Source organism: Mchenga conophoros, linkage group LG22 (assembly GCF_057382185.1).
Source record: "Mchenga conophoros isolate Kocher_MC1m ecotype Shallow Benthic linkage group LG22, M_conophoros_male_GT1.1, whole genome shotgun sequence".
NCBI classification, from domain to species: Eukaryota; Metazoa; Chordata; class Actinopteri; order Cichliformes; family Cichlidae; genus Mchenga; species Mchenga conophoros.
This window is the reverse complement of record NC_140546.1, coordinates 10,221,447-10,326,305: the sequence shown is the minus strand read 5'-3', so window position 1 is coordinate 10,326,305 and position 104,859 is coordinate 10,221,447. Positions and strand designations below refer to the sequence as shown.

Sequence of the window (104,859 nt, the reverse complement as noted above, 5' to 3'; positions counted from 1 at the left end):
ATCACCAACGTAGCCTGGACAACATTTGCTAGTTAGATGAAGTCAGCTATCTCATCTTAGCATATTTATATGCATATTTATAATCATACGGTTCTTGGAGTGAGTGCATACGATCATGAAGTTTAGTAACTTCAGGTCACTGCAACAAGCCCAGGTACAGTTTACCGACGGATGGGTGCAGGACCTTGAAATGCACCGTGTAGAACGAAAGACCATCGTACGTATCATAAGTTTACCAGTCTCACAAATTGTCGTCATAAATATACATTCCTTAACCGTTTATTAATAGGACCTTTGAGCTCAACGGTAATTAATTAGTAGTGGAAATAATTTCTGGTAGCATCACAGAAATGTAGCAGTGACAATAATACTGTATGCTGTAATCGTACTGGGCAATTAGTGATACAAAAAACCTGTTTTATCCTGTGAATAAAAGTATATGTTTTTGTCAATGTACCATAATAACAGAAGCGAAACGCAATATTGTGTCAGGACAATTCACTATTTATGCACAATAAATAAAGGAGCATAGCACGACAATTTCTGTTCAGCACCAGACTTGCTTGTAACCTATATCACCAATTATGTTATGAAAGTGACGCATTAACTACTAAAAAACACTGACCTTCGTGTAAATGCTTGGAGCAGACTAACCTGTGAGCTGGAGGGTTCTGGGACGTTATATTTGATCTTTGAATGGCTGCAATCCAGGCCATCCGTCCCGTCTTTGTTACTTCGGAAACATGGCTCGAACAATTTCTCTTCAACGAAGTAATCCGATAACAACCGATCTCTTTACCCGTCGGCTTCCAGTGGCTGTCATGCGACCGGCTATTGCAGTTAATAATACAACAGCTTCTTGACATTTTTGTGTTTCTTTTTATCACTGTATAACTGATTTTAATTGAAAGCCTGCGTGCGCTAGTACCGCTTGCCACGAGTTCCCAGAATCCTTTGCGGTTCTACCCGTGAATGACGTCACATTTTCAATCTCTATATAATATGCATGTTAAATTTTATATTTGGGGTAAAATATCAAGTCTTTTCAAGTAAACCGGTTCAAGTCCAATTCAAGTCCCAAGTCATTGGTGTAAAAGTCCAAGTCAAGTCACAAGTCTTAGAACATTTTTTCAAGTCAAGTCTAAAGTCATAAAATTAATGACTCGAGTCTGACTCGAGTCCAAGTCATGTGACTCGAGTCCACACCTCTGATATGTTGGTCATGAAAGTGCACAAGGTGGTCACTATATGTTCTTGCATGTACCAGCACACCTGCTCTGCTGCTTCTGCAGCCCCATCTGAAATTCCACAAGCAGGCAGTCTTTAACTTAACATCCTACGCTAACCAGATGATGAATGGCTCTTTCAGGGTGAAAATGGCAGCAGTTTAATGTAAAATGCTCGTGAGGATTAGACTGCACATAAATCTTGATTTCCATGTGCAGTGTCTTACAGCAGCGCGCTGATCACTCCTTTGCAAGTGACGCCAAGAGGAACAGATTCAGCAGATAAAGTGGGTGGAAACTGCAGATTAACGCTGTTTATGCTCATTTAGTCAGTAATAGATGACGAGGGCACAGTTTGAGTTGCACGTTTTCTTTTAAGATCTGTTACCTTAACATTTCATAGCGTGTTGTGCTGTGCTGTGTCATTCCAACTCAAGTTATTCCACTGTTTATATTCAACAGGATGCTCGCCCTGGCTCACATTGTGCAGGATTAGCTTTTGCATTGGATGTTTCATTCCAATCACTCGGAGCTCGGCAGTTTGGCGTGGCTTGTTTTACTCTCTCGGATCTTTTGAGGTTCTCTGCCAGCTTCTCTAATTGGCCTCTTTTGCCTCTGGAAACCCCCAGTGAGAGAGAGGATCTCCGCTGGACCCGTGCGGTGGTCGGACGCGCAGATGCGTCAGAACGAAGGAAGGGCGGCGCGTCGGTGCTGAGGTGATCCCCAGCTTTAAAAGCGCACAAGTTCTCTGTGCGCCGAAGCAGTGCGTCACGGAGACCCAACAGAGGCAGGATCCCCCAACAAAGAGTCAGATATCTCAGCACAGCGACGAAGATAGCCTTTCTTAGCGCAAACGTCTGCATCCTAGTCATGACCTTATTCCACGTGTTTTAACATTTCGTCGCTTATTTTTCTTCCCCCCACTTTGAATGCATTTCCCCCCCTCCTGTATCTGAAAGAATAGAGAACCATCGTTTTTCCCTTCCACCGAAATAATTTGTGATTTCTGATCGTGGTGAAACAGCGAGAGAGGATCCTGAGCAACAGCTGGGGGAATTTATCCGCTCCACTATATGGATAAGGAATCGTATCCGCCTGCAGCTGTACTCAGAGTTTGATCTCAGAAGTTGCTCTGCTCAAAGGGGAAAATGAAATCTGCTGAAGAGGGTGAGTTTGACTTTTTGTCTAGGCTTCCCCATCAGAGTGTTTAGTTTATATTTTATTTATTTATTTTTAATCACAGCGAGGTGCGGCTATTAACGTGGCATTTTTTTTTAGCTTCTTGTCAGTGCCTGACACTTTACACCCGCATGCAACACATTAAACTGGGATGTGTCGTTGAACCGTGGGTCTTATCTACACTATCTCAGTATATTGTAGTTAATTACAGTATTAAAGCAGCGGTGTAGCTATTTAGTGAGTGCCCCTCCCTGCTGATTTGGACGAGGTGGGCGTGGTTCTGTTGCTGTGAATCTCTCATGACTAAAAAGTGCGCCCAATAATGTTAGTCGCTGAGGACTGACAGGGCATTGTGGGTAACAGTGTGCTAGTGCTTCAGAGGACAGTATTGAGCAGAGTCGTTTGATGGTGCAGCTAGCCCCCCTCCCCTCAAGGCAAACTGTCAGGATGTCAGCTAATTTTAGAAAACACACACTTCAGTGCTACTGTATCACTCACCACAAGCAGGATTTTAAATGTAGGCATAATTTTCTTTTATTACAAGGAGTCATATGGTGCTGCATTGATGTCATAGTCTTTATGGCTGGGCCCCTAATTCTCTCTAATTTACAGCAGACAGGAGCTGCGGTGACTGCATATGTCTGTCTGCAGCCGCCGTCTCCATGCGTATCAATGTGCCCTGCATGCTGTGGTCACACTCAGCCGGCTTCATGCACCATATAACCACAACTGCCTTTCCCATGTCAACCCCCCCACCCTCTGCACCTAATTGTGACCTCAGCCATCACCACAGATGGGCAGAGTTTCATGTGTCCCAGCGGGAGCACTGGCACAACACCACAAGCTTCTCCTGGCTTGGTACAGCGTGCACCTTTACGGCATGCAAATAAACGAGTCATGTCCCTCCTGTGTTTATTTTCGATGGCTGCTACAACATGAAACGGGCCAACAAAAGCATCAGTGTGTTTTCATAATGTTACAGTTTATGGGCACCGTGTGCATTAAGTGGTATAAATCTGGCAAATGTGGAGTGGAAAAAAATTACCTGGTTTTGCCTTTGGTTATTTTTAGACTGGAGTTATTTTTGGCTCCTTTATTCGGATTTCCCACCCAATTTGCTTTGTACAATTTGGGCCATTCAGAAAGAGTTTGTATCACTGGCCTGACTGGCGTGTTTTGAGATCCTTTTCAGATGAGGCGATACCTTTTCAACTTGCAAACCTTCTGCCTCAGGAAATGGTCAAGGCCAGATCCAGTAGGCAAGCTGTTCTTTTGCCATTACAGCCAACGCCTCTGCAACAGCTCTCATAAGACTTAACTTTGGCATCGGTCTCCCTCACAGTGAGTGCAGCCAGTGAATGTGTGTTTGATTATCATGGTAACAAACTCAATCTGTTTGCTTTCCAGATGCATATGGCTACACGCCAAACGTCAGTCTCTCTCTCCCATTGGGCAACCCTTGTCTTCCCTCCCAGTACCACAGCCTGCAGTCCAGCCCTGCCATATCTGTCTCTGTCAGCGAGCCTCACAGTTATGACTCCCAGGATGACATGAGAGCGGCCGGATACTTTTCATCCACAAGCATCCGCCCAAACGGAGCCCCGACCTTGGAGAGCCCTCGTATCGAGATCACAGCTTACGGTCAGTTTCCTGAGGATGAGGTGGAGGAAAGCAGCCTTCCTGTTGCTAAGAGAGTCAACTCCATAGTGACACTGACCATCCCTAGTGCAGATGGCTACCGTGACCCCAGCTGCCTGAGTCCAGCCAGCAGCGTCTCATCACGTAGCAACCTGTCCGATGCATCCTCCTATGAGTCAAGCTTCTCCTACAATTACGACAACTCACCCCAGAACTCCCCCTGGCAGTCTCCCTCTGTGTCCCCCAAGGGCTCCACCCTCACCCTCCCCAGCGACGGCTGCGCCTCCGGTGGCTCTCCTCGTCACTCCCCCTCCACGTCCCCTCGCACGAGTATAACGGACGACAGCTGGATGGGACAGCGTGGCTCCAGGTCCAATTCCCCCTGTGGTGCAAAGAGGAAGTACAGCTTAAATGGCAGCGGAGCGCCACAAAAGCACTTCCCTTATTCACCCAACCACTCCCCAGGTCTGTCCCCACAGACATCTCCTCGCCTCAGTGTCACAGAGGAGACCTGGCTGCCAAACACCAACCAGTACACCAACTCAGCCATCCTGGCAGCCATCAATGCCTTGACCACAGATGGAATGACTGACCTTGGAGAGGGAATCCCCATGAAGGCCCGAAAAACCAGCCTGGAGCCCAGCACCACCATCAACCTGAAGGTGGAGCCTAGAGGTGAGGAGCTGAGCCCTAGGGAGCTGTGTCAGGATGAGCACCCAGCAAATCGCATGTCCCTGAAGAAGGAGGGCTACTGCGGTGGGTTTCTGGATGTACCACAACACCCATATTCCTGGTCAAAGCCAAAGCAGTATGTCAGGTAAGGATGGTGGTTTACTCAAGCATGAAAAAATGCATTTAAATGTAAAATTCTTTTAGTATTTCTGGCATTTGATCAGATGTGTTGTTCAAAGACCGTTATTCTTTCACTATGTCTGGAACCGGAGTGAATTTTGAGTAAGGATTAGTGTGTTTAAGTATCTTTAAGCTACTGGCTTTATCACATGCTCTGGCGTATCGCAGTGTCCACATTCTGCACATTCTACCTTGATAAGCCCATCTAAAATAAGCCCTCCTCTTGTTAAGGTGACATGTTGAACATGTATTTTTTTTTTGCCACTACAGCCCATCTTTGCCAGCTCTCGACTGGCAGCTGCCATCCAGCTCCGGGCCGTACAGCCTGCAGATCGAAGTGCAGCCCAAGTCCCACCACCGAGCCCATTACGAGACAGAGGGCAGCAGGGGAGCAGTGAAGGCTCTGGCGGGAGGACACCCAGTCATTCAGGTCTGCTAGAACCAGTGCTTCTTATTTGTATTTTGACTTACAGTGACTTTATGTGAAGAATAATGTTTTTCCTTTGTATCATATGAGCATTTTAATATGCAACGCAATCTAGAATTTCAAAAGAAAGTGACTTGAAAAACAAAGAGATTCACATTTATCATCCACTGACTGGGAACAAAGCTTCGGTTTCCTGCGGTAATCGGAGCAACACATGGTTCGACCATTAGGCTCATTTTTACTCCGGCTCCTTACCTCGTCACTTCTCACCTCAACACCTCCCTCCTCTTGTCTTTTACCTCATGTGTTAAAAAAGATTAGAGCGACATGTGTTTCATGACCTGCCTCTTATGTTATTTAAAGATGTAACATTTCTGAATGGAATACCATAGGTATGCTATTAGACAGACCAGTCCACTCAGGCAGTCAGTTCCTGTCCAGACGAGGGTGACTCAGATTTTTCCATTGCGTTTTCAAGTGCAATGCAGACAGTTACGAACTAATGTAGCATGGCCAGTAAGAGCTTAGTCATGAGCTTTAACCACAGTAGCTGTGGTGGTTGAGTCCAAGAAGAAAAAATGTGGACATCTGCAGATGTTTTGGTTATAAACCCATCTGGTCCCCCCAACCATTACGCCACACCGCTGACCTCAGTGTTTGAATAAATAAAGGGTCTGCAGAGAGGCGTTAGACAAAGCGAGTGTAGGGAGTTCTGTTGGTTTTATTAACACCTTCTGGCTTTTTCTTAACACGTTACAAAAAGTCAACGAATTTACTAGACACTCTTGTGTTTTTCCTTCGCTTTTGATAAAATATTTTTTTAGACTAAGCAGTTTTGCATGTTTCTTCGGGCATCAGGGAATTCTTACATTGCTAAAGAGTGATTTTAATGTAGCCAGTTTGTGAACTGCTGTTTTGAAGCCCTGACGTTGGTATATGGGGCATTGCTTTCTTGTTTTTTGTTTGTTTTGTTGTGATGAAGACATGCCCATGTTTAGATTAGTTGTCAGGGAGTGCTAACTACTACCTTGGTTAGCAAGGTGTATCTGCATTTCACTGGGATAGAATTAGATGCAAACTGTGGCATGAAGGTTTCCTTCCCTCACAAACTGACTCTGACTCCTTTGTCTGTTTTAATCCAACCAAATACTGAACAATATGATACGGCGCCGATTACTCAAAGCAGCCTTTACTAACACGCAACATGAATACAATTTAAACTGGTTATAAAAAATCCCGTCTCCAAACTTGCCCATTTAATCCAGTGGCTATTAACTCATCAGCCTCAAGTGGCCATTAGAAGAACTGCAGTTTTTCTGCTGCTGAGGTTGCTGTTTGATTTCATATCCATGCAACATGTTCACTCTCAACACATTTGGACTTAAGTGCATTAAAATAAGTGATAATAAAATAAGCTGGACTGGATATTGATAACTATGTGATATAAAGTTTTATTTTGTATCATGAAAGGGAAAGAACCAGCAGCATTCTAGTCAAAGAGCCCTTAAATCTATTTAACAAAGAGCTTATACAACTGTGTATTTATCTGAGAGAGAATTTGGCATTTTTGTTGAGTGCGCAAACTGCGCAATAGTGACAAAAAGTCTGTCAACACAAGTTAAAACTCTCGACCTTTGAGTGCGTCACGGATGAGGAGGAGCTAGCTGTGGCTAGTGATGGTGAGGATGGAGGAGCACCAGGAAACAATATACAAATACTCAATTTTAGGATGTTTTGTTTTTTTTCCTGTTGCTAATTTTGTAGTTGAAAAAGTTTGCCTGCGATTGATTTCGTGTAACTAATTGCAAACAGCATTCGTCACAGTTGGTATTAAAAATAGGATGTAGTGACGTCTTTTTTCCTGGAGTGATCTTACTAAAAGGTTAAAAGTAATAGTGTTTGAATGGAAGTCCTCTGTTTGTTGGACAGAAATATTACATTTGTATGCAGCGTTGGAATAGAAAAATCTGGAAAGCAAAACACGTTGTATTAGCCATAGTGTCGCAACTACAGCCGCACATCTGTGCGAGGCTCACCATGAGAAGGTGCTAATGATTTAATGACAGGGGTCTGGGTTCACCTCAACTGAAATAGAGAGTGTGTGTTCTCTTTAAACCTCCCCCCCAACTTTTTCTGCCAGCTACCACCCCAACCACACAGACTTCCCTTTGTTTAGGAAAGTTCCTCTCTGTACGGCTGACATCATCGCGCCCTGCGTCCTGCGGAGGCGGCAGCAAGCTAAACCACACACGTTTCTGGCAGGCTGTGATGGAGATATTGGAGGGAGCCTCAGACAAGGCAGCTCCATCTCTGCGACTTCCTGATTACACGGTGCGCGCAGCCTCTGCCGCGGACGCTGGCTGACGAATCCTCTGCGGCTCGTCCCGTCGCTTTTCTGACTCAAAACCTGCCCAGACTTTACAGAGTTTATTCTGGAAGGTCCTGTTCAGTGTGGTACACGTTTTCTCCACCCCTAGCATCAGCACAGTTAAGCTGGCTGTTTTCTGTTCTTTTTCAATGCCATCACTGCTGCCTGCCTCAACCACACCCGCCCTTGCACCAGCAGCAGACTGAAGAATGCCCCTCTGAAGTGCTGCGTCCAGTCCTCACCGCAGCTTATGCTCAGGGTTTCAAGCTGTACTTTGGTGGAGAGGAAATGCTCTGTATTCATGTCTGTGAGGTCCTCTTTTTCACCCTGACTGAAGTAAGCTTTTATGATCTGACCAAAAAGTACCCAACATGCTCTTTTGAAGTATGTTTTTGTAGATTTAGATGCTGTTATTTTGGCGTCATGTGCTTTTTCTTGGCCTGTGTAATTAGCAAATGTCATCTGAGACATACTGGGTTATCTCTCTTTGAAAATAAAGATGGAGGATTCCCATTTATAACCATTTTAGAGTTGCTGGGGCATCACAGGAATGGAAAGGAAGCGCTGGTCACCCTCACCCGGCCGGAGTCTCGGCATTCCTCTTGTGGGTGATAATGTGAACTGGGGAGGCTTGGCTGCTTCGCCAGCGTCAAACTGCCAGAGTGAAAGAGCAGTGGATTTACATGAAGCTGTATCTCAATGATTTTAATTGCATCAACAAATCATAACTGTTGTCTGCTTGAATTGCTTTGTAAAAACATATGATTCAGATCACGGAGCAGAAAAACTAAAAGGGAAAGGTTTCTTAATTTCATGATTGCTGCTTGTGTCTTAAAATGATGGATGATGATGCTGACATAAATTACGAGCATTTCTAAATGGATGCTTTGTAAAGGTTTGGAAGCAAAGAAACCAAAAACAGCTGAAAGCAGTCAGATGATATTATCAAGTTTGATTATTTCTATTTGTCTAGACTTTGTTGCTGATAATAATTCAAAGCAGATAATCAGTAATCTGTAAGTAATTACAGTTTGAGAGTAACTAACCTCGCGAGCAGACTACCTCACTTCATCACACTCCTTCCTGCTGCCTGAATAAACAGCATTGCTAGGCAGCAACCCATTTCCTTACACAAATATACGGGGCTTTCGCAGGCTCTTAACCCTGACAGGGATCCTCCTCCAAATCACATGTTATGCCTCCCCAGTCTGAGGCTTTCACTCTCATTGTGGGCGCTGCTCGCCTCGAGTGCTCCCCTTATGTAAGTGAAAAGTGCGGTCTTCATTTCAACATTTCCACACTGATTGTTTCAGCCGACACTCTTTTCCAAAGTGCCTTATAATTAGTCGGGGTTGAGTGTCGGCCTCTATTACGCTTTGACGGGTTTGTGGATGACGATGTGCGTATAGTGCTCGTTTTATAACACTTTGCTTGCAGACTCAGACCAGTTTGACTCTTAGAAGCTCTTAATCAGTCAAGATAAAGTGCTGTTCTGCGTGATAGCATGCAATAAAGTCTACTTAGTTAAACTGTATTTTTGAATACATTTGAATACTAATAGCCCATAGAGAGAGGAAAAAAACGTCCCAATACTTGACCCTGAATGGCCGACACTAATTCAAACCTGATTACTGGAGGCATTTCAAGTGAAGCAGAATTGCTTAATGTAATTTAAAAGATGGAAAAACTTTAAGACTGTTTAGCCAAACAGGAGCAAGTCCAGCTGGGATGTTTTGGTTAAAGATGGAGGAAATTTAAGAGCCTAAAAAATTACAGATTGGAAAAAAAGAGCACTTAAAAAAAAAAAAGAAAGTTCATTTTTATATTAATCCACATGTTGATGTTAATCATGGTTTAAAAATAAAAAAATTTAGCTTTTCTCTCTTTAGTTTCCTCAGTTTAAATTGACAGTGGTGTAAAATGTCGAGCCTCACTCATATTTACTTAGATGTAAACATAAAACTAATGTTAAATATTCTGCTGTAATTCTTCTGCTGCATTGTATGGATAACATACATAACTCTCTGACAGAGTGTCAATAGTAGCCGCTGTTCTCAAATTTCAGCACTGCACTCCCAGACTGCACTCTGCAGTCTGGGAGGTTGAGGTCATCCTGGCAGGAGGCCTCTTGTCAGGCAACACCTATGAAGGTCTGGGATTACTTTAGATGCTCTGGGACGAGCCCACCAACTGTAGCAAGCAGTTAACTTGACCCTGATTGTCCCTGTTTGGGTCTAAACGGCTCGACCTTGACTTTTCCAAAACACTGCCTCAGTCATGTCACAAGGCAAGCATGGTGCTCACAAATCACAAAGCTGCAGACTGTAGGTGTATTTTACCGCTCTTTGGCCCCATGAGATTGAGCCACTGTTGGATCAACATCTTGGCAGACCTGACATGAACTCGTAGAGGAAGTGGGCACAGGCTGTTGGTAGTAAATTAAAGATGAAAAGGGTGATGATTACACGGTCCTAAAAGGCTACTTTGTTGGAAAGCCTGACCTCTGAAAGACCTGCGTTACGTTCTGACAGTTTGTAAGCTTGACCGCACATGTCCGTTGTTTCTTTGTCTCTTAGCTTCACGGGTACATGGAGAGCGAACCCCTGACTTTGCAGCTGTTCATCGGCACAGCTGATGACAGGCTGCTGAGGCCACACGCCTTCTACCAGGTCCACCGGATCACAGGCAAGACGGTGTCCACCCCGAGCCACGAGGCCATGCATAACAACACCAAGGTTCTGGAGATCCCACTGCTACCAGAGAACAACATGCGGGCCATGTGAGTATCGCCAGACTAAAAAAACAGCTCAAGACTTGACTTGGACATCCAGTCTCAAATTGTTTAAGAACTGGCGTGCACTGGAATGAAGCACTGGTTTTAAACTGGGATGAATCTGATTGCCAGTGAAACCTTTTAAAGAGTAATTTGAGACAATGGCAATGCCAGTCTCAAGTCATTAACCAAGAAAGCACATTTTGTACAAGCCCATGTCACGTTCGGTCACTGACAGGAAATCCAAGTGAAATCTGCTGTCCCTTGAGAAATTTCCTTCAAGTCCATCAAGAAAAGTCATGCCATGCATTGAGTCAGCTGAAACAAGTCCAAGTCAAATCTTTTAATTGTCCACGAGCAAGCTGCAAGTTAAGAGTGGACAATTTCGTCAATGTTCCCTCAAAGCTCTCGCAATCAAGTCCTTTGACTTGTTTGATTTTGCTTTCAAGTCAACATTCGACTTGAATATTTTAACATTTAAATCTTAAATGAATGACTTAGATTTCACAGCAAGTACACAACGAGTCCAAAAGACTTGAAATAATAATTCTTGCTATGATGGAGTTTAGTGCAGCCAGTAAACACCAGCTGCTGTGGTAGCTGTAAAAATGCATCTTCACTGTTATCATATTAAAGGGATACTAAAATCACGGGAATTTATTTCAACAGAGGCATCAGTCTGGTCTGGTGAGAGGGGAATTTCACTCCTCTCGAGCTTCTAAAGCCTCATCAAAGCATGTTAGATTGCTGCTTTTGATTTATCTGTGCATGTCTTTGAGCTTGCATGTCTCCTTTAGGGCTTTAGTTTTGCTCTTGAAGTGTTACTCTCCGCACACAGATGGGTGGCTTTTCCCATTTTATGAGCTTCAGAGATCAGATTACTGGGAAGTCTTCGGGCTGCTAACAGGGGACCCGGGGTCTCTGTCTGTGCTGCAGGTAGTAACATCCTGCTACCATCAGCACTTCCCCTGCTTTTTAATGGATGTAACACATAAGCTCCACTTATACAACGACTTCACCTCGGGGTTTCTTCACAGTACTGACAGAGTACACGAAGGGTTTTGTGGTGGATTTGACATGTGCTCCAGTCCAGTGTGACGTATATATGTTTCATAATGCGGTATAGGATACAGGCGTTATTATATCCCTGGAATAGTTAATCATGATGATTTAGGAGGAAAAGTTTTAAATTAAATTGTTAAGCAACACCAACGCAGATTTGTTTTTTGCGGCTAATGAAGCCACAAGAGTCGAGTTGGTATGAATTCAATTAACTCTTCATAAATTAGTGCCTTAAAAGAAATAAAAGTGTCTTTTTTTTGTCCTCGTCTTCTAAAAAAAATGAAAAAACCCCAAAACTCACTGACGAGATCCCTCAGTATGTGATTTTTTGCAGTCAGTCTGTTTGTGTAGGCAGAGAGCAGAACAGCTGGGGTCCTTAGCATCAACACCTGATTACTTCACCAGTAAAGCAGACCCTGGTGTCTGCCCAGAAGAATGTAAGGGAGTGTCCGAGTGTGTGTAAAAGTTGACATTAAGTAGGCTTTGAGGAATGCAGCATCAAGTAGCAGAGCGATGGAAAAGCCAGAAACCGTTTGGAAAGGCCTGAGGTACTGAAGTATGAAAAAGTTAGAGGAGTTCAGTGAAGAAGGGGCTTATTAAGTGTCCGATGAAGACTTTGACTCCTCAAAATACATCTTATAGCCAATTCCTGGTGGTGAGATTTGTGCAGGGGCAACAATATTTAAGGAGCCGGCTCATGTGAATCAAACAGATTCATGAAAAATTGAATGCTTCCAGGCGTTTTTTTCTTTAGAGCTTCAGTTTTACCCCAGAGCAGGTCCACTGAGGCGTAAAAGCTCTGCTGGGAGTGGGGATGTTAATCTTCTGTTGACAGCCTTCTTCGGGGCTACAGTGATGAAGTCCAGAGTGAAAGTCTTTGCTACATAAATCCTGATTAAGTGTGAGATTATATATGTCATAAACGGACCCAGCAGACTCTTTGTCTTGTGTCTTTGCAAACACAGAATCGACTGCGCAGGAATCTTGAAGCTGCGTAACTCGGACATAGAGCTGAGGAAGGGGGAGACCGACATCGGACGCAAGAACACGCGTGTGCGGATGGTGTTCAGGGTTCACATCAACCAAGCCACGGGGAGAACGGTGTCTTTGCAGGTGGCATCAAACCCCATCGAGTGCTGTAAGTACATCCACTCATATTTGTCCTGCTTTGAAAATGCCAAACTTGAACTCATCAGCCTTCTACAGTCGTTTAAAGGGCTCCATTAGCGTGCACACGGGTAGAAGCGTAAGATGGTGTCACTGATCCCAGCAGGGAAACTCATTCTGTGCATTTAACAGACTCTAAGTATTACAAGCAATGAGCATCCACCATGATGCATCATTTCCAGTTGTAATTTTCTAAAAAGTCATTTTGTTAATACCGGTTCATTTGAAGACTTTATTCCAACTGAGCACCGAATTCTAACAAAATAAAGTAAATAAAGAAAATAGACTACAGTCTCCAGAGATTTCCTTCTAACTGTGACTGGCTGCTGGCTCACAGGTATGGTGTAAGAATCTCCTCACATACCTGCAGTGCAACAAGACATCTAAACAAGCTTGTCCTTCAAAATAAAAGCACTACAAGTAGAATTATGATTTAAAAGATGCAAAATCAGTGATTTTTTTTTAATTTCTTGAAAAATTATCTGGATTATGTGATAAATATAGCGTTAACAATTAGACCAGTTATTTGTTTAAGTTCCTTTGATAGGCAAATTCACCTAACAAGTTTGTGATGGCAGGAGAAATCATAGGGAACTCATACAGCCTAGCACCCTTTTACCACAAGGCGCAGTGCTGACCACTGAGCCTTGTGCTGCCTAAATGGCTGTCACACCCCTCTAAAGGGTCAGAAGTATCCACTATATTTAACTTAATCAGTGTGAGACAACTCTTCCGTGTGAATGGGTGCTTTGTACCAGACGAATATCTCAACATTTATTGGATAGACAGACACTCACACAGCTGCTGATGGGGATGCAGACAGGCTTGTTTTTGTGAAATACTGTATCGTGTTCCAGTTTTAGACTTTTAATAATTCCTCAAATCAAATGGAGTGAGATTAGAAAGACAACAAAAGTCCATGTGACTGGTGGTTGTAAGTGGATGCCGCTCGATTCAAAAAGATCACAAGACCGAAGGACTGGGCAGTAGATTAATCAGAAACGATGAGAACTGATTAATCCTTAATTGATTAACCAAATTGACGTAAGCTTCTCAAATCTGAAAATGTCCGTTTTTTCTTTGCAAATCAAATTTCGTTATCCGTTTCTCGACCAGATCAGAGAATATTAATGAGCAACGTTGGACTGAGTCAAAATTATGAAAGAAGAGAAAAGCTGTAGATTCCCTGATAAAGATAAAAGGAAAAGATGCAGCCATGTAACGAGAGCCACTGAATGCGGTTCATGTGATAGTGAACTACACTTTAATGTAATACTATTAACCCTGTAAAAGCGTTTTAAGCCTGGCTCGATAAACCCCATTGACTACACTGCACTGGAGTTGACCTTTCAATGGACCGGGCTAAATTCAGGCAGATCAGCCACTTCATGTGGTTCTGGCACCAAGGGCTGCCACACAGATTAAGTCTTATGAGGTAAATGAAAGACAGTAGTTAAACCATGAGCTCAACCCCTTGAAATAGACCATTGTTAGTTTTTGAATGACTGCCACAAAGCAATTGTTTTTGACCAAAATTCGCCTGGTGTGTGAGCGAGGCTGAAAATGACACACAGGCGAAGAGCAGCAGAGAGATGTGGGAGAGATTGATCGTTTCCAAAGACAGGGAATTAGAGTTTTATCAAAATCAGAAAACAGCAGCATCAAATTACAAAAAGATGATTCTCATGTGAGGCGAATATTCAGCCTCTGTTTATGTATCCAGGTCAATCAGAATGAAATTACATGGGCTAAACTTGGCTAAGACATCAGCTTTACATCTAGCTGAAGACAGAACAAGGTTTGCGAGTATTTTGTGGCGTGTGATAGAACGTTTTGGAGGGGGGAGAAAAAAATGAAGGCAAACAAGGAATGAGAAAGACAGGCCAAAAGTTAAGAGTGAGGCGTAAGGAGGATCAGGAGAGGAAATATTTGAGAGGAAACATCCTCTATAATTTAAGGGAAACACAAATAAACACAACATGAAGCCTCTCTATGCTTACTGCCAAACAGGGATCTTAATTTTAACATGGAGAAGTTGAGGTTTACAGCTCTGTGAAAGCTGTCTAGGTAGTGATTCAGCCTCGGTCTGGATGCTCAGGTCTGCATGGGGAGTGGGTGTGTATTAGCTGAGCGATGAAGCCCGGTTTGTTTTTTCCCTCCCACAGCTCAGAGATCAGCCCAAGAGCTGCCGCTGGTGGATAAGCAGAGCCTGGAGACGTGTCCCGCCCCCGGAGGGGAGAGGATGCTCCTCGATGGACACAACTTCCAGCACGACTCCAAGGTGGTGTTCGTGGAAAAGGCTCAAGGTAAAGCCGGAGGAGATTTGGGAGTTTGCGCTCTTTCATCTCAGTGCAGCAGTGTGTGTATGTGTGCCCGTGTGTGTGTGAGTGTGTGTCTCCCTTTCTCTGCTGTTGGAGAAACCCCAGGACTGCTCCTCCCCTCCCAGCTCCTCTCCTCCCCCCGCCGTCAAAATATCCTCCATTCTGCCAGAGTGCCACATGTGGTGCACATTAATGCGCTGTATTTTTAACCCAGCAGATTTACTTTTGCAGAAGTTTCCATTGCCTGTTCAGCAGAGGAATGGATCACAAATGCAGCATGTGTTGCGTATGTGTGTGCGTGCGCATGTAGGTGGGTGGCTGTGCACGTGGTGTGGACACTTTTGTGTGTGTGTGTGTGTGTGTGTGTGCCTTGCATCAGTATTTGTTTCTCTTTTTCTTACGTTAAGCCGTTTTGGTTAGGAGGGAGCGGGGACTGCTCCCAGATGTTGATACGACAACGTTTACAAACAGCAATTTCCTTGATTAGCTTTAGCAAAGCAACGTGAGGTACAGTTTGGGCCAAGGCTGAGCAATGTAAACACGTGTGATCCTATCACGACGGTGACTCATTCAAAAAAAAGAAAAAGAAAGGAAGCCTTTTCATTGTTCCACCTGTGGAAGAAGGAATTCAAGGCTGCACGGGCACACAGGCAGCCCGCCTCCAGCACTGTACGATGGAGTAGTGAGATTGTTTATTAACACTCGGAAGAAGAATCTTTTTCCTCTCTGCGCAAACTCTTTGTTTAACTCTGATCTCATGAGGTGAAAAGGGCAGATCAGAGGCAGAACTAATGTCATGTGATGAATTAGAGCTGACACCAGAACCACTTTTTGGAGCACGACATGAAACTCTGGGTTGAACAGAAATGAAAAATATGCAATATCCACTTTGTAATAAACTGATGTTAGCCTTGGAGTCTCATAGGAATTGTCCTGACACCTATACTTTTCATGTTATACACGCTTCCTCCATATAGTGTAGTTAAAAACAACAGTGGATGCATTTTCATTGTTATGCAGATGATACCGATCTATATTTATTAATGAGACCTGATAACAAAAATTAGTTTGTGCATGTCTTGAAGACATAAAGGTTTGTAATAACCCCAAACAACCTCATAAAAATTGTGTCCTACTGTTGTAAAGAACCTAGGACTCATTTTTCACCAGGATATACGTTTCTATGCAGACATTAAACTAATATTTAGGACAGCTTTACTAAAACAGAAACATCCTCTGCCATCCTGTCATGCTGAAAAAAAAATGGTGCATTTTTCTATCCCTAGACTGAACTATTGTAATTCATTATTATCAGGCTAACATAAAATTTCCCCGAAAAGCCTTCAGTTGATTAAAACCCTGCAGTTAGGGTACTAAGAGGATAAAGTTCATGTTGCTCCCATATTAGCTTCTCTTCACTGGCTCATTGTTAAAACCAGAACTGAATTTACGTGCAGTTGTCACACAGTGTGTTGCTAGCTAAAGGTCCAGCTCCTGTATTTCACAGGGAGAGAAGGGAAAGAGAGCAAACTTCACTCAGAGATGGAGAAAGATAAGAAAGACAGGAAGAAGAGTGCTTGATAAACTTGAAATTTAAAGTTTACATTAAGTCCTCCTGTTTTTAAATCTGATATTGACTCTGTACATTACGTATTTTTCATTTGTGAAACATGCTGCAAAACAAACCGGGGACTGTAAATTTGACTTGAATTTAATAGAAAGGTCCATTCTGTTTTTTAAATTTAGCATTAAAGTGATGCATAAAGTGAGTATAGCATTACTTACTCACTTAAGGCAGGTTACAAAACAAGGCTTTGCCTGCAGTCCTGGAGTATGAGCTGATAACAGCTGATCTCAGTGCTAGCCCACAGCAGAGCTATCAGTTGACAGTCTTTGAACATTTTGTAGGCACATTTTCTTTAAGCTGATTTACCCTGCTTCTAGTTGATTCTGCCTCTGCAAGCTGCTTCACAACCCACCTCTTCGTTTCAGTGCTGTGCCTGACTGAATGAGCGTCATCCTTGTTATCGCTGATGTCTGTTCTGTTGTGTACCGAGCTTTCACCCCTGCCTTATGCTTTCCATATATTCACATGGAAAAGATGGATGTCCCCAAATACAATAATACCACAATAATGTAGATGGAAATCTTCCTTTGTGTAAAGTGATACTGGCTGAATTTTAATCTAACAAACTTTCTTCCTTTATCTCACATTTCAAATGTATAGCCATAGTGTATTAAATTATTTAAAAAATATATAGCTTGTTGAATATTTAGATAAACCACATTGCAGGTAGATATGAAATGTGGTTGAAAGCTTCAGACACAAGTGTGAAAGTGCTGTCAAACTACTGTCTACTACCTAACCTTTTCATCAATACCAATTATCTCTATAAATGTAACCTTTTTAGCTCTGCCTCCTGGCGTTTCATCCAATCAGTGTGTCCTGCTTGGCAAACCACATATTTTTGATCCTAAATTGAGCAAAGCATTAGTTCGAACAAGCCGTGAAATCTGCCTCAGCTGTAAACTCGCCAGATGAGCTGCTCTCAGAGCCGCTCCACCGTAGCTGATCGTCCAGTTGATATTGAACTGATATTTAAGATAAGCTTCAGAGTGGACTATTTTATCTGCTTTAACCTGCCGTCAGTTGCTGGACATCTATAAGCAACTTGGCAACCCATCCCCAGCCCAGCTCTTCCTTTCCATGCTGTCTCTGACTCATTAAATGCATGTGTCATCTCTGATGCTTGCTCTGCTTTGAATGGCTGGTTTGCTGCTGTTTCTGCTGCCTCCTGTTTTCCATGTATGAAAGAGCAGGAAGATGCAGTGACCACGCCTTATGCTTTCCACGTATCCTCTCGAAAGGGTGGAGAGGTTCCAGAACAGAACCATGTTGCTGAATATAAATTAATAACAATTTGGCTGAAGCAGATCTGACTGAATTGTGTGTTTCTGTTTGACCCAAACTCTGAGCTCATTGTAAATACATTCATCTGGTTCATTTACAAAGGAAACAAAACAGAAACGTCCAACATGTTTGGGTCTTTAGCTGCTCTGGTTCTCCTTGAGCTTTGAATCTAGCCGTCTTTAGGGCCTCGTGGACTGATGCTTATGGGTGTGCTCCCTTGTTTTTGATGAGGGTTTCCCTGTGTCTGGCACCAGCATCAGATTCCTGGGCAATCCTACCATGGAAACACCCTTGAGCCAGGCTTCCACAACACTGCCCCCCCTCCACTTCCCTCCATCCGTCCACCTCTTTATCCAAGCTGCTTCTTTGCCACCAGCTCTCAGTTCATTAACTCTATGAGCTGCGATCTCCCTGTGGATCAAACTGGTTCTTCTTTACAGCTGCTCCCTGTATAAACACACAGATAAATAGAAACAGTAGACTAGTAGAGACGTCATTACTCTCTGGGGTGAAACGGCATCACTGATATAATAAGATACTAACTAATAAGGCCAAGGACTAAAGGCTCAAATCTGCATATTTAAAAAAAATATACAACTCATCTCTGTTTTCAAATCTTCATGTAGAACATGTACGCTCTGGAAAAGTTATAGACTTTTATTGTTTTTTTACTCGTGCCAAAGCGGAGCTCTGAGAAACCATTTAACAATCAAACTCATAAATCCGGAGTGGTGGATTTTGTTGCCATAAAGGGCTTAAGCATTTATTTTTACCGATGGACAATTTTCCTGCAAATCTTCCAATAAAGCGCTCTCACAAAGCTGCGGTAACAGAACATGCGGACGCTGACAGATGCAAATATTCCTGAGAGTTGTGTTTTTGCATCCGTCCTGTACTTGCAAGTGAATACGTCTGTGTGTGTGTGTGTTTTAGTCAGAGTTTCCCCTGCAATTATAGCCGGGATGAGTGACCCTGCCTTGAGATGCCAACTTGCTAAAAAAAAATCAATTTGTTTTGGTTTTTGTTTTAATGTCCGATGGATTTTTTTCCCCTCTTGCGGTAAATAATGAAAACCTTCTGGAGTGCGAACGTGACAAGAGAGGGTGACCTTGAGACCTCGTGTTTTTTGTGCATGTGCAGTTTCATGTTTTTGAGTTTGTTTTTGTTGCTGCCCGTGACTCACGCTCATGAAGGAAATCCTTGTTTTCCCATAGAGACCTGCACACTCTGTCACCTGCTCTTTAACACACAGTCTGAAAACACAAACTGGCTTTGCTTTATCTTGCCTGCATGTCCCGCCTTTAGCAGAAATGGCCAAGATAACATCGGTTCAGCTGCCACTCGTGACTACAGCCAATCAGTCATAAGAGATTACTGTATGGCTTTGGTGCTGCAGACATCAGCCTGTAATCTAAACCTAACTCGATCTCACCTTGCTTTCATTTGCAAAATTACTGCCCAGGAGATGCTTTCTGTGATAAGTCGCAGCCACTCCATGTGGGAAATTAGGCCCTGCTGTCCTCTAGTCACCTCTTTGTGTTGATTAGTACTGGAAGACTTCATTTGTTGTCAGCAGGAGTATAAACTGTACCTTGGTTATTTAAAAAATAGATATGCACCGATAAAAGTAGACACATTATGTTCCGTTTATGCTGTTGTAGTGTGGATGCTTATGTTAAACGTGGGCAAACGTAGACATATTGGAGTCAGCGTATGTACTAATAATCCCTGTGAAACAAGGCTTTGGGTTTCAGGCCGCTCTAAAAGCTTAGGCTCAGACAGATTTTTCTACTCTTGGCTCTGGATGATGTCAAAGAGAGCGGATATCTCTAATGTGGTTTTGTCAGAAGCTCCACCCGCCTGTGCTCAAAACTTCTGTTTATGAAGGGCTGCTAATCAGAAGACTGGATACCCTTAAAAAGAAAGCTATCTTTAAGGGCGATGATCTGAGGCTCTGCGCCGAAGCCCAGCTAAAGATAAACAAGGATTATTCCGAGCTGCGACTCAAAGAAAATGGAGCTAGAAGTGAGCATCGCAGGTCCAATATAAGGTTACAAAATGTGACAAGTTTGTTGTTAAGTTATAAGATGTTTCATAACCTTACCTCATAACCTCATAACCAGCCAGGATCTTTCTCTCTCTCTCTCTTAAACCTTCATGTTTAATCCTAACCAGTCATTGGAGATACGCCCTCGATGAGCTTGATTCTGCTGAACATTTCTTCCTCTTAACCCTTTATTGGCCAAGGGACCATATGTGCTACCCTATTGCATCTGAACAATGAAAAAGAAAATAGAAAAAAGTTATTAAAGTTAAACATAAGTTCTCCAATAGCATGCTAGGGTTGAGTATTTGAATTTGAATGAGAACTGCTGTTGCTTGGGATCCAGCGATGTGGAGAGTTACGCCCCTTTATGACCAAGTTCTAAGTTTTGTTGTAGTCTTGTTTTTGTTGTTGCTGTTTTTGTTTTGGTTTAAGAAGCTGGTTTGATTTCATTCTCCCAACTGTTTTTTTTAATCTGTTTTAATCATGCTTGGACTATATGACTAACATGATAAACAAACCTCTCAGACCCACTTACTAGTTTCCAGCTGCATCACATGGTCTTCATTTAGTAAATGGTGTTGACTAATGAAGCTAAAAAAGGATCTTCTTGGGGTTTTTTCTGTCTACAGTATTAGATTTTAGCGAGGCCTGCTGCGTCACCTGGATGCTGACATTTCCCCCCCAAATTTGATGACAACTGTATAGTTCAGAAAGCGTCCATTTTAGTATTTAAGTATTTATTTATTTATTGTCATTGTCAAGAACAATGAAATTGCGTTTGGGGCTTCCATACAACCCAAAAAAAAGAAGAAAATAATAAATACCCCTTAAAACCCAAGTGTACATATTTAACCCAGTGTGACTCCAATGCAATAAGACAATCCTTAGCAATAATGTTCGTAGAAATTCAGACAAAGACCTGAGAAACATGACAAAATACAACAATGCAACCCATTCAATATTATTGTACTGTGAGATATGATATCAGATATGATAGTTATCTATTTAAGAAAGAGGGGGGGGGGGGCAGGAGGGGGAAGAGAATAAAGATATGATGCACCAATGCAGACCAGTTCATTGCTATTAAGAAGTTGGATATGGTTATTGTCCGTGAGAGGGGGGCAGAGAGTTCAGGAGCCTCACAGCCTGTGGATACAGGCTGTTGGCCAGTCTGGATGTTCTGGCCTGTATAGACCTGTACCTTCTCCCTGAGGGCAGCAGATGGAAAAGGTGGCGCGCAGGGTGATGTTGGTCCCGCAGGATACTGTGCACCCTCCTCAGACAGCGAGTGGGGAAGATATTACTGATCTCTGGCAGACTTGTTCCAATAATTCTGCCAGCTTCTTTCACCACCCGCTGGAGTGCTTGCTGATCGGCCTTGGTGCAGCTGGGGAACCACACTAGAAATCCATACGTCAGAACGCTGCTGATGGCACAGTTGTAGAAGTTCAACATCAGAGATCTGGGAATGTGTGCGCTCCGCAGTCTCCTCAGGTAGTAGAGGCGCTGTTGGGCCTTCCGTATAACTGAGGTGATATGGTTGCCCCAGGACAGGTCCTCGGTCACAGTTACCCCCAAGAATTTAAAACTGCTCACCCTCTCCACCGCCTCACTGCCAATGAAGAGAGGCAGATGGTTGTTATGGCCCCTCTTCCGGAAATCTACAATGATCTCCTTGGTCTTTTTGGTGTTTAAGACCAAGTTATTGTCGTGGCACCATGACTCTAGTTGTTGCACCTCTGTCCTATAGTTTGTCTCATCATTGTTGGATATAAGTCCGAGCACTGTAGTGTCATCTGCAAACTTAACAATGAGATTGGACGCGCAGGAGGAAATACAGTCATGGGTGAAGAGAGTGTATAGCAGAGGGCTCAGAACACACCCCTGAGGGGCACCGGTGTTGACCACAAGGGTGGAAGAGGTGTTCTTACCCACTCTGACACTCTGTCTACGGTTAGTGAGGAAGTCCACAATCCAGTTGCACAGAGAGGAGTTAAGTCCCAGTTGGTGGAGTTTGGGACGGAGTTTATATGGCCGGATGGTATTAAAAGCCGAGCTGTAGTCTACAAAGAGGAGCCGTGCATAGGTGTTCCTGTGTTCCAAGTGCTTCAGTAATGTGTGCAGCACTGTGGCGATCGCATCCTCGGTTGACCGGTTCTCCCTGTATGCAAACTGGTGCGAGTCCAGGGATGGTGGAAAAGCAGCTCTGATGTGTTTAATGACCAGTCTCTCCAGGCATTTGGCGGGAATGGGGGTGAGTGCCACAGGTCTGAAATCGTTCAGACATGTGACATTTGACTGTTTTGGGATGGGAACGATGGTTGCTGCTTTTGAAACGATAACAACTGGACTGTTTCACAACTGCAGTTATCTGAAAATAATGCACACCGTTGATTACTTTCACCGGGTCCCTCCTTTTATTTGCTGGAGTATTTTTAATCAAGTGTGGTTCTGCACAGTGTTTCCCTTCAATGATTGATAATAGCGAGAGATCCTGGAGGAAATCCTTTCAGAGGAAAAACCCCAAATGAAAAGAGCACTTTCACATCTGGCCTGGTATTCTGGAGAGCTGCCTGGTCGGCTGCAATCAGCATCGCTGCGAATAACAATTTCCCTGATCCATCAAACCTACAGCTATGTTTTCCTTGAACCATCTTCCTCACCCGTCGCTCTTTCTGTGAGCCGACGAGTTGGAGCTCCGAGCAGGTAGAAAAGCCGAGCTTTCCTCGTCTGACGGGAACACCCAAACAATTTTGTCTAATCGTTCTTGGTCAGAGCAGCAAGTAAGACGAGCTGAAAATTGAACTTGACCGCGCTGCGTTGCTGTGAGATGGTTTCTAAAATTACCGGTAGAAAACTGCAGACAGCCCTCCTTCTTTAAACTAATGAGAGCTGTGAGCGAGATGACAGTAGCGTAATGACAGTAATGTACCTTGGGGTGAATGAGTTTGTTTTAACTTGCACGCTCTGTTAGCTGTGCTATCTTTTGAGCGGTGGTTTGGTTTGGAGGGAGGGTTCCTTTGCTTTGGTGGTGCGCATGGTCGGCGCACTTCACTTTCATTAGATTAACAGAACAATGGCTGTTCAGCGGTTTGGCTGCTTCGGACACTTTTGAGAACAATGGCTATTTTTCATAAACAAATCAATTACAGTCACATAAACAGATGAGATGATGTTTTCATAAATTATAGGGTATGATTTCTTAAAAAAGAAAGAAAAAGACAGCTTTTTTGAGAAACTCCAGAGATTGATTTCTCTATGAAACGGGTGACGTTGTGTAGTGGCAGGCGCCGCTGTAGCTTTAAGTGGTGTTCTTGAGGGCTGGATGTCAGTATCTGCTGCCATTTATCAGATTTGAGCTGGCCTCAGTTTGCAAGCAGCTTCCAAAATCCAAATGTTTTCAGGGTGGTAAGGAAGAGGTCTCAGTCGTCAGTCAGAGGACAAGGGAACTCTTTCAGTGTGCCACATGGACTTGGGTAGAGCATATGTTTATATTTACTGTACGTTATGAGGGCTTGGGCACATGCCACCCCGCTGTTTCACTCTGGGCACCAGAGTTTTACTCCACCCAGCCTCAATTAAGACACACAAGGAGCTGTTTGAATCTCTTTCTAAACACAACATGACAAATAACTGTATTGTATATTGTTTGATCCCCCTCGGCTGCCATGACTCTTTGCAGCACACCACCGCTGTGTCATTGACTGCTCTGTGTTATGTCTGCTCTGAGAAAGTAATGATTTGTGTAGACCGTTGCTAACAAAATGTGAATTGTACGACTTCTGAGAGGCTGGGACGGTGCCAAGGCCGGTGGAGCTTGGGCGTTGTGAGAGCTGGGGAGGGGTGCTGGGTTTATATGGTCGAGGTGGTTTTAGGCTGAGTTGTTTAACTTAGATAATATTGGATATCATCCAGCACAGTGGGCCAGAGAGTTAGAAACCAAATTGTGCTCGCTGAAATTTGGTGGGAGGGGAGCTGGAGAGAAACTGCTGGCGAAGTTTTTCATTGGATCGGTGCAGGCTTTGCGCAGATGTTGCCCTATAACTCTGGAACATTCTGTGGTTATCAATTACATTCTGTGGTTATCAATTATCCGGTACAGTCTTTTCAAACAAAGGCATCCCACGCATTCAACTTTTCAAAGCTCTTTCTCTCTTTTTTTTTTTTTTTTTTTTAGCTCTTGAGAAGTTTCCTGGCAGTAGGTAGCTGGGCACCGAGAACAAATTGCTCAATTCAAATTTTCTATCTCTGTGATGATGTGAAAAATGATGTGCGTGAGTCAGAGAGAGCGAAGGCAAAAGCAGACGGGGAGAAACAGACAGAGACGTTGAGGGAGATCTAAAAAACATGTTCATCTCCTGTGGATTGACAATGACTGGAAAGGCTTCCCTTCTGGAGAGCTTCCCGAAGTGAGGAGACAGAGTGGGGTTGAGAAAACAGACAAACGCGCAGATTTTAGTGTTAGTCACGTTAACTATTTTTAAAGTTTGTCAGCGCTGCTTACGTAAAGATATTCTTTTCACTGAGAACTTCCTGTATGACGAGCTGTTTTTCTTCTCTTTTCTGTTTATAGGGAGGTTTCTTTGCCATATTGTTTATAAATCTTATGTTTGAATCATAATACCACACACCAGTCTGTGTGTGTGTGTGTGTGTGTGTGTGTGTGTGTGTGTGTGTGTGTGTGTGTGCACTTCCCATAACTCTACACCTTGCATCTGTACCAGATTATCTTGAAGCTTTCAGAATGCTGTTTACATTTATTAACTCTCAGATTTCATTTTGTTTTTAGAATGAAAGTAGACCATTTATGCTTCCCTTCATTTCTCTCATACCTGTATCTTTACAGTGACGAATGCTCCTACTGAACATATCCAAAGTTGAATAATTAATTAACTATATGTAGAAGCAATCCCCTCGAGGCAAAAGCTAAGGCTTCGTTTCAGACAGTCTTTCTTACTTTTGGATCTTTATGATGTCAGTAGCACACAGCTCGGGCTGTGAGCACAGTGGCCCCACCCACAACTCTTTTGAGGGGCAACCAATCAGAAGAAAGTTATTTTAAAGGTAACAAGTGTTGTTTCAGACAGAGGATGAGCTGAGGGGAGGCCCAGTTGGAGATGATTGATGATTATTTTGAACTGTGAATCATGCAAAGCATCTCTAGTAGAGTCCAAGAAGAGAAATGTGGAGCCAGACATGAACATAATGAGCGTCCACAGAGAGAGTGAAAAATTTAGGTAACGAAAAATTTATTGTCATAAGCTGTCACTTTTTTCTCAGAAGTTTCATACTGTTCCTGTCAGTAAGTTATAAATATTTCACGTAGGAGGTTGTCGTATATTCCCCTTCTGTCTTCCTCTCATACCTTCATGTTTCATCTAGAACGGTCACGAGGATGAAGATTTGAATGATGAAGTAGTTTTTTTTTTTTTCATTTTGTTTTTTGTATAAGTGCTTACTTATACTAATTATTGTATTGTGGGCTTTCTTTCTATGATAATGTAATATTTACACTGGGTTTTTAAAGTACTAAAGAGACCGTGTAGGGAAAATTTACTTGAAATGGAATTAAAATATTTTACCAGTGAAAAAAGACAAACATACAACAAGTAATAACAAGGTTTTATGATATATGTTGAGTTGCACGCAACAAGGTTGCACGAAGAGACGTATTAAGTGTCATCTGGAAGACAAGTCGAACCTGTTGATGTATCTGCAGCATTCACAGGCTGCGTTGCATTGTTTCCTTTTTTCTTTTCTGGTTTGCAGCTCGTCAGAAATGTTCTTTCCATCCCTTTGAAGTCATTTCAACCACTTACATTTACATGTGTATATTGACTGTAGCATAAACATTATGCATTATTAAGCACTGTGTGGCTAATGGCAGCAGAAACCATGTCAGATGTTTGATATTTAGCAGAAATAATAAGTGATCTTTTAAATGTCTAACAGAGCAGGTTTAAAAAGAAAACTTTGCTCTAATAGCTCAGAATAGCTCAGCCCCAGTTCCACATTCTTACTTACAGCAGGTGCACTGAAAAATTGACTAAATTAGTACAAGCAGAGCCTGTATTGTAAAAACAGTATTTGAGACAGGCTTCTGATTGTTGAAGAGTTTGAAAATATGTCTCCAGAAGTGACAGCTCAGCTCTCAGTTGAGCCCCTCTCAGGTTTCCCTCGAGTTATTACTAAAGTGACAGCACACTCTATCTCAGCCTTTTTTGTTGGTTTTTCTTGGATGATAGTCCGTCTGTTTCATATGAAGGAGTTCTGTGGAAACATTTGGTAAAAAAAAAAAAGACTTTTATTTTGTGTTTAGAGTTAAAGTTGAAATAATGAGCGTAAACTTGACTAGCCCTATTACTCATTCGAAACGAATGTTATCGCTTCTTCCTGGAGAGCAGCAACCCTGAAACTCTAATGCTAAGTGTCAGGCATGTGCAGCAGCTATAAGAAAAATGAAAGTGAGATCAAACAGAGCAGAGAGAGGTCTCCGGCTCTCCAGTCAGTGCCAAGCTGCACCTCCTCCATCTGTGCCACCTCACAACTCCCGTCTACTCAAACACCGAGCGTCCCGTCCGTCTCCACTGAGCTGTCTGCTCCATTCAAACGCTCCACTTGTCAAACTGCAGGCATCATGTTGAGCGACACTGAGTCAATTTTCTTCAAAAAAAATTTGGCCATGGCTGACTTTTTCTTTCTTTTAAAGTAAAGTTTTCAATTTCACAGCCCTTTAATGTCAATTTAGAGCCTTGTTAATGAGTCAGGGGTCTAAAGAAATCACAGCGGTTTCCCTCTGTCTAATAAATTGGTTGAAAATTATAGTTTTACTCACACCTCATTGGGCAAAATGACAAATCAAACCCGAGCTTTTTTTAGCAGGCCTGTGTTTCCAGCAGTTCACATGATGCCTCGTTTTATTGCCTGATGAGAAAACCTTTTTTATTGTGTCAGCTAAACAGAAGAAAACGCACATTACCAGAAAAGAAGAGAAAAAAGTACCAGTACCGTTTAACAATCATTATATGGGAATAGCGGAAAGATTCCTATGAGAACAGAAGAAATGAGAGGTTTGAAAGTCGAGGCGAGTTGTCAGTTTCCAGTCGCCGCGCATTAACGAGCCAACCAGCTGCTCGAGCATGTTGGGATTCCACACAGCGATGAAGTCAAGCTTTCTCTCATCCACCAAAGATGTCGCTCATCTCTTTGGTATGACTGCTTTTCTTTTTTTTTTTCAGGATTGCATCAGATTTCTCTCTGTGCGATTTTGCTGTCTCGAAGTCTGTTAGACCGAGGATATGAGCTCATGAGCCGTGGGTCAGACAGTGTGACGTTCGTGATATCCTCCGCTCTCCGGAGCTGTTTTATACATCACTGATGTAACCGATAATAATAACAACACTCATTGCATTTCTTCATTTCTGCTGGGAGCCAAGTAGGTGGGTTATTTTCTGAACCGTCGTTGCTAAGTCTTTCTCTCTTTCCTGTCCTTTCTTTTAGACGGTCACCACATCTGGGAGACTGAGGCCAAGGTTGAGAGAGACGCCTCGAAGCCTGTAAGTGATACATGTGACACAGTGATCGTGACAAAGCTGATCTCATTTCAGGATTAAAGCGCTGTGTAAAGAGCAGCTGTTCCCAATCATTTATCTGAACTCGATGCCAAAATGTTTAGTCTTCGCATCTGAAAAACAATCTAACGTCTAAATTAAGAGAGCCGAGAGCGACTGGAGCCCCACTCAGTGTGATGAAGAACAACCTGCCTTAGCAACAACAACGCATTTGTTTTTTTTTATTGAATCACAAATCTGCTGTAAACTTATACATAATTAGATGGGAAGTTCAAGAAGTCTTTAAAATTTGTAAACTATTCTAGTCATTCATCTACTAGCTTAGCATAAACCTGTAAGGAAAGGCAAAATAACCCAACCCCTTAGCTAATACTACAAAAAGAATGTGTGTTCATTATTCAACTGTTATACTTTTTATATCTGATCTCTTATTTATTTACAAGAAATATTTTACAGGGCTGGAAGAAACTAAGAGGGCACTTACCAAACACTTCCTGTCTCTGTACTGGACACACTTTTGCCTTCACAACTGCCTTAATTCCTCAGTTTTTCATAGCATAGATTCAACAAGGGGCTGAAAACATTCCTCATATATTTTTGGTCCATAATGACACGACAGCATCGCACAGTTCCTGCACATTCACGACATGAATCTGTTGTTCCACCACGTCTCAATGGTGCTCTATTGGATTGAGATCTGGTGACTGTGGAGGCAATTTGAGTGCAGTAAACTCAATGTCATGTTCAAGACACCAGTTTGAGATTATTTGAGTTTTGTGACATGGTTTGTTATCCTGCTCAAAGCAGGCATCAGAAGTTGGATACACTGTGGTCGTAAAAAGATTGACAAGGCCACTAACAATGTTCAGGTGTTTATGTGACACTCCTGAAGTGTGTCGAGAAAACATCCCCCACATCATTACACCAGCCTGATGATTGTTACCAGACAGGATGGATCCATGCTTTCATGTTGTGATGAGTCCGTGTGAAGTGCAGCCTTGGCTTCCTATTCTTAGCTGACAGGAGTGGCAGCCGGTGTGGTCTTCTTCTGCTGTAGCCCATCTGCTGCAAGGTTTCACATTCAGAGATGATCTTCTGCTTACTTTGGTTGTAACAAGTGGTTATTTGAGTTACTTTTGCCTTCCTGAGATCTCAAAGCAGTCTGGCAGTTCTCCTCTGACTTCTGGCATTAACCAGAAGGCATTTTTTCACCCAGAGAACTGCTGCTCATCAGATATTGTCTGGTTTTCAAGCCATTCTCTGCACTAGATGCAGTAGATCAGCAGTTTCTCAAATGGCAGCAACAATGATGCGATTGAGAGTCACTTAAATCATCTCAGCAGATCACCTTGACCATGTCTACATGTCTATTTGTGCTGATGGTATGTGATTGGTTGATTACACATTTACATTAACAAGCAACCAAACAGGTGTACCTAATGAAATGCCTAATGAAGTATCAATACCAGCGTTGCCTTTTGTTCTGAATCAGTAAACTGTGACTGTAACAACAGCGCTGATTTCCTCAACCCAGGACAGAAGCTTCAGTGTTGTGTTTGAAATGTGTGGAAAAGGTGTTCAAAAGTTCAGCCCTCCACCTGTGGGGGTTTGAGCCTGGCAGTGTATCCTGTCTTGCGCTCAGACAGCTGAGGGAAAGACAGAGCCAGAGACGTGGTGGGAGTCTGGGAGATAGACGAGGGGATTAGAGCATGTATAAATGTGAAGCTCTGCACCTGCTCCCAGTGTCTTCCCTCTGCAAAACACAGACACACACTCACTTAGAGTGGCTGCTGGGGCACATCTGTCTGCTTGAATAGACAAAGGGCCTCCCTCTCTCCGTCCCTCCCCACTCAGTCCAGTCTGCTGGATTGGTCCCATTTCAAACACTGATGCTGCTTTGGCCAAGTTTAATCTCAGGCCAAACAACGAATCCAGAATACGTCACCTGAACAGACTGATCTGCCCCAATGAGCGCAGATCTGGGAAGACGAGGGATGATTACGTTTTCTTTTTAAGAATTACTTATAATTAGATACAGATTTCTCATATAAACCTAGATAGATGGTCTTGACGCACTCACTTAGGGAGTCCAAAAATGCTCCTCTATGCTCAATTTGTCACATTTTTTTCCTTCCCACTGTTTGCATGATAGGAACCAGTTTTATTATATTAAACCTCCCAGACCTTGTTTTGAGATTTTCTTTTGCTTTTTGTGTTTGTTTTAACTCAATTTGCAATTTTATGATGTAACACACAAAATGCAGGCATAAAACTTTCAGAAATATTTGAATGACTTCAATTACATGTGACACCAGTGGAATCCTGGCAATAAACCCATTCTGATTCTGATTCTGATTACAGCTGCCTAACCGGGACACAGTTTACACAGTCCAAATGAGGAACCCTTTCCTGAAATTTAATTGCTATTTCTCTGAAGGGCCGATGGATTTCAGGGAGTAAGAAAAGTAGAAAAGCCTCATCTGGCTCCACTTAGCTTTACAGTGGTAGTGATTTAATATAACGTGTGTCAGCTCTCACCTGTACATGTCAGGCCCGGCCGTCCTCCGAAGCTCAGTTTTGCAGACGGATGACTTCCTCCCTGACTACTGAGCAGCGCCTCCAACACACTCGGTCATATATATTCCCACACACATGCACAGAAACACACACATGGGGCTCATGTGTCCACAGGCTGAACCCAGGAGTGTGGTCACTTCTGGCCTTCACTCTCAGCAGGAAGCTCTGCTGGGGAAATAAACTATCTGGACACTCCCAGGTTCAATTTATTCACTTTGACTGAGTTATTCATTGTGCAAACAACCAGAGTTCCCTCTAACCTTACTTCATGGCCTCTTTGTGGCTTTCGGATGACAACCAGATTTTTACATTGTATCTGCCGCCCCTTAAATTTAAGCTACAATATAGTGGAAGGGACTGCAGCCTGGATTTTGTGTTCCCCTTTCCCCCTTCTAATGGCCAACAGGGGGTGACACACATGTTGCCAAAATAATCAGATTGTGTAGCTGTCAGGGTTTACCTGTGATTGTCAAATTGGCACAGACGGGCATGTAGTGTTCTCAGTTTCTTTGTCACAACTACCTCTTCAATATGACAAACAAGAGAAGTAAAGCCACAGTGACGACTTCCCCCTTTTATATGTACTAATTAAGAAGTTTAAGTGCAAATGCAAAGCTATAAGCTAATTAAATGGATATTTAAATAGATGGTGTGTTTTTAATGACAGAACTTGTTCTGTGTTGCAGAATTCGCTTCTTGTTGAAATCCCTCCCTACCGAAACCAAAGACTGTCCACTCCCGTCCACGTGAACTTCTACATCTGCAATGGCAAGAGGAAAAGAAGCCAGTACCAGCGCTTCACCTACGTCCCTGCCACCGGTAAACTTGTCTTTATAGTCTGCAATTTATAGGTTTGGTCATCGCTGTCCTTCATAAAATGTTAAACTCCTTTCATATGTTTGCTGTTACAGTGAGTCCATAGTGTGGTGGCTTACACATTTTTTTAGCCATACAAAAAGTTCTCTGGTTCAATTTCAGGGGGAGCTCCAAATCCCTGTAGGCTCGTAAGAGCCAAATCAAGCTACCTACATATACTCTTACAGTGAGGGATGCTCACTGCTCATAAAACGATGCTCATAAAAATGGCTAAAGTTCAAAATAGTCTGTCAGTCTATGTTCACTCTTAGCCAGAAGCTTTGTTTCAAGTTGCCTTTTTCTACTCCTGAATCTGGTTGTGAGCACACAAGCCCCACCCACCTGCTGTCAATGTTTAGAGGAGCAGCCAATCAGAAGAAAATCACTTAAAACATTTATCTCAAAGCTTTTCCGGACCCTTTTTACTAACAATAAAAAGTGTGAGCACCACAGCATTAGAAAAAATGTCAATTTTTTTTTTTGATTCATTAAACATCTTTTTTGTAGTGGCTCTATACCTCACAAATGAGGTCCAAATCATGAGAACTACCATCTTAAAAGGAGGGGGAAGGGATCTAAAGCAACTTGTTTTAGCCTGAACATGAACTCTGGATGAATTTATTTTGAATCAGCAAAATATTCTCTGTGAATGGACATTAGCATAGTGGATCCACTTTATGTTGTAACTTCTTTTTCAGCAAATTTTGATGTGATGAAGCTGCAAAAAAAGGGAAAATATAGTGTGAAGTGTGAATAAGGTAAAAACTGTCTTCAGATATATGTTAAGCTGGGGGTCAATAGTATCACTCACCATTTAGTCTTGTTCATGTTTTAATAATTAAAAAAAAAACAGCTGCTTTCATTATCATTTAGTGTAGAGTTGCGTTTTTGATAATTTAACAAAACAGTCCCGTCAGCTTGAAACCCAAATAGTCAAACCATTTTGGTCACAAAGTAAAATAAAATATACATATATAACCCTCCATTAATCTCCAGACTTTTGATTAATTTTTTGTTTTTGACTTTTTTGTCACCATGCCAGCCCCTCACTACTCTCAGTCTGCTCTTTTCCTTCCACATCACAGACTAATTAGAAACATTTTCGCTGGGATTTTACTTCTGAAGACGAGAACAAACAGTTTGTATTCCCCCCTTGTCTGGTGGTTTTCTAGGGAGGAACAAAGCAACGCTATTATTCCTCCATTGTAAAAAGAAATCCATAAAATCTGTTCTTTTCCATACCTGTTGCTGCATGAATGCTGAGGCAACTGGACACACGAGGGTGGGGAAAGGGGCATGGGAAAAACATGTTATTTGAATAGAGAGCCTTTTGCCAAGCTAAATATAAACATTGACCCACCAACTGAAATGTAAAAACCACTGCTAATTGCACTCCAGGCTTGGAGTGAAAATCCAGTGGGTGGTTCAAAGCTGCGATTCAGCTGAACTGGCCCGGCCCTGTACGTGGGCGACGGATTGCCCCGCCGTGAAAGTGGAGCATTGTCCTCGGGCTGCAGAGTGTAAGGGAGTGGACAGACTGTGGGACAGCAAGTGTGGTCAGTGTCTCCTAGAAGGTGAAAGCTTTTAAGGCAGCAAGCCAGCAGGCTGAACAATATAATCTGCCAGTCTTCTAGAAAGGGAGAAAATCATTGAGAAAGTTTAAACAAATGGACAGACTGAGTAAAAACACAGCTGGAAAAAATGATCAAGGCCTCAGTTCCTCAATGAGATGTCTGGACAGAATGCAGTCATTTCCCAATCTTTTCAGCCTGATGGTTAATTGAAAATAATACAAAGACAACCTTTCAGATGTTGAGGCTCAATTGTTTTATTGTTTGCTAAAAAAAATACTCGTTTTGAATTTGATTACAGCAATTTGTTTAAGAAAAGGAGGACTGAGGGAGGTCTTTGCTGCACTTTTGAAAGTAAAAGTTCCCCATTTTTCCTAAATATGGGATTTTCGCCTCAGGTGTTTTCTTTGTCATTGTTTTTTGTTTCATAAAGCGCCAAATGCCAAACTAGGACTGGATGAGCACCAGTTTGGTACCCGCACCCTTTTGCTATGGAGTTGTGCCATTGTAACGTGAGCAGGCTGACAGTTAAATGATGTAGCATTAATGAAGCCTTCACAGACGTGCGAGTAAGATGGACCCCCGATGTCATCACTGATCCTTGAAGGGTATTGTGTCAGTGTTTTCCAAAAACAACCTAAGATTTTGAAGTTTTCCCCTTCACCCAAGTTAATCTAAAAAGAGAAGGCAGCAGCATTTATGGGTTTTTTTTTTTTATATCTGTTCTTCACATCTGACCTGACGATCACAACCATTCACTATTTGGCGTTGTTTTCAGCATCGTCTTTGACTGAAATCTGGAGTTTTCTACAGATTCTTTGGATCATTTGATGTTAGTATGAACGCAGGTGATGAAAGGTTTAGATTGAAAAGCTTATTCTCATGTAGTCTTTCAAAGTATCTATATTTTGAAAAGCAGTTTTTACACATCGCTAACATGTTGTGGGCTGTGTAGAGCTTTTTTTAGCATTACAACCCTTTTCCAGTCTTTTGTCGTCCTCCAACATTTTTAAATGCATTGCTGACGTCAAATTCAAAATGCGCGTGATTTTTTTTTTCAATCACATTTCTAAATTTGATGCGTTTAAGCGAAATAATCAATTAAAGAAATCTGTAAATCGTTTTGTTCCGCTCTGATTTACGCCTCAGGTTCTTTGCTTCTGTTTTGAAGAAATCACATCTGTACCTTTTTCTCTTTTTTTCATCAACAGCAGGTGTTTCAACAGCTCACACAAAAACAACAGATTTATTTTGGGACACGTAGTACACATGGTTGATCTTCTCACTCCGGAAACCCAAGGGCAGGCTCTCTTTTCTGGCAAAACAAACTATTTGCACTTCTTCTGCACCCTTCTTTGCACATGCATGCATCTACCCTCCACAAGCAGGCAGACACACTTCCTCCAAACAGACCCAAAATAGGGGTGCGTTTGCTATTTTAGTCGTGCGGTTTGTGTAACTATCTCATTGCAGTTCCTCTTTTACAGTTGTTGACAGGCGAGGCTTCACCATGCATGACACGTCCTAGTTTCACTCCTTTTAATCTAATTAGCCTTTTTATTTAGCTCGGGAACTCCCTCTAAGATTAAAAATATCTTTTTAAAGAGACATCCCCGAGAAAGATGCAGAATTACATAAAATCAGTAGACAGTCGGCAAATCAAACAAGCGTGACAAGAACAAGAAGAATAAAGCATGGGTTATTAAGTATTTCAGCTTCTATTTCAAGCACATGCTTCATATTATGATCTAAAATATGCTCGGCAGAAAAAAAGTAGAAGAAATAGATCCAGTTTGATGATGCAGTGATGCAGTTCAGGGTCAAAGCTGTGCTGTCGTGTGCTTGTAACCGCACTGAAACGCTTGTTATATAAGATTGATGTGGTGTCATTGGCTGCAGCTGATTGATGGCCCGCATTTTGAAACTTTGTGTCCAATATGTTTCGCTGTGAAATCTGGACGGATGGCCAAGATGACAGCGACTGAAAACAAGACGTGGCTCATTTGAACTCAGCGTTGGTCCTCCGCAATCCTCCGACACCCCAAAGACCCAATTTCATGTGTTTGCGTTCAGTTAAACTCTTGCTTTGTCTCGGTGAGGAGGCAGTAATTTTCTTTGAAATTACTGAACCCTGCTGAGCACGAAGCTGCTGCTGCTGCTGCAACATATATCATATCGCACATGTACTGTAGTGGATATTAGCACCAGAACAGGATCCAAAGAAAACAGGGCTTTTATTATAGAAGCAGCCAGATTTTTCTCGTGTTGATGACTCATCCCTTTTTTTACTTCTTTTTTCTACTTTTGTGAATGTTTTCTGTTGGGTGGGGGAGCTCAGGCCCTAACACAGAGACTCATTGATGAGAGTGTTTGTTTGGCAGTGTGTATCCTAGCCACAAACCCACTCACTAACTCACTCGCTCACTCACACTTGCAGGATGGTTGGAATATGTGTTTACTCATTTAGCTTTTCCTTCTGTTTTCCTTCAGTTCCAACAATAAAGACGGAGCCTCGCGATGACTATGATGCTCCTCTGATGTGCACCCAACATGGCCCTGGCTTGTCCTTACTCCCAAAGCCATATTACCCCTCACAAGTCATGGCCCCAATGATGACCTCTGACCTCAGGCCATGTGTTGTTGGCGGGCCTTATTCAGCCAGCCAGCAGAAACTTGCAGCCAAGCCCTCCTCCTCCTCACCTCCGAGCACCAGCCCTAAACAGCACGATCTCCCACCCTCACCCTTCTCAAAATGCCTCCCTGCGAGCCCGGCCGTCCAACAGCCGGGCTCGCAGTCCCCGATCCCGCACGTCTCTATCATTCAGGAGACTCCCGGGCGCTACCAGCCACCCAACCTCTACTCGCCCAGCAGCTGCTCCTCCTCCCCAACCTCGCAGGCCTCCAGCCCGACTGACGCCCCCTTTTCTCCAACCCACTGCATGACACCAGCGCAGCCGGTGAGCGGCAGCACAAGCCCAGCCGCTCAGCAGCACCCCAAAGTGCCAGAGAGGGCTCGCTCTTCCCTGCAGGAGGATGGCAGTCCCTCGCCACTGGCTGTCAGCATCAAACAAGAACCACAAGAGCTGGACCAGATGTACCTTGATGATGGTGAGACTTTTTTTACTTTTACAAGACAGAATTTAAATACTTCTAATCCACTGCATGGAAAAAATTATAGAGCGAAATCCCCATCGAGCCCCCTAATTGATGAAACAATATGGTTTTTATTACCCTCCAGCACAAAACGACCGTACTATCTCCAGGCACTGATAGCATTTTTGATTATCATATGACTCACTTATCACTTTTGCCAGGAAATTTTTGGCCATCAAATCACAACTTAGAAGTTTTTTCCTCTTTTTTTTGTGTGGAAATCCTCTGACTCATAGTCATTTAAAAGAACAGTTAAACATTTGTGGAAAATGTTTGTTTGCTTTGTTGCTGAGACTTAAGAGATAAGATTGATCTCATTTGTCTTTGGTAAATACAAAGTCATAGCAAGTGGAGGATTTGGGAAGTGTGGGAAACTACTAGCATGGAAACCTGGAAGCACAAAATCCTCCAAGCACATCTAAAGTGCACTGACTACACCTTCTTTGTCTTATAGGTTGTTGAAATAAAACATTTGAGCTTCAGTAATAAAACTTATAGTGTAGCGCTACACCCAAGATCCAGAATGTGTTTCAAAAAATGACTGGTAGTCTCTGTGTGTTAATTAGAGCTTTTCAGACTCAGATCTACATGCCTAAGATGCATGCAGTCAAAAATATGTGGCACAACCAGCAACATGTGTGTGTGTGTGTACTCGTTTAGCTTTGCTTTTATTCTATTACCGGTAGCTTAAGCTACAGTCGCACTAGCAAAAACAGTGGTTGAAACCACAACGCGATCAAAATTATAGTGACCATGTGCAATCAACTTGTAATGGCCCTGCTTGAAGTGGTCAGGGATGGGGAACTGGTCTGTGATGACTCCCAGTCAGTTTCACTCTTCAAAGCAGCATTGGTGTATCAGAACAGCGATAAAATGGGGATAAATTGGCAATAAGGCGGTGACAGTCTGCTTCAATCATTTTTTTAATTAACAGGGTCAAGTTGGCACTTACATGCAATCTGTTTACAATTAACTGTGGTAAATCTCAAATCTGTTGCAACACTGCCGAGGTGGACTCAACAACAGTGGGCTGAGCAGAATCTGATGATGTGAAGACTCCACCGACACACTCCACCGTATTAGGGAATAGCTTAATAAAGCTGTTCCCTAATACTTTAAGTGTCGTGGAGTCTTCATGTCATCAGATCTTTGTCTTCTCCATGCATCTTGGAAGTAGGTGAAGTTTTGCCAGAAACATTTGTTGCAGACTGAGCAGAATCCACACATCAGGCATGACTCTCAGTAACAACTTGGGCCTGATCCAAATGAGGCACATTTATAAACTTGTAAACAAACAGATGCTGTAAGTAAATTTCATTAATGACCAGCACTCTACCAGAAGCTCAGGGAGTGAATGTTGTACTCGCTGTAAGCGCAGGTTTTACTCATGTTTCTCTCTCTGACAAGAGTGAGGCTGAAGAATGAATGTTTATGATATAAGAGTGAAATCTTCTGTTAGAAATTGTTGGCGGCCATGTGAGGTCCTGAGAACTGAGACTCAGGTGGAGCGTGGGATTTATCCAGAGATAAGGTGCTTTATTACAAAGCTTTAATATGTTACGCATACATTTGCTGGTTATGCATCTGCTACTGTCGCTCCTGTCACTGGCCGATGGAGAGGAGCAGCCACACCCTTGAATGAAAAGCTCAACCCTAACCTCACCGCCGCATCACTCACATTTAGAGCAACTTAAAACACGTCACATGTTACGAGTGATTTTCACATATTTGTTAGGTCTAAAAGTCAGAAAGTCTGCTGCTGATTTCAGTAAATAGAACAAGATGCCTCCTTTCCTGTACAGGGTAAACAGAAACAAATCCCTCATCAAAGCAAACTGGTTTCTGAGGAATTTTCTCAGTGTAATATTTCGTAAACTGGCAGCATTTTGTGCTGTTGCATTTTGACATTATTTCAAATTAAATGTTTAGGTTAAGGGGCAGTAGATAGGAGGTTTCATTCAGCTTTTAACTTTGAGTTTTTGAAGAGGAAACTGTGAGATTGGGAATATTAATATTAATTTAACGAACTTAGCACACTGTAACATTCTGACAATATTCTAACAGATCAATTAATAACTGAGTTCTTTCTGACATTTGTAATACCGCCTATCAAGTAAAGTAAGATAAAGAAACACGAACGCTGCTGTGTGTGCGGGTCTCAGTGTGGAAACCTCCTCTGTTCAGTATAAAAAGGAAAACCAGATGTATCCTTGTTCCTGCCTCCTTCCAATGCTCCGTTAAGTTCAGCTCAGTTCTGCTCTATTTCAGTAAAATCCCAGCATTACTGCAGAGCAGGAATACGTGTGCCTCGGCTCTAAACACTCCGAGTCAGCACTGAGTAAGGAGTTTTGGAGCTGCGCCCACAACTTTGAACCATCCAGCCGTGCCAATTACGTACTTGTTCTGATAACATCTCTGTCTTTTATTCCAAATAAATAACCACCGGTAACTCTCACACACATATCGGGGGCAAAATAAAGCCTTCTTTTCAGTGTTTAGCACAATTTACAGTAAATTTTCCACCACAAACCTCAGTAACTTAGGCTTGTGTGATTCCTTACTCTGTGTCCTCACTTGGAGAAATAAATGACTGAGCAGAGCAGCTTCTCACAGCCGCAGATTGACTCCGACTGAGTCAGTGAGTTGGCATTTTGTCTGCCATTTATAGAGTTGATGGCGATTAATTGCAGACCTTTGCCTGCATTTGATTGCAGTCGGAATGAGTCAGAGAGCTGTGCAAACGAGCTGGCCCCAGTGTTTTCTGACATTTTCAACTCCTCACTGCAGGCATGTCATGTGCCTGCCTGCTTCAAGTCCTCTACCATAATCCCTGTCCCCAAGAAACCTAGGATCACTGGACTAAATGACTACAGACCCGTGGCTCTGACATCTGTGGTCATGAAGTCTTTTGAGCGCCTAGTTCTCTCCCATCTCAGGACCCTCACGGCCCCCCTCCTGGACCCCCTGCAGTTTGCATATAGAGCCAACAGGTCTGTAGACGACGCCATCAACATGGCCCTACACTTCATCCTGCAGCATCTGGACTCCCCAGGAACCTACGCCAGGATCCTGTTTGTGGACTTCAGCTCTGCCTTCAACACCATCCTTCCAGACCATCTCCGAGACAAGCTTTCCCAGATGAATGTGCCTGATCCCATCTGCCAGTGGATCACTGACTTCCTGACGGACAGGAAGCAGCATGTGAGGCTGGGAAAGAATGTCTCGGACTCCCGGACCATCAGCACCGGCTCCCCTCAGGGCTGTGTTCTTTCTCCTCTGCTCTTCTCCCTGTACACCAACTGCTGCACCTCCACCCACCAGTCTGTCAAGCTAATCAAGTTTGCAGATGACACCACCGTTATTGGACTCATCTCGGACGGGGACGAGTCTGCCTACAGGAGGGAGGTTGAACGTCTGGTGTCCTGGTGCAGCCACAACAACCTGGTGCTGAATGCCCAGAAGACAGTGGAGATTATTGTGGACTTCAGGAAGCACACAGCCCCACTCCCCCCCATCATCCTGACTGACACCCCCATCACCTCTGTGGACTCACTCCGCTTCCTGGGTACCACCATCACCCAGGACCTGAAGTGGGAGCCCACCATCACCTCCGTCATCAAGAAAGCCCAGCAGAGGATGTACTTCCTGAGGCAGCTGAAGAAATTCAACCTGCCAACACGGACGATGATGCAGTTCTACACCGCAATCATCGAGTCCATCCTCACCTCCTCCATCACCGTGTGGTACGCTGGAGCCACTATCAGGGACAAACAGAGACTGCAGCGTGTTGTGCGCTCTGCTGAGAAGGTGATTGGCTGCAGACTCCCATCTCTGCAGGACCTGTACACCTCCAGGACATTGCGGCGTGCAGCTCGGATCTCAGCTGACCCTTCTCACCCTGGACACAGTCTGTTTGACCTGCTCCCCTCAGGCAGGAGGCTCCGGTCCATTCGCACCAGAGCCTCTCGCCATAAGAACAGTTTCTTCCCCTCTGCTGTTGGACACATGAACAATAACCATATGACTGTACCCGCCACTAACACATGACCCTACGCTGTGTCACTGCATCATTCTATGTTTGGCACTGATCACCACCTGCACTCATGTATATATCTTTCAACGTAGCACTCTTAATTCTTATTCTCATGTATATATCTCATGTATATCTCATGCACATATCTTTCCACGTAGCACTTTTAATTCTTATCCCTACTTTTATTTTTTTCCATGTCTATTTAAGTGCTATTTATGACAGCATGTTTGCACTGAAGCACCGCAGCAATTTCCTAATGTTGTAAACCTGCTCAACATTTGGCAATAAACCCCATTCTGATTCTGATTCTGAGAGAGACGGGTTGCCTCCTTCCACACAACCTTGCATGCAATCGCCTTGTGACAAAACAATTGGTCAACCAGAGGACAAGGATGCTGCACGCATCTGATCAGTTTGTCAGTGCAGCTATTTCCAATCAGTCCCACATGATTGGAAGCATTTTATTTTATTGATGTTTATTTGTTTATTTGTATTATTTTTCATTTTGCTGACCTGTTTTTCCTCTAGCGTGACTGGGGCCTTAGCTTAGCTGCAGAGAAGGTAGAAGTCATACGAGACAAAGAACATTTTTGTAGCGAAGTGAAACAGTGTTAAAAATAATGACAATGATCAACAGCAGCCATTGTTAGTGCTTTTTTTAATCTGTGATGGATTTTTTTTATGCTTCTTCCTCTTCACAATTAACTATATTGATCTCTGTTTAAGCCAAATCTGCATTTGATGGTCTACACACAGCTGACTTACAAGAACGTCTCTGTTAGCCTCTGAGTTGCTTGAATTCCTTTAATCCCTTATTTCTCAGCCAAAGAGCTTTGCAACAGACAACATCAGGACAAAAATCTTCTATTATTAGTTCACATCACAGTAAAAATGCACTTAAGCCTTTTCGGCACGTGGCCTTTATAACCACGTTTCTGTTACACGAGCTTAATTTTGCAATGTGCTCTGAACTGCACTGAACTGGAAGTCCCCACTTATCTGGGAGTATATTCAGAGTGACATTCTTACATTCATTTACTTAACCGATTAGCCAACTTATGGTGGCAGGGGTGTTTGAGTCAATCACAGCTGTCATAGGGTACACCCCAGACAGGGTGTTAGTCCATCACAGGACACGTCTACCCCAGAGGAAATCCATACAGCCACACAGACAGCATGTATAGTCAACACAGAAAGGCAGTAGAGCTGTCCACTGCAGCAGCGTGCTACTGCATGCAATCACTGACATGCACTGGCTTCTTCTCAAGGTCCCCTCACGTGGTGTAAAACTGCACTTTGTCAATCCTCAGTACAGCCCAAAAAACATCCACCAATGGCCCCACAGATACATTTAGCCAAACCCAGCTATTTTTCTTTGGGTAATCAGTACAAAACTGAAGTGTAATAAGTTTTTATGTCCACTACAAAACATCCTGCTTATATGTCTACAAAAAATAAAAGAAATCCAAATTTCAGATCCACGTATCAGCGTCGAAATTATGAAAGAAATATTTAAATTCTCACTTTGGGCAGTACTTCCGCACTGTTACAGCTTGTGTCAGTTACAGCCTGCTGAGGCAGTAGATGGTAGTGGGAGTGACGAGACGGTGTGCCAAGATGTTTATCACTGCTGTTGCAATGCTTTAAAGTATTTCTTTCTTCGCTGCCTAAGCTCTGGTGGTCTAGAATTTGATATAATTGACTTTAAACACAGAATAAGACGATTCGGCTCAAACCTCACTGAAAAAATAAATGCCCTTTTTGCATCGCCCTTTATTTATGTCACAGAAGGCAGGATTTTAGTAGCACTAACTCTGTGATCTCACTGCTCTGGCCCTCTGCGCTCACCACTGAGGTTTTGGGGGCTTTGTGCGCTGCATTGTGGTGATTGGAAATAAATTGGATAAGTGATCTTCCTCGGGGCAGAAAAAAACCCCAGTTTGTGGCTGTGTGTAAGGTCCACAGCGGAAAGAGTTCAGTAGATGAAGAAACACTAACCAGCAGCTATCAGCAGACGGCGCAGCGCAGCTTTGATCCATCACCAGAGCCCCCGCTGAATCGTCTGGCCGAGCTTTGTGATGATGGAGAGTGAGATGCTGTTGTTGGGCCTCAGATTGCGGCACTCAGACTGTTCTCATGCCACTTCCTCCGAACAGTCTGGATAAATACATTATCACTTCTTTACCCCGTCTGCGGTAATATTTGGCAGGCTGGAGCTCCAGATTTGATTTGTTAATGTGCTTTTTTTCAGGTTCTAACGTTCCAGCCAGGTGTAGTTAATGAAATCAAAGTATTTAACTACGCCATCACAGTCATAATGGATATTCCTGAAGGGTATCCTTGTTAGACGTGTTTTCGCTGGCAAATTGAGGGAAATTTTGCTAAACATTCCTTCGTTATTGTGGCTTCTCACTTCATTAAATCTTTGGCATGGTTTGATACAGCTTTACGGCCTCGCTCAGGTGTGATGTCGAGCGTGCTTGTTAAACCACAGACATCCGTATCTGAGGCTTTTTTGCTCATACAGAGTCCTTTCTGAAATATAATCGCGGGTAGATTTTATTTTTTTTAGTATGTAATGAGTAGTCTTTGCTCAATTTGATTTAATTTCACAGAAATTTAAACACTTATCCTGTTAAACAGCCACACTATGCTTCATTTTTAACTGAAAGTGGCACAGGTGGTTTTCGTCTCCCTCTTCCACTGGTACTGTTTTCGTCTTGTTATCCGTGTTTGCACAGCCTCTAATATTCATCAGGACCCCCCTCTGCTGCGCATTTTTTCACACCGTCCCCCGAGAGGCCACAAACATATCTGTTCGTGGAAAGTCTGACTCGCGTAGTCTGGAGCCAAAGGTACAGTATAGGCTGCAGGGTGCTGCTGAGGGAGATGGAGGTCTGCCACACTGCTATAAAACTTGCTGACTGGAGAGGTTTGCATGCTTCCCTTTAGCTCAGAATGAGTCTGGATGAGGTGGCGAAAGCCATACGTTATACTGCACAGTAGTGTGTCCAACACTTTTGTCAGTGGTGAGGTAACACGAGCAAAGCATTTGAGCCCGATGTGAGCCAGCGCATTATGAAATGCTTTTTATGGCGTGTTGTGGCTTGTTAGATGTCAGAAATGTACAATTGATGACCAGAGATTTAGGCTATCAGAGGAAAAATATTTTGGAATAAATCTGTGAGTCATACCTGACTCTGTTAAATCACTCAATTTTATACAGTAAAAGGCAGTTTTACAAATTTTATTATGTTTAGAAGGAATTGTTAGCTTTCTTTTTATTTGTTTGTGCTCTATTCACCAATATTCACATCTGCCATGTGTTACTCATTGCTCATTTACTGGTGCATCATTAAACTCAATAAAAAGCACACACAAAATATGCTGTAATGCAGTGGAAAAGTCCCAGGGTAAAGATTTATCTTAATTATGTAAAGTTTGGTGCAGCGGTTAATACTGTCGCCTGCAAAACTGCACCTTTCCTCGTCGTGTGGAGTGAGTGCCCTGGTGTCCTTCTGCAGTCCAGAAACAGTTTATTAGATTACCAGGTGATTCTATGCACTGAATACCTGCCTGAGGTGATGGAGACGAGTGAAAATAGATGTAGAGACTACTTTACGAATTTGGTAGGGCAGTTATAATTGAAGAGGCGGTCTTTACGGTCTAAAAAGTTGCTGGGAATCAGTGTGTGTGACAGAAGAAGCATTGAAGCTACAGTGTAAAAGACACTGGATTTACATATGTGTCCTTTTGATGAGCTTTTAGGTTAAAGCACTGTATGAATGCAGTCTATTTGCTGCTGTAATTGCTTTTTCTCTCCTTTGCCTAAGTTATACTGAAAGATGAATCCAACCTTTTTTCTGTCTCGTGTGCAGAGACAAACTAACATTTATTGATCGGCACTAAATGCAAAGTGCAGCTGAGGTTTAGAGGAATGTTATTGGTTTTACAGATACTTGGATTTAGATACCAGAAAAACGAATCTTTGTGACTTTGCTGGATAAGATAAGATAAGATAAGATAACCTTTATTAGTCCCACACGTGGGAAATTTGTTTTGTCACAGCAGGAAGTGGACAGTGCAAAAGTTATGAGGCAAAAATTAGAATACAATAAGAATAAATACAGTACACAACTGTACAGAATAGAATAAAATAAAATACTATATACAGTTTGGGTCAGACCTCTGTACTCCTTGTCGTCCCCATCAGTGATGAGGCCGACTATTGCAGAGTCATCAGAGAACATGGTGAGAGATCACCATGTTATTAAAATTCACCCCGATAGCATCAATCTCCTCCTTCCTGAGACATTTTCACTAAAAAACAAAAATATCAACCTCACGGTGACAGTAGATAAAAAGTCAGGCCATCGCCGGAGTCTGTTAGACTCTTCCTACGAGGGCCATAACTGCCTGCAAGAAATCTACAGGCGATCTGTCCAAGAGCTCTTGAGATATTTCAGTCTGGACAGACCGACAGAGCGGCTCTGGCGTCCTCCGAGGCTGCTGCTGGCATGGCTAAAGACGATTCCACATTTGAACTAACAACATTTGGCGAAAATGTCGACAACCAAAATTTGACAAAGGATATAAATACAAGATCACGGTTTCCTCTCCCTTTCTGTAATTCTATTTTATTTAGACATAAAAAGTTTCCAGTAATCTATTGTTCAGACATTTTTAAATAATACCTGAGTTTAAAAGAAAAACTTGGCTGAATCTGTGGTGAACTAAAGAACCGCTCTGTGGGACTGACTTGCAGTAACCCAGTAGGAGCCTCATAATGTGGGCCAAGAACATCTTGTGGCTTGTGGCCTGGATTTGACGTGGCAGTAAACTGGGGGAGGGTTCGTGGTGTTTTCTGCCCCCCAACTTTTTTTTTCTCATTGTATCAGCGCAACTCTCCAAGCTGACGTATTCCCTTCGTTCAGCGAGGCTGCTGGATATCTCGCTGCCGGATCGCCTCGTCTGTAGCCTTGTATTATTACAGGCTGGTTCGTGTTGGCAGCTTCCAGCCTTTAATGAGGCAAACAGCGCTGTCCTGCTAATTGTTTGGGAGTTCCTTGGGGTTTCCTGGTTGGAGAGCCGGGCTATATCAGTCCGATCCAGCTGCTGTCAGCCACCATGGGAGAGGAAACCAGTTCCTGGATTACTTCATATCAAACCCCAACATCCACGCTCTACAGCAGATGTAACGCTTGATAAAAATTGCCTCAGTATCTTCCGTTAAATCATATTCATATTGATGATTATCTTTGAGTTTGGGTTAGAGTTAGATGCATGAACATGCCGGTAAAAGTATTTATTATTTAAAATAAACTCCTGATCTTAATCAAAAGATTAAGTTGTTGTCATGTGAAAATTTGAAAAATGAAAACTTGAGTAATTCAGTGACGACTGAACCAAAGCAGCATCTGCTGATAATGAACATGTGATAAGACTGAAAGCCTCAAGGCAGCTACTGAACAGAGCTCGTGTTTATTTTAGAGCCTGCCCAATACTCCAAGTTGTGGCTGATGCTAGTGCCTATATTGATTTTTGGAACCCAAAAATGATCCATCAATATGTCAGCTGATATTCTTTTTAGACACTCGAGCCGGGCCTGCTGTTGTCAGTTAGTCAGAGCATGTTTTGGCATTTGTTAGGACCCAGACGCTCCTCCCCATAGCTCCTCCTTCAGCTGCTACAGGGAAAATCGAGGCCTTTCAAAGTCAGTTGGCAGACATAATCCGTCCATCGTGTCCTGGATTTGTCTTGGGCTTGTCTCCTAATTGGAGAATCTCAAAACATCTCACCTAGAAGGCATCCAAGATTCATTCTAATCAGATTCTTGAACCACCTCAACATACTCTGTTAGAGAACAACCCCTCGTGAATGAATGAATGAATTAGTCACTCATTTCAGCTGCTCCTTAATCACTCCTGGTTTCTAGTCGTACACTATTCACAGTTTAAGTCCATAGGTGAGGGACGAACAATAGTAAAGGTGACCAAACCATCAGTTTGTGTCCCCCACCTTACAAAGAAATCCCTAACTTGAAATCCTCCTTTCAATGCAGAGCAGAAAATTGGCCTTTTCCACCCGAGAAAACTTATTTCACAAGCTGCCGTGAGTTTCACTCGGTAACCCTGTCTGCCCTGTTGTTAACTTACTCTGCTGCAAATAACCCACAGTCAATGCACTGATGAGTATATGCCCATACTGCTACAGGCTATCTTTAATAGACCAACATATCAAATATATTAACCACTATAATGCTTCAATTCAATTTCTTTGATTTCTTCCACGAAAATCATGTTTAGCAACCTCCCTTTCCAGATTATGGCGTAAAAACAAATTTAGTTCCCTCAAAGTTTTGATCAAAACCACATATTTATTTCCTTTTGTGAAATAAAATAAGGGCAGATGTTACCATGCGTCTCTGTGTGTTTGTGGACTTGTTTGAAGCGTCTCTGTCGCTCAGCTCTCTTAAGCAAATCAATGTGACCCACATGACACAGATGTCACACTAGTGCTGGGCCTATTTTTAGAGCTTTGTTGTAAACACACTTAGAGATCGATAGATTGACTTTATTTTTTCTTTCAATTAGACCCTCCACATCAAATGTGACACCACAACGAAAAGTAGGCCATGGTAACAGGCACATAAACAGTACATGCCGTGGCCTCACTGAGGCAAAAGATAAATTTTTACTGCCTGCCTGCCCTTTGTTTCATATCAGAATAAACTGAATTATGTCTTTTTTACTGTTTCAGTCTCATGTGAAAGCCATTGAGCCAGATGTGGCGCATGATGATGCGTAAGAAAAACATCTGCACGGCATAATTCATCCATGATTTGGATAGTTACCGGACAGGTGATGACATGATGTGGAGGCCTGACGATGTCTTGATGTCCTAAATTTACAGCCGGCGGCCTGGCTCGACGCGCGCGTTGAGAAGTCGGTGTAATAACGTGCCCCTGAGCCCTGAACTCGGCTGTTATAACCTTCCACCTCCAGATGCACAGAAGGTCAAAGCCAGATCAAATAGAGGAGAGGAGGTCAGTCGGTTCAGTCGGGCCAGGAGAGCACACATGGCGGTGGAGCGACAGACTGTAGGAGGGTGGAGATGAGGTTTGGGAGTTTATTTCTTCAGGTTCAAGTATGTCTTCTGGTAACACCGGTCTCACATTCGCATGAGTGGTGGCAGTACGCTGTCCTGGTGACGCACGCCAAAAGCATCTCGCCTTACCATATGCACACAAGAACAGACCGTTCTGATTCTACTGTTACAACAACAGAACCTGAAGCTAAATTCTGGAGAGTTTAGATTGCGTGCAGCCAAGTCAAGCCTCCTTCAAGACGATTTCATGACCTCAGCTGCAAGATGGAGTCCACTGCACAAGAAGTCACTGCCGGTTTGCACTGATGAATCATTAGAGGCTTTGCAACGAATTTCAAATGAAGCACGAATAAAAGTAGCCGATGATTAGCTGTAGGTTTATTTTCCAGTCTTTTTCCTACATTTGCTGAGGTGATCAACTTGTCAACGTTGTTTAAGCACCAAAACTGTGCTGCTGTTATTGCGCAATGTTCGGCTATGTCGTTGATTTAAATTGTTGCCGCCGCAGTCATAATTTTCACGATGCCAAGCAGGTCTGACAAATGGTTCAATTTTCAAGGATAAGTAGAAAATCCTTAAATTTGAAAAGTTGTAGTCAGCAATATTCTGAGTGAAGAAAAATGCCTTGATTTATTATTTGAACTTCAGCACGTCATCCTGACCACATGCCTAAATGCACTGAGTTGAGTTTCTGTTTGACTGGCTGATTAGTTATTTGTGTTAATGAGCAGCAGAACAGATGTTCTTAATAAAGTGTGTGTATTTTCATTTTTATGGATCCGCTAATTCATTAACTGGCAAATCATTTCAGCCCCGTTCATCAGCATGCAGCTAAAACCTAAAAGGTTCCTTTGCAGCCTTCTGTTTAATGTCTGCAAGATGATTTTGGTACAAAAGTGAAAGATTAGATCAAATACCTTTGACCTAGAAGAAGAGGAAATGCGAAGATTTTACCTCTAATTTTACATTTTAATAATGCCGGGGAAGCTTGTCGACAGGAAGTGATTTAAAGCGCCTGCTGCCTTGCCTCCTTGCCTTTCACCGACTTTGTTTCTTATGAGGACACATTGCTGTGAATCTCAGCCTCATATTTGCATAATAGCTTCAGTGTGTCCATGTGTTTCTGTGCTACAAGCAGGAGTTACCGCTGCTGTACTGTAGATATCAAACATGCCAAACAGATCTCATTGTTCCTTTATTAATCGCAGTCCGTCAGCGAGCCAAGCACATTTACTTCATGTCTAGACGAGCGTAACGTATCTCTCTGTAATTGTAAACAGCTTCGGTGAGAATCTAGATGATTTTGGCGTTTTGGTACGAAGGTTTTGCATCCACACATTTAGGTGATTATGACACACTTTTATTATTTTGTTTTTCACCATGACAGCCTCCTACGCACACTGATTCCTTTTTGGTGGGTATGTGTGTATGCTGACATTGAGCAACACATGCAACCCATTATATTTTTGCGATAGGAAGTGTGGGGTATTTCTGGTAGGAAGTGTCCGTGCCAGTGCTGGGTCACTGAGGAAAGAGCTGCTCTGTTGCCTGCAATGAAAATAGATGGTTTTAAGAAGGAAAAAAAAACATCTTCCATTGTGTGTGTGCGTTGGGGGGGGGAGGCTGCTGCTCTGACCAGCCAGACAGAGGGAATTCCTCTCTCAGCCCTCTGGCTTGGTTTCTTCAGGCCAGATCCAGGGGTCTCCCCCTTCCCCTCTCACATTTCTCATCATTATGAAAGGGGAGCGGACGTGGGCTTAACCTAGATACTGGGTTAAACCGTAAACAGCAGACTAATGAGGGAGAAACTGACTTCCAAGTAATAAATGTGTTTACATTCACAGTTTAAAGAACAGTAAAAATCAAGACAGACGAAAAACAACACAATCAATTATAGTAACCAAAAATGACTGATGTCGGTGCATTCATATGTACGTATAGGTTTTTCTTGTGTAGCAGCTACAGTCAGTCAGACTGTGTAGCTGCTCTTTGAACACGGCACACCATCTGTACACAGCTGATAAAAAGAGATAAACAAGTGCACCTGGAGGCAGCAGGATGTTGCATCATCTCTCCTGATAAAAAATGCCTGGGGACCTCCAGTGTAAAGTGATTCTATCAGACTGACTCAGAGGAAATAACAGGTTCTGTATGGCTCAGAGGAGTTTTGCTCACACTGGCAGAAATAGCACCTTATAGATGTACTAACAAGTGTATAATAGCCTTGTGCAATGAGAAAAGCAAAGTTTTACTAAGCACATTTACTTTTTCTGGGCTCTCTAGTTATCCTTATAAGGGCATCATTTTAAAAAATGCATGTATTTGATGAACCCAACAGCGAACAGGCAAAGTTAGACCAAGCCTTTAAAAAACAAAAACTTTATTAAAACCTTCATTTTTTTTCATAAAGCTTACAGATAGAGCTGGAAGCTTTGCTCCTATAGGCTCAGACAGCTGGGGAGCTTCATGTTATACTATGTGATGTACTGAGCATTTCTTCTTCTCTCGCCTCCTCCTCCTTTCCCTCCCCAGGTGTTTATATGTCACTGCTGCATGTGTTTTTCCTGTCTCCCTATGCTCTTTATTTTCTTCCTAACAGAAAGAAACCTCCTGCAGACCCAGGCTCGGGGAGGTGCCCCTTTGAGCCTGGGAGGCGTCTCCTAGTGCTACTTAAAGGAGATTGTCTGATTGTAGGGGGTTTTCTCCGTTACTGCGTAGCTTCTTACGTTGCAGCACCTTTAGGAAGCTGTTGGTGTGATTTGGCACTATATAAATAAATTTGAATTGAGATGAATGAAAACTCTGTGTGTGTTAGATGTTATAAAATGTCAGTGTTTGTTTTTGTGTGATTGCTGAAACTATTTCAGGCTCATCTTATGCAAACTTGCTGCAAGAATTAAATGAACATTAGAAATTCAAAAGTAATAATAAAAATGAGCCAAGAATTAATCCGTGTGTTTTAAAGACTTTATCAGGTTTTATCATGAATGTTTATCAGTTGACATTTTTGTGCTGAACTTTACTGCACCAACTGTTTTTCTTGGTTTTTATTTGGTTATATCAATGCACTATAGCCTCTTTGTTAGGTTCAGGTTCAGAATAATTCCCTTCAGGAGCAGTAACCCTGCCAAATTAACACTGTGTGCATAAAGGTGACACACTGCCCACTTTGATGAAAACACTCCGAGACAAAACTGCGAAAAGAACTGAAAAGTGACCAAAAAAAAAACATTGCATCAATGTTTCAAGCTTGGACTGAATAAGAAGTGAAAAAGAGACTTAGAACGGGCCTTTTTAGGTATTTTGGAGGAAACCTGAAATCCTGATCATCCTTTTCTCTCTTTTCCTTTTGCAGTAAACGAGATCATCAGGAACGACTTGTCGAGCATCTCCGTCCACAGCCACGCGTAGTTTCCCGTCACCACAAGTGACAGGAATTTTTTTTTAAAAAGGGAAGCACCAAATGAATTTGACATTATGCTCCACATGTTTGGACTAAGGCATGCAGGAAGCAGCAAAAGGAAACGCAAGGAGAACAATTCTAAATGTATTGTCCAGATGATCAGGGTCCAACGTGTGCCTTGTTTTTCATATATAATAACGTTACATAGAACCTATCCAAGGTATAGATTACATGACTGACATGTAAGTTAAGTATGTAGCAACCAAACCTGCCATTTCCAGCCTTTACAAGAAAGTGTGCTTTTAGAGGACCAAGATTTGCTTTGTTGTTGTTGTTGTTTTCTTTGGGGTTTTTTGTTGTTTTGGGGGTTTTGTTTGTATGGCTGCGGTTTGTAAATGAGTCGGTGCCCATGAGTTGTGTCATTTGTATATAAATTTGGATGTGTAGTGCTCCAGTTTGCATATCTGGCTTTACAGAGAAACCATTTAAAAGACAAGTGCCTTTTTGACTGGAAGCAAAAAGACATGGCCTTGGCTTCACATATTCAACCTCAAAATTTCAAATTAAATATATTTTAGGGGCAACTTAACTTACATTTTCCTGAACAGTGGATACTGTGGGCAAAAGTGACAATTAAGGGATTATGGCGAATGCAAGAAGATAGAGTACATGCAGCGTAACTTGCATGTAGTCAGCAAACTATGTTGTCTGTTATACTGTGATGTCTGTCTGGAGTTCAGCCTTTCATTTTGGAAATGGAAAGTTGGATTTTTCCCCATCATCATACTGTTCAGACATAATTTTCTTGCAGAGAACCAACAACAAGCACTTATCCACTAAACTAGTGGCATTTCCTGTCAATGTTTCATTAATGCAGGGGTGGAGCCAAGGACAGCCAAAGGTGAAGCCAACCAGGACTTCGAAAAACTATAAACAAAAAAAATGGCACTAGCGATAGTCCTGGATGAACTGAAGCCGTATCCCAAAAGTGAAAGTTTGCAGGGTAAAGGTTTTTCCTGACAGACTATAGATGTAGTTCAATTTGTATGTTGTAGTTAAATACCTTTCTGTGTGTCAGCACAATTTGACACATTATGGCAACTGCTGTATTGATTTCAGCCATGAAGTGGGCAGCAGCGGCGTCCTGACTTACATCCTTAACAGACAACTAGCAAATGGCTAGTGTTTTGGGCAAAATTGGTTTCCTTTCAGAAAAACCAAAAAGCGAGTGTGTCATTTTATTTCAATTTGGGCATACAGCTTATGAACAAAAGCACTGGACCACCTACACATTACACTTACAGGAGCTGCTCAGCCATTAAAACCCACACCACGAAACTCCTGGTACACAGTTTTTGTGCTGTTAATGTGAGAGGAGGTTTGGAGCTCTGCAGTTATGCATTGGCGACTTGTACCCAGAATGCACAGCAAACCTGCTCTGTAGCTTGACGTGGTCTGACACACCTCCGCTTTGCAGTAATACAACTTATAGTTGATTGTGGAGGGAAGAAAGCAACTGACTTATTTGTAAGAGTGGCATCCCCTTACAGTACCACACTCAAATTCAGTGAGCTCTTTAGAACAACACATTCATTCACAAATGTTTGCAAAGGCAGAATGCATGGCTAGGTGCTTAATTTCATACACCTGTGGCAATGAGACTGAAAACACCTGAACGATTGAGAGCTGTGTCCCAATACTTTCATCCATTATCGGTACTGTATCAGCAAAAAGCAAAGTAGAAATGGGGGTTTTGTCTAGCATGCTTGTATAAATAATTATCTTAGCCATCCACTGAATCCTAATCATTGATGACTATCTGTTGCAAGCCCGGCTGCAAACCAGTTTTTGTGCAATAGCATTAATAGGAAGTGGAATACTTCTCTTTGAATGGCTCTCAGCTTGTTTAAGAGGGATGCAAATAATCACAGAACTGGAGTTACATTTAGTAACCTCTATTTTTCTAGCAGAACTTTTTTTGTAAACACCATGACCATTTTAACAGCTCATCCATCAGTTGAAATTGTAATTATCTTATGAACTTTAGCTTCAATTTAGCAGCATAAGACTTTCTAATTGTAACTGAGTGTTAAATGAGCCCTCATAATGTGCTACTACATGCCTGCATAAGCAAATGATAAGTGACACAAAAAAAATGCTAAGCTGGAAAAATAAATAGTCATCTGTTTCTGCCTGGCCACCCCATAAACTTGTCTGGCTCAGCCACTGCATTAAGTTGACAAGTCATTTCCTCCAACCCAGCCGTTAACTGCTTTTTACACCTTTTTTTAGTCATTTTTAATAAAAAAGAATACATACAGACTTGAAAAGTAACAAATAAAATGTTAGCTGCAGTAATACTGGTTCGACTTTTTAAAAAAAATCATCTCAGTTTTGATGAAGCTTGACTTTTATTACTCCCTGGAAGCTATGCAACATGCAGGTAGCATTAATCTCTGAGAGAATGTAAACATTCACCGTCATATCTCTAATCCAAAGATTACTTTGCAGCGGTGAACAGCAATACGAATATACACACATTTTTGTTTTTGTATTTTCATATTTATTCTCTTAGCATGAGCTCAACGTTTATTCACGTTTATCATACAGCTTGTTTTAGACGGTTACATACTGCATACTGTGGTTTACCTGCTAATTTGTCAGCGCTCGCACACTTGTTCCCAGTTTTATATGTATTTATGAGTCTTAATCTGTGTAACTGAAGAGCATGAGAGAAGCCATACTGAAATGTTTCAGAGGAGAAGGTTACTCTTTGTCAGTAACTCATAACTCTCCTTTGTCATATTTTGTGTACTTGTCAATAAATAAGCCTTCATCTCTTTGATCTGCGTTGTCTCAGTTTTACTGTAGGAATGAAATCAGCAGTTTTATATGTACATTATGTGTGTTGTCACAACAAAGGCGGCAATTTGTCTCATCGCCTTAGGTTAGAAAAAAGACTAAAAGAAATCATTAGTTTACATACTGGTAATATGGTAAAGGTAATGGACCAAAGGTTCCCTCGTAATAAGTTTGTTATACTGAACTTTGAACTACAGATCTGTTCAGAATTTATAATATCTGGCATAAATACATTTATTATTAATCCTCAATGTTTCAAAGAGCACAGAGAGTGTGTTATTTTAGCTTTCACAGCACACAATATCCTCTCCTCTTTTACCAAAGATATGAAAACATAACAGCCAGCTGTTGGGATTCATTAGATAACTGTGTATAATCATTACAACCATTAAATGCTGCCCTCGCTGCTATATCTTTAAAAAAAAAAAAAACTTTTCATAACTGTCATTTATAATTGTCAATTCTAACTCGACTTCAGTTGTCAATCTGTGGATTCATAGCAGTGGTAGGAAACCTTGAAGTACTGCATGTGTTTCCCACATTTGTTCCTCATTTTGTTTTATTTTTGCAGAGCAGAAGTTGCATCTCCACCTTTCCTGTCCTCTTATGTTGGCTTCTTTTGTGACTTCTTGATTAAGGCCAGACCCACGCTGTGATCCTTTTACCGGTGCCGCTGAAGCTGCTGTAAAAAGGTGGTGTCGCTTTTTGCATGCAAGGAGTCACAAAAGCCTTCAGGATAAATGTCTCGCTTGCTGGCTCAGAGTTATCTACATGGGAGGGGCTGTAATCTGAGTTTCCTTGCTCTGAAACATCCTCTAAATTGTGAGACGATCATGTTAGGCTCCACTTCACCTCAGTTTGTGCATAAAGATCAACCTCAGCTGATATTTGCTTTAAGCACTGGGTCAAATGTTGTTGTTGAAGGTAACTAGGTCATGTCAGTCATGTTCCATGTTACACATCATATACAAATCAGGTTCCAAGAGTGTATTCATTTAAATATGTTATGAATGAATTGAAATGAATGGAGGGCAAAGGGTGCCTTTTATTACGGTAAAAGTAAAATATGAACACTAAAGAAAAATTCTCAGTAAAAATATCTGTTAAAAAAAAACTTCTCAAACCTTGATACATTGCATGTGTGTTTTTTCCTAAGTCAGAATTAAATTTAAGCAGTGAAACGGTGAGTGACAGTGTTTATAAGTTCTTTATACTGAGTCTTACTATAGTTGTCAGTGTGTTTATTTTACGCGTTCGTGATAAACACACACTTATATATAAATTGGGGTGTTCGTGATTCAAACGAGTACTTTTGCCAACTCGCAGTATTTTTTATTGTATTTATTTTAGTTCTAACAACCAAATGCAGTGTTTATTTTACATACTGAATCCAAAATTCGGCGGTTGTGTTTGCAGTGTGGGGTGGAAGCCTGGATGATTCTAGCCCTCAGTGAGTTAACATTTAGACGTTGACTTCTTAAGTTTTGAGAGTGCCAGTTTAGGAAGCCAACGTATGACTGAGGACCTTTTTTGTTATTTTACAAGGAAAATGTTCCAGATTAATGTCTGCATCATCGATGTACTGGTTCATAGCTGTTTAGCCATTATTGCGGTGGCATTTCTTGCCAACAGATGTATTCATCAGTGTTAGGAAGGTTATAAGGACTATAAAGGTCAAGGTGAAAATAAAGAGAAAAGCTCCTTTCTCCTTCGGCTTAAGTTTGAGAAATCTGACCATTGACTGTATAAAAAGGTGGATGCTGGCACTGTGAAGTCATCACTTTGTCCATTTTGAAGTCTGAACTTTAAGTTTATAGCTGATGTATCTTCATTTATCTTCATTTTCTTGATCCAAAAGTGACCATGACATGTTCACTAGCATGCTATGTACATTATATACGGGAAATTACCCCCTAACTTTAGTAAGCTCGGTTAGCGATGCACATTAACAGATACCTGCAAAGTAATGGGGACATAAAATACTAGAACAACCATCCAAGCATGATTTCGTCTGACTCTGAAAATCTGATATGGAAACAGCGATGTTAAAATCACAGTGGCTACATCTCTCATATAGGCTACATTTATCACACTAACAGAGAAACATCATTAATATAAAGTGACATGATATAACCAGAAAAAATATTGATACTTTTTACAACAACTAAGTGTTCTTGGGATTATCAGAGCTCTTGCGTGAAAGCAGAAATCAATCCTGCAACCATTAACTCCTGACTCGTCCAGTGTTAACCAGTATCTGCTCTTCATTGTTTGATTGGAGCTAAAAATAAATAAATAACATAACATAACCATTCATTTCCAAAAGCAGAAACATTTGTGATGCAGCAACATAAAATGTATATTCAGAAAGAAAACTAAAAGTACTGTTCTGAGTCTTGTGTGATAACCTGTGTGCTCCTGATAGTGCTTTCAGTGCAGCGTGCAGGATTTCTTTCTCAGTTATGGTCCACACTGACACCTTGTGGTCTGTGGGATTTCTGCTTTGCCTAACACAATAAATCTCAGCGCTCAGCTGCTGGTTTCTTTACATTTGTTTTTCCTTTATGTTTGAGAATGTCACAGCCAGTACCGTCACGAACATCCTTCACACTTTGCCAGTAGGAAAATCAGGACGTGTTTTGCTTGCCTGCCTTTAACCCAGTTGTCGCCTTTTAGGGAAATCAGGTGTCATTTGTACTGTGTGCGCTGTAAAGTCTGTCATTTTTGTTGGCCTTCAAGCAGCAGCTTTACACACCTGGTAAGCACAGACTTTGAGTTTCAGTGTTTTTTGTTGTCTGATTATATTCATAAATGTCATTTCATGTCATGTCTGTTGTCGTCTTCTTATTTAAGCCTTATTTTTAAAGAAAAAGTTAATAATACACAGATTTTTAAGGTCACAATGTTACAACTGATTCTCAAAAATGCTTGTGTTTTGAAAACTCCGTTAGTACAGTAAAGATTCTCTTCTCTTTTTTAAAAAAATCTTTTTGAAGATCAAAATCAATAAATAAAGTTGCATATGTTTTTTTTATTTCCTGGTAGGACAACTAAGTTGAAACTGTATCAAAAAATATAAAAATGTAAATGATTAAAACACATTTTATTATACAGTAGGCATTTCTGTATTTATATAATACCCTAGCATTTATATTACAACATATAGACTTATTGGTCTCTTTATTAGGTACACCTGTTTAACTGTTCGTTGACGCTGATATCTAGTCAGCCAATCACATGCCAGCATCTCAATACATTTAGGCTTGTAGAATGATCAAGACCATCTGCTGAAGTTGAGAAGAAAGGTGATTTAAATGACTCTGAATGATGCATAGTTGCTGGTGCCAGACACGCTGGTCTGCTGGTCTTTCCCCATGAACATTTCTGGAATTTACAGAGAATAGTTTGAAAATGAAAAGATATCCAATGAGCGGCAGTCCTCTGGGCAAAAATGCCTTATTGTAATAATTGTTATAATAATTAAGGCAGTGCTAAAGGGAAGGAGAAGAGGGAGGAGGTTTCAAATACATAGTGTACCTAATAGTGTTTGGTGAGTGGATATGTAAAACATTTGAATCTTTAAACCTCTATTGGCAGCTTTTCACTGATTTTCTTTTCTCTCTGTTTTCAACTACAGTCTGGTAAGATGGAGAATTTATCCAGCAATGCCACATTCAACTCCAGCAAAGCTGAGCAATGTCTTTTTGCACCAACTCACATAGTGATGCTCTCAGTGATTGACATCTTTACTTTTATCATCGGGGAAGCAGTGGTAGGGAAACTGCTGTGGATCATCTTCACATCCAAGAAGGCTATAGATATCCTCAACTGTAATTTAGCTATCTTCCACACTGTGCATTATTTTACATCCTTTGTTCATTTAATTTACCTGTTTTTGCTACCACAGTACCAGATAATACTGCTCAAGGTTTTGCTTACCTACGCACAAACAGGAGGCGCATCAAGTTTGGTTTTTATATGCATGGAGAGATATATTGCTGTGGTTTACCCCACATCTTACCATCTGCTGAATAAATACAAATTCAGGGAGATGTGTGCTCTGACAGTGTGGCTCCTTACTGCAGTTACTGTTTTGACAAGTAATCTAATTAATATCCCCTCTCAGACAGCTAAGGTATTAGGAGCTATCCCACGTTTTCTGGTGTTATTCAGTTGCACAATGATGATCTACTACAACAGAAACATCTTGATAACACTGATGAAATCAGCACCAGAAAAAGATGAGCTGCATCCTGCCAAGAAAAGAGCCTTCCTAACCATCCGGGCTACCACATTCATCAACTTGTCATGTTATATTCCAGTAATCATATTGCAAATGTTCATGTATCTGCACCAACCTGCATATAGTTGTTCAGTAATACCTCTGTGTATAACATTAGTGTCTATTGCTAGTCTTGGACATCCATTGTTTTACCTGTCAACCCAAAGGAAGCTGCGCCTCTGCTTAAAGAGAGAAATGAAAGCCAGATGACTGTCTATCAGTCCATTCTTGTCATTTAAACTCAAGTTAAGGGCATTTAGATAGAGTGATAGACAGGTATATGTATGGGAGGGTGATGGGTATAACAGCAAAGATGCAAGGAGCAGAAATAGTGAAAGTTTTGATTAATTGAATCTTTATTTTGAACATGTTGAAAAAGTATAAAAAAAAATAGAATTAAAAGAGACAAATGAACAAAGCAAACAAAAGGAAAACGAGCAACCACAACTCCAAATAACGTAAAGTAGATACATTTAAATACCTGAGGTCAACCATCCGAAGCAATGGGGACCAGATGGATGAGGATGGGAGTGCAGGCAGCGTGGAGTGGGTGGAAATGAGTCTTAGAGATGAAAGAGGAAACTTTCAAGAGTGAAAGAGGTTTAAAAGATGGTCGTGAGACCTGCTATGGTTTGGTTTAAGCAGAATGGAAAAGATTAATAATTATTTCAGAGGGACGACTCAGTTTGACTTTGGAGACATTGTTAGAGAGGCTGTTTCCCAGAGAAACCTACCTGAGGGATTAATTAAGATCTATCTATCTATCTATCTATCTATCTATCTATCTATCTATCTATCTATCTATCTATCTATCTATCTATCTATCTATCTATCTATCTATCTATCTATCTATCTATCTATCTATCTATCTATCTATCTATCTATCTATCTATCTATCTATCTATCTATCTATCTATCTATCTATCTATCTATCTATCTATCTATCTATCAATCAATCAATCAGGAGAGAGTGGATATACTGGCCAAAGGATGTTGAATATGGAGCCTCCAGGCAGGAAAAAAATAGGAAGACCTCAGAAGATTCAGTGCAGTGAAAAGGGACATGGAGAAGGCTGTTACAGAGGAGGATGCTAAGGATAGAGTAAGATGAACACAGAGGTTAGCTAAAGCAAGGAGCTGTAAGAAATAGTCTCAGCTCCTTATTTAGAAATGTCTTTCTGTTAGCAAATGCAGAGATTTGTTTTCAATAGGAGGCCTTCTTTAAACTATTTAATGAACTGTGTGCTGTTTAACTGTTTTTTATATATTATAATACACATTACACCATGTGGGGTAAAATATTTTGTCTGTTAGTAACACAGGATGAATTTCAGAGTTGCTGTTTACCGTAAATGTTCTTTTTTTTTTAAATTATTATTATGTCACAGCCTGATCTGTACTAATACTGTGTGCTGCTGACTTTGACAAGTAGAGAGGGAAAGCTGAATGATCAGATTTTAGTACTGTCTATATTCATAAATGACTTTGTGCAGTGGTATAATATTTAATAGAACAGAAGTAATATTGTGCTGTTCCTGTACATTCACATGAAAATGGCCACAAGAAACTATGTGTTGAGATTCCTTCTGCTTTGCTTGTTGTTTTGAGAATATCACGTAAATTTAGAGGAGCCGATGTTTAAGTGTAGGTTGTAAGAATCATGTTGTATTTATAAGTTGTTTACTTAAAATAAATAAAAATCAGGTCATGTGCAGGTTGCTGAGAAAAGAGGTGAAAGCAAAGTTTAAAAAAAATTGTTGCTTTAATGTAATAATTATGTTATTTATGTAATACTGTACACGGCATGATTAAAACATCTTATTAAAAACCAATAAAATGTTACATTGCTTAATCATTACAGTAGTCACTACACTAAAACCACAAACTGAAACAGTAAATGTAGTTCCATTTCTTTGGGATTAACTTTACTCCTTTAATTACACAGGAGCAGTTCTATTGGTGCTCTGCTCCTGCAAAAAAAAAAACTCCTTCATTGTTAAAAGGTGTTTATAACTGGCACAACTGAATGGTTTAAACAGGAGGATCCCAAACACCTGCAATAGATGCATTTTGTTTCAGAGACAGCTAAGTTGGCTTTTACAGCCAGCCAGTGGATTTGCAATGTTGTTGGTTTTAACCTACAAAAAATCAGTGTACAATAAGAAATTCTCTGTGTTTCTTCTTTCAGCACTTCCCACACATTTTATTTGACTTCTTTCTCGTATCACACCGCTCACATGCAAAATTGAAATGTCTCTCGAAATGCTGCTGATAATAGAGCTGTCAGTGTGATAGATTGTCTGTGGGTTACGGTATCTAATAGTGACTTTAATAAGTACCTGATCATACGTCATCTGCCATCGGCCAGGACCACACAGGCCCAGCAGTTTGTAGCAGAAGAGTTCACCCAGATGGTTCGCAGATAAGTTGCTCACACATCAGGTCTGCTGGCTTTTGGTTGCTAATTTGCGCTGCAGTCAGCAAAATAATGGTTATTATTTAAATTAGTGCATGGATCACCTGCAGAACGCCCGTACGCACTTCTGGGTGATTGTGCCTAAGTTGCCCCATTTAATATGGCTCAAAGTTTGTTATTGTCCCCACTTTTAAACATAATTTATAGCGCACTGCTCATGCTCCAGAACATGTGAAAATCCCAAAGCTGTTATCAGACAGAAGATCAGCCAAACTAACTGAAATAAGATTCTGGGATTCAGACTAACTCAGACTAACTAGCACTGTTGACCTGTCCCATGTTGAACATCATACTTATCTGGCTCAATACATACATACATGTACTCGTTGGATCATAGCAAAAGCAGGAATATATAAACAGATTTTTCTCATTTCACTCACAAACATGCGAGTCATTACTGAGTCTGTTTCCAGTGTCTTCTTTGTGACTTCAGGAGCATTTTGTGTTGCACGGGTCTCCGGATGAAAAGTAGTCGTACACACTGACCAGAGGAAACATGGTCACAGCTCCCAGCAGAGAGCCCAGCTGCACTACAGCTCCACACCACACGAGGGCGCTGTGGCCTTCATCACGGAGGATCACCCCAATAATCACCTTCACATAGGACAGGGTGAGAATAAAGAGGACCCAGGCCAACACCTGTGGAACAGAAGTAGGTGAGTGCTGCTGTGTTTCTGCTTATCACAAGGTAAAGAAGTGCAACTTGTCTCCCAACAGGAAACACTGTGAATTGTTTGAGTAACAGACGTCTACCAGTGCACTCACAATGATAACACCACCTGAGGTATCATTAACCAGCACTGGGCATGGACTCAGCACTGCCATGATCATAATATAAACTCCAACTCCAGTGCCAATCACTGTGAGGGCTCCCATGAACAGCAGGGATCTGTGAAATGAAACAAATGACATCCCGACTGCAGTTACAGATGCTCTAAGGTTGATATAATGTGGCACAAACATGTGAAGCTGTGGGGGAGGGGCCAGATGAACTATAAAGGAATTTGACATTAGTTGTGCTTAAACAGAGAAAAAGCTAAATAGCATTAGAAAAATATAAAAGTGTCTCCTGTAAGAGGGTTTAAGCAAGTTTTATTCAAACATTTCCATTATTTTTGCATTAAAAACTATGGAGAATATGAAAGAGTCCTGAAGATTTATTATTGTTTTAGCATTTACCTTGTTAAAATTGCCAATGGCACACTTACCTGATTGGTAAGAACATGGCGATGAAGCATGCCAGAGGGTTGGACAACGCAGCTAAACTGGCCGACAGGTGGTAGGCGTTGTTCCCGTACGGCATGCACGAGTAGGACTGCACCGAGGGAAGAACCGTGTTGCTCAGAGCGTTCACCCAGGCCAGAATCCCAAAGATATAAAACACCTCCATCCAGCTGTAAGAGCCGGTGCCAAAGCTGCTTCTGGGCTTCTGGTTTTCTGGTCTGTAAGGATCCATCATTGGCTTCTGCTCGACCAACTCCCTGTTTTTTGTTTTTTGTTTCACTCTGTTGGTGTATCTGCTGTTTGGCTGCTCCCTGGCCACAGATGGATGGTAGTTCAGGAGCAGGAAAGCCCCCAGGCACACCAGCATCATGGCACTGAGGAAGAAGAAAAACACCTCAGTCGAGAAGTTTGCAGGCTGATACTGGGCCTGGAGGTTAGAGGTCACAGAACCGTTGGGAATGTTGAGGGTGTAGTTCACAGACTGTGTGCTGTTTATGCAGTGGACGACCCCTGCACCTTGGATCAAAGCCACAAGAGACGGCAGCAGGCCACTCACACCCTCCCCGATGTAGTAGGTGGTCAGATACTGAGACTTGAGACGCATCATGAAGGGCAGGAAGGTGACGGAGGAAGTGCAGTCAACAGCAGCGAGGAAGAAAGTTAAAACAAGGAGAGGCACGCTGCGAGCCACACCTGCTACAACCACAGTCTCCTTCCAGAAGAATCCCAGCAGGAAAGTTGCTACAGTGCCCAGGCCGATGATCACATATATGACAGCTCTCTCGTTCAGGGTGCCTGGTCGGAAACGATGCATCAGAGTGACGAAGAGAGGCCCGATGTTGGCCATCTGGATGATGACTGAGAGGTAGGAGGGCAGGTACCAAGCCTCTGGGATCTGGGGGACAATCAGAGGCAGCTCCACCCACAGACCGTTGATGGAGACCCAGGAGCCCATACCGAACAAACATGCCAACAGGTGAGTGAGAAGGGACATGTTGCTAGGTGGGTTTCTAGAATGAGACAAACAAGATGTTTAAAGTAGACCTTACTTATTTTATTTATAATGAAATCTCATATTTAACAATAAAATTTGATGACTCAGAACATTAGCTGTTGTGTTTCATTCTAGCTTTTTTAACAAATAGACCTCAAATTGCTCTTAAATGTTTTCTGGGTTCAGCATCTAAAATTCTGAAATGTTGTAAGAATATCTGTGATCACTCATATTATAAATGATATAGATACCATATAATGTATATATTGATGATTTACTCTACACAAAGAACATTATTAATGAAAGAAACCCAATAAAATGAGGAGGGAACCTCTCAAAAACTGCAGTTACCGTAGTAAACACCTCAGCCTAGCTCAAAATTGTCCCCATATCCTCTAATGTTAAACTATAGCTCTTATACAGTGTCATGCAGTATTGTGCAAAGGTTTTGCTTGAAAGGATGCACTGATCATCTAATTGCTCTTTGGTACCATAATGCTATTTTGTCTCTGTTGTGTTGTTGATATTTCATAGATTCAAGTAAAGAAATGAGAACAAATGATGTGTTTGCAACAGGCTGCTAGTAACAAAGTGCCTAAAGATACAAGCTAAAATGGTTCTTTGCTAACTTGGCTGTTTTGCAAAGCCAAGTCACTGGTTCATCCTTTGATGTGTGTTTTTTCTTTAATGCATGAATGCATCAAAGGTCTAGGACTGTACTGAAAAACCAGCCAATGTCCAGAGAAACAAACTTTGAAAGACACAGTGATTTTGGCCTCTGTGCCTAATTTTCCTCATCACAACAACTATAACAGTGGCGATTTTTGAATAACCTATTTATTTGGATATTGATGAAGTCTGAAACTGGGACCTTTGCTTTCTTGAACTGGTGTATTGCACTTATTGAGCTGGACCTGTTGAATGTGTTTGTGTCTTTTAGAACATTTTTCATTAAGTTAATATAATATGGAGACAGGTCAGGCCAGGTAGCGAGGAAAAAAAACATTGAAATGTGCAACACAAAAGGATAATACAGGAATGCACAGGTATCAACACACCATAACACAATAAACACAGACAAGCAACATGGGAAAGAGTTCCAGTGTGTACATCTGATCTGGGACCGCTACAATCTTTCGACTGCGCCTCCAGCTGACCCGATGTCCACATCATGGGGGAGGTAAGCGTTGGAGGTGGCGTTGGATCCGGGGTAGAGAGGGTGATGCGTCAGTGAGTGCTTATCAGTATCAGTATATGTATGTGTGTGCGTGTCCATAGTTCAGCTGAGACAGTGTCCTTCGCCCTGCCAGGCTAAGTAAACGGTCTTCCAGCCAACCCAGGTGGCCTTGTAGGGAATGGGAAGGAACAGACTCAACACAGTCGTTATCAGGGAGTTGTTGTTCGGCTCCAGCCTTGAGCTGGCGCCGAAGGGGTAGCCGGGTTATGATGGTAATTGAGAATTTCAAGCTGTTTTTTAACACTCCGACACTGGTCTCTCAGTCTCCCGTTAATAGCTGCGAGCTTCTCCGTGATGTTATTAGCCGTCGATTCTGTGGTCTTGTCACTCTTTTTGCTCACATAGCAGATTCTGAGACCTCACGACCGCAGCCAACTGATCCGAGGTGTAATCCAGCTCCGCCCAGAGATGTTGTTCTGAGTTGATTCTTTCCTGATGTAATCCAACATACATACGCTCAAAGGTGTTATTCTGAGCATTCACTGCTGTCATAAGCGCCTCCAAGCTCTTAACCATGCTGCCTTCAGTGAGCCCTTTCTGAGAAGTCATACCTGTCGTTCCAATCCCAGCGGGCAGCCTTGGGGGGGTTTGAACAGCCAGTTCCGCTTTCTTAATTCTCCGATAAGCCAGGGCCAAGCCAGCTCCGATCAGCAAGAACCCTGTTATCATGGTTCCGAATAGGTAGATATCTTCAGCGTCCTGGCCGATCCTCTGCCACCCGTCCATCGTGTATCCGGCAGGGAAAGTCCCTCCAGGGCACTCGGGCTCTCCCGAGCCCAGAGTTCTCGTTAAAGGGTGTCAATAGCATTCAGAGACCAGTTGATCAAATCCATAATTCTCTTTTAGGTTTTAGACACAGACTGTGAGAGAGTGTTCCAGGGAAAGTAATACAAAAAAGACACGAGACTAGACAAGGACATAAGAACTAGCAGGAAAGATAAGGGAGAGGAGAAAAGTGCGTCCGCCTCCTCCGAGAGCCAAAGGCTGAAAAATGGTGTATGGTGGGGACAAAAAGTTTAACCATAAAGTATTAAGACTTTATGGTTTGAGGTTCTGATTAGGATCAAACTTGGCAAGCAGTGCTTCCAGTTAAAGTAATGCGTGACCTTTTATGTTTATTTGACTGTTCCGATAGCTCTCATGGAGAAAATACTTTATTGGCTTAGCTGTGTCATTCCATCTGCAAAGAACTGGAAATAATTAAACTGAATAAAACCTTAAGATCCCAGATCTGATAATGTGTCACCATCATGAAGCATCCCAGTAAAGGTCCAGCACTTAACTACTGGGCTAATGTTTACTCCTATTTTAAGGAGCTTATCTTTTCATTGTTTTATTCAGACAGTCACTTCTGTGAGATGGAACAAGTTACATGCAAAGTGCAGCGTATAAGAAGATGTTTAAATAGTCTGGCTTCAATCTGCGTCAGATATGAAACATACAGCAAACAAAACACGACCACCTACCGCACTGTGATCTATTACATAACCTGAGAAAACATCTGATCAGTGCATTGTTTATTTAAATAGAAACTTCATGCAGTGGAGACACTGATCAAAGAAACTGTAAAATAATAGTTTGAAACCAGTGCTACAAAAGACAGTTCTCCAAGTCCCTGAATTTGTTCCTTTACCTTATGAACACATTATTATTATTTAAAAAAAGAGTCAAATAGTCTCAAAATAAACTATTCTGAATAAATGGCTATGAGCATAATGAAAAAAACAAACTTTTTTTTACAATTTTTAAATACTTTCATCGTTAAACTCAGAATATGCATCGCTGCAGATACTCACATTCAGTTTGGTGGAGTTGTTTGAAAAAATCTGCAGACACAAAGGAAAGGAGAAGCCAAAGTCCTGCTCAATAAACTGTGTGTGTGTGTGCGTGTGTGTGCGCCAAAGGATTAAATCCTGCTTGGGGCGAGTGGGTGTGCGAGCATGTAACCAACCATGACACACGTTGGGTTAACTGATCATTGTCCTAACTTTACATATCTTCACTCTCAGGGCTTTTGCATCATCACATGTTAGGATTTCAAGTCACAGCAACTGTTTCTTTTGCCTTGAAGGAATCGTTGAGTCGGCACTCAAGAATCTACAGAATCCATTAATTCTGCTTAAGGGGATCATGGGAGCAGAGGGGGAAATGGGTGTTTACGTGGCTGAGTTACAAAAACTGCATGAAAAACAAGTGCTGTAACTTGCTAATTTTATTCATCAGCTGATTTTCTTACATTAATGTAAAGCCAGGGTTCTCAAAGTGGGGCGCACGAGAAAAAGTTGGCCCATGGCAACACTTTATGTGGTCTTTGGCAAAAGCAAGGGAAGAATGCACTCTACTGTACACTCATTTCATTTATCTACAAGTCATGCATTATAAAGCACTGGAGGATGAGAAGGGAACCTTTAAACCCTGCTTTAAAGGAACGGCTTTACATTTGCACACACCAACCTCTCATCCTTCAGCTGTAAAAACCACAATCTGGCTTTTTTTAGTAGCTTCAGGTTTATTTCACATTTTGAAATGAAATCATTTCAGTGGTTAGTATTGTTACCGTTCTAATTTTTCCCAAGCAGCTGGTGGTGGCGTCAACAGGAGTAGAATTAGATAAATTATTAAAGATGGTCAGACGATAGTTAGAAGCTGCGTGTGAATTAAGTGCGTGACAGGTTCCTGAATTGACACTGGATGGATGTTGTATGTCCAGACCTGGTGGGGAAAAGGGATAATCCCTCCACACCACTGCAGCAGTTTACTGACCAAAGGAGCAAAATGCAACATTGTATAACTGGACACCTGATTTACTGAATTTGACCAACGTACTTTCTTTATTTGGCAAAGTGAATGTGGATAAAAGCTCAAAGCCATCAGCTGTGTGCCTATAAAATATGGAAATAAATTTCAAGTCACTTTAGTATTCTTACATTGTTAAAATAAATCTTTCATTGCAGTTTTCCAGTGTTCTACTTTACAGTCTGTACTGTCTGTTTTCACTACTGTTCTGCAAGTATCTGCGGACAGGATGGCGGCTTCCACAGGCGAGCGCTGCAAATCTGTAGCAGCCAAAGAGGTTACACACCTTTTTCACACACATTTTTCCCTTGGCAACTGGTGATTGTCTCAAATCCTGTGTGACTGAAGCCTAATGTTAGCTACTGTCTCTACAACTATGCCAGATGTGCAAATTATTTTAGAAATGATGTTTATATATGGCACAAAGACATTTAACATTTTAAAAGTTGACTCATTCATGACATATGAGTGTAGATGACTTATGTTTAAAAAAAAAAACTCTTTCCAGAACAAACTGCAAGCTCAAAAATACAAAACGCAAAAACCAAACTATCCTCAATACTGATATTTTAAAACAACAAAGAGCAGTTTTACCCATGAACAGTTTTATTCATAACATTGTTATACAAGACAACGTAAAAAGAAGAAAAAAACAAAATCCATGAATTACATAAATGCAAAATTCAATCCATTTGAAATTACCAAATAACATTTCATTGGTAATAAAACAAAAAGCCCAGTATTACATCGAAATCCTCAAGGCAGCTTAACAGATGTTCTTCCTGTGTAAACAGAAGAGTTTAATAAAGCTGATGCTGGGTAGCAGCATGGTTAGTAAAATTACATTAACTGCATATCAAAGACGCAAAATCATTACTTTAAGGACTTAGAAATAAAATTCCTTGTTCACTGATTAGTGACTGTCAGGCATGTATCGTTCCCTTAAGATAACATCCCAAATGTCAAGTAAACTTAAATCTAAAGAAAACTTTCCATCCATCCATTTCTTCCACTTATCCAGGGCCAGGTTGCAGAGGCAGCAGCCTAAGCAGAGAAGCCCAGACCTCCCTCTCCCCAGCTGCCGCCTCCATCTTGCCCAGGAGAACACCAAGGTGTTCCCAGTTCAGCCGAGAGATCAAGAACTGAATGGATCTGACTGCAAAAAGTTACTTCGTTATAAATTCTACCATTTTCATGAGGAGCTTAACAGAAAATCATAATCTGTTTTAAAAAAATCTATTCCTGGCATAAAAAGGAGGTAGCAACACATCTGAATATAAAATAAAACATTAATGCTGCCTTTCTACATTGAAAGAATGTAGTTAGTGAATCATTCGGTTCAGCATCAGTACATGAGGACGAACAAGTTAGCTGTTGTGTCTGAGTGCAAATAACCTTTCACGTGATAGCTGAGATGGGAAAAGTCCATCAGCAGCTCCTCTGCTGCGATAAACAACCTGACCTACAAAGGTTCATTATAAAAAGCACAAAGCACTTTAAAGGTTTTACAGCATCATATGCATTTTACATCCCCCATGGCCAATCCTGCAACACAATGCTCCCATTATTTGGGAATGTTTTTACTTCCACAGACTTGAGACCTCTGAATCAGGAGAGGCTGCCTCATGTGAGACATGATCCTCAAGAAGAAGTAGCTGCAAGAAATACACAATACATCTCTCAGGAACCACAAAAACAGAATTCATTTGGCCATTTCCCATGGGGCAGGAACGAGAGGCGTGTGTGCTTACAGAAAAACTGCACTCATCTCACTCCTGCGAACTGCATTCTTGGACACATTCTTGGCCTCTGGTAAACACGTTGTAGATGTTGACCAGAGGAAACATGACGAGAGCTCCGATAAGAGAGCCGGCTTGGATGGAGATGCCGCACCACAGCAGGGCGGCGTGACCCGCCTCGTGAAGCAACGTACCAATCACCACCTTCAGATAGGAAAAGGCACCAGTGAAAAAAATCCAGGAGATGACCTGTAGGGGGCACAAATGGGCAGGTGAAATCAGTGAAGGATATTATTTAAAAACAGAAGAAAATGTGATGAGACTGAAGGAGTGTGGGCCTCTAAAGATCTGTTGTAACTCATGTGGACTCCTGTCTACAATTCTCACTGCTTATGAAGGCATTTGGATTCATTTTCAGAGGTAAAGTTATACCAATGTACTGTTTTGCTTCATAAAGTACACTGACTGAGGAACTGGGTGCGCGTGAGTGTAATTTACACTCCTATAATCACCGATCGGCATATCGCAACCTGCTCCAGGTATCGTTACTGAGCAAGCAACAAGATTTCACTGATTGTGAGGTTTTATGACACTAACACAGCTAGCAGGCTATATTTAAAGCTCACTATAAAGATGGGCTATTATTCTCAGGAAGCCGTCATTAGTAGACTTCTTAATCATGATTATTAAAGGTCAGAAAAGTATTCAGTACAAGTTCAGGGGTAAAATTTAAAACAATTTTTATACAAGATGCATCACAGCAAAAAATGTGATGACTATATATGGGAAAAATGTTTAAATAAATAAAAACATGCAGAAATGTTAAATATGAAGTGAAAAAAAATCTCTTGGGATTTTTGATTCTTAAACACAAAGACAACTGATCATCCAGTACTAAATAATGCAGGTCTGCAACCAAAAAACTGCATAGGATATGTTGACTGTTTCTTATAGATTTTCACTGAAACCGTGAAAAATCTCTTTAAAATTCCATCACGTCAGTTTTTTAGTTTAATTACCGGTACGTGTACAATTTCCCTTTTCAAACTGAAATCTGGTGTCTTATACTTGAGTCAGAAAAACATATCCAATAATGATTTCTTACAGTAATTTAATATTTCTAAGCGTGAGACTCGAGAGAAATACAAATAGAAAATGTGAGGAATTGAGGGGGGTCAGAAGGAGGGGGAGGGTAGGGTGGGTTTGGCGGTGTGAGGAGCTCAGATGATCACATCCCAACAGGTTTATTTTGTTCATAGTGAAAGGTAAGAAATCTCAGAAAAAGTATGCATGGTTCATTTTAATAAAATATTGATTTTTTTTTTCATCGCTGTTGTGCTTTTTTTTAATGTAAACTCCTCATGTTTTGCAAAACTGTACATGATAGAGGGAAGTGGAAATCATTTTTGGATTCAGCAGCATAACAAACATAAAATTTAACAAAAATATCCCATGAAGCTGAATTTTTTTTTTTGCAGACCTGCATAATCAAAGGCTCTATGAAGGCACTCTTTAACCTTAAAATTTCTAGTTCCTAGTTTGCTCTGATTTGGCGCATTGTACATTCACCTAAAAGCGAAAAGATCCTCAGGGAGGAGACACAAATCCCTTTGAGGGTCGAACCAGGAAGGGCTTAATGAGATTCCCTAAAATTACTAGTTTAAATTTGGGAATTCGTTTTCTTTCTTTATATAAAATCAGCTTTATTTTTATTTATCATGCCCATTTAGAAATGTATCCATTGTTGTTATACTATAGATGTTAACTAATTTTATTTAAACATTAAGCTTAAAAATAGTAATTTTGATTCATTTATTTGTTTAAATAAATAAATCAAATTGCTCATGTTTACAGCTCCTAACTGAGAACCACAGGCTACGTAAGGAGCTAAGATGGCCACCACTTCCAGAGGATCATTCCCTTCCCCATCACCCATCCAACATTTGTTGCCTCTATAAACAGCTTTGTTTGCTTGTTATTTCTGGCCTTGGCTTACAGACCAGATTATTTCTGCTGAAATAATAAACACAACATCTACTCTTTGTTCAAAGTTGTTTTTGTGGCTGCGTACGACATTTTCAGGATGTATCTCAGCCTCCTTGACGGGATGTAACACCCCAGCCCAGAAATATATGAACCCACTCACCACTAAAGCCACACCAGCATGGCTTCCTAGGAGCGGCGGGCAGGGGCTGAGGGCCGCTAACGCCATGAGATAAGCAGCAAATACACCACCCACCAAAGCCAAAAATCCCAGAGGTGTAGAGGATCTGGAAAAGACAAGTTTTCATGAGAAGAAGTCCAAATATAACAATGAAATCTCACAAATAAGTCTTTATTTCTATGTTCTCACCTGAGGACAACAAACATGGCCAGAAAACACGCTACAGGATTCGCTATGTTTCCAAGGACCACAGAGAGGTGGAAGGTCATGGTGCCATAGGGCAGGCAGGAGAAGCTCTGCACAGATGGGAGGACTCCATTGGTGAGGGCGTTGGAGATGGCGAGCAGCACAAGCAGGAAGATGTTTCGTGGTGTCCAAAATGTCTGAGCCGGTGGCTGCTCCTCCACCCGCACCTGCACCTGCTCCTCAGACACTGGCGTCCCTCCGTTGTACAGCCGGTGCGTCTCTTCTTCATCCTTTGCTGCTGCACCACTGTCAGACTCCTGCGGTGGCGGTGGCTGTGAACCCTGCGTTGACTCTGACGGTCTTCGCGTCAAAGCCAGGAAACTCAGAGCAGAGATTGAGAGCATCACAAACAAGAACCAGAAGAAATTCTGGGCGGGAAAGTTCTCTTTCAAATACTCCGGTTGCACTGTGCCGTTCACAGTTTTACACTCCAGCTTGCCAACACCTTGTCCCAACGCCACAATACAAGGGAACAAGGCGCTGAAACCCTGACCAATGAAGAAAGTACGGATATACTGAGGTGGGTACCGGAACATGAAAGGCAGAAAGGTCACGTTGGACGTACAGCAAACAATCGATAACACGAAAGTCAAGACCAGGAACGGTACGGATCTCTGCTCTCCTGCCACCATGACAGTGTGGCACCAGAAGACGGCCAGAAAAGCGGACGCCACCACTGCCAGTATCTGGATGCAGTGGATGGCGAGGCGTTCGTTTAAGCGCCCAGGCGCACAGTGGTGTGTGATGGTCACTGCTATTGGTCCCAGGTTCCCAAATGCTATAAGCACTGAGAGGTAAGCAGGCAGGTTCCAGCCTAAAAGAGAAGCAAAACAAACAAGTTAAAGTAATAAGATCTCAATAAGAACACATTTTTACAATTTTGTTTAATAAATGTGTTTTGATTCTTTCGAATTCATATTTGTGTTCTTTTAAAAAAAAATAAGGATACCACATTATTCTGCTGATCTTAAGGTGCTTTTCCAAAACAATTTTGTGCATGTATGTTTCTATTAAACGATGCTAATCTGTTTTTATTGCATCAAGAGTTATTTTGTTATAGAGTGATGCTGCGACCTACTCCCTGAGTAAGTTCAATATTGTGAGTTTGCTGCCCTCATCAGGCAGTAAACTCTTATCCTTTGGATAACCACAAAGACATTAAATGGATATAAGCAAGAAACCTCTGACCAGTGAAAGTGTAAGTAAGCTGGATATGAGCCAGTCTGACAGAATATTAGCCATTTTCAAACATAAACTGCAACACAGGAAATTTTTAGTTTGTGTTTTTTTGTGTGTTTTCTCAGATTGGCCCTAATATGTGTCAAACAGAGGAATGCATTTAGTGAAAATTTTAGTTGTAGATTTGAGTTTTAGATCAAGATGACACTTAGCCTGTAATAAAGTTTAGTTATATCTAACATGCAGCTGTGTAACATTTATTGAAAACCACGGTTATGTTCATACCTCAGTTTTGACTTTGAGTGAATGAATAATTTAAAAAAATAGCTTAAAAACTAAAACAAACATACACCTGGTCTCTTGATCATGACTGGGTCATAACACCCCTACAAATATGTGATGAACCCACTGAAGTTTTCTCATAAATATCATCCCATGATGAAGCACTTAATTCTGACAGTATATCGTTGGGCTGTTATACTGATATTATACATTCACCAATCACTTCAATTGGTACACCATGCAAGTACTGGGTTGGATCCCTTACTGCCCTTAGAATTCATGCATGCTGGAAACATTTCTCAGAGTTTTGGTCCATATTGACATGATAGGATCACACAGATAATGCAGATTTGTCAGCTGCACATCCACGATGAGAATCTCCACCACATCCCAGATGAACTCTATTGCACTGGGATCTGGTGACTGGAGGCCATTAGTGTACAGTGAACTCACTGTCATGTTCAAGTAACCAGTTTGAGATTATTTGAGCACTGTGACATGACACATGACTCATCAGAAGATGGGTAGACTGTGGTCCTAAAGTGATGGACACGGTGAGCAGCAGTACTCAGACTGTGGCATTTAAATGATTCTCAGTTGGTACTAAGAGACCCAAACTTTGCCAAGTAAATATCCCTAACCTTATTACACCAGCAGCCTCATTGATGCAAGGCAGAATGGATCCATGCTTTCATGTTTTTACGCCTAATTGAGACCCTGTCATCTAAATTTTGCAGCAGAAATTGAGACTCATCAGATGAAGAAACATTTTCCAATCTTCTGCTGTCCAGTTTTGGGGGGGGGTTTTAGCCTGTGTGAACTGTAGACTAAGTTTCCTGTTCTTAGACAACAGGACTGTGATCCAATGTTGTTTTGGCTGCTAAGGTTTCAAGTTTGTGCAGCTGCTGAGCTACACAGTGGACAGCTTTTCACTTTTAAATAATTTTCTGGAAACTCCAGAGATGTTCATGGGGAAACTTCCAGTAGATAAGCAGTTTCAATTCAGTGACACCAACAAAGGCACTTAAATCATCTTTTTTCCTTCCATTGTGATTCTCAGTTTGAACTTCAACATCATTTTTGCCATGTTTACATACCTGAATCCAATGAGTTGTTGCTACGTGACTGACAGCTGAACAGGTGTACCTAACAAAGTAACCACTGAGTGTACATAGGTAAATGAGTAAATCTATAGGAAGCATTTGGTTTGCACCAGGCAATGTGGAAAAATAGTAAAGTATGCAAAATTGAAGTAATAAGTAAACAAACATCTAAATATGTACAGCGTGGCTATAGAAAAACAATGGAATAATAAAGGTTACCTTTCAGTCTATCATTATTTTATCATTTACGACAAAGGTATAAAGAAGCAATTTGCTTAAAACATAGTTAAAATGTAAACTGGTATCATCTGTTATAGTTAATTTTCAATTTTGGTGGTGAAAAGTTCCAAAACAAATGAAATTATAGAGACCATGGAGTAAATGTTGGGCTTCAGAAATAATATTGTAAATATATAACACTGAAGCATTTCAGTGTTAATGCAGGAGTTATAACTACATAACATCGGATATAACAGCCTATAAACTATACTGCAGATAATGATGACAGGTTTAGCAGTTTAGTATGTAAAGTCTAAACCTGCACATTAACAACAACTCAGGAACTAAGTAAGAGCGCCATCTCTTAAAAAACTCGAAAACACAACTACATTTGAACGCTACACCTAACCAATTTTGAATGCATAGACTGATAATGTAACAATAAGGTGGAGCTAGCTGTTATTGTCCACCACCGCCTCCAGAGCCTATATAATAAAACCAATGAACTCAAATAATGTGGAAACACTGTGATACACGCTATGGATTAGTAGGGGAAAGGTCAAAGCGGGGAAGCGTGGGGTTGTTGGAGCTTCCTACAACCTACCTTCGGGCAGCACGCCGACAATCACCGGGAGCTCGACCCACAGACTGTTGACAGAAATCCAGGAACCCATGGCGAACAGAGCCATGAGCCCGTGGCTCACCGCGGCACTGCTCCACCACCCACCGGACATGGTCGCGCTTAGTCCGGCTAATTCAACAGAGAAACGCTAATAAAACGCTTGCCTCAGCTTGTGTCCAGCGTGTTCCTCCATACCTCCCTATCAGTGACTCGAAACAGAGGACGCTTACGCAAAGTTCCGCCCCTTCGGCTGCCTTCGAAACTATTCGGAACTTTAATAATCGGTTTCAATTTTTTTATTTCGGCTTTTATGTGCTTCAATTTTGCATTTTTTCTACTTAAGCAAAGCACACATTCCACACTAGGTTCGCTGCAAAGTTGTATCGTGAATTGTAAAGGTGGTTTATGACCTCCAAGTCATTTTTAATTACCGCTCTCTGGTATGCTGCCATTTCCTACAGCACCGCGGGTTTTCCCTATTCTTACAGTGGTTCTCTGACACATACAAGCTCCAAATTTTTTAAAGCAGCGTATAATATAACACGTTTGGACATTAACTCTGTTGGAGCGTTTTCATACTCGATAAGGAATTCTAGACATTCCGACAACCGTGAAGGCACCATCTGCCTTGGAGTTCTCTCGTTTGCGATCCAGCGGGCAACTCACAGACGGCTCATTGTAAACAACTGTTACCTTTAAAATAATTAAAGGGGGGGGGGGGTTGCTTGTTTTTTTGTTTTTGTGGGAAGTTAACACTGATTGTTGCTTAAATTGCGACACTATCGCCCTCTACTTTAACAGCTAATTAGATTCATTTCAGCCAAACAATGGGCTTTGCTGCTCTTCTCTAGCATTTTAATAATTAAAAAAAAAAAGAGAGAAGATCCCAATACTATGACTTTCGATACAGCAATCCCACTGCCACCCTATTTTGGTTTTTTACCTTTGTGTGGTGTTTATTTAGCTTTAAATAATTTAGATTTATTTAACCCTTTATGTTGTTTTGTGTTCTGAGTTTAAGGTTAAAACAATAAACACAATGATTTTCTTTATAGTGAATTCAGAAAATGGATCCAGCAGACCCAAACAATACACAAGGGTTAAAGGACAAGGGGGCGCAAGAGTTTATGATCATGAACTCGTTGACATGATTAACTCAGCTCAACTTGACACGACTAACTGTCGCTGATTAACTCACTCACACTGAGGCTTGTGATACAAACACAAATGCCCTTCAGATCTGACAAACACGAGGTCACCAACAACAACATCCAGACATTTTGTCGTTTGGTTGATAAATTAAGTAAAATAATTTGACAGTGGTCAATTTCACATCTTTTATGTAAGGATTAGTTACAAACTCATCGACATTATCGCAAAAAAAAAAAAAAAAACTTATAAAAATATCCAGTCTTTCCAACTAATGGCATGTACAAAATAATACATTATGTGATAAGTGTGTTTTTGCTTAGTCCGAAGCCATGCAGTCACATGAGGAAGTCACATGATAAGATTTCATCCTCTTGACCTCTTCTCTAGATATCATACAGTTAAAGCACTCATGTGCCGCTGCTGCTTTGACTCGGACCGGTCGCAGCTTCCGTCGTGTCCTGGAGCACCGGCTTCTTTTTGGTCCTTCTAGGCGCCAAAACGATAGAGTAGCCAGGCTTTACGCGCGGAAGTGCAAGCTTCAGCTTCAGTGCCATTTGTGTGCTGTTGTGGAAAACCATATCCAGGTGAGAGTTTGTGTTGTTCAGAATCATTTTCTGATACACGATCTCGCAGCGCAGCCCCTCCCGTTTCTCAGCTCGGGATTTTCCATCGAAACGCAGCATCATTTTATCGACATCCTGCTGAGTTTTGCATGGCCCCCCGTTTCTATTCACTTGAGCTATTATGTAATCCCTGTCCATGTTCTCCTCTATCTCCTCGTACACCTTTATTGCCTTTTCTATTTTGCTGGCATAACCTTTTCTCATCTGTGGACTGCGGGTTTCTTTTGAGGTCCTCCTTCTAACTTCCAAAATGGAAAAGTCAGAGTCGTCAGAGCTCTCATCAGATGAAGCAGATTGGTATTTGTCTTCTTGGGAGCTGCCTGATGACAAGTTCTCATCTACAGAGTACTTTGTTGACTTCTCAGGCCTTTTCCTCTTGTAGGGGTATGTGTGGCCAAAGGGGTACTCCGCCATCAAAACAGAGAATGTGCAACTGACCAACTGCAAGCTCAAATTGGTGGAAGGAATTTGGGAAAATTTTCCTCCTGGCAGAAAATCCTTGAGGTGTTCTTCAGTGACTGAAGCAATCACCTTTATCGTCCTCTTCAAGCAAGCTCTGATCAGATCTCGATTCGTGTGCCACTGCCCACAGTAGTGAAACACTCCGTCAAAGGTTTTCTCTTGCAGTGGGTACTGCAGAAAGACATCCGTAGCCTCCTCTGGTTCCAGCAGAGTTGAAGGATCTTTGGACCAATCGAGAAATTTTTGGTAGAGATAGAGTAAGTACTGGCTGTAGAGAGCGTACTCTCCTCCACTCTTCAGAAGCTGCCAGTAAGGACCGAGGATTTTGCAGTACACAATTGCCAGAACACATACGAGGCTCTGAATCACAGTGTCGTTCGCATCTGCGGCAACACTCTCCAGAATAATGTTCGGGCATTTATCATTGTTCAGCGACAGCAAATCTGAGAAGAAGAGAGCGATCTCTTTGTGGTGGTGGATAAGACCCGCAGCAGCTTCAAAGTAGGTGTTGAATCTGTTTGAGTGATTTACCGCCAGTCTGGAGGGATTATTCTTTTCCTCACAGAAAGCCACCCAGTACTTCCTGTAGTTTTTCTTCTCGGGGGTGCGAGGGCTCAGGATATCACAAGCCATGTGAATATACCGTGAGGTGGCGCTTTCTGGAAAATTGACAAAGTTCTTGAATTTAGGGAGCTTATCACGGCCTAGTTTCTCTCCCGCTGACTCAATGATCTCCTTTTCAAAGTCAAATATGTGCTGTTCCACTACATCGTGAACATCAACGAGGAAATTGGCATTGTAGTTTAGAAACATGACAGGAGAGACAAGGGAAATGTGTTCATGCATTGCCTCGAGCTTCTTCTCAAACACTGCCATAGCTGGATTGTCTTTGAATGTCAGAGCGTACTGATTTTTAAGGAGATCCAGGGAAACCTGCTTGCACACTTCTGTTTTCCCACTGTACACACTGGACAGTTTATGGACAGTCAGCATTGCGATGTCAAGAACAGTCATAGACTCTGCTGTGTTACCCGAGGTTTCGTCTCCACTGTTGGAAACATCCATATCCTCATAATTTCTATGTACAGCAGCATGATCGTTTTGTCCTCGTATTTCATCTCTGTCCATCTCAGGCTCCTCACTTTCCATGATTTCAAAAATCTCGTCTTCCTCTTTGATTATAACTTTTTCATAATATATGCTCTCATCTCTTCTCATGCGTTTCTTTACAATAAGCTTTGGCTCTTTTATCTGAACCAGTTCAAACGGACTTTGAAGCATATTTTCAACCAATGCATTCCTCCTGTTACTTCTTGTTTCTGAATTGCAGCAAAACGCCTTTAACTTTTTTATTTTGGCTTTGAGGACTTGATATGCCCTTTGAACATTGCCATTCTTACAGTACTGTGAGTTGAAGTTTCTAAGCCAACTTACTAGAACAATTGGGGAAATTTTCTCCCTGCTCACAAAGTTGCTTAGTTCAAGAATCAAGCCGTTTGTGACTTCGATCGACTTTGCCCGATCTGAAAAATCTCTCATTTCCAAAAGATCTTGCCGCTCGACTCCAATGCTATCACATATTGGTCCAACAAAATTAAAATTGACATCTGATTCCAGGAAGACCAGCCTTGCATCATATCCAAGACTCAGTGTTGTGGCAATGCCTCTTCCAATCAAACGGCGAAAATCTGCTGACTGATGTGCGGGGAAGATCCTCTTGAGCCAATCCACAATGGCGATCCACGGAAAATTATTGTCCTCTCTCAAAAGTCCTACTTGGATCATAAATCTGTTCTTGCAGGGGCCCTTTTCAAGCTCTAATTCTTCTCCTGATTGAGGACCAATGAAGTCCGCAACGAGCTTCCAGTAGTATTCATCTCCTGAAAAATAGAAATCAAAGTAATCAGAAATGTAAACCTTTACAAAGAGGTAAGGCTTTTTAAATGAACTGGTATTAGGTAGGGCTGCACGATTTTGCATAAAATGAGAATCACGATTTTTTGGCTTAGAATTGAGATCACGATTCTCTCACGATTTTCTTTTCCAGTATAAATATTTATTGCACTTATTAACTGCACATCAACTTCGTAACAGTTGAGACTGAACATAAAAACAATAAATAAACATAAAAACAACAAATGTCTCACGTTTTGTTGTTGCCGCAAAATGTTGTACTGCTTGAAATTCCGTCTCCACCGTTGCTCGACACTGCGTGTATAGAGCAGGTAGTGCAACAATAGAAAAATAGTTGCGGGACGGCACTGTGTAGCGTTTGTCTAGGGTGTTGATCATTTTCCTAAATCCCTCATTTTGCACAGTGTTGATGGGAGCCATATCTTTGGTCAGGTGATAAGTGATAGCCTCTGTAATTTCTTTGTGCCTGCGGGAGTTCGACGGGGGAAGCGCTGTATAAGGTTCCCGTTATTGATGTTTGGGTGGTTGACCGGGACGGATTTTCTCCTGTCACTTTCTCGTCATCCCTGACGTGCTCGCCGTTGTTTTTTTTCCCTGCTAATTTTAGCATCACACGGCACAGCTTCTGTATCACGTGGTATAAGGCTCCGCCCTTGTCATTTGTTGAGCAGGAAGAGTGAGCGCTTGTTTTCATACAGATTACGTCCCGGATCAAAATGAGGTACAATCGTCGTCGTCATCTTTTTTTTTTTTTTTTAATCGTTGTCATTTGGAAATGAGATCGCACATAAGTATGAATCAAGATCGCGATTTTCTAACGATTAATCGTGCAGCCCTAGTATTAGGCACAGTCACTATGTGAAGGTTTATCAGCAAAAGTGACTTAAATACAAGCTTTACTAAGTAGCTGTTTACTTGCAATGCATTCAGACTTACTTAGATTGGCTTCAGTCACAGCTGCTTTCCCACAAAGAGAAAAATCTTGACCATCCTCCATTGTATGCTGTTTTAAAAGAGACAGAGATGAAATTCTTCAGTCCTCAGTCTACAGAAGACGACGCTTTCAAGACAAAAACTGGATGGATAATGCATGACAAATCAGCATGATTAAGATCTGACAGACCAAACAAAATAACAGTGGACGAGAACGTTTCCCTGCTTTTACAATGACAAATTTGTCCTAAATTTGTATGAAGATGAATGACTGAAACTAAACAGTTAAAACTGTAGCTGATATTTCAAAATGTTATGATCTTAATAATAGAGCTGGGCGATAGAACGATAACGATATGTATCGCGATATAACTTTTACTCGATAGAGAAATTAAGCTATCGCGATAGACCTCGCCGCTCTTGTTCTCTTAAAAAAAAAAAAAAAAAAAAGTCAGCCGATCCAAATTCAGTAGCGCAGAGCCGAACCAATCACAGCCGCAGCGTCACGTCACGTGACTTGTTACATACAGCACAAGTGCCAAGCCGCACGTGTGTTTGTTTGGGAAGCAGCCAGCGGGTAATGGAGCCAGCGCGTAATAGAGGAAATGAGTGTGCCGACTAGAAAAATCAACCGAGCGTGACCGAAGAGAAAACAGATGATGGTTCCAACGCCGGAGAGATTGTCGAACGGAAGAGCCAAAGAAGGTCCGTAGTGTGAAGGTATTTCGGCTATTTCAAGTCTGACAAAAAACAGAGTAGCGTGCACTGTAAATTGTGCCGAAAGCAAGTCTGGAAATACAATAAACTGGTGCATGCGTCACACTGTGCGCCACGTTATTGTTTCAGTGAAATGAATTTCTACAATACTGTTAATTCTACTCTCTGCGTGTTTAAATGCTTACATATACACACAGTTACTGTCCGTCCACACATACGACTCGGTTCTGCTTCTATGCCCCAGCTTTTACTTTTTCCCACCGAGGCTTCTAGACTTCTGATTGGCCAACATTTCTGCACGGTTAGGAATCTAGCGCCACCTGCTGCTTTGGCATGTTCATAGCAGCGTTTTCCTTCATTTCTGCCTTTATGTGTGGACGGGATTATTTTTTTAAAACGAAAACGGAAAATCTGTTTTCAAAAATACCCGTGTACGTGTGGACGTAGCCTCAGTCTCTGACTGGAAGCGCTAATTCGTCATTCGGCTTTTGTCAGACTAAAGTAACTGTTAAAACTGTTTGAAAAGCTCAGCTATACAACAAGGAGAGATTGAGAATTTCCTTTTAGTTCTCAGTTTATTTGATATTGACAAAAGTTAGTCAGTTTTGTCTGTTCTTCTGTAAAACAAACTAAGATTTATTTTTAGAATTAATACTTTATTTCTAAGTGGAATTGACAATTTAGTCTGTTTTGTTTGTTCTATTTTGAAACTTAAACGCTTTAGCGGCTGCCTTTTGTGTAGTTTGCAATATTTGCCTTTATTTATCTGAAAAAGTCTCATGTTCCTTAAGTACATCTACCCTGTTGAACTTATTATGGGAAATAAATATTTAAAAACAAGCTGCTGATTATTTCACATTTTACTTGTGAGCAACGGCACATTTAAATCTTACAAATATAGTTATTTGGCTTATATCGTGATAGATATCGTTATCGCCTGAAATGAAAAAAACATATCGTGATATGAAAAAATCTCATATCGCCCAGCTCTACTTAATAATAATTATTTACGTTTTTCTTGCACATTTTTTATCTTCCCCTACTAAAACCCATAAAGAGTAATAGTTCTAATACATCACAGTGAGAAAAAGTGCATCATGGCACAAACAACAAGTAACAACCATTTCCTTATCGCATCATGTCGTTTTATTTTATGTTTTGTATTTTCATAAAATGTCTTGGATCCAGGCCATGTCAAATTTCTCTGAAAAAAATCACATTAGTGTTAAAAATTTCAGGTCCCTACTGTCATTAGTTTTCATCTTTTCAGAGGGAATTTGAAATTTCACTATCTGGAAAACTACTTGAGCACGGCCCTTCGAATATTTAGGGTACTATGGCTCAACACCACTACCATCATCCATTAAAATGCTTTTTTCAGAAAACTATTATTTCAGAATGGACCTGAAATTTGACATAACTCTAATAAAGATGAAAATATTTGGCCTGAGTTTTTTCAGACAAATGTGAGACTTTGCTTTAAGCATCTGCAAAGAAACAACACTGACACTCTGTATTCCCTAAAAAAGAAAACAAGTTGTTTATATTTTATTCTCATTATAATAAAATTTTATGTTACTAAATTGAATCTTTTCAGTTAATCAATCAGACTGATTACTAACAATTTGACTTTCAAACAAAACACATTAAATTCTTTGTTTTTACAAAATTACATTTTCACACAGAGAAACAGTTTACTTTTCACTTGTAAGAACTGCATATATCAGCAACTACATTTCTAATATGTCTGTATTTTATCAAGCATATGCCCAGTTCATTTGTTCATCTGTGATTCAACCCCCCCCCCCCCCCCCCCCCCCCCAATCTCTTTGTGTGTTGTCTCAACCAGACTTTCCTGTAATTTTTAAAGTGGTTTTCAACACTACCAGGCTTTCTGAAGCTCTTTCAAAGTGTTTCTTTGGACACTGGGAGCATTTTCATCCATTTCTGTACCACCTTCAGAGTATTTTTGTTTTCAAGCCATTTAGCTTAATTATTGAATTATTTGAGTATAAAAACAAATCTAAGTGAAGCGATGACAGCATGTTTATACATATCAGACTACTTATTAGCAGCCTGTCACAAAACATTATGTGTTGTCATTTAGTTTTAGTTTGTTTGAGCTTATGAAAAATGACAATGATAGCACAGTCTGACAGACATATAATAGTATTTTTGGATGAACAAGGTGATTCCAAAAGAGCTGTTGTCCAAACATATATGCTGAGATATAGTACATCTCAGCATGGTGTGCGTTGTGTCTTTAATAAATCTGAGGAAGCTGGATCTTGTCAAAACTGATAGAATGCACACAGATTTTTACCACAATGCGATACAATTTGGAAAGCATCTGATTGGCTACAACTTCATTTTTCAGCATGACAATGATCCCTGTCAATGTAGTAAAAGCACACCTGGATAGAAAAGCACACAACTGAACACTATCAGTCACAGGCTGACCTCAACATCACTGAAGCAGTGTGGGATGATATTGGCAGAGAACGGAACAAAGAGCAAGCAACTTCCAAAGAAAACCTTTGAATGCCCTTCAAGAAGCCTGGAGAAGATTTCTTAAAGAAATGACAATAAAGCATGTCTAAAACAATCAAGGCTGCATTGAAGAATATAGATGGTCCTATCAAACATTGACTTTCAAACTTGTTAGAATTGTAGAAACTCAGTTTTTACCTTGTATATTACATTTCCACATATGTTTACATATGTTACAGTGATTTGTTGTACCCATTACCCATTTTTCTAAATATAGCTGGTACTAGTAAAAAATGTAATGTTACAAAACTGTGTGACATATATTCTAACTAGTTAAAATTCCAAAACGACATATTCATAGTTTAATTTTTACTTCTCAAATAACATTTAATGATCTACAGTAAACACTGTTTTCAGGAGCAACTTAAGTGATCATCATAATTATTTTTAACTGATTAAAACTGAATTAAAGAGAACTACAACTAGTCTAAAGTAGGTAACAAACATGTAAATTATAAAATAAAAATATTAAATATAAATGCCTGCAATGGTGTTTGAATACATGTCAGTTATAAGTTTTTGACTAGCTATTAAAGTTATGCAAAGACAAAGTTATTAATAACATTTTGAAAAAATAAAAAAGATCTCTGGGTATCTAATTATAGATGTTACTTATCAAAGTGAATTTCTAAAAAGTTGGTCTGTAATTATAACTAGTCAAAATATAGATGAATAAATAAAATTACCATATCTATGGCTGTTAAATACTACAGGGGTGCATGTCATAGCAGATCAAAAGTACAAAACAACAACTAAACATTCTGCAGAAATAATATATTTAAGTGCACTTGTATGACGAACATGTATATCACATACTAATTTATCTTGTGAGAGGGGCTAAGCTATGTAAAGAATCCTTATTGGATACTATGTGTGTTTTATTATCAGTAAACATGCATAATTAATCCCTAACATGTATAAATACATCGAAATATGTGACTATTCCTGTGATTTAATGGCGTTATAAGCAGGTTTTTCGGAAAAAAAGGATTGTAGCTACATCTCTAAGTGAATGCTAATGCTGGACTAAATCTACATGCTAATGCTAGCCTTCTGAGCAACATGCTACTATTAGCACCTACTTTACTAGCACAAAACTAAGCATGCAAAAGTGCAATAATCCGTGATTAATACCTGAGCAGAAAGATGTGCTGGGTTCTGTAGCGTTCCCAAATAATTTGAACTGTATGCGCTGTAAATCTATGATTTAGTAGTACAAGTTCTTACCCAGAAACAAAAATACCAGGCGCCTGGGACACGCTCCCTCTCAGAATACACCATGAAGGGGTGGAGACCGTGCGCTGCAACGATTGGCTGGTTTTACAGAAGGCGGGCATTTGTCGAGGTCTCAACGAATCATTGCTGCGAAACGGCCGTGAAGCCCCACAGAAGAAGAAACTGGGAACGACATATTTTCAACTTTAACTGTGTTGTTGGTTAACGTGTTATCCTATAGGATGTTAGTTTTCATTGAAAAGACTGCACTTTTATATATTTATTGTTAAATTGCGTGTTTCTATGCAAATAATGATTTTAAATTTTTATTTATTTTTTCATAATGAGTAGGTGGATTTTTTTAAATGCTCTCAGTTTTGTGGGAAATGCAACTCTAAAAGTAAATAAATGATTTAAAGTTTTTTTAAAAAATATATATTTATATTTAGTCTGCGTGGAATTGCAGCTGAATGTGTTATAACGACGGTAATATTTTGTTACTTGAAGACATTTAATAAAGTTTTTTGTTTAAAAAAAAATACCAACAATGCGAAGTGCATTATGGGTCCACTTATTGCAGTTGTCTTCGTGATCTAGCGGCAGGTAATGTAAAACAGCAATTTATGAATGTATTGTTTAAAAAGCATTTCTGTTAATAACATTTGTTTAATTATCGACAGGCTCTGATAATGCTTACTGCCGCCGTCGCAATGATTTCCATGCCGTATTTTGTCATATTGTGCTCCAGGGCGATTTGTGGGAACTAGCTCAGTTAACTGGTGTCAGGTAGCGTTAGCTAACTCTCTAAACGATGGCTAGGTAGGTAAGAGCTTAGTAATAATAAAATGTTAATATATTGTGTTTGATCGTCATTTCTCGTGCTTCACATAAAGTCGTCGGTAGAGCCGTTTTCTGTTTGCAAACAATGAACATGCGCGCGCAGTTTTGAAGTGGAAAACGGCTTGTTAGCAAACGTGAGCAACAAATTTCTGATAATATGGCTCATATCGTTACATAAAACAACAACAAAACTACAAATGCATTCAGTAAAATCCACCTTAGCCTCTTTCAGGATGCAGTTACTGTACCCCACATTGAAACTCCAAACAATAGAAAACAGGGACAAATTAAATAAATTACAGTTCTGCAGCGCAATATTGGATCCTTGGCTTCATGTGGCTGTAACAACTCGGCATTGTTATAGATGTGGTCATCATTGTGATATTTGCAGAGGACAATGTGAGATGTAGTGAAGGTAGGTAGAAGGTGTAAGTGAGTTTGGAGAGGTGGAGCTATGCTCTTAAGAGAAATGAAAGTCAGCAGAAGCTAGACATATCCACGTTTGTGAATGAGATGGAGACTGGTGTGATAGAGAAGTTGCAAGGTATAGAGTTAGTGAAGTTAGTGTTAGTTTAAATACCTGGGGTCAATCATCCTAAGGACAGTGCACAAGAGAGATGAAGAAGATGGAGTGGGTGGAGATGGGGTGATTTGTGACAGAAGCATAGCAGCAAGACTTAAATGGAAGGTTTACAAGATGGTAGTGAGACCTGCTAGGATTTATGGTTTGAAGATGTTGGAGCTGAAGGTGTTAGAGTTGGAAGATTTTCTTTGGAAGGGACTAGGATGGATATCAGAGGGACAGTCATTTGGAGAACACGTTTGATAGGCAAAGCTAAAAATGGTTTGGGCATGTGCAGCGGAGGGATAGTGAATATATTTTACAAGGGATGCTGAATATGGAAATGCCAGACAGGAGGAAGACTGCAGAGGAGATCCATGGATGCATTGAAGGAGGACATACAGAAGGGTGGGTGTGACAGATGATGGTAGGGAGAGGGTGAGATGGAGGCAGATGGAAGCAGGTAAAGAAGGTGACTAACATAAATAGCAACTTTCTAGATGTTTGGTCATACCACAGTAGATTTTTGTATTTATATGTTATCCCAGCTTTAACTATCATATATTGGCTTTGAATATTTCAGCTTGTGTAGAATTAATTAAAAAATCAGAAAAAAAGCCTCTTAATGTTCACTGTTCACAATACCACGTTTTGACTTACGGGCCTGTATAACAAACTTTCACTGGCCTCTACAATATTTTTAATGACCCAAAGAAGCCAATTTAATTGTTTTCAATACTGGAAGCTCTATCTTTAATAATGTAGTATAAAATAATAGTAGACTTATATTTTATAAAGTTACATCTCCCAAGTAAATGGTAGCTAAAGCTGTAAAATAATTGTCATGTATAACATTATCTAGCCCTCTTTCCCTGCAGGAATCACAGCTGTTAGCCTTCGGCTATAAAATCTGCCTTTTTTTTAACGATCATTTCAAACTGAATAAACAGACTGCATACAGACAGCTCTGCTTTATTTAGTCGCACTTTTCAAATACTACCTGCATGAAAAAAATACTAATTTGTCGGTTCATTTTTGGCCAGTGAATTGATACATGGAAACTGGCCCCAGTGGGCCACTAGTTATTTTGAACCCTGCAGCTGTAATTTGCTTACCCTTTGTTATCAAAATACATCAGATGTCTTAGTTTAAAAACAGATGTCTGTAGTCTAAGTAAAGTTTACAGATGGAGCAGTATGTCACAAAAATGTATCCTCTGCAGAGGAAAACAACACATTTTCACACCAAATCTCTTCCCCCATCTATTGACACACCCAAGCTCGTCAAGAAAGACTTTTATCAACAAACCTGTTCAACTCTGAGCATGCCAACTGTGTAGTTATTCGAACTTTTACTTTAGTGAGATTACCTATTGTGAATAGTTACAAGTGTTCTGTGTATAAAAACTCCTCATTACGTATTTGCAGAAACAGACCTGGTGCAGGGTGTTTTGCATCTGTACAGCTGAGTGGGAATTTTGTGTCTAAATATTGGGAGTTCTGAACAATCAATTCTTAAGCAATCTGATATTTTATGTGCAGTCTACAATATGCAAATAGGGAGGTCAATTTAAAGTCATGTTGATACATCCTCGTTCACTTTATCTAACCATAATTTAGACGTGACTTTTACAGTTTTGTTTTTGTTGCCACTTTTCTCACTTCACTATGTGTGTTTTGTTTTACCCCCAGTGGAGATCAGATTACTCTCACAGACTTATCTTGATCTGCTTCTCATTCCAGACATTACCACCTATGAGACTATCATGCTGATAACTGGTTTTCCTGGATTTAATCTCACTGTAAACTCAAGATAGCAGCAACTATGGATGCATCTGAAGCAGAAGCCTCAACACAGAATCAGGGAAAAGAGGAAGGTGCATCATCAGCTCAAGGAGATGCTGGAGCAAGACCAAAAAAGGCATCTTTGAAAAGAGCTGCAGATGCCAAAGCAAAAAAGAAGCACAAAAAGGCTCGAGTGTCCAGACCTGCCCGGCCTGGTTATACTGTCCATCAAGGGGAAGATATGCTTCTCGTTATATCGAGTTCCACCTCCCAGTATGACGGGTCAGTGTGGACTCTTAAGAAAAAGAAGGGGAGCAAAAAGAAGAAGTTGGCAAAAGGAAAAGGGAAAGCCAGTCAGGTCAAGAAAAAGAAGCCAGTCAATGCCAAGCCCAAACTGGAAAGTAAACCAGTTATAGAAAAAGAAGAAAAAGTCGCAAATTTCTTTATAACTCAGGAAGAAGACGACCACAGATGGGGCCACAGCCTGCCTGAGGAGATGCTAATTAATATTTTTCAGATTGTGGTCATTCAAGAGGGAGCAGTGCCCTTTTTATGCAGGTATTGTGTCGTACATGTGATTTATTTGTAATTAAACCTATGAGATTAAGACTGAAATGTTGCATACACTATTTTAATCAAAATCATTTCATGCAAGTTAATCATCTTTCACTTACTTCAATACCTTGGATATCAATCTCATAACTTAAAGTCTGAATCTCTCTACATAACCTTTATTATTATTATTACTATTATTATTATTAAGACTGTAAGTTATTTAACTTTATGGATAAACATTAAGAAAACTGATAAAACGCCCTTCAAGGAAATTTCTTTACATGTTTGTTTTGTGCGATTGAACAGTTTAACGCATTCACATTACTATGATAGAACAAGGAGATACTCACATTTAAAAAGCTGTGTTGGATATGCATTTTTCAGCTCTACTTTGGGAAGTAAAAGTCAATGAATCCATCTTCTTCCATTTAATTCAATTCACAAATGATGACTTGTGATGAGGCTGGAGGCTATCCCAGCTGTCATTCATAGGGTCAGAGGCAGGGCACACTCTGGAAGTGTCGATAGTGTGTCACTGGGCTAACATATAGAGACACTCAGTGTGAGGAAGCCAGCATACCGACCCAGAGAACCTTCTTGAGGTCAAGTGACAGTCCTAAGCACCGCACCGTTTAATTCTTCCTGGTGTTTTCGGTGCAGGGTGGGGAGAGTTTGTCGTCTGTGGAACGCCGCTGCCTCCAGTCCGATCCTGTGGCACAGAGTGACTGTCGGTCACTGCTGGATTGCACCAGGGAGGAGCCAACTACCAAAAACTCAGAAGAAGATTAAGGACACTTTGGACTGGCTGGCACACAGCAGGTTTGTACTTTATTTAGCTTTTTGCTTAAGTCTTAATCATGTAAATGAATTCTAAACTGTGTTGTTTTCTAGATTCTCTCAGCTGCGAGACTTTTCTCTGTGTCACTGGACAAAGAACGTTGATTATGCATTAGAGGTAAGTCATCGAGAATTAAACATTATTTGAAAGATCTTCTCATCTGAAATGATTAGTACATTCATACACATACAAATCCACAAACAAGCTCTCCTCACACAAGTTCAAAGAAAAGAACATAAAAATCATTTCTTAATGTATTTTTAAAAATACAGTAATAGTCAAGACTTACGTTTTCTTGGCAACTGTTTTGATAATCATTGATTATTTTTCTTTCTTGGTAATAAGTTGGTTTCAGCTTCTCAAGCTTAGAGAGTGTAAAGTTAAAGAATATTTCTGGTGTTTGTTGGAGGCAATTTGAAGTAACTCCCTTTTATATTTTACAGTGAACATATTGATGACAACCTGTAGTGAAAAATGAACTAAGATGTCCATCATTAAATATAATCTGATCCCATAAGCCCCATATCCCAATAGGATATTGTTTTTGTCCAGAGAGTATTTTTGATTTTCCAGCATATTGATTACATTACATTAAAAAAACCACACTGGTTGCAAATATTTTCTTCCTAGCCTGACAAGACCAGGCAAAATTTAACAAGCCTGAATACAAAATAAGTCTTAAACTGAGAAACTCCCCTTCACACACTGGTGTTTGTTCATTTTGGATCCTGTTCATACATAAATTACAGTTCACTTAAAAACAATATATAAAGGAATAAATGTTTTATTAAAATTGTGGTTTATCTGTATTATTTAATACTTAGTATGTGGCTTTTTTTGAAATCATCATCAGGTTGTGTCGCAGTACTGCCCTGATCTTTGCTCCCTCAAGCTTTCTTACTGCACAGGAGTGACAGCGGCGGCCTTTCGCTGCCTCGGTCTGCACAGCCGCTCCCTGCACAGCTTAAATCTCCAGTATTCAGAGGTACGTGGACCTGTGTAGAGATTTTCTAATAGAAGCCATGCAAAGATCTTTCACTGTGTAATGAAGTTACACAGTGCAATGAATGTGCAGTGTTTTACAGTACAGGGAAAGTTTCTCTATGCTTGCTCTAAATTTAAAGTGTAACTTTAAGGGTTTGTCAAGAATTTAATGTTAAGCACTTTAAACAAGATAAGCAGATATTTATGATGAAAAATATCTCAACTGTTTTTACTTGTCTTATATTAACTATATGAGCTTTAAGGGTATTTTCCCAATGCAGATTATCATTTTTTTTATTCATAAGAAACTTCATCCACTTAATATAGGTGATATATCATAAGGAGAGCTTTTTTCATCCAGGCATGATTGCATGTAGAGAATTTGCAGGATAACTTGCTTTTGCTGTAGTTCCAGGTTGAAGGACTCCTTGAGTATCTTGAAAACCATGGGAGCCAGATCAGGCAAATATTGTTCAGTCATGGACTAAAGAATGACAGACTTCTGGCTGCAATCACTGTAAGACTTTTCTCTCTTTGTTTGTGAAACACGTGCTACACAAAGTCAGTGCTACTGGACAAATGAGCTTAATAAATGCATAGCATTGCTTTTTGTTTTTCCAGCGGGGATGCTGTCCCGATTTGGAGATGCTGGAGGTCAACACCAAGCTTGACAGTAAAGACTGCCAACTTCCTGTTTGCATCCAGGCACTACAGATGGCATGCCCTAAGCTCAAGGTAAAACAAAGGTCTTCTCTGTTTTAGTGTGACTACATTAGCTTTTTTACATTAAAGTTTAAACTCTTAATTAAGAAGATGAAGAAAAGCAGGCGTTTTATTAATTGTTGATTGATTGTTTATTGTTAATATTTAAATTCCAGCTTTTCAAAGACTTTTTGGATCTCTTGGTTCTTGACTGCTGGTTGAAAAAACAAGGTGCATTTGAAATTATCGTTATGAACCCTGGTTTTATATAATTTGATTTTTTTTAATTTTTTTTTGAAATGCTACAGAACAGTTATTTAAGTGAGCATGTTCTTCACAATTCCTGCTCCACCTTTTATTCTTGGACTCTAGTAGAATGACTTTATTTCATTGACAGTCTAAAGTAGTTCTTATTCCTCTTATACTTGGCTACTGTGCAGCATGTATGTGACAGAAAATAAGGAAACGCCCAAGTAGCACTAAAGCCAGTAGCTGTAATTTCTTATCTACTGGCAGAGTTTGCACTTTGCTAAAGGTTACTTGTTCTCCCGTGACGCTTACGTACTGCTTCCCATCAGACCTTCCGAATGATGAACGTCCAACCTCTTCATAAGGGAATGCGTTTTGGTATCGACCCAACATCAGGCTTCCCATTACTGGAGGAGCTTTGTATCGCAACCACATCGTTTTCCTATTTGACCGACAGAGATTTGAGGGACATTCTCTTCGATTCCCCCAAACTGCGAGTGCTGGACCTGCGAGGCTGTTCTCGAATCACAGCGTCTGGTCTTGCAGATTTACCCTGTCTAGGTATGTTTGTCAGGAAATTAATGCTTTTTGCTTTATGTCACCAATACCGAGCAGCTCAGTTTGGCTTTTTCAGAATGAATCTATGATGACCTGGAAGTCGGAGTCAGGACAGTTTAGTACAGTTTGTACACAAAATGTGTCTGAATTATTTGAAGGCTTCACATTTTAAAACCATTTCAAACATTTATCTGCTTTATTTTACTGTCTTGTATTTGGCAGAGCTTGAATGTTTGTTCTGGGGACAATATTTCAGCAGCCATGTTGGGCTGTCATCGCTTAAGAAAGGACTTCACACGTTGACCCAAAAATGGAGTCGAACTTTGCAACAGCTGGACATTGCACATCAGCTCTTCACTGAGGAAGACTTGGAGTTAGCAATGAGTTACCTTTGTCAAGCTGAGGCAGACACACTGCGCTCACTGAACTTGAGTGGGACCAGAATTACACCACGTGCACTCAGGTAGTTGTTTTGTACTTACCTCAGTAGCGCCGCAAATCCAAAATAACCTCTTTATTAGACAAAGTGCATCCAAAAAGAACTGAGAATTAATCAGTCGTTCCCATTCACGTCTGTGCTTTGTTTTGCAGGCCAGTCATTGGACAAATGACTGCTCTAGACTACCTCAACCTTTCATCCTGCCGCTATCTCCCAAGAGGTGTAAAGAGGATTTATCGTGGCCAAGAAGACATCCGGCAGCTGCTGGACAAATTGGAATAGCTCTCACATTCATGTGGTTCCAGAAATGAGAAACCAAGTTTACAAGGCAGACTTGAATATCTTAATGCAGGCCTCGCTGTGGGTTATATTGTCTAATCGATGTGAATATTTTGCCCTCAGGACTTTTTTGATAGACATTTTTTCTGTCTGTTGTTGGTACGAAATTGACATTTCTGTGTTTGAATGCAAGAAGCAGTAGTTTGCAAACCTGTTACTACCGCATTAATGTCAGGTGGGGGGTTTTGTTTTTTGTTTTGACAATAACCAACACACAATGCGTGACACCTAGTACTGTATATAGATCATTTTATTTGTAAAACTAAATATTCATTTGTGTGTATCTTTTTTTTTTAAATGTGATTTCTGATTTATTTTTTTTTGATCAAAAATAAATGTTTAACATGTCACAAGAGAATCAGGGTTGTATTGGTCTTTATTTCCACTAGAGAGTGCTGTCCTGTCAGTATAAATTTACATTTGTCATCTTAAGGGACTGGTCATACTGGATTCATACCTTGCTTGTAGCAACATGTTTAAGAATAGCAAATACATGTAAACACATGAATGGATCTAAGTGCCTATATGATTTTTCCAATAATGTAAACATGGTCAAAGGAGAGTGTTTGATAATAAAAGACACAATATAGTATTCACTTGTTTATTGGGCCAAATAACAGACTAAACAAAAACAAGGGCAAAAAAAGTATTTTAAATGTACCCACATTCAATTTTTGCCCAAATTTGAAACAGCACTACCCATTTAGGTTAATTAAACTTGGGTCTGTCTTGACTCAACTACTTCCATGAGTGTAAAAGAAACAGAGTCATATGTCCCACAACAACATGAAAAATGGTAAACCATAAAAACAGCATTAAAAATTCAACATTTTAAAAAGCAAAGACATAAAGAGACTTAAGACCTCTTTACTATGTATATTGATTTATATAAAGCCGGGATTTTCAGCTTTACTAGGTGCAAATTAAATGTAAATGCTGAATTTTGGTTACAATAGTGGTTGTAAGCACAGTCTTTGGTTTATGTCTCTCAATTAAAAATGTATTAATTCCATTGTGTATGTCAGTTCTGTGACCACTTTCTACAATAAAAACAATTGTTCCATTTTCTTTGGTAATTATAAATGGGTTTTTTTCTTTAAAAAAAAAAACATATATGCATTTATTACACTTCCAAAATTGTACAATAAAAGCAAATAGGCAAAGGTCTTTTGTAATCAATCTCCTGGTTCATATTTTAGTAATGATAATATTGCAGTATATTGTCTTCACATGTTAAGTACAACTTCTAAAGTATCTTTTTTTTAGTTCAGAAAGAAGCTTTTTTTATGCTATATTCAGTTATTAAAGAAGCGAATTGCTGTTCACTTCTGTAGTGGGAATAAACTGAGGCCTGTAATGGGATCTGTAATACACTTCTCAACCAGATGGAGGTATGTGAGGTTCTCCTTAGTGTTGGGGTCAAAGAAGCCCTTGGTGTCATCATCAGGATCCGATAAAATCTGGTTCATTTCTTCATCAAAGTAACCTCTTTCATATGCCACTTGTACAGGCACTCTGTGACTGTGCACTGGGTCAATTATTCCTCCAGTTGCAATTTGAGCTTCAAGGAGACGAATTCCATGATCTTTCACAATGAGATCTTTTTTCAAGGCCTGGAACAAAGAAATTGTTTTTCCAGTGTACGGATCTTTGTATCCTGTCACTGCCTTTTCTGCTGAGATCAGTTTGTTTTTCCACTCTTTCCCAACCACTCTTTGAGCCACAGCTTCCTCTACAGAAAGCTTTTTGTTGTTGACTGGGTCAATGATAAAGCCTGTGGCAGCTTGGGCTTCCAGCAGAACCAGAGATGTACCTGGAGTCAGCAGACCTTTGCTTTTAGCTTCATAGATACTCATTGTCTTTTTGGTGGACTGAACATAAACTCCTGCAATGCTGTTGGTCCCCTCAAGGTATTTGCGCACTGAATCCATTTCACTTACTTCTGTTACTGTAACTTTTCCAGCGCTAAGATCTTTGTAGAGTTTCTCATCAATGATTTTGGATTTGAGCAGCTCAGTAGCAGAGACATCTTTTCTGATTCCATGGAACTTTTCAACTTCACTAGTTTCTGTAATTGTAGTGGTGATGGTAGTTTTTGTTGTGCTACTGTCTACTTTAGTTTCTGGTGGTTGGGACATGACAATTGAAGAAGATGATGAGGTTGTGTCTTGTGTATGCTGCTCAATGATTGTCAGGATGATTTCTAAAAAGCGCTCTATTGTGATTGATCCAGCCTTGTACTGTTGCACAAGGTCTCTCCGCTTCTCTTCAATTATATATTTGGAGTAGAGTAGATCCCAGAGAGTCACAGTTTTTCCTCTGTATTTTCCTCCAGCTCGGGTTGTTGTTGTAGACTTCAGAATACGTTTAGTTGCCTCGTCCACAAAGAAGTAAAACTCTCCTTTCTTGACAATGACAAGTAAACTGAGGCCTGTAATGGGATCTGTAATACACCTCTCAACCAGCTGGAAGTATGTGAGGTTCTCCTGAGTGTTGGGGTCAAAGAAGCCCTTGGTGTCATCATCAGGATCCGATAAAATCTGGTTCATTTCTTCATCAAAGTAACCTCTTTCATATGCCACTTGTACAGGCACTCTGTGACTGTGCACTGGATCAATTATTCCTCCAGTTGCAATTTGAGCTTCAAGGAGACGAATTCCATGATCTTTCACAATGAGATCTTTTTTCAAGGCCTGGAACAAAGAAATTGTTTTTCCAGTGTACGGATCTTTGTATCCTGTCACTGCCTTTTCTGCTGAGATCAGTTTTTTTTCCCAGTCTTTCCCAACCACTCCTTGAGCCACAGCTTCCTCTACAGAAAGCTTTTTGTTGTTGACTGGGTCAATGATAAAGCCTGTGGCAGCTTGGGCTTCCAGCAGAACCAGAGATGTACCTGGAGTCAGCAGACCTTTGCTTTTAGCTTCATAGATACTGAGGGTTTCGTGGGTGGACTGAAGATAAACTCCTGCAATGCTGTTGGTCCCCTCAAGGTATTTGCGCACTGAATCCATTTCACTTACTTCTGTTACTGTAACTTTTCCAGCGCTAAGATCTTTGTAGAGTTTCTCATCAATGATTTTGGATTTGAGCAGCTCAGTAGCAGAGACATCTTTTCTGATTCCATGGAACTTTTCAACTTCACTAGTTTCTGTAATTGTTGTGGTTACAGTAGTTTTTGTTGTGCTACTATCTGCTTTAGTTTCTGGTGGTTGGGACATGACAATTGAAGAAGATGATGAGGTTGTGTCTTGTGTATGCTGCTCAATGATTGTCAGGATGATTTCCAAAAAGCGCTCTTTTGTGATTGATCCAGCCTTGTACTGTTGCACAAGGTCTCTCCGCTTCTCCTCAGTGATGTATTTGGAGTAGAGTAGATCCCAGAGAGACACTGTTTGACCTCTGTATTTTCCTCCAGCTCGGGTTGTTGTTGTAGACTTCAGAATACGTTTAGTTGCCTCGTCCACAAAGAAGTAAAACTCTCCTTTCTTGACAATGACAAGTAAACTGAGGCCTGTAATGGGATCTGTAATACACCTCTCAACCAGCTGGAGGTATGTGAGGTTCTCCTTAGTGTTGGGGTCAAAGAAGCCCTTGGTGTCATCATCAGGATCCGATAAAATCTGGTTCATTTCTTCATCAAAGTAACCTCTTTCATATGCCACTTGTACAGGCACTCTGTGACTGTGCACTGGGTCAATTATTCCTCCAGTTGCAATTTGAGCTTCAAGGAGACGAATTCCATGATCTTTCACAATGAGATCTTTTTTCAAGGCCTGGAACAAAGAAATTGTTTTTCCAGTGTACGGATCTTTGTATCCTGTCACTGCCTTTTCTGCTGAGATCAGTTTGTTTTTCCACTCTTTCCCAACCACTCTTTGATCCACAGCTTCCTCTACAGAAAGCTTTTTGTTGTTGACTGGGTCAATGATAAAGCCTGTGGCAGCTTGGGCTTCCAGCAGAACCAGAGATGTACCTGGAGTCAGCAGACCTTTGCTTTTAGCTTCATAGATACTCATTGTCTTTTTGGTGGACTGAACATAAACTCCTGCAATGCTGTTGGTCCCCTCAAGGTATTTGCGCACTGAATCCATTTCACTTACTTCTGTTACTGTAACTTTTCCAGCGCTAAGATCTTTGTAGAGCTTCTCATCAATGATTTTGGATTTGAGCAGCTCAGTAGCAGAGACATCTTTTCTGATTCCATGGAACTTTTCAACTTCACTAGTTTCTGTAATTGTAGTGGTGATGGTAGTTTTTGTTGTGCTACTGTCTACTTTAGTTTCTGGTGGTTGGGACATGACAATTGAAAAAGATGATGAGGTTGTGTCTTGTGTATGCTGCTCAATGATTGTCAGGATGATTTCTAAAAAGCGCTCTATTGTGATTGATCCAGCCTTGTACTGTTGCACAAGGTCTCTCCGCTTCTCCTCAGTGATGTATTTGGAGTATAGTAGATCCCAGAGAGACACTGTTTGACCTCTGTATTTTCCTCCAGCTCGGGTTGTTGTTGTAGACTTCAGAATACGTTTAGTTGCCTCATCCACAAAGAAGTAAAACTCTCCTTTCTTGACAATGACAAGTAAACTGAGGCCTGTAATGGGATCTGTAATACACCTCTCAACTAGATGGAGGTATGTGAGGTTCTCCTTAGTGTTGGGGTCAAAGAAGCCCTTGGTGTCATCATCAGGATCCGATAAAATCTGGTTCATTTCTTCATCAAAGTAACCTCTTTCATATGCCACTTGTACAGGCACTCTGTGACTGTGCACTGGGTCAATTATTCCTCCAGTTGCAATTTGAGCTTCAAGGAGACGAATTCCATGATCTTTCACAATGAGATCTTTTTTCAAGGCCTGGAACAAAGAAATTGTTTTTCCAGTGTACGGATCTTTGTATCCTGTCACTGCCCTTTCTGCTGAGATCAGTTTGTTTTTCCACTCTTTCCCAACCACTCCTTGAGCCACAGCTTCCTCTACAGAAAGCTTTTTGTTGTTGACTGGGTCAATGATAAAGCCTGTGGCAGCTTGGGCTTCCAGCAGAACCAGAGATGTACCTGGAGTCAGCAGACCTTTGCTTTTAGCTTCATAGATACTCATTATCTTTTTGGTGGACTGAAGATAAACTCCTGCAATGCTGTTGGTCCCCTCAAGGTATTTGCGCACTGAATCCATTTCACTTACTTCTGTTACTGTAACTTTTCCAGCGCTAAGATCTTTGTAGAGTTTCTCATCAATGATTTTGGATTTGAGCAGCTCAGTAGCAGAGACATCCTTTCTGATTCCATGGAACTTTTCAACTTCACTAGTTTCTGTAATTGTAGTGGTGATGGTAGTTTTTGTTGTGCTACTGTCTACTTTAGTTTCTGGTGGTTGGGACATGACAATTGAAGAAGATGATGAGGTTGTGTCTTGTGTATGCTGCTCAATGATTGTCAGGATGATTTCTAAAAAGCGCTCTATTGTGATTGATCCAGCCTTGTACTGTTGCACAAGGTCTCTCCGCTTCTCTTCAATTATATATTTGGAGTAGAGTAGATCCCAGAGAGACACTGTTTTTCCTCTGTATTTTCCTCCAGCTCGGGTTGTTGTTGTAGACTTCAGAATACGTTTAGTTGCCTCATCCACAAAGAAGTAAAACTCTCCTTTCTTGACAATGACAAGTAAACTGAGGCCTGTAATGGGATCTGTAATACACCTCTCAACCAGCTGGAGGTATGTGAGGTTCTCCTTAGTGTTGGGGTCAAAGAAGCCCTTGGTGTCATCATCAGGATCCGATAAAATCTGGTTCATTTCTTCATCAAAGTAACCTCTTTCATATGCCACTTGTACAGGCACTCTGTGACTGTGCACTGGGTCAATTATTCCTCCAGTTGCAATTTGAGCTTCAAGGAGACGAATTCCATGATCTTTCACAATGAGATCTTTTTTCAAGGCCTGGAACAAAGAAATTGTTTTTCCAGTGTACTGATCTTTGTATCCTGTCACTGCCTTTTCTGCTGAGATCAGTTTTTTTTCCCAGTCTTTCCCAACCACTCCTTGAGCCACAGCTTCCTCTACAGAAAGCTTTTTGTTGTTGACTGGGTCAATGATAAAGCCTGTGGCAGCTTGGGCTTCCAGCAGAACCAGAGATGTACCAGGAGTCAGCAGACCTTTGCTTTTAGCTTCATAGATACTGAGGGTTTCGTGGGTGGACTGAAGATAAACTCCTGCAATGCTGTTGGTCCCCTCAAGGTATTTGCGCACTGAATCCATTTCACTTACTTCTGTTACTGTAACTTTTCCAGCGCTAAGATCTTTGTAGAGTTTCTCATCAATGATTTTGGATTTGAGCAGCTCAGTAGCAGAGACATCTTTTCTGATTCCATGGAACTTTTCAACTTCACTAGTTTCTGTAATTGTAGTGGTGATGGTAGTTTTTGTTGTGCTACCATCTACTTTAGTTTCTGGTGGCTGGGACATGACAATTGAAGAAGATGATGAGGTTGTGTCTTGTGTATGCTGCTCAATGATTGTCAGGATGATTTCTAAAAAGCGCTCTATTGTGATTGATCCAGCCTTGTACTGTTGCACAAGGTCTCTCCGCTTCTCCTCAGTGATGTATTTGGAATAGAGCAGATCCCAGAGAGACACTGTTTGACCTCTGTATTTTCCTTCAGCTCGGGTTGTTGTTGTAGACTTCAGAATACATTTAGTTGCCTCATCCACAAAGAAGTAAAACTCTCCTTTCTTCACAATAGACAGTAAGTTAAGCTCTGTATTTGGGTCTCTGACGCACCTCTCAATCAGCTGGAGATATGTGAGGTTCTCCTGAGTGTTGGGGTCAAAGAAGCCCTTGGTGTCATCATCAGCATCAGATAAAATCTGGTTCATTTCTTCATCAAAGTAACCTCTCTGATATGCCACCTGTATGGGGACTCGATGGCTATGGACTGGATCGATTATGCCTCCAGTTGCAATTTGAGCTTCAAGGAGACGAATTCCATGATCTTTCACAATGAGATCCTTTTTCAAGGCCTGGAACAAAGAAATTGTTTGTCCAGTGTACGGATCTTTGTATCCTGTCACTGCCCTTTCTGCTGAGATCAGTTTTTTTTCCCACTCCTTCCCAACCACTCCTTGAGCCACAGCTTCTTCTACAGAAAGTTTCTTGTTGTTGATTGGGTCAATGATGAAGCCTGTGGCAGCTTGGGCTTCCAGCAGAACCAGAGATGTACCTGGAGTCAGCAGACCTTTGCTTTTAGCTTCATAGATGCTCATCATCTTTTTTGTTGATTCAACTCTCACACCTGCTATACAGTTTGTTGCTCCAAGATACTTCTGAATATTTTCCATTTTGACAACAGTTTCTTCTGTTACTTCACCTTTTATAATTTGGGTGAAAAGGTCCTTTGAGATGATCTTTGACTCAAATAATTCACTGGCTGAGACTTGTTTTCGTAGTCCTTTGAACTTTCTTTCCTTGGATGATACCTCTGTGACTATAACTGTGAGTATTTCAATCATCTCCTCAATTTTGGTCACTCCTGTCCGGTATTGCTGTATAAGCTGCTCCCTTTTTTGTTCTGATATGTATTCAGATAGCAGCACTTCCCACAGTGTGACCTCCTTGTTTTTAAATTTTCCCACATTCAAGGTCATCATTTTGTTTTTCAAAGCATGCTCGATTTGCTCATCTGTGTGAAATACACGGGCTTTTTCTTCATGCAGCGGTAGGAGAAGTAGCCCAGTTTTATCATCTTTCTCACATCTATTCATGAGCGGACTGTATGACAGTTTTTCTTTGGTATTTGGGTCAAAGAATCCTTTTTCATCATCTGTGGGGTTCAACAGAATTTTTTGAGTTTCTTCATCCAGACATCCTTTTTTGATAGCAATATGAATTGGCAGTCTGTGACTTTGATTTGGGTCAATAATTCCTCCTGTTGCTATCTGCACATCAAGTATCCGAAGGCCATAGCTTCTTTCTCTCAGCTTTTTTTGCATGGCTTCAAACAGTGATATTGTCACATCTGTATATGGATCTTTATACCCAGTGACAGCTCGTTCAGCTGAGAGAAGTTGCTCACGTACATCTGGCCCAATCAGTCTTCCTTTTACAGCCTCTTCCACAGCATGGAACTCATTTTTGAGGGGATCAATGATCCATCCTGTTGCAGCTTGAGCTTCAAGTAGTAGAAGTGCAATGCCAGGTGTCAACAGGTCTTCATTTCTTGCTTCATATATGCTCATCACTTTCTGGGATGGATAAACCTTCACTCCAGCAATGCTTCCAGATCCTTTTAGGTATCCTCTCACAGGTTCACTCTGCGCTATTGTTTCTAAATTGAGTTTTCCTTCTTTCACCTGTTTAAATGTTTCTGCATCAATGATTTCAGAATCCAGTAGTTGTTTTGCAGTGACATGCTTTCTCAGACCCATTATCATTTTGGGAGTTTCAGTCTTCTCCAGTTTTTCTATTGTGGTAATCACTAATGTGATTATGGTCTGGGTACTAATCTGCCTTGTTCTGTACTTTTCAATCAGTTCAAGTCGCTGATCCTCAGTAAAGTAGCCAGAATGAATCAAGTCCCATAGAGTAACCGATTTTCCAGAATAGTGTCCTACAGATATGCTGACACTTGTCTTTTCAAACTCTTCCTTAATCTCTGTGTCAGAATATATCTTTTTCTTTGTAGCTGTAGCTTTTGGTGTGTCATTCAGTGGCAGGAGAAACAGTCCAGTTTCCTTGTCTTTCACACATCTCGCCAACATCTCCATGTATGTCAGATTTTCTTTTGTGTTTGGGTCAAAAAAGCCCTTTGTGTCATCAGTTGGGTCTGTTAGGATTTGATTAAGTTCTTCATCAAAATATCCCTTCTTGTATGCAACTTCAAGGGGTAAGTGGAGACACTTTAAGGGATCGATGATACCACCTGTAGCAATCTGGGCCTCAAGTAAACGAATGCCATGCTGGTTGACAATAAGATCTTTTTTCAACGCTTGGAAGAGCGAGATCTTCTGACCTGTGTATGGATCTTTGTAACCAGTGACTGCTCTTTCCGCAGACAAAAGTTTTTCATACATCTGTGGACTAATCAACTTTTCTTTGAGAGCTTGTTCAACTGTAAGTTTTTTGTTATTCAGAGGATCAACAACAAATCCTGTAGCTGCTTGTGCTTCAAGGAGGCAAAGGGCAGTCCCAGGTGCAAGAATGCCAATTCTCTGTGCCTCGTGAATGCTTAGTTTTTTATTTGAAGGTTGCAGTATCAACCCAGCTACACAGCTTTTTCCTTGTAGGTAGGCTCTCACACTGTCCATTTTCATCACATCACTGCTTGTCATGTTTCCAGTGATCAAACTGTTGTAGGTGTTTTTATCCACAATTTTAAGATCCAAAAGATCCACAGCAGAGACTTCTCCTCTGAGACCTTCAAACTTCAGTCCTTCTTGCTGTCGTATCTCCTTACTCTCAATGATCTCTACAATGGTCTCAGTTAGTTGCTGAATTGTGATTTTCTTTGACCTGAAGAGCTTGAAAAACTCCTGTCGTTTGTCTTCAGACAGATATTCTGAGTTGATAAGATCCCACAATGTTGTGCGTTTGCCCTTGAACCTACCGTACTTTACAGTAACTATTGTTGTTTTAAACAATTCCCTAATGTTGTCATCTATCTTTATTTTGTTGCTCTTGCCTTTGAGAGGTAAGAGGCACAGGCCTGTACTAGGATCTGTTACACATCTGGCCATGAGCTGCAAGTATGTCAGGTTCTCGTGGGTGTTGGGGTCAAAGAATCCCTTGGTGTCATCACTTGGATCATCCAGGATCTGATTCATTTCTTCATTAAAGTACCCCTTCTTATAGGCCACATGGACAGGTATGCGATGGCTGTTCACTGGGTCGATGATCCCACCAGTGGCAATTTGGGCCTCCAGGAGCCTAATGCCATGGTCTTTTAGGATCAGGTCTTTTTGCATTGCTTGGAACAAAGAAATTATTTCTCCAGTGTATGGATCTTTGTATCCAGTAACCGCTTTCTCTGCCGATTGCAGCTTTTGACACACATCAGGCCCCACAATCTTTGCTTTGACAGCATCATCAACTGAAAACTTTCTATTTCCAATAGGGTCAATAATGAACCCTGTTGCTGCCTGTGCCTCCAGTAGAATCAGAGCAGTTCCTGGCATCAGCTTTCCTTTCTGTTTGGCCTGGTAGATGGTCATGATTTGAGAATCAGGAAGCATAATACCTGCGATGCTGTCTTTACCTTTTAAGTACACATTTACATTTTCATCTTCAATGACTTCCTTCACTGACTTCTTTCCCTTCTTCAGGTCCTCTAGGACCTCCTGACTAATGATATCTGCTTCCACAAGCTGCTTGGCTGTAACAGTGTCTCTGATACCTTCAAAGACGACTTGAGTTGTTTTCACTGACTTTTCTATCACTTCTAGAACTGTTGAAATGATCATCTTGATAGTTATCTTCCCCTCTCTGTATTTTCGAAAGATGTCTTGCCTCTGGTTTTCATCAAAATATTCTGACATCAGAAGTTCCCACAGAGATACTGTCATTCCTGTATATTTGCCATATGTCACTTTCACTTTCTCGATCTTGAAGGCTGTTTTAGTTTGGTAGTCAATGAAATCAAAATTTAGCCCATCTGATTTATCACGCAAAGGAAGGAGGCAGAGTCCAGTAGCAGGATCAGTGACACACCTTTCCATCAACTGAAGATAGGTTAGATTTTCTTCTGTGTTTGGATCAAAAAAGCCTTTTGTGTCATCCCCTGAATCCTCCAATATGGCATTCATTTGTTCATCAAAATAACCTCTCTTAAAGGCCACTTCTGTAGGAAGTCTGTGACTGTTGATTGGATCAATTATTCCACCTGTAGCAATTTGTGCTTCAAGTAGGCGGATTCCATGTTGTTTGACAATGAGGTCTTTTGAGAGTGCTTGAAACAGGGATATAGTTTCACTGGTGTATGGGTCTTTGTATCCGGTCACTGCCCGCTCAGCAGAGAGCAGCTTTGCATGATATTCTGGGCCAATAAGTTTGCTTTTGACAGCTTCATCCACAGTGTACTTTTTATTTTCTACAGGATCAATCATGTATCCAGTAGCAGCTTGTGCCTCCAAGAGAACAAGTGATGTCCCAGGCATCAGTATGCCTTGCTTCATGGCTTTATAAATGCTCATTCTCTGATTGGTTGAGAGTATAGCAATGCCTGCAATGCTGCCTTTGCCTTCCAGGTATTCTTTCACTGTTTCAATCAACATCACGTCCTGTGTTGTGGTCTTCCCCTTTTGCAGGTTATCATATGTTTCTTTGTCGATGATCTTTGATTCAAGGAGCTCGGTGGAGGAAATGCCTTTGCGCAGACCTTTGAAGGTGATGCAGACAGGAAGAAGCAACAGGCCTGTATCGGGCTCCACGATGCATTGCTTTTGGAGGCCTCTGTAGTTAAGATTTTGTTGCAAAGTTGGATGATAAAACACTCTGAGCTCTGACATTTGGTCCTTCAGCAAATCTTTTTCATAGTAGCCCTTCTGAATTGCAGAGTCAACTGAAATATTTGTCTTATCGACAGGATCAAACAGGCCTTTTGTGGCTATCTGTGCTTCCAGCAGCCTCAATCCATAATCTTTTGGAACTAAATCTTTTTGCATAGCTTGGAATACAGATATCATTTGGTTGGTGTAGGGGTCTACATACCCAGTGATGGCTTTTTCTGCTTTAAGGAGTTTGTCTTTCATCTCTGATCCAACTATTCCCTTTTTAACAGCATCCTCTACAGGAAGCTTTTGGTTGCTTACTGGATCTACAATACCTACTGTGGCAGCTTGTGCTTCAAGCAGAGCCAGTGCTGTTCCTGGCTTAAGCATACGCTTCTTCATGGCTTCATATATGGTTATCTTTGTCTTTGTCTTTTCCAGAAATATACCAGCCACAGGTTCATGGACTTTTGTGCAGGCATTTTGCTTCACACCGCCGTCCTTAAGGTTGGTGTCCATCTTGACCTAAAGGGCTGTGTTAACACATAAACAGTTACAGAGCTTGTTTTGTATATGGTATTTTATGCATTGTAAGTAATTGTAAAGCACAGCTCTAAGATACATTTGGGCACACTGCAGTTAAACTGCTTATAAAATACACATGTATTGATTTGTATGTTAAAAAAAAAAAACTTGTCAGGTTTTTATACAGTTATTTTTTTATACACAAATTATTCAGACGTTCACCAAATTAGATGCAGTAAGACATTTTGTCGAAAAATTTCTTTTACTACTGCTGTTTTGCGCCATAATGCAATTTCTAACGTTACATGTTTGACAGTGACATTGTTATGTACTAACTGTAAAGCTATTTTCAGCTTTTCCCTTGCCACAAGGGGTCGCCACAGCAACGAGCACCACAAGATTAATTGGGCAGAGTTTTATGCTGGATGCAACAGTGACCTTTCACTAGTAATAGAGACTAATGTGATAGAGAATATACTCCAGCAAGGTAGAGAAGGTTGTAGAATAGTTTGCAATGACAAATAGTACTGAAGTCTGGTAAAATTAACACATTAGTATCCAGCATAACTCTGAATCGCTTAAATAACTTAATAACTAGTCTGGAGCAATTGAAATTGAAATAGATGGTAATTAGTTTTATTTCTATTAATTGTAGTGTAAGTTTTGGAATATATTATCTTCCAACTGTAATATCAAACCTTTCAATTTCCTTAGGAGTACGTGGACAGCCTTGGATGCTCTCTGTTGTTCCAAAATACAAGATCCAACGCCAGTGGCTTCCTGGTTTTTACGATCTCAGGGCTTTGAAACTCCGTCCCTGGAAAGATAAGGCGGTTGTAATAAGTTTGATCTTAAACTTTGTGTTAATGATTTGATATTGAAATTAGTTTATGACATTTCTCATGAACTTTCTAAATCACATATGGGTAAAATACTCACCATTTCATCACTGACCTATGCAGACTGCATATGAGACAATCCACAGGATGTAGGTAAAATGTTTTTTTTTCCTACTATGTTAGTAATACTTTAATTATAAGTTGTTACCATGACAATTATTCAAGTCTGTATGGCTTGCTTGCAAACAACTACTGTCCATGACTGACCCACCCACCCCATAAAAATAAAGCCTAACTGTACAGTCTGTGTGTATGTGTCTTATAAACCCATGTGGGCAGGTTTCTAATGCATCAATACTCTCTTTTGTTTTTTGTTTTCTAATAGTTTTTCTTATCATTTCATCATGTCCCTGCACAGATTCAACAACAAAAGAAGCTATTAATTACATAATGTGTGAGAACGTCCCCCATTTGCTTTTGGCAATAATAATGGTGTGTCAAAACTGGAACAGCCAGATGCCCTGTTTTGCAACAACATGCAAAGGAAAACCAATAACTGCAAGTACAAGAATTCATATCTCTTGCAATCCTGTGCACCAAAGTCTAAATCTGCAGAACTTTGTTTTGGGTTCCAGTAGAGATTAAAAGTTTTATAAACTTGTGGCTGAGTTTTGTTTGCTTGTTAGACCCTCATTTTTTATGTCAGCCAGAAAAGTCACAAAAGAGCTAAAGTCACCATGGCATAAAAATATCAGCTTCAAGGTAAAATAATATATAAATGTTTTAAAAAACTGAATCGATTTGCATTCCGGTCCAGTATTATTTAGATTAGAGATTAGATTAGATAAAATTTTATTAATCCCTTTTAAATTTAAAGAATCCCCATTTAAAGAACTTATAAAGAGCTTGTTTACAAATTCTACAACATAACCCAAATTT

The 104,859-nt window shown here is 41.0% G+C and overlaps 6 protein-coding genes across 10 annotated transcripts; 2 read left to right on the top strand and 4 right to left on the bottom strand.

Annotated features, from left to right (window-relative positions):
* The first annotated feature begins 1,899 nt into the window (after nt 1-1,899).
* On the top strand, nt 1,900-53,084 carry nfatc1 (nuclear factor of activated T cells 1). The gene is made up of 10 exons (XM_085263553.1): nt 1,900-2,393; nt 3,813-4,860; nt 5,166-5,325; nt 10,267-10,469; nt 12,491-12,663; nt 14,858-14,998; nt 27,472-27,527; nt 30,806-30,938; nt 35,036-35,653; nt 50,194-53,084. The coding sequence occupies exons 1-10, from the start codon at nt 2,375-2,377 to the stop codon at nt 50,247-50,249; spliced, it is 2,607 nt and encodes an 868-aa protein (XP_085119679.1). The 5' UTR covers nt 1,900-2,374; the 3' UTR covers nt 50,250-53,084.
* A 4,567-nt stretch (nt 53,085-57,651) lies between these two features.
* On the bottom strand, nt 57,652-65,245 carry slc52a3-2a (solute carrier family 52 member 3-2a). 2 transcript variants are annotated; one of them, XM_085262717.1, is made up of 4 exons: nt 65,113-65,245; nt 61,070-62,095; nt 60,627-60,750; nt 57,652-60,500 (listed from the first exon to the last, which is right to left on the bottom strand). In XM_085262717.1, the coding sequence occupies exons 2-4, from the start codon at nt 62,077-62,079 to the stop codon at nt 60,291-60,293; spliced, it is 1,344 nt and encodes a 447-aa protein (XP_085118843.1). In that variant the 5' UTR covers nt 62,080-62,095; nt 65,113-65,245; the 3' UTR covers nt 57,652-60,290. The 2 variants fall into 2 exon arrangements, with proteins under 2 accessions (XP_085118843.1, XP_085118844.1); XM_085262718.1 differs by lacking the exon at nt 65,113-65,245 and adding an exon at nt 63,138-64,303.
* Nucleotides 65,246-66,700: 1,455 nt separating this feature from the next.
* On the bottom strand, nt 66,701-73,884 carry LOC146548825 (solute carrier family 52, riboflavin transporter, member 2-like). Of its 2 annotated transcripts, XM_085262846.1 has the most exons (5): nt 73,649-73,884; nt 70,205-71,075; nt 69,998-70,121; nt 67,864-68,100; nt 66,701-67,767 (listed from the first exon to the last, which is right to left on the bottom strand). In XM_085262846.1, exons 1-4 carry the CDS (start codon nt 73,776-73,778, stop codon nt 67,882-67,884), a joined length of 1,344 nt encoding a protein of 447 aa, XP_085118972.1. In that variant the 5' UTR covers nt 73,779-73,884; the 3' UTR covers nt 66,701-67,767; nt 67,864-67,881. The 2 variants fall into 2 exon arrangements, with proteins under 2 accessions (XP_085118972.1, XP_085118971.1); XM_085262845.1 differs by having other exon boundaries at nt 66,701-68,100.
* An 882-nt stretch (nt 73,885-74,766) lies between these two features.
* On the bottom strand, nt 74,767-83,312 carry LOC146548824 (uncharacterized). Of its 3 annotated transcripts, none has more exons than XM_085263112.1 (3): nt 83,245-83,312; nt 78,754-78,820; nt 74,767-77,783 (listed from the first exon to the last, which is right to left on the bottom strand). In XM_085263112.1, exons 1-3 carry the CDS (start codon nt 83,296-83,298, stop codon nt 75,226-75,228), a joined length of 2,679 nt encoding a protein of 892 aa, XP_085119238.1. In that variant the 5' UTR covers nt 83,299-83,312; the 3' UTR covers nt 74,767-75,225. The 3 variants fall into 3 exon arrangements, with proteins under 3 accessions (XP_085119238.1, XP_085119241.1, XP_085119239.1); XM_085263115.1 differs by having other exon boundaries at nt 78,754-78,892; nt 83,152-83,290; XM_085263113.1 differs by having other exon boundaries at nt 83,152-83,290.
* Nucleotides 83,313-83,778: 466 nt separating this feature from the next.
* fbxl6 (F-box and leucine-rich repeat protein 6) lies at nt 83,779-91,440 on the top strand. Its single transcript, XM_085261761.1, has 10 exons — nt 83,779-83,835; nt 86,377-86,976; nt 87,634-87,792; nt 87,865-87,928; nt 88,665-88,796; nt 89,205-89,312; nt 89,417-89,530; nt 90,076-90,307; nt 90,527-90,767; nt 90,896-91,440. The coding sequence occupies exons 2-10, from the start codon at nt 86,459-86,461 to the stop codon at nt 91,023-91,025; spliced, it is 1,698 nt and encodes a 565-aa protein (XP_085117887.1). The 5' UTR covers nt 83,779-83,835; nt 86,377-86,458; the 3' UTR covers nt 91,026-91,440.
* Nucleotides 91,441-91,669: 229 nt separating this feature from the next.
* On the bottom strand, nt 91,670-103,898 carry eppk1 (epiplakin 1). Its single transcript, XM_085261760.1, has 2 exons — nt 103,780-103,898; nt 91,670-103,089 (listed from the first exon to the last, which is right to left on the bottom strand). The coding sequence occupies exon 2, from the start codon at nt 103,073-103,075 to the stop codon at nt 92,405-92,407; it is 10,671 nt and encodes a 3,556-aa protein (XP_085117886.1). The 5' UTR covers nt 103,076-103,089; nt 103,780-103,898; the 3' UTR covers nt 91,670-92,404.
* Between the last annotated feature and the right edge of the window lie 961 nt (nt 103,899-104,859).

What these genes read in the sequence shown, in the direction of transcription:
- LOC146548825 (XM_085262845.1), bottom strand. Translation starts at nt 73,778, where the DNA reads ATGTCCGGTGGGTGGTGGAGCAGTGCCGCGGTGAGCCACGGGCTCATG. An exon ending in TGTCGGCGTGCTGCCCGAAG is followed by an intron (nt 71,076 to 73,648) that starts GTAGGTTGTAGG and finishes CTTCTCTTTTAG; the next exon opens with GCTGGAACCTGCCTGCTTAC. An exon ending in GCCATGTTTGTTGTCCTCAG is followed by an intron (nt 70,122 to 70,204) that starts GTGAGAACATAG and finishes TGTCTTTTCCAG; the next exon opens with ATCCTCTACACCTCTGGGAT.
- fbxl6 (XM_085261761.1), top strand. Translation starts at nt 86,459, where the DNA reads ATGGATGCATCTGAAGCAGAAGCCTCAACACAGAATCAGGGAAAAGAG. An exon ending in GCAGTGCCCTTTTTATGCAG is followed by an intron (nt 86,977 to 87,633) that starts GTATTGTGTCGT and finishes TTTTCGGTGCAG; the next exon opens with GGTGGGGAGAGTTTGTCGTC. An exon ending in ACGTTGATTATGCATTAGAG is followed by an intron (nt 87,929 to 88,664) that starts GTAAGTCATCGA and finishes AATCATCATCAG; the next exon opens with GTTGTGTCGCAGTACTGCCC.
- eppk1 (XM_085261760.1), bottom strand. Translation starts at nt 103,075, where the DNA reads ATGGACACCAACCTTAAGGACGGCGGTGTGAAGCAAAATGCCTGCACA.
- slc52a3-2a (XM_085262717.1), bottom strand. Translation starts at nt 62,079, where the DNA reads ATGTCCCTTCTCACTCACCTGTTGGCATGTTTGTTCGGTATGGGCTCC. An exon ending in GCCATGTTCTTACCAATCAG is followed by an intron (nt 60,751 to 61,069) that starts GTAAGTGTGCCA and finishes TTCATTTCACAG; the next exon opens with ATCCCTGCTGTTCATGGGAG. An exon ending in CCTCAGGTGGTGTTATCATT is followed by an intron (nt 60,501 to 60,626) that starts GTGAGTGCACTG and finishes TCTGTTCCACAG; the next exon opens with GTGTTGGCCTGGGTCCTCTT.
- LOC146548824 (XM_085263112.1), bottom strand. Translation starts at nt 83,298, where the DNA reads ATGGTGTATTCTGAGAGGGAGCGTGTCCCAGGCGCCTGGTATTTTTGT. An exon ending in CCTGGTATTTTTGTTTCTGG is followed by an intron (nt 78,821 to 83,244) that starts GTAAGAACTTGT and finishes CTTTTAAAACAG; the next exon opens with CATACAATGGAGGATGGTCA. An exon ending in TGTGACTGAAGCCAATCTAA is followed by an intron (nt 77,784 to 78,753) that starts GTAAGTCTGAAT and finishes TCTATTTTTCAG; the next exon opens with GAGATGAATACTACTGGAAG.
- nfatc1 (XM_085263553.1), top strand. An exon ending in GAGAACAACATGCGGGCCAT is followed by an intron (nt 10,470 to 12,490) that starts GTGAGTATCGCC and finishes TTGCAAACACAG; the next exon opens with AATCGACTGCGCAGGAATCT. An exon ending in CCAGATGTACCTTGATGATG is followed by an intron (nt 35,654 to 50,193) that starts GTGAGACTTTTT and finishes TTCCTTTTGCAG; the next exon opens with TAAACGAGATCATCAGGAAC.